General features: G+C 41.8%; 1 protein-coding gene across 2 annotated transcripts; it reads left to right on the top strand.

The window, feature by feature from the left end:
* Positions 1 to 60894: 60894 nt before the first annotated feature.
* CXADR (CXADR Ig-like cell adhesion molecule) lies at positions 60895 to 117957 on the top strand. 2 transcript variants are annotated; one of them, XM_054973384.1, is made up of 8 exons: positions 60900 to 61107; positions 91779 to 91939; positions 92301 to 92499; positions 95252 to 95407; positions 103410 to 103532; positions 103795 to 103933; positions 104825 to 105011; positions 115643 to 117957. In XM_054973384.1, the coding sequence occupies exons 1-8, from the start codon at positions 61053 to 61055 to the stop codon at positions 115682 to 115684; spliced, it is 1062 nt and encodes a 353-aa protein (XP_054829359.1). In that variant the 5' UTR covers positions 60900 to 61052; the 3' UTR covers positions 115685 to 117957. The 2 variants fall into 2 exon arrangements, with proteins under 2 accessions (XP_054829358.1, XP_054829359.1); XM_054973383.1 differs by lacking the exon at positions 115643 to 117957 and having other exon boundaries at positions 60895 to 61107; positions 104825 to 109204.
* The last annotated feature ends 26222 nt before the right edge of the window (positions 117958 to 144179 follow it).

Raw genomic sequence — 144179 nt, 5'->3', positions numbered from 1 at the left:
AAATTAAGCAGCAAGGTAAATTTTCCCTGACTGCTTAGAATAATTTTCTCCTGTAAGGAATTTTAGGTGATTTTTGCTCACCTAGAATGCCTAGGTGATGTAACAGTCTGTTATTAATGGGTGTGGTTTTATTTGGTCTGTTTAGTACAGACCATGTTTAGTGTTGAACGTGACATATGTAAAAGATGGTGCTAAAAGAGACTTCTTCACTTATGAGGAATTTCTTTCCTGGACTGCTTCTATGCCAGATGCTCTGGCAGGCTTTCTTAAATACCTCAGAGTGTTCATCTACTCTGAAGCTTCATCTAAACAGTAGAAAGTAACACATTTAGGTTTCAAGCAGAAAGCAAAGGAACTGAAAACGAATCCATGGAGCTGCAGTTTTATTATCAGCTGCTCTTTTATTCTGCCTTTCCTTTAAGCAAGTTTTGCCCTTTCCTAACTTAATCTTCACAACAACCCTGTGAGCTAGTCAGACGGAATGGCTGGCTTAAGAGTGGGGAGATGGTCATTGTCCAGGTTTCCCCTCTCCTAACCTGACATTCTTACCATTGAGATGGCTGCTCATAGTTTAATAATTCGCTTAAAAATGCGAATATCATTTACAAAGAAGCAGAATTATTTCGCCAAATGCACCTTGTTTTAATTCATGCACTTTTCATACTTTTTCCATGAGAAGATTTCTGCAAAAAGCCGCACTTAATAAGCTGAGAAATGTCATTGAACAATCTTATCTTCCATTGCTACAAAATCAAATAAATGTAGTACTTTATAGAGCAAGATCCAGATCCAATAGCACCTTAAAGACCAACTTGATTTCCAAGGTATGAGCTTTCAAGAGTCAAAGCTCCCTTCATCGGGTACCTTTGTTGCTCTTCATAGCTCATACCTTCATAGTTCATACTCATCAGATACCGTTTTTTGCTCTTCGTAGTTCATCTATGTAACAAGAGTAACAAATATACCTATGTTCTAAATTTAGAATGCTCTCCAATCAGATTCCCTTTTGACTGATGCTGAATATGGGCAGAGAATTTGGACTTTTCAGATAACTGGCATCTAACATTTTATTTCAGCAGAAATCCTACAAATGGATTTTTATAAAATGTATTGGGGGAGGGAGATTCAATAACACTACATTTGAATGTGAAAAATTTTCAGTCATTACAAAATCTTACAAATCTCTATCCATCTCTCTGCCTCATAGATTTCTGTGTGTGTGATGCTGTGGTGTGTTTTCAGTAAGTGGTATTTCTTGCCTGGTCCTTGTGTTTCTAGTATAGGAAGGGCAATAATGTAAATGTGATCCTTTTCTTAGGTCTCTAAAATCTTAATTTTTACACAGACAACATGCTGATAGTCCTTCTGTTCCACACAACCAGTGGACGGAGTGTCCCTTGGCCAATTGAAGAAGAGACACACAAGGAGTCCTGTGAGTGAGAGCAAAACTAGAACGTTTATTTAAACGTGGAGGAGGACAGTAACACAGAAAGTAAAGACCCCTCTGTGCCCATCACTCATCGAGGCTCCAGTGGTTGTGCAAGACATTTTGTACCCTTTGGCTCATTAGCACAGATTACCATCTTGGGGTCCACATTGGTCCGTGCAAGTGACCACCCCAATGACCTGGCGGTCTCACATTGGCAGAACAATTCTGGTCATCATTAACCATGCATACTTTTGCTCTGTCAATGGAAACCCGGGCCCAGCGAGACATATTATTGTTCCGCCGGGCCTGTAAGACAGAGCTGTTCCGCCAGGCATTTGGTGATTGAAGGGGGTGGTGCCATGTCGGCCTCCCACCTTTGGGGTGGGGGAGGGTTCTCCCCACCACTGCACTTTGTTAATTTGTTTTATTGTTTGTATATTGATTTTAGTTCTTGTTTTTATCGATTTTAACTGTTCACCGCCCAGAGGGGATGGGCGGTATATAAATTGAAATATAAATTAAAAAAATAAAAATAAAATACTTTTCAATTAACATCACTTATCACTTCAGAGATATTGTTTATAATTTGAAAGAACATCTTCTTCCCTTGTTACTTTCCCATCCATAGTTATCAGTTCCTGCCCTATTGAGAGTGTATCTCGTGACAAGGGTGCTTTTGTGATTATTAAGCAAACAATCTCCCATTTGTGCATATTGTGGGAGCAATCTCCCCTCTTCTGAAATGCATTTGATGCTATTCAAGCACCCTGTTTCTGGCGCCTGACTGTCATGGGAGGACTTCAGAAACCTTGAGGCTCCACTGATATCGAGAGCTGAAGCAAGCTTGTTTCTTTCTGCTGAGTTGTTTACGGCTCTCTTCCCCCCTTCCCTGCATTCCAACTGTAACTTTCTCCTCTTGCCATCTGCCTGGATTTTCTGATCATAGTTCAGCTACTGTTCTTTTGCCCCTCAAAGTAGCTTTCTCTGGCCCCCTCCCTGACCAGTCTTTCTGTATATATATACACACTCAGTAACCTAGTCTAATATATGTGTAGGCAACTTTTCTATAAAATAACAGGTACTTCAGTACTTTCCACTGCAGCATCACCTGAGTGGCTTAGTCTCTCTCTCTCTGTCTCTGATTACTTCACCTCACTGTTCACTCTTTGCTTTGCATAGTGAGAATATAGTAAGTGCACCTGAGAATACAGTAAAAATCACATAAGGATACACATAAAATATTTCAGACCATTAAATTCACTTCCCACACTTCTAAGGCAAATAATTCATTGTTTAAAATATATTTTGGTAGACATTGGATGCCAGGAAGCTGATAGAGATGTACGGAGTTGTATGAATGGAAGATACTTGAATGTAGTATTCAAAAAGCAGTTTATTGTGGATGTTTCAGGCTTTGTGGCAAAGGCTCTGCTCTCTTCCTTTGTTCTGCTTGCTGAATAAAAGTGTCTGTTTAAATGTGACTGTTGATGAAGTGCCTCTAAATGGCATGTAGTGGCTCCCGGGGAGGAATCACTATGGAGATCAGCTCCCACTTCTCTGCTCTGCCTTACAGACACTTTCTGTGAGTAGAATTTTTCCCTTGACCTCCCACTTCACCTTGTCATTTTAGGTTTCAGTCAGTCTGGTGTCAGGTGATCCACTTGCTTGAGAAACTGGGACTGAGGTAGATGGCTGCAAAAACAAACATAGTGAGAAAGCACCAGCATGTAGATCCTGGAAAGCTGCTGTGTGCTCGTAGCTCTTGTAAGGGAAAAGTGGACCAGGCTGTCTAATTTGTAAGAATAGGATATAGTAGCCCCAATGTTAATTTCCTTCTCTCTAGACTAGCCTCAAAGACTATCCACTTTATCTCTCTGCCAATTGTATCATCTACAAAACCAAGGAAGATAAAATAGTTCACGTTTATGCAAAAAGAAGAAGAAAAAAGAGCAATGTTAAGCTTGAAAAAAGCATATCCTAGACCCAGAAAGATTATACCTGTTGAATTTCTGCTTAGCACATAGCTATTAAAAGCAGAAGATTCCTTGCCAGAAAAAGATCATTTTATCCTAGCGGGGTAAAAACCACATGGTGTGTGGATTGTTTATCAATTTCTGAAAAACTGATAATAGACACTTCCCTAGGGATAAGCCCCACTGAATAAAAAGGAACTTTTTTCTGAGTAGGCCTGCTTAGGATTACTTTCTTCAGCAGCCATTCTAACAGCAGTGGTTTGCATTCCTTTGTAGGCTTGTTAAACAAGTAAAGCTACTTTCACCTTTCCCCAAACAAATACTGGAAACACTAACTGTCATGCAGTTCTTTTATGGCAAAGTTTTATAAACATATTTTTTCTCTCCAAACTTTAAATATTTGTTTCTTAGGCTTCTTATCACTTTCTTATTCCTCTCCATTTTATTGCAATTGGCTAACAGCAAGCAGACTGCGTACGAAGTGTGGCTTTGTAAGAGTTTAAGGATAGCATTTGGGGATGCTGTTTAGGCACGGGGGAAAAAGGCATGCAGCAGACTACATTGGATTTATGTGTAATCTGTTAGGTATGTCTGATAGAATAACCAGGGTTTGTGGGAGAAACTGTGGTTTAATAAATCACAATTTATTGTGCTGTCAGAATACAACCTATAGCCTATATTTTACCATATGATTTTATGGCTTTCTTCTCCACATTTTTTCTGAGGCCTACGTTGATCCCAGCTTCAGCCTAGAAGCTATTCTCCACTTTTATCTTCTATAATTTCATATTTTCCACAGAAGTTGATGGGTGGTGGATTAAGAAGATACAAGAAGTAGCATTTATTCAAACAACAAATAACTTATTTTCAGGTGGGTAGCTGTCATGGTCTGTGGTAGAAGAGCAATATTTGAGTCCAGTAGCACCTTAAAGACCAACAATTTTGAGAGTCAAGGCTCCCTTCATTAGATGTTTAACATATGAAATTCAGTGCCAGAGGGTGCAGTGATGGATGTTAGCTCAGACAGTGAGGCAAAATTATGAAATGTCGGTCCATTAATGGCTATTAGCCATGGATGTGAAATATTACCTCCATATTCAAAAGAGTATGCCTCTTAATATCATTTGCTGGGGCAATAGCAGGTAAGGCTTTGTATTCTGTGCCTTCCTTGTAAGCCTTCTAGAGGCATTTGATTGGTCAGGGAAAGAGGATGCTAAAAGTGATGAACAACTAGTCTTATCATGCAGAAGTTTTCTTATATTTCCTAGGTAATATCTGTCCACAATACTGTTATAACCATCTTGGTTGATTTCCCTTACCATTTGAAAAGAGCAAGAGTCTAGTAGCATCTTACTATTTGATGTATACATTGAAACCACTAACATGTTAACCATGACATCTGAACAATGAAATTATAGCCAACATTTCAGTGATGCTACAAATAGCCAGTAGATGGCAATAGTATCCTTAATATTATTTTAGAATGTTGGCAAAGGGGGAAAAACTGGTTAAGGAAATACCTCAGAAGTCATTTTGCTTGCACATTTATAGCTTTCTTTTTAGCTATCTGTCAGTATCTAGCGACTTCTTTAGTCCTGTTTAAAGATATGATAAGAGCTATGTTAGAATATATAAATTTTCTGTATTGTTTCAGTAACCGCACTGCTCTATGACCATGTCCTCTTCATGCATTATGAATGTGGGGTGGAAAATACCCCGCTGTAATTTGTGGAGGGCCATGGCACGGAGGGCGATCTAAACTCCCCTCTGTCTGGAGATCAGGAGGCGGGGCCACCGGCCATGTGACCATTTTCACCGAGGGTGATTTAAACTTTAAAAAACTCCCCCCTTGTTCCAGCTGACCCAAAGTGATGTCATTGCATGGTTCCGGAAGCGTGCACGCACTTTGTGCACAAGCATGTGGTACCAGGGGTACCACCTCCCGCCAAGAGTTGCCCCCTGTGCTGGCAACCCACTGAGTTCCACCACCTCTTTTCCCAGAAAAAAAGCCCTGGTAATGACCATGAGTGCTAGCTTTCTCCTTGGCATTCCTAAGAAATAATTTCTCTCTGCCTCCAAAGTGACTGGCTAATCACCCTGTACTTCAGTTGGTACGACTCATGTGTATGAGGCATTTCCTTTATTATTGCTGATGTAGTGTGCTATTGAACTTAATAAACTGGTTTGATTTGTAAATCTAACCTGGTGCAGACGAGGTTAGTCTTGTTCTCACTACAATTCTGAAAGGAACCACCAGCACTGTGGCCTACTCAGCAGAGCTGAGCTAAGAGCATCACCACAGAGTAAATATATACTGAGATTCTCTGACTCCTTTCCCTTTTCTTACTAGACCAAGATATTTGGTCTCCTTCTTGCAAGGACTGCTTTATAGTGATCACACAAGAGGACTTTGGGGGATGTCCTCAGATATACAGCAGATATGGATATGAGAATGGCATGATTTTTTCCCCAGTAGGTCCCCTCTGTAACTTGCCTTTTCTTTGCTTTCCTTAGCTCTGCTGCATGACCTTCTCTGTTATACTCCTGCGGGTTTTAATCCATGGTAAGCCCTTTCCCTCCATGATTCATGGTTGTGAATTGTTCTGTCAAACAAATTCATATTCCCTGTTGAGTATGGTGGAATGCATTATGTCAACATGTTGGAGATATAGAAGAGTCAATGAACAATTAGCTGATGCAAAAAATACTTTGCCTTGAAATGTATTTATTTATTACACTTATATCCCACATTCTCAATAAAAATACTTCTAAAGTGGCTTCTGACATTCATTAAAAACAATAGATCAATTAAGCTAAAATGGAAAAAAACTAGCTATGTATGATCAGTAATAAAAATGACAATAAGACAGAATAGGGATACATAAAATAATAATAATTAAAAGCAGGAATGCTTTAATTTAAAACCAGCAGTGTAAAGCTTTGTCATATATATATTTTGTTTGTGTTTTATTTCAGCTAATTATTGTGTGGGGTTTTAATGTATGTTTACTGTGGTTTACAATGCAGACCTCTAAGAAAAGAGACAGGAGGGCTGGATGAGTGAGTGAAGTGTGTTATTAATCGAATGGTAGCAGTGCCAACAGTTTAGACAGAGTTGTTCTGAGGGAAAGAGTTCAGTATGTTGTTCAAGTTTTGATCAGTGATGTTCTGGGGAAAGAGGGGGAAAGAGTGAAGTGCTTTAATCTTAGGGAAGCCTGTGTGCCCCCCCACCCCACACCATTTGTGAACATTATTAGCCTAACTGACAACTGGGGGGAAATAAGTCTTTGTGGCTGCATCTGTTGAGAAACGTTTGAAGATATGTGCCTATCTTGAAACCATTACACATATGTACTTATAAATAAACTCTGCTTTCAAGTAAAATGCCTATTTTATTTAGAATAAAGGAACCCCTTTTACCTCACAGTCACCCCCACACACTGACTGTTTGGTCATTCTATCAAATATAATGAAGCCTTCCTATACTACAAGTCAAACAGACAGAAGGAGAGAATATTTAGTGGCTGCAAAAACCTTTTGGGACAGTAAAGGGAAAATGCTATGTTCTAACTTAGATGGAAGCCATCTTTCTTGAAACTTTGGTTCAGAGGCTTTCGCCTCTTGCTAGGAAAATTCTTCTCTTCATACTCCCCCCACTTTCCCATCTGAGAGGCCTCTTTGTCTCTCTCTGGGAATGAAGTTGCTTTCGTTTTCTCAGCCTCTGTCCTTGAGATAAGACATTCTAGCTGGTAGCTAGTCGAGCCTCCATGGCTGAGCTCTTCCTGAGTTAATTGGAAAACAATTTGCACCTGCAGGACTGGGGTGTGTGTCAAGGAGTGCAGACTTGACACATCCCTCCCTCCTCACATAGACAGCTGCTCTTCAGGTGATGTCAGTGGTTGCAACTGGATTGGCTATCCAGGCCTGAGTCACTCTGGTTTCAATGGGCATAAAAATGGCAAATCAGAAATGGAGCTAAGCTTGTGGTGGGTATCAGTAACAGACAACTATAACTCGCCCCTTGCTTCACTTCTGGCTTGAACTGGATGTATGCTGAGGCTCCCATCTATTTGATTTGTTGTGCTGCCTAACTACTTTGATTCTTGACCAAAGATTGTGGCTTCTACTGTAAGCAATCAGCTCCAGCCTCTGCCATATTTAATATACAGGCCTATGATATAAAATTATAGGGCCCTTGGATTAAATGCCGCTTGCTCTGCAGCAAGGGAAATTCCAGCTGGCTGGGCAAAGAGAATTGCTAAGACCCACCTGGGAGATCAGGCATGAAAGGAATGTTCGTGCTGAATGCAGAGGACTGGCATGTAGCTGGCCCCTCCAGCTACAGATGTAAGCTGTGATAAGACAGAGTCTTGTTGAGTCACCCCACTTAGCACATTCTGATACCCTCCTTCTGTGATAAAATCTCCATCCTAAAATCGAGGACCAATCAACCAGCACTGATAAGTTTATTTTTCTCTGGGAACGTGTACTTCTCATATCTAAATTCATCAACTCAGATCCAGGGAGATTCATTAGCAAACTGCTCCTTTTGAGAGGCAGCAGGAGAGACTTTGCATTTCCTTTCACACACCCCAGCAGCAAGTAATCAAACCAATCAAATCTTTGTAATTCCCTGAGGCTGACTTTTACAGTCTTTGTTCCAATGGCTGAGGGGGCTCCCCAGCCTCAGGACACGTTTTGCCCTATAAGAACCAGGGTTCTCGCCCCATTCAAACTGTGGACGCTGCACCTTCAGATCTGAGTGTTGTACCCTTGGGTTCACTTCCCTAAGCCTCTCTCTCTCTCTCCTGGTCAAGAACGTGGGATGTTTGAAGCTGTTCTCTTCATCTATGGGCCACGCTGCTCCTCTGATCGGTAAATATACTTCCCCTCCCCTCATTCTATTCCAACTTCTGCCTAGCCTCCTAGGACTCTCTTTCTCTGTGGAACTGTTTTATTATTGCTCTAGTGTGCATGCATTTTCCTCTTTTAATAAAACATTACTCTTTGAACCTAAAAGCACTGCTACCTTGGGGAAAGGACCCTGCAAGCATTGGTGGAGTTAATCCAGCAGTGGCCCCTCTCGTATAGCCATCTTCTTTGCCGCTAATTCACCCCTCACACTCTTACTTGCAAGGAGGCCTATTCAGGTAACACTACCCCTTCAATACCAACTTTATTTGCCTTTTAGGAATTACTTTGGCATGTATTAGAAAGTGCTTTATGCTCTAGGATTTATAGTTTTATCCTCACATTCTTTCTTGGATTTTATATAACCTTGCACCTTGATAAAATAATTATATGTCATCTTTGTGTGGGTTAATGACTTGAAGTCTCAAAGCTGCAAATCGCTCTATTGAACTCACTTTGTGAATGCTTGTGAACCACCTACGTAAAATAACATTCTGTTTTGAGAACTCTACTTGCAAACCACCTTTGCAAGGTAGACTTCTTTGTTAATTCCCTTACAGACTTTGGAGCTTTGTCCCTTTTCTCCCTTGCCTTTGGATAATCAAAGGAACTGGTGGCAGTCTACCTAGGCAATTGTGAAACTTTCTCCCTTTGCCAGTTTGTAATTTGTGTGATACCAATCTACTGGGCAGCCTGTGCCTCTTCCCCTCAGATGGGTTAAGACAGAGGTGCCCTGTACCCATGACAGGGACCACTAAGGAATTCAGGAAGGCAGCAAATTTCAGGTCTCAAAAAGAGGGGAAAACACCACAAGAAGAAGCAATATATCTAATTGTCAATGTGTCCCCATCTGTGGACACTTAAAACCAGAAAGTGGGTCTATGAAAAGACAAGGGAGATCTCGCTACAAACCTGAGAAGACTTCCAGAAAAATCTGAACTCTTTAAAAAATACATGGTGGGGTGTAAAATTCTCCTAAATGGTAAAAAGAGTGCCTGTAGCTTTAAGAAACAGATGCACTCTGTGGCCTTTGCTAGGCAACCACAACAGTATTCAAGCCTAGGTTGTCAGGAAAGGCCAGGGGGACAGAACGGGGCTTTCCCAGGGCTATGTTGGCCTTTGAGAAAAGACTTACTTGATTGGCTGGAGGGTGGGAAGGAGAGTAGGAAACGGGAAAAGGAGAGAGGCTATAGGGGCTTTCAGGTAAGGGAAAGATGAAATAGTCGGGGAAGGAACTAAGAGCCCACTGCAAATCCTTGCACTTGAAAATACTATAAAACCGAGACAAAGGCTGTTTTCACATAGCTTGATTCTTATGGAAGGCTGCCAACGTCCTTGCATGATTTTTGACATTTACAAATTGGAGGCAGGCGCCATCATCAATGATGGCGTTAAAAATCATGCAAGGAAGCCGGCAGCCTTCCATGAATATTGCACTATTTTAAAGATGTGTAAAAATGGCCAAATATTTAACAAGGCAAGACATAAGGTAAATTCAGTAATCCAAATCGCAGAAGAATCAGGAAAGAGTCATCATTCATCAAGCTAAACCATTTAACAAAAGGTCTGAAAGAATAAAAAATATCTTTGCTTGATAGTTAATAGACACAAAGGTTGGAGGTAACAGAGAAAGACCTGCCTTCCACTTACTTTCTTTACTGCTGCAAGTGGAAGCATGCATAGAAAGATCTATAAATTGATCTTGTCTGTCAGATAGGGTGATATGTAACTGAAAATGTCACCTATTTCTAAGGACTGGGCATTGACAAAAATGACCTGGTCGAGGAACTAAATGAACATTTGGTGGGGAAAGAGTTCGGATTTCACAGGGCATAGGGCTAGTTTTGATTTGCAAGTTAGAGGCACTGAATTGATGTTGACTGAGAATGAGCATTTTCTATGAGCAAAAAATTGTGGACATGACATATTAATGGAGCAATGGGAAAACATGTAGAAGGGGGTTGAAATTTATATTAAGCTCTAGTATCAGAGAAAATTTTATAAGGTGATGTATTGTTGGCATATAACTCCTGAAAAATTGGCTAGAATGTATAAGGGTGCTTCAAATGTATGTTGGAAATGTGCTAAACAGGAAGGGATATTTTTTCATATGTGGTGGACATGTAAGAAAGCAAAGAGTTTCTAGTTACAATCATTGATTCAGAAGATTTTGAAGATTAGAATCCAGTTGAAGCCAGAGATTTTTTTTTGTTGAGGATAATGGGCAGCCAGGTGGAAATAAGCTTTGGAACTTTGTTTTTATATTTGATTACGGAGGCAAGAGTACTCTATGCACAAAAGTGGAAAACTCCAACATTGCCTACAGTGGAGGAATGGTGGATAAAAGTATTGAAGTTTGCGTTAATGGCAAACCTTACTTCACTGATTAGGGAAAAAACGGTTACATTTTTGACTGAATGGAAACCGTTTATAGACTTTTTACATGAAATGGATAATAAGGATTTGATGACATCTGGATTTATGGATTAAGAACCATGAACAATAGAAAAAAGAGGGCTTTTATGTTTAACTTAGAATAAGTGAGATTCTGAAAATGATCTATATTTTTGGTGGAGAAAATTGGAACTCAATCTGTAGTTTAGTTTAAGGGTTTCTTTCTCTTTTTTTCTTCACTTGTCTATGTATTGTTAGTGTGTCTTCTTTTTAGAATGTTTTTTATCCTTTATGTTTGTTGTCTATAGTTTTTTTGTGATTGTTTGTAGTTTAAATAAAGAAAAATTATAACCGGAGAATGAGCATTTTCTAGATGCCTCTGTAAAGTCTGCTCTACTTGTTCATTTTCAAACAAACACTTTAAATGTCTCACTCCTATGAGAACAAGTATCAAGAAACAATATTTTGCTGAAACAATTCCTCTAGAAGTTTTCTTCATCTTTCAAAGGCTATAAATACATGTATTCAAAATGCAGATGATCTGTTAGCAGATCAAGACTTCTTTAAAAAATTGAAAAACAATGATTTTTTTCCAAGGCAACAGCAATGGGGAAGTGTTTTTATTTTCCATAAGGGGCAAACATTCATTGGGGAGGGGGAAAGTATTTAACGGGAAGAGCTAAAAATTTACACCTATGCTGATACTCTAAAAAAATTAGTGGTCCTCCAAGGCTGAATTTCAGGCTCCCAAAAAGTCAGAATAACCAGTCAGGGATTTCCTGCATAATGTGTAGTTTGGCCCTAATTCTGATATTGAGTCTGGTAAAAGATCTAATCATTATACTTAATAGTAAAATGAACATCCCCTGTGCCAATCACAAAACTAGTCCGCCCACAGAAAAGATAGGAGCTCCCCACTTATGCAAAAAAAAGACTTTGTAAAATAAAAACAAAACCAGCCACTTGTGGATTGAAATGTTGCAGAAGTATACAGTCATTTAAAGCAGATGAAAACCAGTTAAAGGAAGTAAGGAAGAGTCTACTCAAGCCCAAGAACCTCTGGATCCTGGAAGGAGAGACTGGAAGTTCAAACTGTTCCCAGATCTCATGATTCAACCCCGAGACTTTATAGACTTATTTTGATTGTATATTTTGGCATGGGATTTTAATTTTTTACCTACCCCTCCACACACACACACACACACACCCAATATGTGCAGATTCTAGACTTGTAATATATATTTTAGATTTCTTGTTTTACCATAACAATATAGCACTATCTATCTACAGCAAATCACATCAAAGAGGAAGGCATTAAATTATGGCAATACTAGCTTCCAAAATCAGGAGGTTTTACTCAGTATCCATTAGGATTTTACCCCAGAAGTTACTTTCTAGTCTATCTAGAATTTATCATGTGCATCTAAAATGAAAGATGAACTATGAAGTCTGCTGGCAGGAGAATGAAGCATCAAACTACTACTTTCTGAACCATCTGTCAATCTTGATTGCCTGTCCCCTTCAGTGCCCATGGGCATCATTGAATGAACATCTAGGCAGATAGAGACAATTGACTACATTGTGAACACGCCAGTGGATAACAAACTAGCTTCACTGGCTTGCTAAAACTAACAGCATTACACATATTATTGCCACACCATTTGGCATGTAACAATTTTCTATTGCACATAAATACTTTGACTGGTATAGAGACTGCAAGCAGCTAGCTCTTACCACAGTTTCTAAATACTGAAACTGTGGGCGTAAAGTGAACAAGAATAAACAAGAACAGATTTTGTGATACATATCTTACAATTCTGAGTATCATGGCTGCTAAAAAATCACACATTATGCCTTAAGCAAATGAGTTAATTTGCACATTTACTGAAATCATACATTGCAATCACCAAACATAGCTCAAGGAAACCAGTGAGATACATATGCATAACACATGATTGGCATGAAATAAAGGTGAAGTTCGAGCAGTATACTTAATCTAGTTCACATATCTAAATGTGTCATATACTACTGCTTTGTATTTCAGCCATGGGCAGCACACTCCTGAAGCCTGTTGGGCAACTGGCAGCCACGCGGTCTAACTGTGGTGCCACCAGTCTGCTCCCTAAAGACTTTGGTAGGAAAGCTGCCACTTGCTTGCAGACACCCTCCCCACTGCTGCTCTGCGAAATATGCATTCCCTTCATGAAAAGTAAGACCAGGAAAGCAGTGGGATCTGGTGAGGGTTGCACCCACAGCTCCCGACACTCAGGATCAGACCCCCAAGTCTTGGAGTGCGGCAGCTCTGTAGAGGTGAGCAGGGGCGAGTTCTGAAATGAATGATGGGAATGTCCATTGGAAAGCACAGAAGAGGCTGGAAGGCCCATTGGATGTGATGGGAGCCATGAATGCCCATCAACATGCAGTGGCTCCAGTGAAACACATCACTGCGCCAAAAAGATGCAAGGAGAGCACAGGGTGGACCTCAAGATCTAGGCTCTGGTCCCTGGATTATGGCCTCCAGAGTGGAATGATAGCCTGTGGGTCCAGAAAAACTGCTCTGGGGGGGGGGGGTCATCCCATCTCCAGTACAACATTCCCAAAGTACATCCCCATCTCTCCAAATAGCAAAAGGGAGAGTTGTAGGGGAGGGGCCCCAGAGATCCCAGAATGTCGCTCATATCCCCCTCATCAGTATCAACCTCACTCCTTGCATGTAGCAGTCCTCTGCCTGGCTTATCAGATGCCAGCAGCACTATCAGACAATGAGAAACTTCTGTGGTGTCCCCGCCCACCAGACACACATGGGTAGCATGCCAAGTCCCACCCTGTTGTCTGCAGTAAATCTGAGGGGGGAAGGGGAGAGGGAAACTGGGTAGGGCTGGAGCCTCCAAGGTGCCACTGAAACCTGTTCCTTTTAGCAGCAGAGACGCATAAAGGCACGGAGACGTCCCCATCTGTCTCAGCCCAGAGTCAGGGTCCATTCATTGGGAGGTATGAAAAGGCAACCCTATGGGAAAGTGGAAGGGAGACTGTTGTTATGCATAAGCAAGCAAAAAGACAGGAAAGAAATAATTGTTCAACACAGATTTTATTAAACTGCCCAAAATGAAGAGGATGGCCTGTTTGCATGGCAGTTGGGGCCAGGAGAGGCATTCCTCATGATGCTTTCTCAGGAGCGGGGTCGAGTTGTGGGCTGGTTGGGGAATGGCTCCATTGGCAGGGCTTGGATGGCAGCAGGGGAGGATCACCAGGAGCTTGAACAGCCACAATCCCTGGCTTTCCTGATGGGTTGCTTCCTGTCTGAAAGGGAAACAGACACATGTGTGGTGAGGGCCAGGCCTAGTGCAGACCATTGCAGAGTTTGCCACATCCAGAGAGGACATCCATGGTTGGGTGTGGTGGCAGCGGGTATGTTGTTGCTGGTGCTGCTGACAACCAGACAAAGGATGCTACTCTGGCGGGTCAGTGCTCCACGTCCACATCTGGCTGTCCTGCTCCTATGGCTGCTTGGAACTCTGATCCTGTGAAGGGAGACAGGGAAGGGGGTTGGGCAACCACCAACACAGTGAGCTATGAGAGCAAGCACCAAATCACCCAGACTTGCAGCTGCATTCCCTCCTCTACCTGAGGGGGGAGCCTGGCCAAGGGAGTTTGAATGGAGCTCTGACATTTATTGACTGACATAAGTTATTTATAGAAAAATATTGTAGGTTTTGTTTTCTGTCTTGATTCAATAACAGTTTCCAAAAGTGGGGGTGATTCTGAAGTGCTCAAAACTGCCAGGCCATATTTGAACACCAACAAATGTTGCAATTGTAAATACTGTAAATATTGTCATTCAGCAGAAGTTGGCAAATCATATCTAGACATCAACTGAGAAAAAGACAAAAATAGCACTATAGCCTATCAATTGATGTAAGGTAAAAATCCCCTTGTCTGTCCAAACTTTCCATGAAAAAGATTTCCTCCAAATTTTTAAATCTAGATTGGACCATAATGTTAGTTTAGTATGTTAGAATGGGTCAAATAGATATTGTTGTGATAGTATGCACCATATTTCTCTAGCTGAAGAAATTACAGGAGGAAAAATCCATTTTAACCTAAGTAGAGTCCACTTAAAATTCCACTTAGAAAGTGGTTCCAAAAAAAGAAGCTTCCAAGAGAGTCCAAGATGAATAAACCAACTGAGAGGAGCAGACCCAATAATTTGTATATGTTAATAAATACGCTTGATGATAGGCATCAAAATCTGGAAGACCAAATCCTCTTTCATTAATTGAAAATTCCATCCTCTTTAAAGAAATCTTAGGTGGCTATGAACCCCACTTAAATTTCCAAAACAAAGTATTCATTTTATGAAAATGTCTACAAGATATATGAAAAGGGATTGCATGCAAAACAGATATAATTCAAGATGCAATGTTAATTTTAAGTGTATTTACTTTGCCCCATAATGACAAATTTAGAGTTGCCCATCTGTCCAAATCCAAGAATATATCTGAAATCATTACATTTCAATGAAATTATGTACTTCATATTCCTTGGAATCAATATTCCAAGGTAAGTAATATCATCTGGGCACCAGCAAAAATATCCATCAGTAATTACACTCTGTGATATTTTGGCTCCTAATAGCATCAATTCTGATTTTGTCCAATTAACTGACTAACCAGACAAATCACCAAAATTATAGATCAAGCTTATTAATTCAGGAATAGAAGACTGAAGTTCTGAAATAAATAATAAAATATAATCTGTGTATAATTTTTTTTTAAATTTTAAAGAGTTATATGTAATGCCATGCATATTGTTTTGTCTAATAGCATAAACTAGAGGTTCCAAACAGATCAAAAATAAGTGGAGAAAGAGGACAGCCTTGTCTAGTACCCCTTCCAAGAGAAAATGGTCTGTACCCTAGATCTGGGAGCTGAATAAAGAATTCTAATCCACATCAAAAATTCATGAGAGTAGCCAAATATAGTCAGTATGACAAAAGAAAATTCCAATATATTTTGTCAAAAGCTTTTTTTATTATCGAGTGAAAGAACAGCAACTTGATCAGTTCTTTTTCTATTTAAGGTAATCACATCAGTGACCAGTGTTTTTTTGCTGTCTTAAATTATGAGCTAATAATTTGCCTGTTCGCTCTCCCCTTTCTCAGTATGACTGGTGCAAACACATCAAATCATGTTCTGCTTTCACAGACAATATGTTTTATTCAACTCGTACTTAACCTTTTACAACTTTCAGTAGAGGTCTGGATTGGGAGACGTAGCAAACTGACAACAAATATTTCAGCTTATTTGTCATGTTTATTTCTTCCATTTCTTTAAGCTTCTTCTTGTCAGATGCATATGCAATAATCTTTTCTCTTATAAAGACTTTACAAGTTTCACAGAGTACTCACAATTTCATGGTTAATATTAAAATATTCTGCAAGCTCACCTATCATCTCTGTTTTAGAAGTTTCATCATTGAGAAGAGAAGCATTAAGATGCCCCATACTGGGTGGTCTAAACCAGTCTGGAAACTGGAGGACTAAATGGCACTCCCAGTGCGCACCTGCATGCTTACCCGGGTGCCGCCATTTGCCCTCTTGCATGGAGGGAGACACATGCAGTTTCCCGGGCATTCGGGCTCCCGGCGGGGGCATGGCCTGGCCAGTTTATAGGCCATCCCTGCCTGTTTCCCTGCGCAGTCTTCAGTGCAAGCTCGAGGCTTGAAGAGCGTGTGTCTCTCTGGCCTCAGCTTGCTCTGCAGGGATGAGCGGCGGTTGGGCTTCACCTTCAGGAGGCTCGCCTTGTCGGGTCTTCTGCCGGCGGCGGTGGCGACGGTGGCAGTGGCGGCAGAGGCGGCTTCGTCGGTTGGCCGCAGCTGTGGCGTCTGTTGCAGGCCAATTTTGGTGCTCCCTCCCCGCTCCCCTTTTCGGCAGCGCTTCTTCACCATGGGGCAAGCGGCAGCGGGATGCTGCAGCGGCTCAGCCGGCTGCGGGCGCTGTGCTGCGCGGTCCTGTGCTCAGGCGGAGGGCGCGGCGGTTGCTGGAGCGCTTTTCTGCGCCAGAGGTTTTTCTTCTGCCCCTTGGGGGCCTGACAGGGCGGCCCTTCGGCGGGAGGGCGAGTGTGCGCTTGGTGTGCTTTGGCCGCCAGCGTAAGAGGTGTCCCGGCAGCGTGGGCGTTAGTGCCAAACGTTCCGCCTCCAGGCCACCCCCTTGCTGCCTGAGTCAGGGTGCCCCCTTTGCCAGGGGGCTTTTGGGGGCAGTACATCACTACAGTGTGGCAGGATTGCAGGGGTGGCTCTCCTCCCCCTCCCCCTTTGGCTGCTGTAACTGGGGGTTGTTTGTTTGGTGGCGAGCCCTACAGGGGGCGCTGTGAAAAGGTCTCCTCCAGTCTAGTGTCGGGGGCCCCCTTTGTGTCATCAGTGGCCTGGTAGTGGGAGCCTTTCCCTATTGGTTGCTGTCAGGGCTATTTGCGTAAGCCATGCCTCTCAAAAAGGGGGTTGGCGTGAGTAAAGGCAAGCAGCCTGCTAAGCGTCCCCCGGCAAAACATACCTTGCCTGACTCTTCCTCTGATGAGGATGTGGAGTCAGCTAGACAAGAGATTTTGGCTAAGCTGGCCACTCTAGAACAGGCCAGGGGTGTTGTTACTGGGCAGCCTACGGGGAGCAGGGGCAACAGGGCATTCAAAAAAGTTTCTTCGTCTACTTTTCAAAGGGACATTTTAACAAGCTTGTCTGCCCTTGAAGGTTCAACTGGTGCAGCGGGAGATGCTGCTGTTGATCATCCCGGGGATCCTGAGACCACAGCGACGACTACCCAGGTGGAGCAGGAGGAGGCCAATGCAGCTGAGATGCCTCCCATTGCAGTGGTGGTCGACCACCCCGAGACTGATGGTAAGGCACAGGCACTACACGATTCACACACATGGCCCTGGGGGCCTGTTGGCTTGGCCGGCAACCCGCTGGGTATTGCGCCCCAGCTGTAGCACAGTGGGTCACTGCTAGCCCCACCAGCTGGAGTGTTGTCTTGGCCTGGCCATACCTATCAGTCCTCACAGGCTGGAGCAGGTCAGTGGCAGTTGTGGGGTCCCCAGGCCGTGCTGTTGCAGCCTGGCACTGCTCCCCGTCTGGAGGCCTCCGGCACTGCCATGAGTGGCCAATCATTGGGGCAGCCCCCGCTGTTGTGGCCCCCTTTTCACATGAGCCCTTTTTACCCGGCCTCAGCCTTGGGGGTCATGCCCTACAGGGCCATGCCCTTTGGGGACATGGCTTTGCTGCTGGGTGACCATCTGACGCCCGCCACTAGGGATAAAATCCTACGTGGTGAGTTTGTGGACATCTTTACCCTCCTTTTCCGCGAGCTGGAAAAGAAGGATAAATATGAAATGGATGACCGTGACAAAGAAAGGCTCAAGAGGCGGAGGGTCGATCGCACCTGGGCCAACTGGTTGCCCGGCATGTTAATTTATGCTGGGGTTATTGCACGTGCCCAGCCGCAGCGGGCTTCCCCTGTTTCAGTACATAGACATTGTATACAGGGGTTATATGGACTTCATTGGTGCTGCCTGGATGCAGTATGATGAAGAGTTCCATATGTGCGCGGCTGTCGATCCCACATTGCCTTGGGATCAAATTCATCAGCAGCTTTGGCTGCAGCTTATGGCCCTGGCTAAGCCCAATTTAGGCGACAGGTCAGACAGTGGGCATTTATTGCAGAGCCTTGCCACCCCTCCTGGTACCCATGCCTCCGCAGTGCAGTTGGTTCAGCCCCGGCTGCTCTGTTGAGAATTTGCTTATCAAGGGGGTGTGCTCCAGGAGGGGGTGCGGGTTCAAGCATGAATGCCCGCGTTGCAGAGGTTCCCATGCTTTCTCTGCATGCCCCCACCCCCGGCCATGTGGGGGTGGAAGGCGTCCTGGGGGTGGGCCAGATCAGCTTGCAATTGACAAGGGGCCCAACGCCCATAAATCTGAAAGCGTTGGCTAAGTTACTACAGGGGTACCCCAACCACGCCGCGGCCCAATATTTGTTGGATGGGTTTACGTTTGGCTTCCGCATTCCATTCCAGGGCCCACGATCCTCCTTCATGTCATCCAACCTGCATTCTGTGGCTGGCATGGAGGAGGTAGTGAGGCTTAAAATAGCCAAAGAGTGCGCGGAGGGGCGAGTGTTGGGACCTTTCCCGGCCCCTCCTGTTCCTTTTTTTGTGGGTTTCCCCTTTAGGAGTAGTGCCTAAGAAGGCACCAGGTGAGTTTAGACTTAATTCACCACCTGTCCTTTCCTAGGGGCAGGTCAGTCAATGATGCCATCCCGGAGCACTTGTGCACTGTACGGTACACATCCTTTGATGAGGCCGTCTCCATGGTGAAGTGCAATGGGATTGGGGCGGAAATGGCAAAATGCAACATCAAGTCAGCATTTCGCCTCTTGCCTGTTCACCCAAAAGATTTTGAGTTGTTGGGTTCTGTCTCGGATCGGCTGGCGGGCTTTACGGCTGCCAGCTGAGAGGGCAGACTGCCCTTGGGACCCCCTGGAAAAGGCCTTCCCTCAGGCTTTACGGCTGGGGTGTATGGCGCTTTAAAGGAGGGAACTATTCGCCTGGTCGGCTGGGTTACAGCCATGTAATGGATGGCTCGCGCCTAGGGCAGGGGGTGCTCGCCCAAGCAGGTCGAGGAGTAGGTCCAGATGATCCCTTGTCTTGACCTGTACTGCTAGTTATACCTTTGCCATTATGTAGTTCTTGCTTAAGTATTAGGTATTGTCGGTCAATAAATGGCCCTGTTTTCACCCAAGCCTTGTGTACGTCTCTTCATTCCGAATGGGGGGGCAAATCGGGGCATGATCAGAAATTACAATAACATCTATATCACTAATTACTGTGTTGAGGCATCAACACAGCTGAAACTAGGAAACATACTAGTTGAAGACAATTATGATGCAAAGAAGAAAAAAGTATAGTCTCTGTCCTTTGGGTGTAACATACACAAAGGATTGATCAAATCTAGTTCAACTATATAGGTTTTAAATTTTGATCTCACCAATGAATATTCTTTACGTGATCTTTGAGCTAAGGCTATATCTAGTATTTCATTAAAATTTCCCTCCACTAACAAATAATTACATCTAAGATTTACTGAGTTACTGAAGCAATGATGAAACGTATCTGGAGCATCCACACTTGGACAGTATACCTTAATCATAACCATAATAGAGCTTTTCGCTACCAAAATAATAAAGCAATCATTTGAGTCTATTATCACTTCTTGAACCTGAAAAGATACAGATTTATGTATCAATATCGTTGCACCCTTAGACATATAGACATATATCTTATAACATATACCTCTCCAACCCAGTCTCTACTCAACTTACTTTTATCATTTAACATTATACGAGTTTGTTGTAAAAAAGCCACATTAGCATTAAGATTTTTCAGTTTAGAGATAACCTTTTACACTTAGTAGCATCCATCATTCCCTTAAAATTTCATGATATTGCATCTTAGAGAACAGTGTTACCTCAACCTAACAGTATTAATATCTCTAAACAGCCACATATATGGTGTTTTCTCAGGGGCTCTACCCTTAAGGATCCTCTAAAAACTCAGATTTCTCATGTGGAAGTTACATATAGTTCTCTCTGCACTCAATAGATCTCCGTTTGAGCCTATTAGGGAAATCTCTCTGAAGCAGTTGAGAATGAAGGCACTATCTGAGAAGTGGTTGCAAATGAAGGCAATTACACTGACTAGAAAGGTTGGTGCACTATCTATCAAACCCAGGCTATGCATCTTCCATAAAGATGAAATATTTTTGAAACAGACCCAACCTTCAGACCAAAGTCAATTTGTTATTCCATAAATCTCAGGACATCTGTCTTCCATATTTCTGCTCCAATCCTAATTCAAAGGAAATGAGGTGGCACACATTGGACATGAGGAGAACATTCAAGGTCTACTTATATAGAACAGAACACATCAGAAAAACAGATACCTCATTCATTAATGCTTCCCTGCCTAATACAGAAGGGAAAATGTCTAGATTGGCAATTAGTAGTACCATTAAAGCAACTATCATTAAATCATATACGCTTCAAAAGTTAGTGGTACCAACTGGAATTACAGCTCATTCTGTAAGAAATGCTGTTACAAATGAGGCCTTCGCAAAACATGCCGCAATAGAAAAGGTATGCAAAGCAGCCACATGGTCTTCCATCTACTCATTTATAAGACACTACAAAATTAATGTGTACAGTTCAGTGGATGCTGCATTTGGTAGAAGAGTGCTTCAGCATATTTTAGATGCAGATGATGACAACCCACCCAGACAACAGGGATATTGCTTTGGAAGGTCGCACCAAGATGCCCTTAGAGGGAGAACAGATCATTGGACACTTACCATGAAGGGTCCGTATCTTCTGACAGGAGGACATCTTGTCCCTCCTGAAGTCATCATCATCCTTAATCTCAGAGGGATCGTTTCCCGTCTTACTTGTTATTTCAGGTAATTAACTGTTATTCTTTCTTCCTTTTCTGATTACTGTTATAGTAGATTGTTAGTTCATGGAAATTAAGTGAAAAGCGACTGCGTTTGGAGTTACCAGAACTGAATAGGAGGGTGACTCCCATGTCAGAGACAGGAAAGAATTTGTTCCTGCCTCCCTAAATAGATGGTGAGAATCACTACCAAGATGTCCTCCTGTCCTCAGAGGAGAAGGACCCTTCATGGTAAGTGTTCAATGGTCCATTTTATTCCCATTGTTTTCCACACCTTACACAAAAGCTAAGCTTTGTTATGGTTTTAAATGTAGCATCTGCAATTCTGTGACCACTAACTTGGCCCTCTTAAGGATAAATGGGTTACACATATTTGGTGTGTTGATTGTTAATGTTTATTTATTGATATTGTTGTTATTTTAGCTGAATTGGTATTAATTTACCTAATTGGTGGGGCTGCATTTTATATTGATTACTTTGTGAGCTTCTTTGAAAACCTTTAGAAATTTATTACATAAACAAATAGAAGTAGAGTGGTCAAAGCATATACTGCACCTTGCTGTAGAAAGGTTAAGTATATGTGGCTCCAGACTCCAGAATGACTAAGATGTTAAAGATACATTAGCCTTCGCCCTTTTATGGTGGCATTGCTGATGAAAAGACGAATCTCTGCCCTCCAGACGGATCTTGTGCAGCTTTGGAGAGGCCTAGAGCCTCTACACAAACCTGCATTAGCCATATCGTATGATAAAGGTGGGAGGAGGAAATTACTGGATAGCTCTGCAGCTTGCCAGATGTAGAATCCTATTCTAACCACAGCAGGAAGCCACAGCTTGCATTAGTGGGGGCTAAGGCAGCTTAATGAGATTAGGCTTCACAAAGTAATATCTTTATTACCTTTCTACTAAATTTCCCGTGTTGCTTGTTAAGCAAGGCTGCATTGTACTGACCTGCTGGTTTCTGAAATAAGAGCACATTCCATGAACAACCCGATCTCAAATGACAAATAATTTGGCATACAGGTGATGCTCAGACCATATTGCTCATTTCTGATTATTTATCTGGAACTACTTTCTGTATTAGCATTTGTTCAGGCAGGATTACTAGGATTATGCATCCAGCCTATATGCTTTACAATCTCAGCAGCTGTGCACTTTTAATATCCCTGAAGTGATGTGAGGGGAACATAAAATCTCTCCCCCCCTTTCCCTCTCTCTTACACACGCACACATGCACATGCACACTTTCCTTGGAGCAAGAAAACAAAAGAGTCTCACTCACTCTCCATGCAGTTAAATGTAGCTATTCCAGAAGTGGACGCGGAACTTGGCATTGCTGGAGCATATCCAGAGATATTGGCCAAGTCAGTAGTGGAAGTGTTGACAGCTGTTGAAGAGCAGAGAGCTGTGGAAGCTGAGGGCAGTAGGGTGCCACCACTATGATTTCTGCTTTTTTGTTTGTTTTTGTTCTCTTATCATCCTATTGACTTCAGGAGAATCGGAGTGGTTGGAAGGCAAACAGCAGAACGCTTGGCCACTGTGATGTCAACGCTTCGGTTACTTTGGTCTTGGGATGGAAACACCTGGTGAAATTGGTCAACATGCCCTCTGTTCTGATTAGAACGTGTTCATCTAATATTTGTGGTCTGAAGAGTAGTAGGGCTAGATAAATTACCCAAAGCTCCAGTAGGTTGAAAGAGGGTCTCATCTCACTGCTGGACTACCGACCTTGCACTGGTGGATCTTCTAGTGCAGCTCCCCATCCGGACAGGCTGGTGTCCATGGAACCTATTCCATTACTGGAATGCAGTGTTGCTTTCTTTGCAGAAGGCTGGTCATAGTTGTCCACCATACGAGGCTTTATTTATTTATTTATTATTATTATTATATTTATTTTTACCATGAAGGGGAACTGAATGCAAAGACCTTTCTTGTTCATAATTTGTAGTTGGAAAGGTCTCCGAAGTCTGTAAGGTTCTTGTATGTAGTCGACCTCACTAGATGGTGTCAATACTTGTAATCAGTAGACCCATCAGTTTTGCAAATGTCATCAATAAATACCTGGCCTTGGCGATCCCTTGTGACATCTCCTATCTCTTCTTTGCCACTGCTTCAATTAGGAACAAACAATTATGTGTTGTTCTAATATGGCTTCCAGATGTTCTAGTCACTGTTTGGATTATAAAGAACTTGTCTGTAAGTTGATCAGGAACTGTAAGCTTGTAGGCATGCAGAGCTTAACCTGATCAGCAATCTAATAGCAGATTGCTTGTAGGCCGACCTACAAGCCAAAATCATACTAGCATCATACCCGTTCCAGGGTGGAAAACTGTTCGGAGATCAGCTTGAAAAAATCCTTGTGGAAACTAGAGATAAGAAGAAGGCCCTTCCAAAGTCCTTGAAGCACACACCTTGGAGGACTTACAACTTCCAGCCTTTTCGTTCCCATCACACCCTGGCCAGGAACAAACAGGACCACAAGCGTACCTGGAATCCTCCCAGAGGCCCAACCAAGCGGAACAACTTTTGCTCCAGCTTCAGCAGGCCCCAAGGCTTTCGTGGCAGCAGACAAGATTCGGAGGACAAAGGACAGAAGCCCTGACTATCACGATGCTCCAGTGGGGGGAAGACTGCTTCTGTTTCGTCAGGCTTGGGTGGAATCCAAGGCGGACGCATGGACCTTAGAAATTGTTTCCAATTGCTACTCAATCGAGTTCGCCTCCCTTCCACTGGAGTGATTTCTTCTCTCCCCCCTGAAGAAAAATCAGCTCAAGAGAAATATAACCTTGCAAGCCATCCAACACCTGAGGGAGATACAGGCGATCGAACTGGTTCCTATGGCAGAGAGGGGACACGGTGTGTACTCAATCTTCTTTACGGTCCCCAAGAGGAATGGAGACTGGAGGGCCATCCTCCATCTCAAATATATCAACAAGCACATCAAGCTGAGACGCGTCAGGATGGAAACACTTCGGTCCATCGCAGAGGCCCTCCAACAAGGAGAGTTTCTGACGTCGATAGACCTAACCGAAGCGTACTTGCACATGCCCATCGCTCCGCCTCACCGAAGGTTTCTCAGATTCTGCGTTCAGGAAGACCACTTTCAATTCAGAGCACTTCCCTTTGGCCTGGCCACGGCCCCCAGGGTATTCACAAAGCTCCTAGTGGTAACCATAGTCCAACTGAGGGAGAGGGGCATTCACGTGCATCTGTACTTGGACGACATCTTGATAAGATCGGCTTCCAAGTCAAACTCAGACAGGGAGATGGCGTTCTCCATGCGCTTCTTAGAGAGTCATGGTTTTTTTTTTTTAAATTTTTTTATTGGATTAGAAATCATTAAATTGTACATTACAGTCAATTTCCTTTAATTTTTCCAATTCTAACCCCCTCCCTTTCCCCCCTTTTGTTGACTTCCAACAGTTTTCCAACCCCTTGTCCCTTTTCCCTTACTCATTTCAAATTTATTCTATCTATCAAACATTAACTTTCACTTTCTTCTAAGCTTATCTATATAACACAGTGCTTCCTCTGTCTTCCTACTTACTTTAACAACTAAATAATGCATAACTAAATAATACACTCTTGGCATATATTCTTTTAATAATAGTCATTTAACTAATTTTGGTACTCTATACTCTATGTTCTTACATCATTATATTAGGAGAAGCCTCTTCACAATTTGGAAGAAGTACAGAGATTAGCTACAAGAAGGAATTCCCTCCTGGGTGGTTCCTTACTAAGTAATAGATCCGAGAACTGTCGATAATGAACAACAGGGTTTAACGTACAAGGAGATAATACGAATAGAATCTTCTAAATTAAGAATAAAGACGCAAGACGAGCTGTCTCCAAGTTACGACTGGTTTCAATATAGACAGATTAGAGATCTTTATAACTCGGACTGTGTGAAGGGAGGGATAAGAACGGAGAATTCGGAATTAGAGGAGGTAATTCTACAAGAGGACAAAAAGGAAATCTCTAAGGTTTATAAAGTGTTGTTAAAGTGGTATACTGAAGATGAGACAGTTAAAGTGCAAATGGTGAAGTGGGCTATAAACTTTAATAAGGAAATAACAATGGAGGCATGGGAATACTTGTGGAAAAATACGTTGAAGATCACGACATGCACCAATATCAAAGAGAATGTCTACAAAATGATTTATCGTTGGTATATGGCACCAAAGAAAATTGCGCTAGGGAATTTGAACACGTCCAATAAATGCTGGAAATGTAAAAAGCATGAGGGATCTTTGTATCATATGGGGTGGACTTGTGAGGTAGCTAGGCAGTACTGGGGGGAAATAATAAGAGTAATAAGTGAGATTTTACAATTTCAAATTAATAAGAACCCAGAACTCCTGCTACTGAACTTGGGAATGGAAGATATTCCAGCACAATACAGGACATTGCTATTTTACATGACAGCAGCGGCTAGACTTTTGTACGCGCAAAAGTGGAAAGTGCAAGAAGTGCCAACTATCGAGGACTGGATTTATAAATTGCTGTACATGGCGGAAATTGACAAAATGACAAGGAAACTGAGAGACCTTGATCCAGGACAGTTTAACACGGATTGGGAGAAGCTGAAACAATATTTAGTGAAAAAATGGGAGGTGGGAGGAGAACTGTGGCAGTTTGAAAATTACTGAAATACAATAAAAGTAGAGGGAGGTGACTTTACCGGGGGGCGGAGAGTTAAATGAGAATTTCTAAGCAACTATTTTATTAGACTATTATATATAGTATTAAGTATTACAGGTGTTATTATAAGAATTATAATGATAGAAATTAACTAATTATAAGGATAGAAACTAATTAATTTCATTTCTGACAATAATTGTATAATGGAGATATTTTATAATTGCAATGAAGAAACTTAAGCAAGGTGGGAAAAATACATAGCAATGTATAGACTATATGTTAAATTGATTGACTTAGGTTGGAGGTATATATGGGTCAAATTGGTTGACTGTTTTTGGTGGATAGCTGCATAATGGAGGAATTATATAATTAAAACAGTACGAAGATAAGATATGCAGAAAAAGTAATATATAGAGTATAAGTTAAATTGGTTGACTTATATTGAATGTATTGTTTATAGAAGTATCTAAAATTATGCTAAATGAGGGATAAATTGTTTGTCCCATATTGAAGATGAGATTATAAGATAGAGTAGAGTCATGGTTTTTTGATAAACCGCGACAAGTGCTCTCTGCGTCCTTCACAGAGGCTGGAACACCTTGGCCTGATAACAGACACCAGGGAGGGCAGCTTCTTTCTACCGGAGGATAAGAGGACCAAGACCAAGAAGCTCGTGCGCCAGACGATCAGACAACCAACGTCCCCACTGATGGAGCTATCAAAACTAATGGGGCTGTTAGTGGCCAACTCAGAAGCCATTTACTGGGGCAAATTCCATACCAAGCCCCTTCAAGCCTTCCTAAGACCTTTCCAATGGCAGATCGCACAGAGAGCGAGTATCAGACTTCAGGTTCCTCACAAGGTGAAGGAAAGTCTGGGTTGGTGGATGAGCGATTCCAACCTACAACAGGGCAAGAGCTTTCTCTCTCCGCAACTCACTCAAGTCTTCACAGACGCCAGCCTGAGAGGCTGGGGAGCGATTCTACAGGACGTCCCGGTCCAGTGGGAATGGTCAGAAACGGAAAAAGGTCTGCCAATCAACGTCCTAGAAATGCACGCTGTCTTTCTAGCACTACAACACTTCAGCCATCTGATCAATCACGTCAACATCCTGATACAGACGGACAACATTGCCACCAAGACATACATAAACAAGCAGGGGGGGACCAGGTCCTCCCGGCTGCAGAAGGAGGCCATCAAGATCATGTCTTGGGCGGAACTGAATCTTTCCTCGATTCAAGCGGAACACATAAGGGGCATTCAGAACGTCCATGCCGATTGGTTGAGCAGGGAAACGCTTCACCCCGGGGAGTGGTCCATCAAGAAGGGGGTCTTCGTGATGCTGTCAGAGCAATTCGGACTGCTGGAATTGGACCACTTCGCGTCCCATCAGAACAACCAAGTTCCGAGATTCTACTCCAGGTATTTCCATCCACTAGCAGAGAACACGGACGCGCTCACAGCTCCTTGGCCCAATGCTCTACTATACGCCTTTCCTCCTCTGCCAGTGATCCCAAAGCTCCTCAGGAGAATCAGGGAGTACGGAGCAACAGTCATCATGATCGCTCCGTGGTGGCCGAGGAGGCCGTGGTTCTCTACTCTTCAACTTCTGTCAGTTGCCCCTCCACTTCGTCTACCACTTCAGCCGGATCTATTGCAGCAGGGCCTGATTTGGCACCCTCGTCCAGAATGGTGGGCGCTGACCGGGTGGAAGTTGAGTGGAACTTCTTCCAATGCGCAGGCCTTTCATCAGAAGTCACAGACACCCTTTAGCATCCTGTGAGACGTCCACCATCCGTATATATAATTGCGCCTGGAAAGCCTTTCACAGATGGTGTAGATGTAAGAAGGAGTCCCCACTAGAACCATCGATTCATTCAGTACTGAGCTTCTTACAGGAGGGCCTCGACAAGGGGTTGAGCCCAGCAACGCTAAAGAGGCAGATAGCGGCCATAGGGTCGGTATGGACGGACGACAAGGGCACATCCCTTGCATCTCAGCCATTAATTCGGAGGTTTCTCAGAGGGGCCACCTTACTAAAACCGCCCACGACTCACCACTTTCCCACGTGGAGACATAACGTGGTCCTTTCAGCCCTGACCAAACCACCATTCGAGCCAGTTAGGAGCATAGCCCTCAGATGGTTGAAGCTTAAGACTATCTTCCTTGTGGCTATAACTTCGGCACGCAGAATTTCAGAGTTGAGCGCTCTGTCTTCACGCCCGGACCTGTGTATTTTTCACAAAGATAAGGTGGTCCTGAGGACTGACCCGACCTTTCTACCCAAGGTGTACTCGACCTTTCATCGCTCTCAGGAGATTAATCTACCATCTTTCTGTCCTAATCCTGGACACCCCAGGGAAAAAGAATGGCACAATCTGGACGTGAGAAGATCTCTCAAAGTGTACCTAATCAGGACACAGGAATTCCGACAAACGGATTCCCTGTTCATCAATATCTCGAATCCCAGGAGAGGTCACCGCATGTCGCCATCCGCGATTGCATACAGTATCAAGTCCTGTATTAGAGAGGCCTACGTTACACAGAGGATCGATGTTCCTCCCGGGATAACCGCTCACTCGACTAGGAGCACGGCCACCAATGTGGCCCTGAGAAAGAATGCTTCCGCGGAAGATATCTGCAAGGCGGCCACATGGTCCTCCTTAACCACGTTCATCAGACACTACCGCCTACACACAAGTGCTTCTGCGGATGCGGCCTTCGGAAGGAGAGTGTTACAGCATGTCATAGAAGACGAAGAGACAACCCACCCAGATCATGAGGCACTGCTTTAGGAGTACCCTAAGATGTCCTCCGCCTCAGAGGGAGAACGGCCCCTTGGATACTCACCATGAAGGGTCCTTCTCCTCTGAGGAAAGGAGGACATCTTGCCCGCCCATGATCTTCGTCATTATCATGCTCCTCTCCACACTCTCCTGATATGTCTTTGTCTCTCTGTAGTGTTTCCCAGACACCTTGGTGTCTCTTCTACCTGCACGTTACTATTGTTCCTGTTACTGGATTCTTACATGTTCCATGTTACTTACCTATTTACAGTTTTTTCTCTCAATCCAGTTGTTATTCAGTTTTTTCTCTATAAGAGATTAGTTACTGCTGAGGGGAGTCACCCGAACTGGAAGCTAAGGGTGATCCCACCTACCAGAGGAAGAAGAAGAAAGGTTTGTCAACTTCCTGCCTCCCCGATTGGACGGTGGGAATCACCCGAGATGTCCTCCTTTCCTCAGAGGAGAAGGACCCTTCACGGTGAGTATCCAAGGGGCCATTCCCTGGAGGAAAAAAGGGCATGTAGGCATATATGGAACCAACAGGGAGAAAAAAGTCACTATCTGCATAAGTTTCACTTTTCATTTCTTTTTCTGGTACAGGTTTCCTTTCTAGCTGCCTCAGAGGGCCTGCTAGGATTCCCTTTGTAAGAAATTGCCTCTTCCACAGTTCCCTGTTTGGGGGGGTGGGGGTGGAAGGCCTGGAGGAAAGACCAGAGGGAGGCCTGTCTCTTCCCTCAGCACTCTGACAAAAATTGGCAGTCTCTCTTTATGTAATCAAGTTTAGGAAATCTGGGAATAGCATTGCAGTGCCTGACCCAATTGCTTTACTCACAAGTAGACCATCAGCAGCACTGGGGCCATTGCTATTTGGTGCTCTCACTGGGTCTTGCACCTACGGATTGCTTTGGATGTGGGAAACCACTCTGCAGCCACCTCCTGGTCTGTTGGCAAGGTTGCCAGCATTGGCAAGGTCAGAAATGGCGGCTGTGGCTTTCTGAGGTAAAATAAAATAGCTTTTTTTTCTTTTTCTTTTAAATAATCTGTCTAATGACATTTAGGAATTCCTGAGGTACTACCACAAGTCCCGATCCATCACATTACTCACAAGTAGCCCTCCTTCATTCGCCATGGGCTCTGGAGGCACGAATGATTGTTGAATCTCAGACCGGCTTGGCTGCCCCGCACTGGGTCTTACACCATTAGACTGGCTTAAGGATGTGGAGAAATCCACTCCATAGCCACCTCCCAGTTGGTGGGCAATGTTGCTCTCATTTGCAAGGCCAGAAATGGCTGCTGTGTTTCCTTTGCCCAGGGAGGAATAGTGCCTTTTACGCTTCCAGTCTCTTCGCGATATGAGTGGCCGCAGCTGCAGCTTCCTTGCGGTTTGCCCCACTGTCTCTGAGGTTGTTTCCAGGAAGCAGCGGTGAGGGGGGCTTCCAAGTCTCCTTTGGAGAGGAATCCTATTGTGATGGAAGAGCTGGTCCATGATTCTGTCTTGCCATGAAATGGCTGCCACAGCCAAAGGAAGAAAGGAGAAAGCTTCCCCTGCAAGCCTTCTAGCAGGCATGCAGGGAGAAAGAGAATGGCAAGGAGGTAGAGTAGAAAGGAGTAAACAAGGCAAGAATCAAGTTCTGAAAGGTAGAAGTGAAGGAAAGGAAGAAAAACAGTTGAAAGGCAAGGCAGCGCACAGATGAAGCTGCTCTCCCTGTTGAGGCAGGAATGAAATTGAAAGAAAGGGTGACTCCCATTAGGAAGTCAGGAAGTAGAAAACTTCTTCCTGCCTCCCTGACTAGAGGGTGGGAATCACCCATCAAGATGTCCTCTGCCTCAGAGGGAGAACATAAATGTAAAAATGGCTCCAAAATGGAAAGTGAAATCAAAGTGCAGCTGCAGACACCATGGTACCACCACAGAAATGGACAGAATTATCTTGTTTGGTTTTGGTTTGAAAATCACAACAAATTATATTTGGATTAGCTGCCCTTCTAAAGTTAACCAATGATGTGTGCTCAGTTCACTTTTTAACCTCTCATTTAGCTACCTTTCCAGAAATACCTCTCATTTTCTAGATTACTTTGTCTTCCTTTTGTATTAAAGCTACCCCTAAATGGACGTCCCATATTATTAAGTGCTGCAAGGTTTAGGAACTGATACTATGTGTGAATTTGAGTATAACAGTGTAATCCTAAACAAAGTTACACCATTCCAGGTTCCACTGATGTCAAAAGGCTTATAAGACTGTAACTCTGCTTAGGATTGAATTATTAGCTACTGACTTTGTTCAGGCTTTACTAAGAATCCTACATATTCTGGGAATCAACAATCAGGCTAAAGGGGGAAAAGTTGTTGAAGTAGAGGTCGAAGCAAGACCTTCTGTTCTTTCTATCCTAGAATGTATCACTGTGCTCTTGGAGAAAGATTAGCATTAGTGCCCCATAAAATTGGCTGAAATAAATGTAATTTTCTGTTAACTCTCCCAAGGAAATGGGGGTTATTTTGACCCCAGAAATCATTGGAAAAAATTGGTCTACCCATCTAAAACTTTTTACAGAAACCAATCTCCTATTATGCTTTCTCCTCAATGAACTCCAATGCCCTGAAGTCCCTCTCTTCTCTCCACATTTCCTTTCTTTTTTCTGGCCCCCAATAGACTTGGCTTGAAAGTGAAAGTACTTTGCAGAATTGAAAATAGGGGTTCTAGTGACCCCATCAAATATTGAAAAATGATATTAGCACAGTTTCCATGTATAAATAGATGGACCAACACCTATTATCTCCATTTTATAGGAAGGTGGAGAAAATAGTGAAAACTAAAATTTCTCTCCATAATTTATATCCATAGATATTTGTTGTGCAAAAATACCACACTTTTGGCTTTGGAGTTTTACACTACTTTTGGAATTGGGGGTTGCAATGACCCCCAAGGAAACCACTGTTTGCAACCTGAATTGTTGTGTATATATTAGGAGCAGGTGAAAGCCCTGTGTTTGAGCTCTCAAAGCTTTCCTTATGTCCATAGCCACATGGAAAAGCTCAAATTTAAATGTATCACAATTGTGGAAAATGGGGTCATTATAGCCTCATGAAAGCCAAGCCTGGGCATGTTTGTAGGCATCCTTTGAACCTCTTCACATTTTCCAGACTTGAAGGAGCCATTCAGCCTGGAACTTTAGATGATCCCTATCCATCTGTCCACTGAGCTGATTGTTTCCCTTTGTTATTCAGGAAGAGCTCTTAATTGTAAGGCTCCAACAGGTGCAGCCTGAAGGCAGGTTACAAGAAGGCTAGCAGAAAGATATTTTCTCCTCTTTTTGTTAACCCTTTAACTGGCAGGAATGGAATGCCTTTTTCCATAGCAAGGGTCTGTTATGTACCTAATTTTTTGCTTGCCTTCAATAATAACTTTATTCAGCAATGCAGGATGAAGAAGAGTAAAATTTAGAATCAGGGTCAAAAATACCCCTCATTGAAAACATCAAATCCTTACAGAAATGTAATGGGGTAAAATTGACCCAACCACTTTTAAAACACAAGATAGTTTATTTTAAAGAAAGCAATCATTTTTAACTGTTACGATACTGACACTGCCACCATGTGTGAATTGCCTGCTGTTGCCAACAGGTGTGAGTTGGCCATGTGGTGGCAATGGCAGACAAGTCACACATGGTGGCAGTTTCAGTATTATAGAAGTTATAATAATTGTTTTCTTTAAAATAAACTGTCTTGTGCTTTAAAAGTGGTGGGGTCAATTTTGCTTCATTTACATTTCAGTGAGGGTTTGATGTTTTCAATGAGGGGTATTTTTGACTGTGATTCCAAATTTTATACTTCTTTGTCTTGCACTGCGGAAGAAAGTTATTCTTGAGGCCTAATTTTTTTCTTATTAGCTAATGCCATGATTGAGAGAGTTATCAGGTTTCCATTTTTGGAGTTGTAAGTTGGAGTCATTTTGACCCCAATTCCAAAGTAGTGTAATCAGTTTTTTTTTCCTTGGGAGGGTTAAAAATCTATTTACACTGGTCAAAGAATCTATTAGTAATCAGGTGTTACACAGTCATTGTTTGTCCCTTATTGCTAATTAATTCACATTTCCAGACACGAGCAAATAAGTCAAAATGTATATTGTCCTACTAGGAAATTTGAATTTTCACTGTCATATGATTTGTATGGTACACATCAGTGATGTGTGGCAAAAAATAAATAAATCCAAAATTAAAAAAATTCCAAAATAATTTCAGATCTATATTTTTCCACAGAATATTTTTTACCCCACAAATAGTCTATTTATAGGTTTGCCAACTTCCAGGTGGGTCAAAACTACAAAACCCACCAGAATTATAATTTTTGGTTTTAATTTATAAAAGTGCCAAAGTGCAATGCAAAAATGCAATGCCAGTGAAATAACTTAATAAATACACAAATAGGTGTTCAAAATACAAAAGGTGCGTCCATACAGTATACAAAATACAATAAATGCAATCAACAATTCACAGTCCGAAATATAGGAGTAAAGTGCAAAGTTCCAGCGAGGTGGAAAAGCGCTGCTTGGTGGAGAGCCAACCGAGTGTCTTCTCATGAAGGTTCACAGTCCCAAAATAAACACATTATGGTGCTGACGGGGTTTAGCAAGCAATATTTCTAATTTAATCCGTTTCATGAGGCAAACTCACTTCATCATCAGGCATGAAGCAATTAGGACTGACTATGAAATTCACAACAGTTCTATGCTCTGCTCTCCCACCGCTCCAAAATTGGTCTCCTGGAATGACCTCCTGACTTCAGAAATGAGTCCCCTAGAGAAAATGGCTGCTTTGGAGGGTGAAATCTATGGCATTATACCCCTCTGAGGTCCCTTCCTTCCCCAAACCCCACCCTTCCAAATCTCCAGGGATTTCCATACCTAGATTTGGCACCCCTCTCTGGTTATCTGTTGTGGTGCAAATCAATCATATCCCATGTTAGATTGGCTAAACGAGGACTATGAAGCATGGACAAACTCCAGTGCTTGTACATAGTCCAGGCCTGTACACAGTGTATTTGCTTCCCTTGGATAACATTATTCAACTTTTACTAAGATTATTTAAATTTGAATTTGAAAATTTTCCTATTCAAATTTTCCCAAAAAACCCTCATCACTGACGTATGATACTACCTTGGGGGAGTTCTCTGTTCAGACAATAAATGAGTACACAATCAATGTGTAGGCACAGAACTGCATCATGTAATTATAACACTAGCCCTGTACTTTTATAAGTTGATTAGATCTCTAAGTGACAGCAAGTACTTCTAACTGTTGTAAGAATCCATATTGCTCAGTAATCTAGAATGTTGAAACAGAACTTTGAATTTGTGGCGTATTATTGGATTGGATGGATTTAGTCCAAACAATTAAACTGGACTTATTGAATAAAGACTCTGCCTAGACTGTTGCAACAAACATGTATGTTCCTATCCCCCTGTAGATGCAGTGGTAATTAGATAACCATGCAGATACGAGAACCTCCTACGGTACCTCCTGTCATTATCCCTGCTTACTGAACACTGTAAACTATCCATGCTAATAGTTTGTATAATATACACTGTAACCATATGTTTAATTTGCATTTCCTAAAAATTAAATGCCTAGACTGAAAAATTCACTGATACTGATATATTATTGAAGGCTTTCACAGCCGGAGAATGATGGATTTTCTGGGCTGTATAGCCGTGGTCTTGGCATTGTAGTTCCTGATGTTTTGCCAGCAGCTGTGACTGGCATCTTTAGAGGTGTAGCACCAAAAGACAGCAATCTCTCAGTGTCACAGTGTGGAGAAGATGTTGGCAGGTAATTTATATCTACTCAGGAAGGTGGGTTTGGGCTGAGTCATCCTGTAAGAGTTTCCCAGGGTGTGGAATGCTAATGGAGGGAGGCTTCACTGTATCCTGAGGAGGTACTTCTGGTTCGTGGGTGATACCTTTATCATTTGGAGCCATAGTGAGGAAGAATTGATGGAGTTTTTAAACCACCTCAACAATATCCATCTGAACATACAATTCACCATGGAGAAAGAAATCGAGTGTAAACTTCCATTTCTAGATACCTTGGTCATACACAAAGCAAACTTTCAGTTAGGTCATAAGGTCTACAGGAAACCCACTCACACGGATCGGTACTTACACAAAAACTCCAATCACCACCCTCGACAGAAAAGAGGCATAATAAAAACATTAGTAGACCGTGCAAGACAGATATGTGAACCACATTTTCTCAACGAGGAAACTAATCATCTAAACCATGCACTTCAAGCAAATGGCTACTCCAGAAATGAAATCAGAAGAGCGATTAAACCAAGGATAAATCAAACAACTAAGGAAAAACAGTCTCCCACAGGAAAAGTGTTTTTGCCATAAATCAAAGGAATCACTGATCAGATGGGAAAGCTTATGAAAAAACACAACCAACAAACAGTATTCAGACCCACCAGAAAAATATAACAGATGCTACGATCAGCAAAAGACAGTAGAGACCCCCTCACCTCTGCAGGAGTATACCGCATACCCTGCAGCTGTGGACAAGTTTACATTGGGACCACAAAGTGTAGCATCCAGACAAGAATAAAAGAACATGAAAGACACTGTAGACTTGGCCATCCAGAAAAATCTGCAGTGGCTGAACATAGCCTAACTCAAACAGAACACAGTATCCTATTCCAGGACACTAAAATACTGGACAACACTTCCAACTACTTCGTCAGATTGCACAGGGAAGCCATTGAAATTCATAAGCATAAGCACAATTTCAACAGGAAAGAAGAGACTTTAAGAATGAATAGGGCATGGTTTCCAGTCCTGAAAAATACCAGGCTAACAAAACACTCTACACCCTACAATAGCCCTGCAGAGAAGATTAGCATATCAAGCACCAATCCATATGCAGAAGCAGGGCTGGATCTACGGGGGGGCAGGGGGTAGTCTGCCCCTGGCGCTGCCAGGGAGGGGGCGCTGGGAGCAGCTCCCAGCTGCCGGAGTGTGCAGGCAGCAGAGTGGGCAGCCTCGCAGCCCCCGCGCTGCCTTTTGCCTGCCCTGCAGGGCAGGAGGTGCGCGGCAAGCCGGCCACCCCCTGTCCTGCGGGGAGGGGAATGCCGCAGGCAGCCTCGCAGCCCCCCACGCTGCTTTTGCCTGCCCTGGAGGGCAGGGGGTGCCCGGCAAGCTGGCCACCCCGTCCTGCGGGGCAGGCGAATGCAGCGCGGGGGGGGGGGGGCTGCGAGGCCGCCCGTGCCATTCGCCTGCGGGGAGGCGAATGGGACAGGCGACTTCTCAGCCCCACACGCTGCCTCCATCCGCTCTGCGTGACGTCACCAAAGTGACGTCGTCACGCAGTGCGGGGAGCGCGCGAACGCGCGAGGCAGTAAGCCAAGGGTTGCCCCAGGCGTGGGCAACCCTGGATCCGGCGCTGTGCAGAAGTACCTCCTCAGGATACAGTGAAGCCTCCCTCCATTAGCATTCCACACCCTGGGAAACTCTTACAGGATGACTCAGCCCAAACCCACCTTCCTGAGTAGATATAAATTACCTGCCAACATCTTCTCCACACTGTGACATTGAGAGATCGCTGTCTTTTGGTGCTACACCTCTGAAGATGCCAGTAACAGCTGCTGGCGAAACATCAGGAACTACAATGCCAAGACCACGGCTATACAGCCCGGAAAATCCACAACAATCACTGATACTGAGTTTGATTCACTGAGTGAATCCAACCACTCTGTTCAGTAACGTTTGAAGACTTCCTTCCCCCCTTCTGGAGGAAGGTTCTTTAGGGTGAATGAGGATTCAAACATTGCTTAGTACAGTGGCTAGATCTACCTTAGTAACTTGATTGTCCCTTATTAACATCAGTGATATTAGTTATGATGTATTCAATTAATCCATGTTTTATCAACGGAATTCAAGTCCCTGTGAAAATTCTAATGTAGGTTTTAACTATGTTTTTAATCTAAATATATAAATGAAGTGTCCTGACTGACTCATCAACACCCAGCCCAAACCCCTGGACCTAGAAGCTTGAAATTTGGGGAGGACATTCCTTTTGTGGTGTAGAGGCTCACTAAGAAGAGATTTTAAGAAATTTGCCCCCTAAGGGGGTAAAAAGGGGTAAAATTTGTTTTCCCACAGGGATACAGCTTCCCTGTGTGGCTGGAAGGGTGCTCTTCCCCCTCCCCCCACCAACTGCCAACTCAGCCACTCTGCCCGGAGATCATTTGCATATGCTGCCTTGATTGGTCATCATTCCAACATTCTAAACAGTGTACGGGACACATGCAGTACTTAGGACACATTCAATGATTCCCAGTCATTGAACGTGTGCTGATGTAAAAATACACCTCTCCTCTAAGGTTGCCAATCTCTCTGTGGGGCCTGCCTTTCCTGTGTGGCTGGCAGGCTGATGGGTCAGCTATGGAACTCTGTGTTCTGAAGAAAAATCAGGCAAAGGAAACTGCAGACAGATGAAGAAAGACAGTACAAGACTCCTGAAAAGGTATTTTATATAAAAGTATGGCAACTGAGTTTTTAAATGTTCATGGGGAGATGGTACACAACCTTTCTAGGGGCCGTTTCAATATGAACCTCTCACATGAACCTGCCAAAGTGCCCACCACACCTCAGTCCAGCTCCACCTCACACCTCTTGCAGCCATCACCTCTTACTGCCCCCAAGAAGTCTCCTAGCAGACACTGTGTAAGTTATACCAATGCTAAAAGGAGGAAGCAACTTAGAGATGTGGCAAAGAAATATGCACATCATACTCCTGCAGTGCACTGAGCAGCAGTGGCCAAGTGCCAGTAAGTCCCGAGTCCAAGGGAAAGGTAACCATCCCTGCAGGCCTGGGCACAGTACTGATGTCCCTAGCAGACCTAACAGCCACAATATGCCCTGATATCCTCACCATCATGGAGAAATCCGTGGACTGGATGTGCAAGCATGCCATTCTGACCCGCAAGAACGACAAGGCTGCCATCATTAATGAAACACAACTTAACTCCCTCGAAGGGGCAGAAATGGAGTACAGATCTGTGGACTCAGTGGTGCAAATGGATGATGCTGTCCACTACCTTGTGGAGTTCCTCAACATGCTCAGCCCTCCTGGCTTCCCAGTCCACAAGCTTCACCTCAAAGCGGGGGCTCCAAAGTGGGGGGAAACCACCAATGAGGTCTACAAAGAGGTCCTTCAGTAGAAAAAAAAGGTTGTATATTTTTCACTTTATTTATTGCACTACAATCTTCTCCTTTTAGAAATCTCTTCAATAAATGTTACATTTAAAAATTCACTTCATCAGTTTTAGGCATTGACATGTTTCACTTTATTCAAACACTTTTGTGAAGCTGGGGCACTATGCTATTATACTACAAAACCAACTAACCCCACCAACCAAAAAATGTTACATACCGATAAATATTATAACTGGATTTAAAGTAGTTAAATACTGTAGCAAAGCATGGGCATCAAGCTAGTCTTTTTATAAATTATAGCTAGCAATTCAAATGAGAGTAAAGAATAAATTAGAGGTTGTCGTAGTTAAATAAAAGATATTTGCTATTTGAGAATAATTAACATCAATGCATTATCAGATAAAGAAAACATCCCACCCATACTGGGAATACAAATATGAGGATGTTTTCCATGCATATTTTAATTTGTAATACCTGTCTACAGAATAGAGTTGCAGTCAGAATAATAGCTGGAATCATTGTTTCAAATGCTCCTGCTATTTTTCATTGCTACAATCTTGCTTCTTGAGATCATAATAATTATTTTTAAAGGTTAGCTTTGTATGGCCAATTAAAAATACTCTGAATAATAATTTCATATCCAATTATTAAGTGACTCTTAAGAGTTATATGAGAGCTTCTAAATGCTAGAAGTCTACAGCTTTTTCTATGCAAAATAGTAAAGAAAAATCACCATGAAAACTATTTGTAAACCAGTAATATTTTTGTATAATTTTCTTAAATTCTCACATAAGTCTCAGACAGACTAACCATACATAGTCAACACAGTGATAAAATGCATAGTCCTAAAAAGTGTCGATTCAACCTCCAATGTTGACACATGTAGGAAAAAAAGGACTTGTGGCAGTTAAGTGGATTTCATGAAAACAGTGATCCTGAAACAAACTATAAACACTAATCATCATCAGTTAAACTCCTTTCCAGATCCGGATTAATAAACAGCTCTCACAAACAAAGACCTTCATGTTGCATTAAGCTTATGAATAAAAAAGTCCAGAGGCAAATTAGAATGAAAATATAAGCTTCATTAAAAGAGATTAATTCAGAATGGACAAGCAGGGACAGGGAATGAATTACTATGCTCTCAGCAATATGTCCAAGCTCCATCATCTAGAAGGACAGCAAATAAATGAAAGCAAATACTGTTTCCTCATCTAGCTGACACCCAGGTTTGAGGTGTGTCTGAAACTGAATCCACCTTAAATGCAAAATTCATGCAGTTTGGTTAACAAAATAATTATTCTTATTATGCAACCAATTATCAAAACGAATCCTTTATGCATATAGTACTGTTCATATCCATACAGGAAGCAACCTAAGCAAATTAAAAATAGGTCACTGCCATGAACAGTTTATAATCTAAATTTCTACAAAAGACAATAAAAAAGAATGAAAAGACACGTGTTTAGGGTTAGTAAATTTTCTTTTTTCTAAGGTTACAAACGTTGATATCATGGAGGAAATGTTAGGGAAAGATGCATGTATCTTCATATATATATTGGCTCTTGCAGCCATAATTAAAAGAATGTGTGTATATCAAACTGTACACACCAGGACCACCTGATAAAAAAAATCATGGAATTACACAGTGTTACGGAGCATAAATGTCTTCAAATCCCTGACCATTATTTCCCAGGTGACATCCTAAAATAATTGGTGCTCCTGACAATTATGAAAGTATATTTTTCTACTCTTCCACCTCTTAGATGTTTATATACCTGTTAGCACTTATGTAAATACAACTTGATAACACCCTTCCAAGCTGTTATTAGCTTTAATTAACATTTCAGGAAATGGCTTCAGTCTGGTAAATTTGCTCAGGTTCACACAGCCAGTTCATGACATGTAAAGGAAGTAAGCTCTAGTAATCCAAGGCTGCACTTCTACACACACTTGCTTGGAAGTAAATCCCACTGAAATTACTTGCCTTACTCCAAGTAAACATTGATAGAGTTGAATTTTAAAAAGTATAAAATAATCATTAAACTACTTCCTTCAGATGCTGCTGTTCTGACTTCATCCACTTTTATTCCTCCTTTCTTAAATTTTAAATTAACAAAAATTATGTTTCAGTACAGAGATATTATAAAAAATGCAATAAGTGCTGTTGAGTGAATAGAATACACCGGTTTATGGTTGCTTCAGCCTTTATATGATGTAACATGCAGCAAACTATTTATTGTATTTATTTCTTTAAAATATTTATACCTGACTTTATCTCAGCAAACTCAAGGCAACTAACAAAACAGCAGAAGTTTTCAGGACACAGCCAGCATAAGTATCCAACAATACGCAATTAAACACAATTAAAAGCTAATATAAAGAGTTAGAATAATAGAATCATAGGGACCTCCAGGGTCATCTGGTCCAACCCCTGCACAATGCAGAAAATGTATAACTATCTCCCCTCCCCACACCTCCAGCGCCCCCTGCTCGATGCCCAGAAGATGGCAAAACACCATTAGGATCTTTAGCCAAACTGGCCTGGGGAAAATTGCTTCCTGACCCCGAAGTGGTGATTGGCATTACCCTGGGCATCTAAAAAGGGGCCATGAGAACTAAGCACTGATGTAACCCATTCTGCCCTTTCTCTCATGATCTGCCTAGGTTCACGAGATAAGTATTGCTGTCAGATGGCCATCTAGCCTCTGCTTAAAAACCTCAATAGAAGGACAGCCTCCTGAGGAAACCTGTTCTACTGAGGGACCACTCTGTCAGGAAGTTCTTTTTAATGTTCAGCCAAAATCTTTTGACTTAATCTCAATCCATTGGTTCTGGTCCAACCTTCTGGGCAATGGAAAATAACTCTGCGCCATCCGCTATATGATGGCCCTTCAAGTACTTGAAGATGGTTATCATATCATGTCTCAATTGTCTCCTCTCCAGGCTAAACATACTGAGCTCCTTCAACCTTTTCTCATAGGACATGGTCTCGAGACCCTTCACCATCTTCATTGCCCTCCTCTGGACACATTCTAGCTTGTCTATATCCTTCTTAAATTGTGGTGCCCAAAACTGAATACAATACTCTAGGTGAGGTCTAACCAGAGCAGAGTAGAGCGATACCATCACTTTGTGTGATCTGGACACTATATTTCTGTTGATACAGCCTCAAATCACATTTGCCTTTTTAGCTACCACATCACACTGCTGAGGCTAACAATGCAAGCCTAACTACAGTTACTCCATTCTAAGATCACTAATTTCAATTAGTTTAGACTGTAATAACTCTTCTTAGGATTGCACAAAGAGAACAGTATTGCATGCCTTCCTGAATGCAGCAAATGAAGGTGTGCCTGCTGCACCTACTGTGTTTACTCTGTTGCCAAACAGATTACCCTGGATACCATCAGAAGAAGGCTGTCTGAGGAACACAAATATTAAACTTGTAGGGAAAAGGTTAAGTGGGACAAGGACAGCAGTAGCCAGTTGGTGGCTTCCTGTCACTAAATAGATAAGATGTAGTAGGAGTGTCTACCAAATCCAAGAAGATGTAAGATTTCTATACGGTAATACTGATGTAAACACTCCCCCACCACTGCAAAAAAATAGTGCTCTGTTATTTTTTGATCTTTGGTGAAACAGTACATATTTAGACACATACATACCACTTCTGTACTCCCTAAGCATCCTGGCTACATATTATTTACAGCTAGATTTTGATTAATTTTCATGTGTAATTATTTACTACACAACACATTAAAGAATGGTATCCATACACATGCAACTTGCTTCTTTCCCCACATTTTATGGCTGAGAAGACAATGAAGAAATTATTATTCGAAACTAACTCTGAATAGCTATAATATATAAAAGCAGACACCCCCTCCACCCTTGCAACAGGCTAGGATTTAAACCTGGATTAAACAATGTTTAAAAATCCACCTTCCGGGAAGAAACTAGTTACTTACAGGCCTTGTGCAGCCAGATGTACAGAAAGAAGTTATCTGTGATATCAAACCAAAGAACCATGACCAGCTTAACATACAACAAAGATTTTAGTGAATGAGGAAGCACCTCACACCGTAATGAAAACTTTTTCCAGCAACTTTCTGAGGCTTCACACACCCTAGCTCTGATTAATGACAATGTTTGCAGGACAACTGCTAGACAGTGCAGACCATTTAGGAATATCCCTGACAATACCACCCAATCAAATGGCTTATCAGGTGTGATGGCATCATCTCCTGTCCAATCAGACGCCCCCTCCACCAGCTGGACATAGGCCCAGAACTTCCCATCAGCAATCATCCAAGTCACTCCATTAGGGGTTTCAGCCAATGGCATAAATTTGAGGGTACCCTATGAGAATCCTGACACCTCCCCAGCCCAACCATTTCCACTATCCAGGAGAAAGGGTTTTAAAAGGGTACCCTGAACACCCTCCATATTCTTCCTTCCCTCCCATTTTTTAGCTACCTAGTTCCCTTCCAGATTCTTAGCTGGTTGGCTGTTGCTCACTGGCTCCCAGAGTCTTCCCCCAATCCCATAGGGACTCCTTCTTTCCAAACCCTCCCCTCACATCTGCCCTCTAAATTTTTTTCACCTCTTTTTTGGGACAGCCCCATCCTTTTCTTGTATCCTGGGTGATTTTTGGCTGGACTAGCAGCCACCTGGGAGGTGTAAATTGCAGAATAAATGGCAGAATACAACAAAAATGCCATCTGAGTAAGCATCTTTCTCACTTTCTCCCATTCACCTCTGAGGGTTTATTGAATCTTGCTTCAAGTTGTGTATAGACAGACTCAGAAGCTTCCTCCAAGAACTGGTATATAGGTCCTACATGTGTGGACACTCATACATGCATGCCCTGATATGGGTGTCATTTGGGTAATATGGGCAATTCAGGAGTCAGATTAACTCTTAGCAACAGAAAGAATCCAAGATGGTGATCTAAGCTATCCTCTGTCTTCATGCTGCCATTAAAACAGTTTATCTCAAACATATAGGCAAGACTTGATCATTATCATTTCCTAAAAGAAATTCCAGAGGCAGCTTTATTACTTTTCAATTACTTGAAACCTTCATAGCGAAGCCCCCTGAGAGGGGGAGAGAGAGAACCTGTGTGGTTCATTTGTACATGATCGGAAACATGAATCAGTTTTAAACCAGGATTTCTTTATCACACTCAGCACATGGTCCTGTCAGAACCCTGGACTTGTTCACATTCAGACTTAATGTCAGTTTCACATGACATCTGAGTGTAGCATTGGATGCTTGAAGTGTTACCTTTCATTGGCAGATTAACAGAGAGAGGATTTGTTATTACAAAGTGGAGCTAGGGTTGCCAGGTCCCTTAAGCCCCCCTGGTGGGAGACTGGGATGCTAGCACTTACCCTGCCCTGGCTTCGGAGCGTGCATGCACTCCTGGGCATGGGAGCCCGCCATGGTGGGGCACAGGGGCACGCCGTGCTGCCTGGGAGTGTGCCCATGCTCCTGGGGGGTGCCCCGGGGGCACGGCCCCCTGCTGGCTAGGTAAGTGGGGGCAGGGGGGAGCAAGGGGGAGCAGGGGATCCCCCGCCCCCAGCGGGGGAATGGTAAGCCTAAGTGGAGCCCAAAGGTTCAGCAATCCAAGTGTGTTACAATATAGAAATCCTCACTTCTGGTAGCACAGCTCCTCCCTCGCCTCTGTCCTTCTTCTTGTTGTGTGTACACACACACACTTAACTGAATGTAATATTGCAAGTGTTATATGTCCATGACAGTTAAGCCACAATAAAGTTGTTAATCTTTAAGGTTTCACAAAGCTCTCTCTCTCTCTTATTATAGACCATTATGGTTAGAAATACTTTTGTAAATGAAAAATGAGAATCCAAGCCTATAAGTCACAAGGGAGTCTGTTTGTGACTCTGTTTGCTCTTTTTTATTGTCCCCACCCCCACCTTCCCTTGCTGGCAAGCCTTCATCCTCTCACATGTTGGAAGTGACATTCACATGCCAGAGGAGTGAAAAGATGGAAAGAACAAGGGAACATGTGGACAGCAAAACAACAGCAGGCTATAAAAGGCAATAAAGATCCAGTTATGGCGTTCTTCAGAGCTGCTTCCATCTCCTCAGCTGCCCTGCATAGCCTGCTGAAAGTTGTTTCATGGGGCCACCGGCATTAATGCTGCCCTTTGTGAAAGAAGCAGTTCTCTAGTTAAAGAGCAGAGAGATCACAGGAAGACAGGTAGCAATGCTTGCTGCAGGATTGCTTTGTTTCCAGTACCATCTCACTTGCAGGCCAGTTGCAAGCTTAAGGTGGGAAGCAGCAGCACTCTGGCAGGACCATTCAGGCTACAGAGATCACAGTAGGTTTGCTTTAGGATTTAACTCTTAGCTGACAGCATCCAACTCATGTTCCAACAATGTTATGAATAGGACTTTTACTTTCCCAAGATATGAAATTCAGTCTAAGTTCTTGGTTGCTCTTCCTTCAGGAGACTTGTGCTTTTAAGCATGTTCATCTGGATTGGGCAGGCTACCTCTCTATATGCTCAAAAAAGAAAGGGAAGGGATAAAGATCACAACATGTTATGGAAATCAAAAGGCATGCTCACATTTTTTTCCTGATTCAAAGAACATTACACCTTTGTTATTTGGAGTCTAATCCACTAACAATATGCTTGAAGCACTGGAATTATTTGGTCTGCCAGTAGCTATCTGTAAGGCATTCGTCTTCTTGTGGATAACGTGTAGGGGGGTGGCAGAGTAAACAGTTCCCTTTGGACAGACCATTAGTCTATAGTACGTTTTGACAATGATTCATTGATTAATCATTGATAAGTTCCACTGAGAGATTGCACCGTAAGCAGAATGAAACTATTCAGAATGGATTAGTTACAACAGAAAACAGTGAGTCAAATAAACAGTCAAATAAGTGTCAAAAGCACCATGTTTTTTGACTTGTGGGTGATTTTGATCAAGCTAACTTGGCTGTTTTACTAGATAGAACTTTGGCAAGCAGTGGGTGTAGGGGTCTGGCCAGCATTATCTTAACATGCTATATTTGGAGCTATCATCATTTGCCTTTGAAGGGTTCTTTCCAACACAGTACAATAAGGTCTGAAAGCAGTTTGGGAAATGCATCAACCCCAGTACAGAAATGACTCCTTGTCCAATTAATACCTTTTGAAATTATATCTCTTGGGAATCTCTTCTCCAATATGCCACCCTTATTTTTCACTTCCAGTACTTTCATTCCAGTGATTTAGTATCTGAGAAGCGTGTGGCGCAAGTACGTCAAGGTTCATTTTGCTAAGTGTGTGTCCTTTGACCAACACCCCACCCCCCCACAAGTGAAACTGCAAATCCTTCAGCGGTTTCAGGTTTCAGTACAAAACTGCTACTGCTGGGTTATGTTTTCCTTGGATTTGAGTTTATAGTTCAAGAAGTACAGCTGCAAAAGAGCCCTCCTACCTTCTATTAATTCCTCACCTTCCACTTTTGTAGGAATTCTTTCTGGATTTTTTAATCTACTGCTGTTGAAAGGATAACATTCCCAATTATAAGGGGAAAGGAATTATATTAAGCAAGGTTATTGAGCTACTTTTTGACTGATTCAACAGGAAAGGCCAAACATGGAGTGATTCATGTAGTGGAGCACATACTTGGCATGGAGAAGGTGCCAGGTTCAAATCCCAGCATTTCAAAGTAAAGGATCAAGAAATAGTTTGTGCGAAAGACCTCTGCCTGAGATTCTGGAAAGTTGATACTGGTCAGACTAGGTAACCCTCAGCTAGATGGATCTCTGGTATGACTCTGTATATAAGACTGACTTAGTTCTTGCAGAAAATTCCTGTGGATGAAAGAGGGATGATTTCTGATTAGAGAGGAGCACGAACTGGAAAAAAACTGAGCCATGAGGTTTGTGGTTCATCGCATTTCACGAACCACAAACCACAAACTTTCATGAACCTGTCCCAGTTCACGAACCAGTTCATTTGGTTTGTGAAAACATCACTTCCAGGTCAGCAAATTGTCACTTCTGGGTCAGCAGAAGGTCTGCAGAAAGCCCAACTCCTATTGCCTAGGAAACTGATTGATCGGCACCAGGCTGTCTGCAGTGACGAACCAAAAAATGAATCAAACAAACCAGCATAAAGTTCATGGTGGTTTGTCAGAAATGGGCTCTGACGAACCACTGGTTTGTGAACCATGAACCGGCCTGGTTCGTGCCGAACTTTGGTTTGTATTTCGGTTTGTGCCCATCTCTATTTCTGATTTTTCCCTCTCACAGCAGATGACAGATCTTCAATTTCCTTCCTGAAGGCTCTTTTTCTCTCAGGAGCAGCATTTCACAAGCCATTTTGGATATTTTTGGCAGGATCCAAAACTACTGTGATGTAATCCAATGTGATGTACTGCTTAGAATTTTGGACAGTAACTGGGAAGTGAACTTCCACTGTGAAGTTCATTGGTGATCTTGGGGCAGTTATTCTCTTTCTGTGCCTAACCTAACTCCTGGATTGTAATGTGAGGACAGATACTATATGTTGCCCTTCAGTCTTAGAGATTGATAAGGACGAGCATCTAATAAATATAAAAGACATTGAGAAGCTCCTGTTGCCAGTGCTTACCCATGCTGATTCTCTTTGGAGGACAAAGCACTGGTGTCTTAATTTCTGTACTATTTGCCTGATTTACAAGTAGAGTCACTGAAAAGCATTACTATTTCTTTTGTCATGGGCTTTGTTCCTAGTTCCACCTTTAGACCATGGGTGATTTACTCCTCTCTATTTGAGTGTTTAATTCTCAAGGATCAAATCTGTTTTGGCCACCAACCTTTCCACACACCATTTTTAGTCCAGGTGTGGGTGCCACCTTTTTTTGTCCACACTGCCATGAAATAAAGAGGGTTAAGTGGTGAGGTGTGGATGTTGTCGTCGTCGTCGTCGTCGTCGTCGTCGTCGTCGTCATCGTCATCATCATCATCATCATCATCATCATCACAACATTTGATTTATATAGCACCCTTCAGGACACTTAATGCTCACTCAGAATGGTTTACAAAGTATGCTATTATTATCCCCACAACAAAACACCCTGTGAGGTGAGTGAGGCTGAGAGAGCTCCTAGAAGCTGTGACTGACCCAAGGTCACCCAGCTGGCTTCAAGTGAAGGAGTGGGGAATCAAACCTGGTTCTCCAGACTAGAGTCCCGCACGCTTAACCACTACAACAAACTGGCTCACTGTATAGCATCACTGTCAGCATCAGAGGTGCCATCACAGCACCACCACCCCCTTTTTATTTTAATTTTATTTTCATCACATTATTACATTATGACAACCAAAGGCACCCAGCACTAAGGTGTTAGTAGTAGGAAAAAAGAACAAAAGAGAAATGAAAACAAAAAGAAACCAAACATGGCACATATACAGTGTTGGCGCAGTCACCCAAAACACAGAATTTTTAACCCCAAAAGCATAGAAACCTAAAAAGAGATCCATGTAACCACAACAACAATTAACTGTCATTATATTGTTATGAGGTACTTCATTTTTTGTGAAGAAAATTTAATGACATTATAACATCATCATGTTGTTATTTCATTGTGTTCATTTGACCCCCCCAGTGGCTGTCTCTGCCTCCCAGCTTCGGGCCAGCCTGCACAGGGCTCTCCAGTTTGGATGGCGGGTTCCCCCCCCCCCACACACACATAAATTCTGAACAAAAATGTCTACTGGGAACATGGCTGTCCTGTATTGGGGATTTTTTAAAAAAAAACTAAGCATAATGATGTTGTAATGTCATTATGTTAAAACATAACGTCATTACACTTGTTTTTTAAAAAAAATTCCTCAATACAGGAACCACCCACTGCCATACAAACTGGAAAGGTCCATGCAGGCTGCCCCTGAGCTGGGAGGCAGAGGCTGGCACTGGGAGGCAAACCAACACAATGAGATAGCAATGTTAAGATGTTATAATGTCATAGTTTTTTTATTCACATACACAAAAAAGAAGCATCTTGGGAAAGGAGGATGAAGGGAAGGAGGAGGGGGAAGGGGGAGGGAGGAGCTGAGTGGAGCATGGAGAGACCAATCAGCGAGAAGTGGCCTATGGGGTGGGGGTGGGGGGACAGAGGATGGCAGGGGAAAAAAAGAATGGAAAATTCTGCATGACTGAAAAAACTGACTCAAAACTGCATCAAGAAAAATATTGGGGAATAAGCACAGGCAGAAAATTCAAAGAGAAATCTTGAAAACACCACATTGAAATCTAAAGGGGATGTTAAGTGTCTGGAATTTGGAAGAAAACCGAAAGAGCCAAAAGCGATAAAAATCACGTCTGGGGGAAAAAAAGGCCCTAGTACAGACTTGAAGCACACAATATCATGCTCACAAACTGTAACAGAAAACTATCCATGTGAGCTTTTTTATGTCTTTAGAACAGGGACCTTTTAAAAGGGAATGGGATTGTTTGAGTTCGGTATGCATTCTTGGTTTAAAGGCATGTTTAATTGCTTACTGCAATATAGGATGAGTTGGTCAGATACATGGGTCCTTAGACGTGGTTTGAAACATAGGCCACATCCTGACTAGACATGGGCACGAACCAAAAAAAATTATCGAACCAGTGGATCGTGGTTCAGTGCAGACCATGATCCCGAATTCCCGAACAGCAACGACCATCTCCCGTCCCCGAACCCGGATCGTGGAAAATGCAGCGGGGCACACCGCTGTTCCCAGTGATACAGGAATGGTGGCTGATGCCGGCGGCCGCTGGGCCTGGCAGGCACAGGGAGGAGGCGGGTGGTCTGCCCGCTTGCTGGCGGCACTCGCTGGCGGTCTGTGTTTGGCCATCAGAGCTGCCTATCAGGGTTTGCAGGGATGAGATTGGAGTGCCCATGGCTACAGAACACCCCTTCCCCCTCCCTCCCCTGGGTGTCTTCTCCCAACTTGTAACTGCTTTGCAGCTCCGTCGTTGGAAGGAAGCCCTGCTGATCAAGGAAAGCTGGGCTTCCATTTGGGTTTCCAGGGTGACAGAAGGAGGGCAGACAGAGCTCAGGCATTCCCCTGGATCTGTTGCCAGGGGAATAGATTGCTGGCGCCTGAGTGTCTGGCTTCCTGAACCGAGCCCGAACGCCATGATCCAGGCCTCTCCTGACCGCTGGATTGTTGGCCGTGGACGATCATGATCCGCTGGGTCACGATCGCGCAATCACCATTTTTGTGGGGTTTTGAGGTTCGTAATGCGGTTCGTGCCCATCTCTAATCCTGACTCCAAAGTAACTAATTAATGGTCTTTCTTTCAGTATTCCTGATTCTTGAGCAGGTCTGGAGAGGCAGCAGCATACCCATTTTCTCAGTAAATAAATAAATGACTGCCATCCCATCTCCCTAGAAGACCGTCTGTTAAGTGAATGGGTAGGATAGTGAGGCCTTTCTACCTTCACCATACTCCAGTTCCCAGGAATCTTTGAAGAATCATCGCAGTTAAACTCATATGAAATGACATAGATTTATAATCTGGAATTATTTAAACTACCTAACAGTTATTCTTTGAGAGAAATTTCCAATGGAGGCATTTGTTCCTAATTCAACTCGAGTTTGTTGAAGTCTTGCTTTCTGCTTTCCCTCCAGTGTTCCAAAGATGGGTAGAGCTTGTATAACATTTCAGATCATGTGGTCTTGGAAAATTCTACTTAAGAACCAATGTTGGGAAACAGAGGACCTTCATAAAAGGACATTCTCTAAATAAAAAAGGAATATTTAATAAAGGAATAGTTACTGCTCAACAACTCTGACTACATAAAACAATTTTGTTAGCATCCATGTTGACTTGAATACAAATATTCCCTGCAGGCTATATGAGCTAAAGAGTTGTTTGTTTTATTCAACTGATTTTTTTGGGGTTTTTTTTTTGTTTAGTTACTCCTCAGGGAATACTTCAAATAGGCTGATGTATGCTTGCCTTCTCAGCTCATTATATCCAGCTATTCTATTTTCATTCATCCTTATGTTTTAATTAGTAACTGTTGAACCAGATCTAATTGGTTTTTCTTGTACAATTCAAATAACTGGAACTCTTTCTCTGTTTTGTTTTTTTCTCTAAGATTTTGAAAGGAGGGGAAGAAGATTTGCTGAACTTCGACCTCAGACACAGGACCACTCACAGAGCACCTAAATCCCAAATGAGCATATACCAAATTCTGACCATCACCAATGTGGTTACGATCTGTGTATAGACCACTGACAGTATTTCCTGTTCTGCTCCTTTCAGAAGAATTTCACTGATAATAAACATTATAGGATTTGATATCCTGTTATTACAGGAGAAAGGACTGCTTGCTCCCACATGAGCCTGCCTGTGTATCTGAGACCTTGTTCCCTGTTGCCCAGTTTTCAGAAATGAGTTGGATAAGCCATCAAAGAAAGGGATTTTCTATTTTGGTATATTGTTTATGGAACACTGTCTCTACAATTCTCCATCTGACTACAAATTTGCAAACGTTTTAATATCAGGTTAAATCTTTCTTGTTTGTTAGGACATTTATAAACAGTTGATGTAATGTTTGTGTGTAATTTACTTGGCTATATTGTTATGTTGATGCTCTACTTTACCTTGTTTAGGACTTTTGTTACTTTTTTATTGTTGCTGCTAACGGGTTTTTTGACCCATTTTTAGGGAGGTTTTTAAGCTTGCTTCTGGTCACTGTATCTCAAAAAGGACATAGCAGAGTTTGAAAAAATGTTGAAGAGGGCAAACAAGATTATTAGAGGATGAGGAAAAGCTGAAGAGTCTGGAACTTTTCAGTTTAGAAAAGTGACAACCAAGGGGAACATGATAAAGGATTATAAAATTATTCATGGCGAAGACAGGGTAGACAGAGAGAACTTTTTCTCCCTCTCCCATAGTATAGAGGGCATCCAATGAAGCTGACGGGCAGTAGATTCAGGACAGAAAAAGGGAAATAATTCTATACACATTGAGTGATTAAGATGTGGAAATCACTGCCAGAGGATGTAGCAATGGCCACAGACACAAACAGCTTTAAAAGGGGATTAGACAGAGTTATGGAGGATAGGTCTATCAGTGGCTGTTAGCCGTGGTGACTAAAGAGAACCTCCACAGCCCTAGAGAGAAGCTTGTGTGCACTCCCGCACGATAATGTCACTTCTGGAAGCGATATCACTACACACAGGGCCTGGAGCATGCACACAAGTCCAGGTGAGCACCAGCCCTCCTGCCAGTTGCCAGAAAAACCTGGCAACCCTAATGCTGGACTAGACAGCCTATTTGTCTGATCCAGTAGGGCTTTTCTTACATTCTTGTTGATTTCAATGTTTCTGTTGGTGGGATCTGTCTTTTACTGTTCTTTATTATAAAGAAACCCTGTCAGTGGACATAGATGCAGAGGAGTTAGCCGTGTTAGTCTGTGGTAGCAAAATCAAAAAGAGTCCAGTAGCACCTTTAAGACTAACCAATTTTATTGTAGCATAAGCTTTCGAGAATCAAGTTCTCTTCGTCAGATGCATGATACAGAGACTGGTCAAATATAGAAGAGGAGGGAGGAGAAGAGGAGGAGAGAGAAGAGGCAATTAGGGGGGGAGGGTGCAACCAAAACATTACTTTGCTAGTATATGTAAACATCTCCTTTTGGTGTGTGGATCAGTTGGCTTCAAAGGAGTTTGCCCTGTTAGTTTGTAGCAGCCAAACAGCTAGACCATCCAATTCCAATGCAGTATGAGCCTTCAATAACCACAGCTCTCCCTGCTGTAGACCAGGACATTCCATCAAAGACTTAAAGGTTGCTGTAGTTCAACAGAAACCTTTCAAAAACAAAATCCAACGGGAGGCTGCTGAACTGGAATTCATATGCAAATTTGACTCTGTCAAGCTGGGACTGAATAGGGACTATGAATGGTTATCACATTATCACAGGTAACAGATTTCCTTTACAGAGGCGGGGTCTGGGGGAGCTCAGTGGCACCTGGCGTGGGCTTTTGGGGACCACAGATCTCTTTGTCAGATGCATCTGGCAGGGAGAGCTGTGGTTATCGAAGGCTCATACTGCATTGGAATTGGATGGTCTAGCTGTTTGGCTGCTACAAACTAACAGGGCAAACTCCTTTGAAGCCAACTGATCCACACACCAAAAGGAGATGTTTACATATACTAGCAAAGGAATGTTTTGGTTGCACCCTCCCCCCCTAATTGCCTCTTCTCTCTCCTCCTCTTCTCCTCCCTCCTCTTCTATATTTGACCAGTCTCTGTATCATGCACCTGTCAGTGGAGTACAGCTATAGAGGAAATAAATAAATATCAAATTACTCAGCCACCACAGAAAATTTCAACCCAGTTGTTAATTGAACATCTCTTCAGTAAGGCACACAGATGCCCCATGGCTAGAAAGCTAATGGTCTGTGGCCAAGTGCTATTTTTTATTTATTTAATTTTTTGCAAACTATCTTCACCCTAGTTGGCCTCAGGAATAAAGGATTCACTCAGGCAATTGATATGGCAATTCCTAGGTGTTCTTTCCTTTTGATCAGCAATTCAGTATAATGAGGAACTGCAGGCAATGAAGTGAATGGCATGATAGCTGAAGCATATGTAGAGGAAAATACAATAGGTCATGTTAGAGCACATCTTAGACCTATTACACGGCAGCAATGGCATCTGCTTAGTGTGTTCCAGCAAAAGTTTTCTGGATAGTTTTATCACATAGCCAGTTTGGTGTAGTGGTTAAGAGCACGGGACTCTAATCTGGAGAGCCGGGTTTGATTCCCCACTCCTCCACAAAGCCAGCTGGGTGACCTTGGGCGAGTCACAGTTCTCTTGAGCTCTCTTAGCCCCACCCACCTCACAGGGTGATTGTTGTGGGGTAATAATAACACTTTGTAAACCGCTCTGAGTGGGCATTAAGTTGTCCTGAAGGGCGGTATATAAATCGAATGTTATTATTATTATTATTATAGTACAGGGCTCTGCTTGACTTTGTGGATGAAATTTCTCACAATACCTCCCTCCTAGACTGTTCTCTTAAAACCGTCTGAACCTGCTGTCCTCTGTTTCTGCTTATAGCTATTGCTTGTAGTAATTTCAGCTACTGTGGTATGAGGATCTGTTCTTGGTTCTTTTAGCTGTTCAGCCAACAGCTTGTGCTCTAGATCCTCACCCTTATTCTAGTTTTCTGAGAGAGATAGGCTAGGCCTACTAGGCTGACAATAAACAATCTTTTTTGGGGAAAGGGACAGTCCCTAGTCCTGTTAAGGAGGTCTTTGTATGACCATTTTGAGAGAGAGAGAGAGAGAGAGAGAGAGAGAGAGAGAGAGAGAAAGAGACTTCCTTCCTTCCTTCCGTGGATCATTTTGATGTAGGAAATTACTAGCCTATTTAATTATTGGACGTGCTAGTGGTAGTAGGCAGATAGTGGCTAGCCAGTTCCAGATTCACTCAATGAAACTAATTTTCTTGACCCATTTCAATCTACTTTCATATCTGATTAGGGGTTAAAGAGTGCTTTTATTATGCAGGTGACTAACCAGGGGGAGAGAAATGAGGGAGCCTATCCTTGTTGGTGCTCTGTGGCTGTCTCTAATAACCACTGTGACATACTTCTCAACCATCAAGGAGGGCTGGAAGTAGAAGGTGCTACTTTTCTGTATTTCTGCTTCCACCTGTATGGTTGATAGCAGGTAGTAGCGATAAGGTTAGAATGGAAGTTATCCTGTGTGGTTACATAGTCTGTCCCTAATGCTTTCTAATATCTACATGATATTGTTAGGAGAGATCATGCATGGATTTGGAGTTTGGTGAAGTAAATATGATTACGTGCAATTATATCATTATTTCTCTTCAGTATCACAGGGCTAAAACTATATAGACTTTAAAGGTTAAAAACATCAATTAAACATGGGAATAAACTGACAACAAATATAATTTACTAATGTAGTGTCTAACAGATTAACAGTAGAATCCCTGAAATGTTGCTTGGTAATGGCTGGTGGTCTTTAGTGTAGGAAGTAGGCAAGTAATCTACTTTGTATAAGATTGTACGTCTCTGAAGGAATAGACTGAGAGTGTTCCTAGATCCAGCCTTGCTGCAACTTTCAGGCGATGACTGTGGCCAGAGGTGCCTTTTACTAACTTCACTTGATGTGCCAGCTGTGCCATCGCATTGATGGTCAAGATCTTGTATTTTTTATTTAAAAGGTAAAGGTAGTCATTACTGAGTCATTACTGACCCATGGGGGGATGTTGCATCACAACATTTTCTTGGCAGACTTTTTACGGGGTGGTTTGCCATTGCCTTCCCCAGTCATCTACACTTTACCCCCAGGAAACTGGGGTACTCATTTTACCGACCTCAGAAGGATGGAAGGCTGAGTCAACCTTGTGCCGGCTACCTGAACCCGGCTTCCGCTGGGATCAAACTCAGGTCGTGAGCAGAGCTTGGACTGCAGTGCTGCAGCTTACCACTCTGTGCCATGGGGCTCCTGGTAAATTCTAGTTAACAGTAATGTGTTCTGCACAGGACTCTTCTTGAAATGTTCACAAACAACACCTGGTTCAAAATGCAGTGGTCAAAATTTTAACTGAAGTAGGTGTCAGGATGAGTCTAAAAGATCTACATGATAGTAAGTACTTGAAGATACTTTCCCCCTTTTACATTGTTTAGATCATGTGATTCTGAGTAGCACCTATTCCTTCAATCACAGTTATTTTAAATAATAAATATTTATATATTGTGTGTGCTTAGACGTTCTCAGTAGTTTAAAATATTAACCTGTACTTACAAACCATCTTTCCAGGTTAAGTTTTAAACAGATATACTGAGGCATAGAGATGAACATTTGTCCAAGGTTACACCTATGTACACCAAATGTATTCATCCTAACACTGGTCTTACCTTAAGCCAGTTTGGGGCTAGGCTTGTGAGATCAATGATGAATTCGATTTTCCTACCCCACACAGCTTTTTGAATGAGCTATTTTCTTCAGCATCCCAATATGCAATGAAAGAGTTACAGTGCAAAAAGACACAAGAAAAAAGGAGATCTGAGGAGCATGCAGATAAAAGTGAAACCATTTGTGTTCCACAAGCATGATGGAACATCTATATAACAGTAGTTTCACTTCCTTTTCTGTGATTTCATATCATGAAAAGATTGGCATACATCCAAATATGAGAAAACCAGCAATGAGCTATTCAAACATTCAGCTTTCTCGCATGTAAAGAAAGCATCTGAGCAATTTATCACTGCCTGCCTTGTTAAATAAATAAATAAAAGCAGTTGAACAAAGTTTCATTGTAAATTTTACTGATGTTTTTTAAAAGAATCTTATCTATAAAATAAGGTATTTTGACCCAGCAGAAGACTTTCCAGAGTTAAAATAATTACAGCACAATATCAAAACTTGCCCAACCTGTTTATAATGTTTTGGAAGCAGGTTGCACAGTACATCTTTGAATGCACACAGCTGTAGGAGGTGTTTAAAGGCTTTACCTGAGTTGAGCTATTTCAGAAGGAAGGAACAGCACGATGGGTTTTTTAAAAAAAATCTTATGGTCAAGGAAAGGCAAACTAGGGAAATCCTTTAAAAGAAAAACAAGTTTTTGCAACCATGAGTCTCTCTCTCTCACACACACACACACGCACACATGCACATACCCAAATAAACATTTTCACCAGTCTTTTCCACTTTATTTTGACCTTTTCTGAAAATGTATGCATTATACATATTGCCTACAGATCAGCCCTTGAGTTTTTTTGGTTCTAAGCCCTGTGTCAGAGGAGACTTTGGGTAGCTATATTTTAATTATAGAAACAGTACGAGGTTAAAATAATCAATGCTTACCCCACACTAAATAGCAGCGTGCTCCGTCATATAGTACTAAAACCATGTAATATTAATATATTATCTCCTGAGATGTAAGATACTGTTTACTGTTAAAACCAACCAAGATTCAATCCTCTCTCCTAGAGAGATGGTAAAAAGTAGGATTTCCTAGTTAAAAGCTCTCTACCACAGCAGCATATAATGCAATTAGAGTCAACTCTCCAAAGCAGCCATTTTCTTCCAGGGGAAGTGATCTCTGTTGTCTGGAAATCTGCAATTCCAGGAGATCTCCAGCCGCCATCTGGAGGCTGGCAATCTAACCTGTGCAAAATATCTTGTAGGCAAGACAAGACAAAACTGCACCAACTACAACAAGCTTTTCTCATCCAAGGCCTTTTGAATTAAAAGATTGAGGAGCTGGGCTTACTGTTGATGAAGCAAGAATATTCATGGGATCCATGCAGTCTAGGCAATGTGGATTTTAGGTTTCCAAAATACTATACATTATTTTGAAAAAGTACTAGGAAACACTATATTGCATAAGCATGAAAACCACCAATCTTAACAAGGATACATTCTTTTTGTGCATGGGTATAATTACCTCATTAACCATTTCATCATGTATATATAATTCATGTCAAACAGAAGGGCACACAACCAAGTCTTCATTCATTCAAGTTATGAGAAGTAAGATATGCTTAACACTTAGGCTACTGGCCTTCAGAATATTAGGGAAAAAATGATACAGTAAATTGGAATGTACTGCATAAAATTTTGTTTAAATATCCATATGCTTTATATGGAACACCACATAATACAGAAAATTGACCTCAGTCTTATAATTGATATAACCAATGATTTAGGATGTCTAAACACAATTTACTCAAAAAATGCCTTGCTTCTTAGTGGTTTGCTTGTTCAAGTACTGTTCAAGCACTGATCTTGAATTCATTAAATGAGTAAGACACACACAGGAGAAAAGCTTTTCTCCATTCCTTTCTTTAAACATTTGTTTTGTCTGACTGAGGAAAATAAACTCCAAAGAAGCTGTTGAGTGAGTGCCTTTGTAAAGGGTAAACAGTACTTTCAACTGTACTCTTGGAGAAAATGACAGACATCTACTGCTCCCCCTGTAATTTTGCCAGGAAAGCAGAGCCTCAGATTTGGCAGGTAAAAGTTGCAGCTTTATTTCCAGTAACCAATGATTTCCCAAAGATGCCAGCACAGAACACATTCACATATTCATTAATTCAGTAGAAATGTAGGCATTCTGGTTGTCCTCAGGTAAAGCTATCTACCACAGCAAGTGAGTAATATCATACGTTTGTTAGTAAATAGGAACTACACCCTCTAAGATTATAATGCATTGACCATTCAGTAGCCACAGAAAATCAACAGAAACTTGATCTTCTTAGAAAGGGTCAGACTCATAATCCACCCAGTAGTTTGATGTAGTGGTTAAGAGTGTGGGACTCTAATCTGGAGAGCTGGGTTTGATTCCCTACTCCTCCACTTGAAGTCAGCTGGGTGACCGTGGGCTAGTCACAGTGCTCTGGAGTTCTCTCAGCCCCACCCACCTCACAGGGTGATTGTTGTGGGGATAATAATGGCATACGTTGTAAACCACTCTGAGTGGGTATTAAGTTGTCCTGAAGGAGGGTATATAAATTGAATGTTATTATTATTATATTATTATTATAGTTAAAATGTTCATTTCAACATTTTAATGTTAATAATAACTACACGATATTTTCTCTCCACTGCTGCTTTTTATCAGAGTATTTTATCAGACAATCACAACAAATCCTAAGAATGGTTATTCCTTCTAGAGAGTAAACCCTGTCAATTTAAATAAAATTAATATTGTTGTTACAAACAACAGTTTGAATATATGGAATTAGTCAATTGTGAAGTTTTCCCTCCCAATCTTATTCTCTCACATAGCCAAGATTATCTGAAATTAGGGTTACCAGCTCCAGGTTGGGAAATTCCTTGAGATTTTTTGGGTGGAGCCTGGAAAGAGCAGTGTTTGGGGAGAGAAGAGACCTCAGTAGCTATAATGCCATAGAGTCCATCCTCTAAAGCTTCCATTTTCTCAATGGGAACTAGAGTTGCCATGTTCCCTTACACTCCCAGGGGGAGGGCGGTGCTTACCTGTTTGCCACTCCCATGGCACGTGCACCACCACACCTGTGTAGTAACATCACTTTTGGGAGTGACATCATCACGCAGATGCACGGGTGCACATGTACTTCGCAGTGGGGCAATTTGGGCCTCACATGGGCCCAATTTGATCCATTTGGGGCCCAACTCACCCCACTGTGAAGCGCAGGAGTGCTCTTGGGACGGTGCAATGATGTCACTCCCAAGGAGTGATATTTTTGCGGCACCCTGGGAGTGTGCCCGGGAGCCCCGATCCCACACCTTTCCTCTTCTGCTAGCCAGGGAAGTGGGGGTGGGGGTGGAAGGTGAGTGGGGGATACCTCGCCCAGTCCGGGGGAATGGGATCCATAATGAGAACTGATTTTGGTGGCCTGTATATCAGTTTTAATTCTGATGGTTGAAAACCCCAGCAGTTATGCACACATTTTATACAACAAAGAGCAGCAGAAAGAATAAATAAAGGTGCATAGGAAAAAGACAGTGCTATTGCCTATTTGCTTGATTTTTTGTATTTTCAGAAGGTGGTATGCTGATTAATACTCTCACTGACATGTACTTGCTCTTTCTGAATAACGTTCTTTCTCTCATTTCCATATTGCCTTTAGTCTAAACTCATGATCTCTTTACCTTTGACACTTTGGTTTTGCATTTTTCTGTGAACATTTAATTCAGATCTTTTATCTTTGTCAATTCCTTCTCACTCCAAATTTTCTCATAATAGTTTTGTTAAATTCTTGTAAGTTTCTTAATAAAATCATAACTGGAGGAGACTAGAGGGCAATTTGGCCTCACGAGATTAACCCATGCAACTACAGAACAATATGCACACAAAAATCTACACTTTCTGACAGTGGTTAGAGAGTAGGACTTGCAGATGATTCATGAAAGTCATGCATTGGGGAGAAATGCTATTGATTTCAGGTTCATTTTTTGCCCTATTTGCAGTAAGCTTGCCTAGAAAACTCTTTGTGAATGCTTGAAGTTTGAACATATGCTAAATTTATATGAATATACGTCATGTTCCTCCTCCCAAAGCTGCAGTACCTTTAATGAACTATTAAATACTGCATTCATAATAAATAATTTATAATTGTATTTTAATTGTGTAAATGAGATGTTTTTAGAATAGTTAATTATAATAATTGTTTTATATATTTTAACCTTTATGTATCTTGTAATCCACCCTGAGCCTGCTGGAAATGTAGGGAGGGCGGAATAAAAATCAAAATAAAATAAAAAATAAAAATAAAATTACTACTGGTAGCACCACTTTAACTGTAAAGTAGTTCTATGGGCAGACAGAGGCAGAGTTAGTCAATTGTTTAAGCCACAATGGTAATGTGATTGGGAAAATAGTTAAGGCCAGGTAGTTGCTAAGGAATATTAGTCCAATTCCCAACTATTCAAGAGAATACAAACCAAGCAAAATGATTTGTTTGCAGCAAGTTTTCCAGATTTATATATAGCAATATTTTCTTCATATTTTACATGCTTAAGGCCTAGAAGCAGTCTGTTGTGACACTGAACAGGTACTTATCTCAAAATTTTGCCTGTGACATTCAAATACTTAAAATTTGGCTCTTCAAAGTATTGGCACAGTACAGTATTTGGTGCCCTGTTATAGAATGGGGAAACAATATTACTTCCATAATTAACACAAACACCAATAAACTGTTTGCAACTCAAACGGAATCTTCTCACATTTTAAAAACACTAATCCGTTCCAAACAGTGCAGGTGTAGTTAATAAGAATGCTCTATCAATTATCTCTGTCAACAAAATTACCATAGCCAATTCAATATTTTTTTCTGAGAGAGCTGTGTTCTAGGCATATGGATATAGTGTCCTAGACAACTATCCTCCATTTTGGTTGGGGTGCTGGGTGTATTGGTGAGATTTTTTTTAAAAAAATATATGCCACCTCTATAGACCTTCTTAAGATGGCTCACAATCATAACAACATATGTATTAATAACAAGCAACATGTATATATAAAAAGCATAAAACAATATTGTTGGTTGTGTACATGTTTACTAGTGGCCTGCAAATACACTGCTTGTCTGGATGTGTGTGGGAGGCGCGGTGTTTGATTTGAGCCACTTGTGGGACCTGTATTTCAAAGACAAACTCTGCTAGGAAACACATGGAATGCAATCCAAATCATGAATCAAGTACCTTTCCTCGTCCGCAACTAAAACCAGCAGTTGCAGTACATATCTGGAACCGAGTGGGATTCTAGATCTGACGAAAGGGCTTCCAGTCAAAATATTTGGAAGCACGTACCTGGCAGTGCGATCCTATAGAGAGTTGCAGTTTTCTATGCTTAGGGCAACTGTTTAGGATTCCTCTGTGAATAACAGCGCGGACCATCTCTAGGAGAGCAAGTTTTTTCTAGTCTCTGCGATGTTGTTTCCCCGGGGGAGCCGGGATTGTGTATATGCAAATTTCCCAGTTGGCAGAGAAAGGTGTGGCCCTGGAGGAGTGTAATTGCAAGCACGGCCCAGAGATCGCCTGCCGCTGCATTATTTTCGCCTGCCTAGTATCGGAGAAGCAGACACATTGGGCGACGTGTTTAAGGACGGCGTGACAGAGTGCGTGTGTGTGAAGTGAGCCTGGCGCCTTCGTGCTGGGGATTGGGAGTGGCTGCATTGGGCACACCTAGAGTGTTTCATAGTAAATGCCACATGCACACAAACACATCCTGGTATTTGGCCTGAATTAAGCCGGATTCAGTGCCCTGGGATCGCATATAGAAAAGGACAGGGAAGGGTAATCTTTCGCCCACATACGCTGATCGCGAGTCTAGTTTAATAGGTGCTCGACCAAGCGACCGTGTTCGAGCTCTGGAGTCAGCAGTGCACCCGGCATTGACGAGAGTAGCTATTGCTCGGAACGCGCCTTACGAAGCGGGAAAAACATGTCCTGTGGGTGGCGGGGCGAGAGGGTGCGTTTGCCCAGCCGATGCTTTGCACGAGTTCTTCTGCCGGCGCTGGGCGTGAGCCGAGTTTGTCCCTGGGCCGGAGTTTGAGGTTTCTTCCCTCTCTCTCTCTCTCTCTCTCCCTCCTCGTAAGGACAGCTGAGAGGGCGGCGGGCTGTGGCCGGGCGGAAGTGACGGTCGTTTCACCTGCTGGGCAGTGCGGGGAAGGAGGAGGCGGAGAGTGTCCGTTGGGAATTAGTCACTGCCTCAGGAGCGCCGCTGTCTCCCCGGCCGACCCTTGTTCTTCTCGCCATGGAGTCGCCGCCGCTGCTGCGCTTGCTCTGGACTCTCCTGCTCCTCCGTGCAGGTAAGCGGCGGTGAGGGGGGGGGGCTCAAACACAAGCCCCCCCCCGGACCTTCCTAAGACCCGTCCCTGCGCTTTCTCTCCTCGTTTACATTGACTCGTGAGTTGTGGTATCTCGCCCCCACCCCCGTGCGCCCCTTCAGTTTCTGAATCCTCCCCCCCCCCCCGGCTTCCGAACAAAGGCATTGGGGGTCGCTATCTGTGTGGACGTGGCTCTCTCGGATCCCCTTCACAGCTGAGAAGTGCAAAAGCTAATTTTGAGACTGAAAACTAATCCAGACAGGTTTTTTTTTTTCTTCTGCGGGGGTGGGTGCGGAAGAGGAAAGATGTTTCTTGTGTTTCTCTCAGTGCCGGGTCTCTCCCGCGCCTCCTGGTTTTCGATCAGGTATAGGGTGCGACTTCTCTGCTGTCCTTCCCTGCGGCCCCCCCCCCCCCAATCTCTGGAGCAGAACCAGGACGCGAGCGCTCCTCCCCGGCCCCACCAGGCGAGAATCGGTGGCTGAAGGGACGCGCCTCTTTGTGAGGGCTCTCCTGGGTGGGGGCGGGGCGGAGGCATCCCGGTCCCTCTCCGGTGATTCAGCCGCGCCGAGCTTGGTGGCTTTGTTGAGTGCGCCGGACTGTCTGAGCCGCCCTTACCCGCGCCCCAGAACAGAGTCCTTATCTCTCTGCGCTTGTCAGCCAGGCTAGCTTTGTGTCTGCTCTGTGTGAAGGATGGCTTTGTTAACAAAAACAAAAGAAAAACACTGTTACTCTCCCTCCTCCTTTAATACCGCCCCCAGCCTTTTTAAAACCGCGTGGAACGGTAGGTTGGCTAAAGCACAGCCAGGAAGTGCCAGGGCAAAAAAGGTGGTTGTATGGAGAACAATAAAGCTGATAGCGCCTGCGGAGCTCAAAAAGTACTGGGGAAAAGGGAAAGCCTCTTTGCAATCTCTGTTATGCCCGATGTTCTTTAAGAGCCAGCATGACATGATGGTTAGAGTGTTGGACTAGAATCTGGAGATTCCTGTTCAGATCCCCATTGTGCCACAGAAAGCTTGTTGGGCAGCCTTAGAGCAGTCACTAGATGGATAAAATGGAGGAGAGTAAAACAATGTTGTGAGCCACTTTTCTTCCTGTTGGGGAGAAGAGTGGTATATAACTATCTAACTATATCTTTAAAAGATAATCAAGTCTAAAGTATGCCCTCCAGTAGAACCAAAAGGTAAAACCAAAAGTAATTTTATGGCACCTTTTAAAGACTGATGGATTTACAGTGTAATCTTACGCATGTTTACTCAGAAATAAGTCCCATTGCACTCTGCGGGGTTTACTCCCTGATATGTGTTCCTAGGATTGGAATTTTACAGTGAAATCAGTGGGTTTAGACTGGAGTAACTCATTTTAGGATTACACGTTAGGGTGTCTAAAGCTTTTGTGGATTAGAGTCCACCATCATATGCTTAAAGTGCATACTTATTTGCCAGATTATATGCACACTTAGAGAAAAAAGTGCTAGTAAACAGTGGGATCAAAAGTCAATGAAGTGCAAGAGAATCAGGCTGTGATATTTCTACGCAAAGTACAAGTTAATGCCTTAAAAGCATAGTTTTCTTGTACAGCTTTGAGCTTTGCAGAGCATTATCACACACTGTCTCTTGCATTTCTTTATGTGTGTGTAATACATATGGCAACCACCCCGTAACAAAAAGTCTGTCAAGAAAACATCGTAATGTGACATCCCCTCCCCCCCCCCCAAATGGGTCAGTAATGACTCGGTGCTTGCACAGGGGACTACCTTTACCTTTAATTCATATAATGCATTGATGACACATCTCATCGTCAAGTCACACCATAGTAAATCTGTTGCTCTTTAAGGTGTCAAGATTCTTTTAATTTTGGCTGCAACAGATCTAACAGTATTGCTATTCTTAAATTTGGTATAAACTATTCCCCCCCCCCAAAGTTATTCAGTATTGTGCAGTTAAGCTAGGATTCTTTGTCTTCAGAATTCAATTATCTGTTTACAAGAGTTGATAGGAAAAACCTGTTGAGATACTAGATTAGTAGCTGTGTTTGGAGAAAGGATACCCTTTAATGAAAAGCTGAGCTACATCTTAACTTAGGACAGTTTCACCTATGATTTGCTGAGTAGGTATTACAGTCTTGTAGGAAAAATACTGCCAACTCTGTTGAATAACAGAAGATATAGATTTGGGTCCAGTAGCACTTTAAATACCAACTAGATTTCTAGGGTATGAGCTTTTGTGAGTCAGAGATCCCTTCATCAGATAGATGGAGGAGCTTTGACTCTTGAAAGCTTGTTGTTTTTTAAGGTGCTATTGGACCCAAATTTTTCTCATATACTACAGATCTACATGGCTATCCACCTAAAACAGAAAATGTGACAAACACACATTCATCTTGTTTAGTGTGGTTGGAAAATCTGGCAGGGATCATAGTGAACTATGATCAGTGGTCTTTCACGTATTTTGTATAAATAAGATCCCAAATTCAATTTCTGATATCTCCACTTTTAAAAGGCCTTGGAGAGCTAATGGTGTTATGGCCTGTATTGGGCTAGATAGACTTATTTTGATAGTACAAGGCAGTTGCAGCTTTATATTATTTTGTACCAAGTACACCAGACAACTGTCATATAAGCATGTGTATATTTGGTACACACAAACGGATCAATATGAGGCTTCTTACAACAATGTGACATAGCCATGGATAGATGTGCAGGTAATTCTCATTATAAAGGGAGACTCTCAGAGGTGGACTCTCTGGGGAAAAAGAAAACTTTTGTTCCTTCTGCTGTGCATTAGGTATGCACTCTCTGACAATCTTAACAGTGGTTTCAAAAGCAGGATGTTGCAGTGCAGGATTAGTTTCTAGCTTAGGTAATAGCTTGCGTCACTATGAATGGTTTGTCTATAGACTGAACTTTGGTATATACTTAAATTTCAGCAATTATGAATTAAAGAATGTCGAGTGAACATTCTGCATTGCAGCTGCAGATTTCAGGTTAAGAGCTGGCATGGTGTAGTGGTTAGGGTGTTGGACAAGGAGATGGCTCTCTCTCTCTCTCTCTCTCTCAATTTCTCAGCCTAACCTTCCTCATAAGATGGTTGTTTTAAGGATAAAATGAAGGGGAAAGTAAAGTTGTAAGCTGCTTTGAAGCCCGGTTTGGGAGAAAAGTTGGCTATAAGTGTCTAAATAAATAATATCCAGTAAGTGACCTTATGTCAGTGAATTTGCTTGGAATGAAGCATTTACTGTGGTTCAGGTTTTTTTTGGAGATGATGTGTTCTAATGTAAGGCTTGAAATCAGAGTGTTAATGATGTTAGGAAAGGAATACTGATAACATTTATATTGCATATGTTCTCCGGTGTATCATATTTGTGTCTCCTTGGGCTGCTATCTTTTAATGATGTATGGCTGAACTGTCTCTCTTTTGGTTCGTAATATTATTTTAAAACTGAGCTGTTAAATTGCATCAGTAGTCAGGGTTCAATGCATTGAACACCTGTGGGGTTAAGTTATATGAAATAAATGCTTTTCAGCATTATTAGGATAGCTTTTTGTTTCCTGTTGAAATGTTTCATTCTATTGTTGATGGCAGAGTCTGGATGGAACATTACTCATGGGATAAAAACTATGGTCATAAAACAATAGTTTGCTTTAAAGGGCATAGCACAGAAGTAGAAAGTAAACTTCCTCATCAACAAATTAGAACCTGTGACTGTGTAATAATAAAAATGATTTTTGAACCACAGAGGGATTTTTTTAAAGAAGAAAACCCTATATTAACTCTGCTTTGATATTGTCATATTACCACTTGCTCTAGAAATCATCATATACTTCCAGAGGACAAAATACTTAGTTCAAAAAAGATTTCCTTTGAAAATGTGACAACTTATTTCATCTATCACTTAGTATTGCTTGACAAAGATTGGACTGAAGTTTAGATTCCACTCTCAGAAAATGAAAGTAAATCCTAAGGGTTAATAGAGTCCTAAATGGTAATCAAGAATGGTTGAGATTGGGAAGAGTTTTATGTACTTGTCATTCCATAAGGTTTTTTTCTTTCTTTTTTTTCACCATTGGATTCTTCTCGTCCTCAATACCTTTGGAATGTGCAGACTATTGGAAGAGGAGGTTGTTTGCTGTTGACCTACACTTTTTCAGAAGGTGCATGTTTGCACTTGTATGTTGACCTCATTAGATGTGATCTTTATGGATCTTTATCACACATCCTTCTTTCTACTTCTGTGTTCTAAAGCAGTTCAGGTGGGATAGAAGAGGGATGCTGGTGTTGGAACAAGAACTACATTTGCTTTAAAGGGGGGATGTTAACGCTTCAGCAGTAGGGATGTGCAAGCTTCCACACTTCTGTCTTCTGCTGCTTCATCATGTCCAAAGTTCCTGCCAGTTACATCTGTATCAAGTCTAAGAGATAAAGAAAATGTCAGATATAGAGGTTCAAGGTTGGTGACAGATGGTGCATACCAAATATGAATGAATTATTGCAGATTTTAGTTTGGGCCCATTGAGATGCCCAATTCAATGGCATCATAGGTGAACTGTTAGTTTTCAAATAAATTTTAGAAATGTCTGCTCAGTTTCTTATTCACAAGATTCATCCAGTGAATGTAGGGGGTAACTCCATCCTTCCAAATTATAGAATCAATGTCTGCAGCTTACAGAAATTGCTGCCTAGATCTCATGATTATTCCCCCCTCCCATTATTGGAGATGCTAGGTAATCATGCCTTCATTAATATGTTTGAGAGAAGAGATATAGCCCCACCTTGAACACAATGAAGCATCTAGAATCTCTATTGTGGCAACATGATACCTACAGAACCAAAAAGCCTATCTGGGTGCTTCATTGTGTTCAAGATGGTCCTCTGGTTTTTTGACTCCTGAGGAAGAGAAATTGAAACAAGTTCTTTGCTGGCTCCTTGTAGAGTCGTTGGGGTCTTTGTACCCCTTGCCTGGTTGTGGGCACCTGCAGAGAAAACACACAAGTCAAGCAACATTAAGAATTAAAGGCTTTGTTTTCAAACAAGATGTTTAAAGATCCTTACTGCACTTACTTTGCACCTTACTACGCTGCTGTGTTGCACTGCCTGTGTCTCCCTTATGTGGGGGCTTACTTTTATGTCTGGTTCATTCCTTGGACTTTAATTCATTATTGATACATTACATTTTGTTAAATTTTGTTATATTGTTTGCCCTTGTATTATATTGTCAGGGAATGAACATGCAACAAGGAAGAGCTCCATCCAGCCCCTCTCCTTCTTTCTTCAGAACCCTGCATTTAAATCCACAGTAACAAATTTTTTTTTTAAAAAAATACCAATTAACAAACAGGAATAACATGCAAAGTAAATACATTACATGCAGAACATTACAGGTATGGTGAATATAAACATACATAAAGAGAGAAGCATCCCAACAGGATAACAAACACAGAAGATGACAAGTGGGGGGAAGAGAGGATACCAAAGCGCACACAGAGAAGATGACCAAGAAGGGAAAGGGGTATTCTGCTTCTGTGGTGCTCCTTGTCTTCCACCACATCACAGCTGATCCAGGGGTCCAGTTTACAGCATTCTGGATCCTTTTCTTTTGAGTGGTAGAGAGGCTCCAAGAGAAAAGATGTTTTGTTGGTTTGAAGGCAGACAGTTACTGGTTATACCTTCACAATGCTACCACCTACTTTTCTGAAGCACATAGAGGGTGCTTGGATAAGTGCCTGTGGGTACAATGGTGGGTAACTCTATTGCAGAATATTTGAGCTTGTTACAAACATTATTTACTTGCTGTTAAAAGGGCTAGTATAATGCTTAGTTTAAGTTCTTGTTCTAAAGAATTTAGTATGAAGATAGAAAAGGCTAACAAGTTTTTTCAAGAAATTGCATTCTCTGGCACTTTAAAGACTAACACCTTTTAATGACAAGAGTTCATAGAACAGAGTCCACTTTTCAAATACAATTTCTAGATAAAGAGAGAGAACATAGCTTAGTTAGAATATATACTTTTCATTCATGTCCCCCTAGTTCACTCCTGGCATTTCCAGTTAAATAGATTTCTGGTAATGATCTGTAGCTGAGACCCTGACATCCATTGCCAGTCAGAGTACAACCAATAGTCTGATGGTATTAAGGAATATACTCACAGTTGCAGTCCTGTGTATGCCTGCCTTGGGATCACCCTCATTAAACTAATATAATTTACTTATGTTTAAATATGTATATGATCAACATCAGTGCTTCACTTCAGGGCTGGTCCAACACTTTATAGCTTCCTTAACAGCCCTAGACCTCTCTCAAATAGTGGATGTTTCCACACATGAAAAAGGCTACACCTTAGATGTTATTTTTTGTTCTGAGTCTTTGAGGGAAGGTCTTATTTCAGGATTGGAGATTCAGCCTGGACCATGGTGAAGTCAAGAATGAATATAACAATAATAACTGTGCTCATATACCACTCTTCTAGACAGATTAGTGCCCACCCAGAGCAATGAATATTCCCACAATGCTGCTGGGGAGTTGGAGCTGAGAGGAGTGTCTTACCCAAGGCCAGCTGCTGAGCTCATGGCAGTAGTGGGAATAATACCAGTAGATGATGATTCACAGCCAAACCACTTAACCACTGTGACCCTGACAACCTCCCAAATGGGAGGCCGAGCTGAAATAATCTGGTCACAAAAGCTCAAGGATCTTTCTGAATTCCAAAATGCTCTGGGGGATTTTAGAATTATGAACACGGTTTCTGTTACGGCTGCAGTGGAAGCATGAAATGTGAAGCTTCTTGAACATATTGACAAAATTGCTCCTCACTAACCTCTCCTACCCTTACAGTGGAAGCCAGCCCCCTGGTTCATTGCAGAGTGGGTAATCTAAAGAGAGCTGGAAGATGTCTAGAAAAGATAATGGTGGAAAACTCATCTGATTGAGCATATTACAGAACCCATTGGAAGATTTGTGAAGCAGTGGTGATAGCAGGAAAGAAATGTCACTTTTCTGCAACCACTGTACCAGCTGGTTCATGTACATCCCAGCTGTTTAAGGTAACTCGACATATCCTAAATCTGGCTCAAGAACAGACAACTGTGACACCTTTGCAATGTTTTTTGCTGATAAAATAGTTTGAATAAGCTCTTATCTGGATGCCAGCTGTAATATAGGTGAGGTAGTTAGGTAATGCTTAACACACCATCTGATTTGCTGAATAATTTTGTCTGAGTTACAGTGATGGATATTGACAGAATTCTAGCATCTGCCACTACTTGTACACTGGATCGTTGCCCATCCTAGCTACAAAATCTTGTAAAGACCACATAAAGGAATCCTTGATGTCTATCATAGATCAGTTACTAACTCAAGTCACCTTCCCTCAGCTTGTCTAAGAGGTGGTCATTTGTCCACTACATTAAAAAATCCTTAGACAAAAACAATGTAGCCAATTATCACCCAATTTCTAATCTGCCCTTTCTGGGCAAAGTGGTTGAGTGAGCAATAGCAGACCAGCTCTAGGCCTTCTTGGACAACTCGTGTACTTTGGTCTCTTTTCAGTCTGCTTTTCAGCCAAACTATGGGATAGAGATGGCTCTGGTGGGTCTAGTTGATGTTCTGTGACTAAATGTAGGTAAAGGCTTAGTTGTTGCTCCTCATGAATCTGTTTGCAGCCTTCTGTACAGTAGACCATGCTTTCCTATTGAGGCATTTCAAGGTAGAAGTAGGTATCAGGAGATGTGCCTTGGACTGGTTTAAACTGTTCCTCAGGATGGACTCAAAAGGGTTGCTATTAGAGACATTCTATGCTATTGGTTAGTCTGCTGAGGTAGATATGCTTCTATTGGGTAGTTTTCATGTTGCTAAAAATGTTATTTTAATTAGTTTCTCTTGTTTCAGAAACGTTTCATCTCTGTGTTTCAGCTTTATGCTTGTTTCAAAGTTTCTGCTACCATGTCCTATTGTATCTGTTCTTTGAATGTCCTAACTGTGGAACATACTGTATTTTGTTCAGCAAATGGCCCAATTTTTGATTATATTATGTTCGCTTGATTGTGTAATCCACCTTGGGTCTTAGTGAGAAAGACAACCAATGAATGAATGAATGAATAAGATGGGGCGTCACTGAAACCATGTCGCTAGGGCTGGAAGAACTTTTTAGTAAAAATCTCTGTTCGTACCTATTAGATGTGCACATTTTTAGTGATGCTGAGCACTCTCTTTATCTTTTTTAACCCCCCTTCCCTATGAGGGTATACCACCATGGAAAGGGAAACCGAAAGGCAGTAAAACACTTGTTTATGAGATACAAAGAAGCCTCTGATGAAAGTGCAGTTAACTTTTGCTTTTAAGCCTCATGCTTTCAAGCTGTTAAGGGCCCAACATATCAGATTCCTTTTCCTTAATGGCATTGAGTAGAACGAAAATAATTCTAGAAGGATAGCAATATTAGTCTGTTGCAGCAAAGTGACTCCTTAAAGATTAACAACACCTATTCCAGCACAACCTTCTGTGAGTTATCAGATGTATGAAGTGTATATCCATAGCAGATATATTTATGCTTAAAGTTACAAGTAACAGGAAGGTGTGGGTGGGGAGATGTTACACAAAGAGAACTGGTTTGAATCAATAACTAATCAGAGAACTCAATCAGTTCAAAATACATGAGAATCACTCCCAACTGTTGATAGATCTGATGGGCAGATAAGCTGGAACTCATTGACATGGGAATGAGATGGGAAACCCAAGACCTTTTTCAAGTCTGGGGAGAGATTATAGCCATTTGAACACAGTGTTTGTGCATTGTTAAGCCATGTAAAATGGAATTGGGCATGTGCAGGCTGCCTCCACCTCCATGTGATTGCTGGTTCATGAGCATGGAGTCTACCCCTGAAGGATGTGTACATGTATAGATGCTGTCTCCAAGACTAAATATTCCCAAGTGTGGGGATTACCCAGATGCTTGCCCACTGATGGCCAATCTCCCAGGGATTCTTTTCTCTACCTGTCATTTGCTGGGAGTAGGAAGGCCACCCAGAGATTGCTTGCCATTGGGCTGGGGAAATGAATGTGAACCATCTGCTGCTGCTGATGTAGTTTCTGGAGTGACACAGAGATAATGGCATTGCACTGGGGTTGATTCCAAAAGAATTGGCCCTGGTGCGATGTTGTCACTTGTGTGTCACAACAGAAATGATGTCATCAGCTGGTGCCACAGAGTTCTCACGGTGAAAGTAGGGAACTCGTTGCTCCCCCCCCCCCACACACACACACATCTTCCACTGGTTACTAGAGTGGACCTGGCACACCTAGTGAGAAGGGAGGGTGCCTATGTGCATAGACTTCTTCTGCATATGAATGCTGCACTGATGAGCTAGTGATGATGTGGGCATGGGGTCAGTGAACTTGTACCTTCTCCCAGGCTAGTGTTGAATCTCTTGATGAATTGTAATTCAGCACTTTTCTGTGCTTTTGTGGGACACTGTATGAATTCAGATCATTCTGCAGAACTTTCAAGGGCTCACTCTCAGTGTGGGGATGTAAAATAAAATACTAAACATGGAAACAGTAAGGATTTGTTTAACATTTATATATTATGGCTACAAACTTTTTAAATGGTTTCCCGGACCAGAAAAGATAGCAAGAGTTTGCCTTAGATGGATTATACCTGTGTAATATGTGTTTTCCAGTGGTGGCATTGTTAATAATCTGTGTACAGAACTGACACCAGATCATGATAACAAGTTAATGTTTCCTATCAAAAATCAGTAGCATAACTGATAATATCTAAGAATATGTATATTCTTACACTGTAAGCTTATTAATGCTTAGTTTTTGACAGTTTAAACACTTCTTTTATTAAATGAAATTTATATATTTCTCTTCCTGCCTGCCTGCCTGTCCACCTGTTCCCCCCCCCCCCACACACACACACAGGGCTAGAATGTTCTGAACCATCAGCTACTACGATGTGTTTGACTCCCCAGTGTTTCCACCAGTAGAGTTTGGTCATATACAAATTAAACAGAAAGATCTGTCTTCGGGGTTCCTCAGAGGTAAACAGGTATTTTGCTACGCTCCTGGCAAGCTACCTTATTGGCTCCTTGTTTACACTCATCAAGTTGTACCAGTTTGGGTTGTATGTTAACTTCATTATCATCGTGCAGAATACTGCTTCTATGTCGAAAGATAGCTTTAGACTAGGTTTAGGGACTAAGTTAAATAAACTTCATAGAGGGTGTGTGATAATTCAGAACCATCATTTGGCTCAGTAACATTCATATTGATTTATTTGTAAAAAAAAAAAAAGGCCTCACAAACAAGGCACAGTGTGTTAATTTTTAGGAGATATCTTCACCGTGATGGGCGGATAAACACACTTCTGTCTTTCTGTATGTCCCTGCCCTCTAGGTGCCTTAAGAAGTATTGTCTTGGGAGGACTATATGCGTTTACTAGCAAATGACTGATGTCAAGCATTATCCCGAGGATATTCTTTTATGGAGATAATAGTAATTTTTCTATTAAATTCTCATTGATATTGTTCAGGGTTTTTTTTTTTTAGGGGAAACTGTTCATTAAAACAAGCTTCATTAATGATCAGTATGAAAGCAAGTTATACATTTTACAGAAAGACTGAATTTACTACTAATCAGTGGTTTAAGTCTTCCACATGCCTTTCTCAAAAGCAGCTATTTCTATTCAGTGAAATTTTTGTCTATAGAAGAAACTGTATATCATAGAATCACTTCATACATAGTCCTTGGGTTGGATCTAGTGACTTGTCAGCCGAAGGTGCTGATAGTTGTGAATTTTCTCCATGTTTTCCACCCACAAGCATTTCCTACTTTTGGGGAGGAACAGGTGGTCTTTTCCCTATACTGTTGCAGACCCCTAAACTGCATGTCCACAATCTCAGAAATCAATGTTCCTACAGTCAGGTGGGACTGCTAGGGGAGGGAAATGGGAAAGATCTGTGGTCCTTAGACTAGTGGATTATTGGATCCAGGGCTCATTTCGAGGGGGAACACGCAGGAACGCAGTTCCAGCAGTTCCCCAAAGATGTCACATGTCAGCTTGCCCCACCCACCTGACTCTCGGCCATTTTGGGCCCGTTTTGACCTGGATTGGGGCCGAAACAGCCCTGATTGGGCCCTTGATGGGTGGTGGATCACTCTCCTGTTCAGCAGCGGCCCAATCCTGATCATTTTGGGCCCCTTTTCAGCCATTTTCAGCCCCTTTTTGCCATTTTGGGCCCAGTTTCAGCCCTGAATGGCCAGGATTAGGTCCAAAGCAGCCAGGATAGGTGATGTCAGGGGGAGTGGCATATGCAAATCAGTTATGCTAATGACACATTTCCAGTGATGGCAAGGGGCATGGCATATGCTAATGAGTTTTGCTAATGAGTTATGCTAATGAGTTCCTCCAGCTCTTTTTCTACGAAATGACCCCTGATTGGATCCAAGCATCTTATTTGGAGGTTGCCATGTATAATGGAGATAGTGTAATGATTGTGCTAGGGATTGTAGTTCTGGCATGGAGAAAGTGCGAGAAGCATTGATCCATTAGATGGTGATTGATGATCAGTCTGTATTGTGCATTGGGGATTGGACTAGATGACCCTAGCATACCTTCCAACCCTATGATTCTGTGATTCTATGCATATGCAGTTAGCACCCAGAAATTAGTTGCAAAAGATCTTGCTGTAGTAGAAATGCAAATGGGGATTAAATAAATCTGATTTGGTACAAAGAGCTACCACAATCTTTTTCTTACAGCTTCAGCAAGAGATGTAAATGGACATTTTGCAATGGATCCAACCCATAATGTTCTATCTAAGCACATTTAACTCTGTTTGTTTGTTTGTTTGTTTATTTCATTTTTAGCCAGCCTTTCTTGCTGACACAGAAGGCAAATTACTTAGATAAAAATTCAATCAGACAGCATAAAACATGTAATAAGACTAGGATTATAGAATTTTAAAACAGTGCAAACAAAAAACTGTCTAAAAGGCATGACATAGCATAATGCAGAAAGTAAATTATGGTTATGAGATATAATGATGGTAGTTGGCTCAATGTAGTGCTAGAAGTTTCTATTACACTTTCTATTATCTATAAACTTACAAAACTATGTATATGATATGTTATCCGTTTAAAATATAGCAACAGTAGTAAGCAGAGGTGGGCACAGACCAGGAAGAAACCACAGACTGTTGGTCCGTGGTCTGTTGCAGTTTCACGGACCTGCCCCTGTTCTGGACTGGTTCATCGGCCCATGGTCTGTCACTTCCAGGGGCTCTAGGACAGCCCCTTTCACACTCAGAGATGCCAAACTCGCAGGGAGTCTTCAGCAGGATCTCCTCCAGCGACCCTCCAAGTTTGGTGAAGTTTGGATTTCGGATGTCCGAGTTATAGACGCCCAAAACAGCTGCCCCCAGGAAAGTTCTACTAAATATAATAGGGAGTTGCGAATGACAATTGACTTGCATTGGTTCCATTGAAATACACTGTAGCACCAAAAAGTTGCAATGAAAACGTGGAATGGAGTTAGAGAATCTTCCTCTGAGAACAAAAAGTGCTCTGCAGAGGCTCTGTTCTCTGTTATTTCTGCACAAGCTTAGATGCACTTTTCTTCTCTGGGCCTAGGGTTGCCAGCCTCCAGGTGGTGGCTGGAGATCTCCCTAAACTGATCTTCAGGCCACAGAGATGAGTTTATATGGAGAAAACAGCTGCTTTGGAGGGAGATCTCTATGGCATTATTCCCTGCTGAGGTTCCTCCCCTCCCCAAACCCTGCCTTCTTCAGGCTTCACCCACAGATTCTCCAGGAATTTCTGCCCTGAAGCTGGCAACCCTATCTGGGCCTGGAATGAAAGCCCCCAGAGTGGAATGAAGGTCTCTGGGGTCAGATCAAAGGGAGTGGATAAAAGTCAGATTCAGATGATTTTAAACAGATCTTCATGAATTCATATGATTTTTATATTGAAACAAAGCAAAAAAGCCATCATATTATAGATCTTGTCCTAGTCTTCAGACAGCACTGAAATAATCATGCATTCACCGATCTATGGCACCGCCATGGTGCAAAAACATGCTTCAAAAGTACGGATCCTCATGAATCCTCTTGATTTTTACATGGGGCCACCCAAAATCCACCACACAATCCCACATCATGTCTATTGCTACAAATTGCACCCAAAAAACCATGCACTCACCGCTTCGTTGCACCATCATGGCACAAAACCATGCTTCAAAACCATGGATCCTCATGGTCTAGTGGAAAGGAATTTCCAAAGGGGGGGGTCAGATCTTCCTGGAATGAACCCAGCTATGGACAATAAGTACTTCTGCTGGGATGCAGCCAGAGGGCGGCAGGCACTGGTGGGCTAGGGGATGGGAGGACCCATGGGGAAAGAGGTTAAAATTCCGCTTGTGTGTGTGTGTGTGTGTGTGTGTGTGTCCTTCACACTTGGCAAGGACAGGGGGTGGTCCAGAGCCCTGACCCACCCAGGCACCTTCCCAGCTGGGACAAGTTCTCTACATAATAATGATACTTATAATATATAAAAATATTCTGTGCGTGCTTACAGGCTTAGCCCCTGAGCCTGACTGTGAAACAGAAGCAGCCAGAATCTCAAGCAAAAGCTTCAAATACTTTCCTCTGTGACTGAAAAATCCACCCTGCAGTTTCTCCTAGTTTTACTGCCTGCTGGAAACGGAAACTATTTGCCTCAGAGGTGGGGAATTTACTCCTCCTGCTCTCATAGAAAAGAATGGGAGCTCCCTGTTTGACAACCAGAGAAGGTCTGTGGACTTCCCCTCCATTGCCTAGGGAATTGATTGCTCAGCGCCGGGATGTCTGGTTTCATGAACCAACGGACCAGCCCAAAAGTTGTCGCATCTGTGAAAAACGCCCACCCCACCACGACACGGATCACGAACGCTGAACCAGGCCAGTCCGTGTCAAATTTTGATCAGTTTTTTGGACCGTGCTCATCTCTAGTAGTAAGTAAAATTGTAGTTTATTATTACATAGTCACTCAAGCTTGCACACTGCCATCAAGAGCTACTGATGTCTTGATAGCCCTAAACGACCTATAAGGGTTATACATAGAAATTTTACTCCAGCTGTGTTTGACTTATGCTTTACTTTTAATATTAACTATACCTATTCAGATTGTTTTATACTCCATTCCCATTTGAGTGGGAGACACACTTCTGCACATAACTTTTTGTGTTGTTTTCCATTAAATTTGGATGAAATTCTTAGTGCATTAAGCCACAGTGAGCAAAATTCAGGCAGATAGGTGAAGGCATCTCCATTAACATTTTTGGTTGTTGTGGATTTTCCGGGCTGTATTGCCGTGGTCTTGGCATTGTAGTTCCTGACGTTTCGCCAGCAGCTGTGACTGGCATCTTCAGAGGTGTAGCACCGAAAGACAGTTTTTCGGTGCTACACCTCTGAAGATGCCAGTCACAGCTGCTGGCAAAACGTCAGGAACTACAATGCCAAGACCACGGCAATACAGCCCGGAAAATCCACAACAACCATCGTTCTCCGGCCGTGAAAGCCTTCGACAAGATATTAACATTTTTGCTTTTATAGGGCATAGGCATTTGTGAATTTGTGCTTAAATAGTTTTTTTTCCTCAAGGAGGATTTCATTTATTTATTTTAAACAAAAATGGAACATACAGGTGAGAGAAATTAAATCCTTCTGACCCAATATTACGTTTCTATACTTGATTGATTTCTGTATTGTTTTCCCCTCAAGTCTCATTTTTAGTATTGGAATCTGGCTGAGAGAAGAACGTAGTGAAACAAAGGCACAGAAGGGCTTTGTTTGAAAAATAGACCTCCCTATTCCCAGGTGGTTTCTTAACACATGGTTTCCTGTCTTTTTTTACCTACTGGAGATAATATCAAATGTAAAGGGGTAAGAGGATGTAGAGTGGAATTTGTATTTAGATAAAATTGTAGCTGCTTAGTATTTTTACCTAAAAGTACATTGAGAGAGACCCTGAATCAGCTGGTCTTTTTCATGCAGAGACATCACTGACTTTTTAATGTTGATTGTTCTTTTTACTGTAGGCGAGACTTATCCTCTGTTTTTGTTCCCTGCATCCAGTCTTCCTCTTCAGCCTTGCCTGCTGGCTACTCCAAACAAAACTTTTGTCTTTGTCAGTTGCTGCAGGGTGGGGGTGGAGGTGGGGAGAAGAAGCCCAGGTCTATGACACCTCTTTAGTTTGTAAGGTAAAATAGGGAAATTGTGTATTGCCTGAAAGCCTTGGCATCTGTCTTGGTTCTTCCTTTTTTTACATTCCTACCCATGAAAAAGTACAAGCAAAGCTTTGCTCCAGGCTGGCACCTGGCAGCCTGCACAGCCCCAGACAATTAAATAGCTCATGTAAATATGACTTTATACAGAATCAGAAAACCTTCCCAAAGGCCTGGCATAGTGCAGTGACTGAAAGAAAGAACTCTGTACGTGACCATGAACATTAGCAAACTGGTTAAATATGTCCTTGTTAGGCACATATATACCGAGTCACAATTTCAGTCAATTGCTATAGTATTTACAAGTAATTAATGATGTTTTATAATTTCTGGAAGTTGTTAAATTTTGTGTTTGGATTAGTTACAATAAATATATTAACAAACAGGATCTGTTCTGGTCATATTGTTACTAGTTTTCTTATGGATCGTCTATCTTACTGGGTTTATTAGATAAACTGTTAGGAATTTAAATTAATATGCATGTGAATTTTTGAAGCAAAATGCTTATACAGCCACATGACTAGCTAGCCAGTTTGGTGTAAGAGTGCGGGACTCTAATCTGGAGAACCGGGTTTGAGTCCCCACTCCTCTACTTGAAGCCAGTTGGGTGACCTTGGGTCAGTCACAGTTTCTAGGACCTCTCTCAGCCCCACCCACCTCACAGGGTGTTTGTTGTTGTGGGGATAATAATAACATACTTTGTAAACGGCTCTGAGTGGATGTTAAGTCATCTGACGGGTGGTATATAAATCAAATGTTATTATAAAATACACATGCAGTTCAGGAATATGATTTCAATGTACATGTATTTTGTAAACTTGTATAATACTTATCAGTGGTAAGTGTAATTGCTTGTCTTGGACATATGCTAATAAGTCTCTTCCTTGTTCATTGTTTGCATTAGTAAAATGTGTTTATACATGTAGTATAAAATGTAAATGAAGATACTGCAATCTGTATATGAAACATCCAACAGACATACATACTTGAAATTCATTATTCTGAAATACACTCCATTATCATCAAATATCTGCTGACTATGCAAATGAACCTGTATTTGTCAATGTTTTAGTGGCTTAGCAAAGTAATGTTCATTTGTATACATACTAGATAATCACATTAAAGACTGTAAATGTTAATAGTACATTCTCTGGGCTCTTTGAATTTCACAATTTCAGAGGTGAATTACTAGCCATATATCACAGCTCTTGAGAATAGTTGCTTATCAGAATTTATCGAAGGCCTCCATATGAGAGAAGTCTTGGGGATCAGATTAAATTTATAAAGAAAACCTTCTGAAATAATTTTCCAGTCTCTTTCCTTGAGGTTATATAGAAAGGGAATCTCTTAATTCTTGGCGTTTGCTTTCTGCTAAACTTTAACAAAATTGGGAGATAGGATCTTTAATGAGAATGTACAAAGTGAACATCTGTTCTTAGAAACTGTGGAGCGCTTTTGTGCTTCTGTCTTGTTTGGTGCACAAACATAGATGTGTATTTTTCTAAAAACGATACTACTTTTTGAATCCAAACTTAAAACGTTTCAAGGATAGAATTTTTTAAAAAGCCAGTATTATATATGTATCTTAGAAGCAATACATATTGTGAAGAAACTTGTAGGATACTTTACATTTTGGTAATTTTCATTTTAATTAATTTTTAAAGTTTGTAATGTATCAAAATGCTTCTACATATAGGTGTAGACTAGAATACTACAGAAGAGTTAGATGAACGTGGAATGTAGACAGGTCCAGTTCAGAGGATCACTCCATAACCAAATGATATATTCAGTGCCTTTTCAAAGATCCTTGAAAGCATTTGGCAGGCAAATCTGAGCACTTGTGTTATGTTTAAAAGATGCAAAAAACATTGCTGCTATGCAACTGTAGGTACCTGCCTAGGGTGCCATTAGTTTCATTAGCTGATGTAAGGAATTAGAACAGCTCTGAAGTAGTATTCAGAACCCATGGGAACAAAAGGAGGTAGCAGAAGGAAAGAGCTGAAGATCTTGTTACCAGTGGTGGCAGCAGCAACCAGTTCTTCCTGCTCTAGTAGGCTGTGCAGAGTACTGATTAGCCCGCCCTTATGGCAGTTACGCCCACCCCCAGTCTGAACAATATGTTGATTTTTTTTTTTAGATGGAAGCCATTTGAATAAATAGGCTTGTCCACAGCAGTACATGTAAGACAGTGTGAATAAAGGAACATGTTGTGATGTCATATTTTTGGATTACCTAAATACATATACTTGAAGTAGAATAATGAAAATCAAAGATGTAATATGGGTGGCAGTTAGAGAATAAAGATTATTATTATAAGTGGCTGTGAATAAGCAGCTTTTCCAAACAGCCATCCTCCCCTTTTTTTTGCTACAGATCTCAGATCCAGATTTTGTTACACTTACTTTCAGATCTATTAATAGCTCTGTACCTGAACAGTTCATAACATAAAATTGTTTCCACATATTCTAGATTGGTTCTAAGTCACATTGATATGATTGTACTGATCTTTCTTTAATATTTCTTCCACTTGGGCCCAAGTAATTCTACAACATGGATGCTGCCTTTTCCATGGCATTGTGGTTCAGATTGTAGCGATGACTTAAGTAAATGCTGCTCACACGGGCTTCTTGATTTTCATGGTAGGTTTCAGTGCTCACCCCCCAATGAGGAAATGTTTAAGGAGAGCGCATGTAGATCCTTTATGTAGCATTTCTCATGATTCAGTTATCAGGAATTCAGAGTTGGGTCTGTGACAGATGTTTTAACCTGCATTGTGACTTGCCAGCGTGGTGCAAAGGTTGTAGACATGGTGTGATGTCTAGATAGGTTGATAGATACTGTTGGGGAGGAGTCAGCTGTTGTGGTGCATGTTGGAACCACTGCCATTGGGAAATGTAGTCTTCAGGTCCTGGGGTGGAAATTAGGTTAGGGGCAGTAAGTTAATGGCCAGGATCTCAAAGTCAGCATTCTCAGAATTGCTACCAGTTCCATGTGTAAGGCTGGCTAGTCAGGCACAGATTAGGGGTCTCACTGAATGGATAGGAACTTGGTAGACTAGATGGGCCAATAATGGTCTTATGTTTTTGTTATATTCACTTGAGAGGTGCTATGTAGACTTGATTGCTTTTTTCCTTATAATTGCTTTTTAAAGCTAGGTTGTTATTATTTTTGATACTCCTCTAAGTCCCGGTTTCAAGGTAGCAGGCTTGAAAGGAATGCATGAATTCAAACTTTTGTAGTGCTCTCTGTCATAGACAGTAGAAGGCATAGAAGCTGGGGGAATTATAATCTATGTTCTCTTTCCCCCCACTTTTTGTTGATAACCCTTCTCTGTGCTGCTGTCTCTGATACTTTTTTTACTGCAGTACTAAGAATACAAATTCTCTATGAACTTGACAACTTCATCTTTGTAAAGTAAGGTCACAAGCTGCTGTTGCTAGGAAACCTGTTCAGTTAACTTTTAGTTCATGAACCAGAGTTTCAAGAATGTTCAGAAAAGGTTGTGAAAACTTTAGTTATAAAATAAAAAGCTGTTAAAGATGATATACATATATTAATTATTTAGTTCTGAAATGGTGTCATTAGTTTTTAGAAAGTGTTACTACTAATACTTGGGCTATGCTTATAATAGCCCTAGTATGTTAATTCATATTTTAAATACAAACATATACTTTAAAAAAGAGAGAATCTAAGCTGTATCTGTTCAGCCACACAATCATTAATGATGTGCTGTGAAATGATGCATTTTTTTTAAAGTTCAAAATTATATACCCCCTACCTTAGAATAAAAGTAACAATGACAGCAAGTTGAGTGTTACACTGTTCACATCAGTACCTTGAATTGAGACCGGTAAGTGATCAGTTACCAGGTCTATCACATAAAAAAAAATCCTTAATGGGCTTGAGTCCTCATATCTGTAGCATCACCTGTCTCCTTATCCTCGACCATGACAGCTTTTCTTTTATTACCTGAATTTCTGCAGGTGGCACCTGGCAAATGGGCAATATTGACAACTGCCCATACACATGCATTCTCTGTAGTTGCCCCCACCTTATAGAATGGCCTGCCTTCTACACTGCTATGGTAGAATTGTTCAGGTGGCCATTTTATTAAGGAATAGGATATTGTCCGGGGACGGCTCAGCCACCTGCCCCGGCCTACCCAACCCCGTTCCCAACTTACCTGAAGCCCAGCAGGGTCGGGGCCGACGTGGCCAAGGGGGTCACGGCTGGGGCCGAGCGCGGCAGCACAAAGCCTGAAAGTGAGGTGCCCAGTGGCCCGAAGACGAGCGGCAGGGGGAACGGCAGCCCGGCGCCCAGCGACGCCAGGGCCAGGAGAGGGCGAGGGCATGCCCGCCGGCTCTGGGGAAGCTGTGGTGGAGCCGGACACCAGGAGGTGTGCCCCGCCGCAGGAACGAAGCCTGCACGGCTGCCAGGTGTTGCTGCAGCCCGCGCCAGCGGCGGGCCGCTAGGAGGCAGCCAGAGCCCGGCTGAGTGCAGGCCCCACCCCCACCGGCGGCCGAGGGAACACGGTGAGAGGCAATGCCCCAATGCACCTGGCGTCGGCTAGAGCCTGAGGGGCCAGCGTCCTGCCCTGCCCCGGCCAGGGCCAACAGGGAAGGGGGGTGGGACAAACGAGACCCTACCAGGGCCTGGGACGGGGGAAAACTGGTGTGGCCAGCGGTGGCCTGGGTGATGAGATTGGCTTGGGGGGGAGGGACATAGAAAGGGGAGGGCAGCAGGGGGGAGGCTGGGAGTATAAAGGGGGTGGAGGACCTCTGGCCAAGGAGGAGAGAAGTGGAAGGCCAGCCCTGCTGTAAGGGCCGGTGCTACCCAGGGACTGGAAATGCCAAGGGTCCGCCCCTGACCATCAGTACCCTCTGAGGCCAAGAGAGAGGCAACCCCCCTTTTTCCGGTTGACCAGCGGCCCCGCTCGCAGCTACGCGGCAGCCCAGGGGCTCGGACCCGCCCGCACAGCAAGGGCGCCACGGCGAGGCGGCAGGAGGGAATGCCCATCGAGGGGGCCGCTCACAGATATGAAATGGTTCTGGAAAATCCTACTACATAAAAAGCTAAGCATATTCAAGACAACTCACTTCCTACCCTGGTGCACCACCAGAAGGCACTGCTGTAGAAGGAAGCCTGGATGAGGCAGCCAGACTTCCAGAGAGCGTGTCACAGTGGGAAGCCCAGGCTGGGATCAGGCTCAGAGCAGGTGGCAGTGCCCACCCCCTGCTTTCACCCAGCTGGGATCAGGAGCTAACAGGTGGCAGTGCCCATCCCTCACCTTCACCCAGCTGGGATCAGGAGCTGAACAGGTGGCAGTACCCGTCCCTCACCTTCACCCAGCTGGGATCAGGAGTGGAGCAGGTGGAAATCCAAGCTCTTCACTGAGCTCAGATCAGGAGCAAAGCAGGTGGCAATGCCTTCTCCTCCCCCTTCACCTGGCCAAGATCAGGAGCAGAGCAGGTTCCGGTGCCCGCAGCCTACCATCACCCAGGTGGTATCAAGAGTGGAGCAGGTTGCAATGCCCGGCCCCCGCCTTCACCACAGGTGGCAATGCCCGCCCCCTTCACCTAGCTAGGATCATCCACAGTAAGGAAAGGAGAAGCACCCTTAGAAGTAAACTGCAAGAACCCGGGTGGATAACCACGTCTAAGGGAACAAACAACATATACCATTAAAGACTCTCTTCAAAATTATATTATGTGAAATATTCTTAAAGTGGCACAGTGCATATAAGACAATAAATATTTTTACAATTTTATACTTAATTCACACCAATTTACAAAGTGACTATAAGACACAAAGTCCGACCAATAATGGAAGTAGGATTGGCTCCCACAAAGTGCTGAAAGTTCAATAGGGGATTGCCAATCAAGTCCACGCTGAAATGTGCAAATAGTTGCTGTTTGATTGTAGATATTTATGTTGTAGTTTTCATATTTCTTGACAGATGGAACAAGGAGATGACAGAACTTGAAGGACTAAGGACCCGACAAGGAACTGGTTATTTTAAACACTTGTTTCCAGACTGCATCAGGGGTCATCAGACCTCCTCCCCATGCACTTTCAAAGCTGTAATAAAATGTATCAGTTCAATACAATACAAGTGACTGTTTTTTTCTTAATACACAACTTACAATACATTATAAATTAACTGATCCTGGCCAGGTGAAGGGACGAACCTCGGCACCTGCTCCGCACCTGATCCCGGCAACATGAAGCGAGGGTGGGCATTGCTACCTGCTCCACTCCTGATCCCGGCTGGGTGAAGAAGGGACGGGCATTGCTGTCTGCTCTGTACCTGGTTCTAGGGAGGTTGCAATATATGGTGTAGTATATGGTTGTGTCAAAAGAAACAAAAGAATATACAAATTGTTTATTACATCCCTTACTCTGTATAAACAAATTTGTGAAACAGTACTCAATTAATATATCCTTTATTAAAACAATTATGAAGACATAATACCACACGGGAGATTCTCTGTTGTGACACTGTACCTGGTTCTGGCAGATTGAATGGGTGTGGGCATTGCTACCTGCTCTGCTCCTGATCCCAGCTGGGTGATGGTGGGGGGCAGGTGTTGCCGCCTGATCTCAGCCTGGGCTTCCCACCGTGGGGCGCTCTCTGGAAGTCTGGCTGCCTCATCTGGGCTTCCCTCTACAGCAGCACCCTCTGGTGGTGCACCAGGGTAGGAAATGAGTTGTCTTGAATATGCTTAGCCTTTTATATAGTAGGATAGTAAAACTTGTATATTGGTGTTTTGAAGCCCGAAATATGAGCTTTTCTCCAAATATAATGAAGAGAATATTTTCTGTGCCTAGCAGCTGTGTTTAAAAATACAAATCCCTTGTAACTTCTGTCAGTTTCCAATATGCATAAGAAGCGTTAGTATTCATGTTCCCCTTTCAAAACCAGGATTAATTTGCCTACAAAGGGGAAGACTGTAGAGGCTTCCCAGGGAGAGAAAAAGAGGATAGAACAGGAAGTTGAAGACTGGGAGAAGGAAGGAAAAAGGGAGAGAAACAAGTATGGAAAAGGCATCGGCTGAAAGGAATGAAATTCTCTTTGTGAGTTTTTGTGCGTCTCCTGCTTGTGTTTATATAAGAGGGTTATATGGAAGGCATTTGTCTCTACATTTCTTTGAAAAGAGAAAATGGGCATACCTGTAAGAATCTTGCAATAAAAGTTGATGTGGCTGTTACCTCACATTTTACACTATTCATATGACATCCCGATAAATTGTTTATCTCTAATACTTTTATAAGAGACAGGCATATATATAGAGACTATGAACGTACTTGCTGGTACAAACAGGTTAGTGTTACTTAGCATGGATTGAACCACAGTTCTGACATCCAGCCTGCTGAAGTATTAACTTAGTGTCCAGGTTTGTATCTGCAAATGAGGTGTTTCCTCCTTGGTTCTGTTCAGCACTGTTTAACATCTTATATCCAAGCATCCTAGTTCTTGGGCATCCAGTTCATGATTGTTAACACATCTGGTGAGAGAAACTGATGGATGTCAGATGTCAAGATGTTAGAGAGGGACAGCATAATCTTCTGTTTGACAGTTATTGATCAGTTTTAATTGTCCTGGGAATGCACTGAATGATGTGCAAAATGCATAAATGTGCTTCTGTCAAATTGGGCATCAAAATCTAATTGATCAGTGTAGAACTGCAAATGGTTGCTTTACAGAATATCTTCATAGTTTAAATGGGGGTGGTTTTTAAAGCATTTTTTTAAAAATCTGAAGTCTCTTTAAAATGCACAAGAGTGGTAAATGTATTTGCATTTAGCATTTCAAAAGTTGTGCGTAGATTTTCATGACAGTCTTGAATATTTCTGAAGTACTCTGTTGCTCATTGTACAGATATGTTCTAATAATTGGCTTGACTAAAAGTGTCTTTTGGAAATATATCATCCTTGAATACAGCATGCAAATGAGGATTATACTGATGTTCTAGGATGAGATGAAGCAGAAAAAGCTGTCAAAAGAATTAAAGTTCAGAACTTGGTAGGATTTTAGGAAAACTTTAACCCACACTTTGCTGTAATATTAAACTGACTTTGTCTGAAAACAGAATTCCTTGATCCAGCAGTCATATGCCCTTTGATTGATGTGAACTGTTTTATGTGCAGATGTTTTTAGCCCTACTTTTGAAGTCTAACCTTTTATTGGAAAAATAAGGATGTGACTGTTTCCTGATGCTAGCATCTACTCAACTTTTTTCCCCCAAATAGTTAGCTGTATTCTTTATTACATATTTGTCTATATTTGATCACGTGGTATGGGAAGTCTCAATTATACAGGCAATTCTGATGAACTACCTAAAAATTGTTGTTTCTGTATTAAGATTTCTATGAGCATGTTGTAACAGTAGGTAATTTACTAGTAACACAAGTAGTTCTGTCGTGGATATTCAAAATAACCTCTCAAAGTAATTAATGCTTAAAGTGTTTGTCATATGGTGATTTTCAGTTAGTATGAAAAACTGTCTGAAGATATGCTACCTGTGTTGAAAAGGCAATGCGTTTATATGACTAGCAACAGCAGAAAGTAATGTTTATTATTGGTCTTCTGTGCAGTCCCACATGGGACTGTGCATGCACAGGCCTGCTGATCATGGGTTCTGTTGCTTTAATGCTGTAGTGGGGTATCTCTGGGAGAGGCTGTGTCCCCAACCCTCAATCCCTCTTTTGCTGCCAGTTGAAGAGAAAAACTCTGTGGCGAGTTCCTCTGTTCTTGCTGCATTGGGCCTTCTGCACTGCCTTTTTCACCTGGAATAGAGAGGAGATTAGAGAAAATTGTAAACATGGATGATAAAGCCTTATTCAAAAGGTGTGCACAGGGTGGCATGAAAATGACTAGGATGGATGGCATTCACTTTGTCTCATTTGCCTGGGAGAAGGGCACAGTGCAAGCATTGCCAGGTTTTCGCATCTAAAGCCTGTGCCAAGAGAGCCACCAGGCTCAAAGTAGTCTTATGGAAATAGGCACTATCTGCTACTAGTAGTTCGACAGCAAAACCTCTGCTTTAGTGGAACTCACTAAATGGTCTGATCTGACCACAACAAATGCCTTGAACCCAAGCACTCTGAGTTCCAGATCTGATGCCATCTCGGATCTGGGAACACTCCAGGTCCAGGGACCCTTCAGAGCTGATATCTAGAACCCCATCATTGACACCAACATCATCTGGCTCCTGCTCAGATCCAAACCATGAATGGTCGAGACCCTCAAAGGTGGTCGCACCCAGTTTGGATATTTTGGAGCCACCCAGAAAGAAGACTAAAATTAGATCTCTAAACATAGCTCCAAACAAAGGGAGGGCTCTCACTAGTGATTGACTTGGAGGCAAGTGACATTGAAGTCATTGAGACTCCCCACACCCTGTCACTTCAATCCTAGTCCCTGTCTGTCTAGTCTTAGGAGGAAAAGGGTGAGCTGACCTGTCTCCACATGGAATTGACACATCAAGTGCCTAAACGGATTCCACACCAGGAATGTTGCACACATATTTATTTATTTATTTATTTATTTATTTATTCAATTTATATACCGCCCATCCCCAGGGGCTCTGGGCGGTGAACAGTTAAAATTGATAAAAACAAAAACTAAAATCAATATACAAATAATAAAACAAATTAACAAGGTGCAGTGGTGAGGAGAACCTTCCCCACCCCAAAGGTGGGAGGCCGACATGGCACCGCTCCCTTCAATCACCAAACGCCTGGCGGAACAGCTCTGTCTTACAGGCCCGGCGGAACGATAATATGTCCCGCTGGGCCCGGGTTTCCATTGACAGAGCGTTCCACCAGGCTGGGGCCAGGACTGAAAAGGCCCTGGCCCTGGTTGAAGCGAGGCGGGCTTCCTTAGGGCCGGGGACCACAAGTAAATATTTATTCGCTGATCGGAGCGATCTCCGGGGAACGTACAGGGAGAGGCGGTCCCGAAGATATGCCGGTCCCAAACCACTCAGGGCTTTAAAGGTAAGAACCAACACTTTGAACCTGATTCGGAATTCAACCGGAAGCCAGTGCAGCTGGCGCAGGACAGGTGTGATGTGTGACTGGTAAGGTATACCAGTCAGGACCCGTGCCGCCGCATTCTGGACCAGTTGTAGTTTCCGGATCAGGCCCAGGGGTAGCCCAGCGTAGAGTGAGTTACAGTAATCTAGCCTGGAGGTGACCGTTGCATGGATCACTGTAGCCAGGTCCTGGGGCGTCAGGTAGGGGGCAAGTTGCCTGATCTGACGAAGATGGAAAAATGCAGACTTGGCAACCGCCGTGACCTGGGCCTCCATCGATAGGGAGGCATCCAGGAACACACCCAGACTCTTTACCACTGGCAAAGTTGCCAGTGGTGTCCCATCCAGGGCAGGGAGCTGGATCCCAACATCTGGCAGCCCCCGTCCCAGCTGCAGGACCTCCGTCTTCACTGGGTTCAATTTCAGCCTGCTCTGTTTCAACCATGCCGTCACAGCCTCCAAAGCTCTGGCCAGATTGTCTGGGGCCGTGTCTGGCCGGCCGTCCATCAACAGAAAAAGTTGGGTGTCATCCGCGTATTGATGACAACCCAGCCCAAACCTCCGCACCAACTGGGCGAGGGGGCGCATATAGATGTTAAATAATATCGGGGAGAGTATCACCCCTTGGGGAACCCCACACACCAAAGGGTGACGGGGCGATAGATCTCCCCCGAGCGCCACCCTCTGTCCCCGACCCTGGAGAAAGGAGACCAGCCACTGTAAGACTGTCCCCCTAATCCCCACGTCGGCAAGGCGGCTGGCCAACAAATCATAGTCAACCGTGTCAAACGCTGCTGTGAGATCAAGTAACACAAGCAGTGCTGACCCGCCTCGATCCAGATGCCTGCGAAGGTCATCTGTGAGGGCAACCAAGGCTGTCTCCGTCCCATGGCCAGGACGGAAGCCAGACTGGAATGGGTCCAGGACTAGAGCATCATTCAGGAATTCCTGCAGTTGTACCGCCACCGCCCGCTCAATCACCTTGCCCAGGAACGGGAGGTTCGACACTGGGCAGTAACTGGGCGGGTCGGTGGGGTCCAAAGATGGTTTTTTCAGGAGGGGCCGCACTACCGCCTCCTTTAACACTCCTGGAAAAACCCCAGAGCTCAGGGAGATGTTAACAATGGCCTCCAGATGGTCCCGTAGCCCCTCCGAGCTGGCCTTCACCAGCCAGGATGGGCAGGGGTCCAGAGGACAGGTGGTTGGCCTCATCCCCTGCAGGATCCTGTCAACATCGTCCTGAGAGAGCAGCCTGAAATGGTCTAATACGGACCCAGAAGACGGCCAAGGGGTCTCCAGTTCCCTTACTGTATCAACAGTGGGTGGCAGGCCACGGCGAAGGGACAAGATTTTACCCGCAAAATAGCTCGCAAAAGCCTCGCAGCCAATAGTTGAATTAAGAATTTGGTGGTCTCCCTGAGAGAGGGAGACTAAGGACCGAACTGTTTGAAATAATTGAGCCGGGCGTGAGCTAGCGGACGCAATGGAAGCAGCAAAGAAATCCCTCTTTGCTGCTTTCACTGCCACCTCATAGGCTTTCATAAACGTCCTATGAGATGTTCTTGCCTCTTCGTCGCGCCCCCGCCTCCACACTCCTCCACATATGCACCCCCCCCCGCCCGAATCAACTGGGAAGAAGCATACTGGATCCATCTCAGATCCTCCAGCCTAATTTAGGATCCAGCAACTCTCACACTCCATCCTTGAGTCTCTGATGGCATTCCATCTGTCAGAGGTGGATCTGTACCCTCCATACTGAAGTCTGAGTGTCCTCTACAACCCCATTCTGAGGTTTCAGAATTTCCCAATAATAGATCTTGCCCTTTGGATTAGCTATAGCACCCAGGGTATTTACCGAATGTATAGCAATTGTAGTTGCCTTTCTAAGAACTCAAGGATGCTCTGTTTACCCATACCTGGAGGTTTGGCTGATCCCAGCAGTCTAGAAAAGCCCTGCATGGCTGACAGTTGAAACATGTCATCTGCTAGGTTTAATGTTTAACTTTAAAAACTCCAATCTGGTGCCTTCCAAGAAGGTTGAATCCATAGGAGCTATTATGGTTTCTTCTCAAAATGAGAATTTCTTCCCACTGGAGAGATCAGAGAAAATAAAGTCACTTGTGCATTCTCTGACATGCCACAGATTCCAATCAGCCCTGAAGATTCAGATGCTCTTAGACTTAATGGCAGCAGGTTCTCCTTTAGTAGAGGTCACAGTCACAACAGACACTTCATTGGAAGGTTGGGGCCATGCTGCGAACACCTCTCAGCTCATGGTACCTAATTAAGGGAAGAAAAGGTCTTACACATCAGTGTGATAGAACTAAGGGCAATATGTTATGCACTTATCTCCTTTGTAGATAATGCAAAAAACAGAAGGGTACAAATACATGCAGACAATTGTACGGCCATGTTTTATATCAACAAGCAAGGGGGCACAGTATCAAAGACCCTGTGCATGGAATCTCTTCAAATCTGATTAGACTGTATGACACCAGGTCTCCCTTCAGGCTGTCTGCATTCCTGGCACATCAAATGTCATTACAGACAGAATGAGTAGATTGGGTTCTATCACTCACTATATCTAAAGGACTGTTACATACACCCAGTGTTCAAACACTGGGGCTTCCCAGAGATAGATCTATTTGCCACCAGAGAGAAAGCAAAGCTCCAGTATTCTACTCCAGAGGAGGAATAGGTACAGAGACTTTAGAGGATGCCTTTCAAGTGAAATGGTCAGGATGCCTATTCTATGCTTTTCCGACCATACCCTTGATTTCCTATATGACCAGCAAGATGCACGCAGAAGGAACCAACAGCATAGTAGGAGCACCGTTCTGGCCATTTCCGCCATGGTTTCAGCGGTTGCTTCTAATGACCAAGGGTTGCTATTTTCACATGCCCATGACCTCTTGGAGTGCAGGGAAATGAAATATCATGACATACCCAGATTGATGCTCACAGCATGGCTGATATCACAGTAGAAAATAACTTCCAGAATGGGAAGCAGAGGTTATCTTGAATGCCGGGAAACCTAATATTAGACTATCATATGCTTGCAAGTGGGATAGATTTATAAGTTGGAGGAAGGGTAAGGGACTTAATCCCCATACCTGCCCATTTGTCTTTGTTTTGGAGTACCTTTTGGGTTTTAAACAAGCAGGACTGTCCATCTGATCTGGTAAGGTCCATATGGCAGCTATATCTGCATTCCATGCTCTAGTAGATGAGAAAATGATTTTTTCTCACTGTACGTCTGAATTATGCTCAAAGGCCTTTGTAACGTGTTTCGACCAGTAAAACGAATTGTACCATAGAGGTCACTTCCTCTGGTACTGTCAAAATTGAAGACCAAACCATTTGAGCCTTTAGCTACATATCCTTATCGTGTAAGGTAACATTCTTAGTGGCCATTACATTGGCCAGAACAGTAAGCAAATGGGCAGCACTCAGAATGGCCTACCTTCTAGTGGACAGAGCTCTCACTGTTACTTATTATTCATCTGGTGCTTTGTGTTGCCCAGTGTCTCCTGGGCCACATGGACTCTGCTACAGCTGTGACTATGGACAAGACTTCATATGCTACCTTTTCAGCTTTGATTCAACAGAATCTTTAAACCTACCTTCATAGCCATTCTCAGTTAACTACGTGTTCTGTGTCATCTTGCTTGAGCTCTCAGGCATTAATATTGCAGACTGCATAAACATAGCTATATATTAATGGGGGGCTTAGAAGGCAAAGAGTGATGCCCTGAGCAGGCTGGGCTACTCAGTTGACAAGATCCAGAGGAGTTAGCCGTGTTCGTCTGTAGTAGCAAAATTGAAAAGAGTCCAGTAGCACCTTTAAGACTAACCAACTTTACTGTAGCATAAGCTTTCGAGAATCACAGTTCTCTTCATCAGATGTGTGGAGGGTAAGAAGAAACTGGTCAGATATCTGGTCAGTTATCTGACCAGTTTCTTCTTACCCTCCACGCATCTGACGAAGAGAACTGTGATTCTCGAAAGCATATGCTACAGTAAAGTTGATTAGTCTTAAAGGTGCTACTAGACTCTCTTCAGTTGACAAGTAATCCCTTAATTTTTAGGATCATTTGCTCCCTCTTCAGGTGTAGACATGTTTGCTTCACAGACCAGTCACAAATATGTGTTGTGCTGTAGCCAAGGGAGTTGAGGCAACCACTCACCAGAGGATGCCTTAATGATATGATAGAGCAGAAAATTTCTGTACATATGCCCTTCTCTTCCTCTTCTCTCAAGTGTTATTGTCAAAATCACACAGGTTCTTATCCAACAGTATTGCTCATAGTATCTTTTTAACCATGCCTAATTTGGTTTCCTTCCCTTCACTTAGGCAAATAGGGTTTTCTCCACCTTACACATAGCCAGGACCTTGTCTTCCAGGACAGAGGCCTGATCATACACCAAGACTTCCCTAAACTTAGGCTCGCCATGGCTGTCCCTATGGAACTTCTTGACTTTTGCTTCCCTTAATTTACATTCAAAGTTCTTCACTTGTCTCTCTATTTCTTTTACACGTTCCTCAAACTCCTCTTCTGTTACTGTTTCTTTAAGTTGGTCTCCTACCTTACTGATTTCCTTATCTACCTTTTCCACCTCCTTTTCGGCTGTTTATATTAGCAACAACATTAAATTCTCGGTCCTTCATCTAGGCTTTTAGGCTTTTGGAGTCATAGTAGTTGAACAAATAAAAAGTGCTGTGGCTGTGTTCAGAATCTTTGTTACGTTTTTAAGAGCTCTTTCATGTCTGTATTTCCTAAATCGGGTGAGTGTTGATTTGAGCCTTGTTCTTTGTCAGGTTGACTTTCTCAAGTTGACTGTCTTTTACAAATAGATTTAAAAGAGTGATGCCTTTGGCCCAATGTTTCATTGTTGCCACCAAATGTGCATCATTTCACCAACAGAAACTACCTTGATTTAGTCTTGTGTTGGCCGTAGTAACATTCGAGTATTGTACTTTGGTGTATAGTATTAGCATCTAGGAAGTTTTATTGACTTTCATAGGGTTGTATTCTACCACACCCCTCAGTGCCTGTCATTGACTGAATGAGGTGGTAAGATACAACCTGTAGTATTCTGTAGCTTTCATTAATTCATAGTATTGGCCTTTTAACATGTTGAAGGATACGTAAAACTTTTGGCTTTATGATAAAGATTTCTAATGTTTAAAAAAACCTATTTAATCTTCTAGTTGGGAGAGGGAAAGAAGTAAAATGTTCTTCCCTTTATCCAGCAAACCTCTTTAAAAGCAACACGTTTGTAATATGTATTTCAGAAGAATAATGTGTTTGCTGTCTGATTTAATATAAAATTGTGTGTGTGAACAATTCTTTTTCTTAGATCTGAGTGAAGGTGTGACAATAACTTCAACGGACCAAACCATGATAACAAAGGCCCAGGGGGAGAGAGTCACATTGCCTTGTGTTTTCACTCTTAGTCAGCAAGATGAAGGCCAGCTTGACATAGAATGGATCATATTGCAGCCAAATGATGAGCAAACGGTAAGTGAAAGCTTTTAATTCTTAGCTGTTGTGTACGTTTTGTTTTCTATTTAAATCCATTTGGATTTAAATGATTTCATCTAGGCTCTTTGATAACCTTGTTAACTACCATAATGTCAACTTGTAAATTAAAGTACTTTAATTTTTCTTTTCATAAATAGAACTTCCAGATAAAAGTTTCTTTGTTGCTGTTATAATAGTAATATAAATCATGTCGAATAGAGCTGTGCATCTCAGTCATGTCTGGGTATAGCTACTGTTGTATAAAGGAAATGGCTTAGAATATATTAAGTAAAATCATGTATCTGAACTGTTGAATATATTTGACTAGCTTGAGGAAAACAATTCTCTTTTCTTTCAGGTAATTATGTACCATCGAGACAAGGTTTATGATGAGTACAAGACAGCTGGACGAGTAGCGTTTGTTAATCCAAATCCAGCTTCTGGAGATGCTACTATTGATATCCTGAATTTAAAGCCCACTGACGCTGGTACATATCAATGTAAAGTGAGAAATCCTCCTAGCGTTCAGACCCAAAGAATTCAGCTGACAGTACTTGGTAAGATTATTTTGTTGAGTCTTTTGTATACCACTGTTCATATGTACATACACTGTTTTTTGGAGGGGATGTTAATTTTATTTTTGTTGCAAAACATAATAAAGTGTTGCATACTAAATAGATGGATAGATTTTTAGTCTCCAGTGAGTTAGAGCAATGAATACATGTTTATAATAAGGAAGGGCTGACTTTTTTAGATTAAGGCTTGTGAAGTAAGATGCTTTGGATGAATAGTTGTGTAAATGAAAATCTGGATAGGTTTTATGTATTTATTTATTGTCCACCTTTCTAATTATGATCCAAAGTAGATTACACAGTGCAAGTGAAAATACAATATAATCAACAGGACATCCACTGACCAAGTACGATAATGAACAAAAGTTAGGACAATCAGTAAAAGAGAGATAATTATGGTATAGTAGCAGAAAATTTGAAAAACAACGATAGAGCCAAGCACAAAGATGAAATCTTTTTGAAACAAAATGTAACTATTTAGCATGGCATGTTTAGCAACATGGAAAACTCCCTAGTAGGCTCACGTCTGTATCAGCAGACAGTACCCAACAGAGTAGCATATAGTTCCTATCTTTACCAATGTATCATTCTGAGCTACTTGTTACAACACAGCCCTATAATCTGGGTAGAAAGCCCTCCTGAATAATTCAGTTTTGCATAGTTTGTGGAAGGCCAGGAGAGTGGGGGCTTTCCCGACCTCAGGCAGAGCATTCCATAAGGTGGGGGCTACCACTGAGAAAGCACATTTGTGGGCAGCTGTTGTCTCTGCCCAACTGCAGGGCAGTATCTGCAGAAGGCCCTGATCCTATGAGTGAAAGTGAAGCTTAAATTGTGCTACAGATGACTTAGCTTTGGGACAGGGCTTGCCCTGATGTCATCAGCTCTGGAATGCGGAGGTTTCTTTGAGATGCATTCTCTAAGTGCTTGGGATGGTCGGCACTTAGCTTCTTCTCCGGGGCGGCTCCTAAGATATGCAGAGCGGGGCGAGGTTCTCTCGCTGCGGACGTGGTGTGTCCGCTTCGCTGAAATGGCTTCCCAAAGCAGGCTTCTTCTCTCGGTCTTCTAGCTGCCTAAGAACATGGTCGCCAGCAGGGCATGGTGGAGGCTGGTTTGCAGGTTGCCGGGTAGCGAGGGCAAGCTCGGGGACCGGCCCACGGGAGGCTCCAGGCAGGAACTGACCAGGGAGCGCCTGGCCAGGCTCGCTGGAGGTTTCCCCGGCAGGCGCCCGGCTGCTAGCAGCGGCTTGGGCTCAGATGAGGCAGGCTTCCATGGAGGCAGGGGGAACAGCACGTAAAAACACATTCCATAGCAGGGAACAGGTGCGGTCCGTGGGATGGCATTGCAGGCACGGGGCACACTTGTAATAAAGTCCAAACACACACTGGGAGGTCCAGATATAGGTCTGGGCAGGGCTGCCCAGGAAGAAAGTCCTTTGTGCAGTTATCCAGGCATGGTGTCAGGAAACTAGCACAGTCTATTGCAGCAGCAAGGTACTTAACAAGTAGGCAGGAAACTGACACGTGTATTAGAGTGCACACGTGCAGGGCAGTCTTTGGTGCAGCAGTAAAACAGCAACACAGGAAACTTTAACACAGTCCATGGCAGGCCTTAAAGCAGGAGAGGGGGCCTACTTGGCAACACTCTCTTCCGCGGGTCTCCCTAACCCCTTCTAAAGTTATCTATTCTCAAAGCCATCACTACCTCCACTGGCAGCGAATTCCACAGTCTAATCACTCACTGAGTAATTGTCTATCCTGAATCTTTTCCCCAACAGCTTCATTGAATGTCTCCAAGTTCCAATGTTATGGGTGAGGGAGAAAAACTGCCCTCTATTCACTTTTTCCATCCTATTCATAATTTTATAAACCTCTATCATGTCACTCCTTAGACTGAAAAGGCCCAGGCTCTCCAGCCTTTCCTCATAGGAAAGGTACTCTAACCCCCTAATAATTTCGTTTTGCCCTCCTTTGTGCTTTTTCCAGGCCTGCAGTATCTTTTTTGAAATAGGGCAGTATGTCACATGAGGCGACAACATAGCTTTCTACAAGGGTATTACAATATTGGCTGTTTTATTTCAGTCCCTTTCCTACTAATTCCTGTCATGCAGTTTACCTCTTTCACCATGGCTGTACACTGGGTCAGCATTTTCATTGAGCTTTCCAAGATAATTTAACCTCAGTCTCCACCCACCCACCCACCCACACACACACACACACACACATATGTATATGTATATGTATGTATGTATGTATATGTATGTGTATATATATATAAATGTGATTTTACTACTGGGACAAAGCTACATTACTGGGCCTAACCTTGCCTCCTTCAGTCAAAAAATTCTGTCTGTGCTACTTGACAATGTTGCTTCAGATATCTTTGTTAATAGTGGAGTAGCTGGTACTACTGGTATAAGGCCTTCATTTGTAGTATGGTCAGTATCGATATGCATTTCCTTGGTAAACTTTGAATGGTGGGTCGGCCATGATAAGTTATATTTCTAATGCCAATAAATGATAGTAGGGTTGCGCATATATTGTTACAGGAACCATAATCTCTTTAGAAGACATTAACAATAGCTCATAGATAAGCTACTGCTGAAACTGTACAGGACAAGAAAATTCTTTTGCATAATAGCTCATGGTGTACAAAGTATCTGAAATGGATATAAATGCTAGTTAATGAATTCCTAGCTATGAGCTTATTAATAGAAGAATAATCTTTATTTCGTTCTTAGTAAAACCAACAAAAACTAAATGTTACGTTGAAGGCTCTCAGGAGATTGGAACTGATGTTACTCTGAAATGTAATTCTGAAGAAGGTTCTCCCATCATTTCATATTATTGGAAGAAGGCCACTGGTACAGAGGAACTTCCAGCCACCTCGATATCAAGTATGCCTCCTTTTGTAACTAATAAGAATAAAGATGTCTACACCATATTAGTTTAGTAACTGATGTCAAACACTGGACATTTGTGAGGTGGTCTTTTCTCTTTCCTCAAACAAAAAGCCATAGTAAGACTAGAATATTTCTCGCTCTGTGTATGTGTTTGTTATTGTTACTAGCTTTATAAGGAACGGGATAGTTTCTTTCTCAGTACATTTTGGTGACATATACACCACTTGCTGTATTCTGGTTTGATTTGGTGCATTAGGCCCTTTCCACACATCGTTAAAGAGATGGCCCACTCACTGAATGCTGGCAGCTTTTCCCATTGACTCCAGACGTTCCTGTTTTCAAAACTGTTGTAGGCTGTTTGGCTTCTGTTTTTTAGGCACCTTTTCTGGAAGCACACTTTCCTGCAGTTCCTGAAAGGTGCCAAAAAACCAGAAGCCAAACAGCCTGCAACTGTTTTGAAAACAGCAATGGTTCGTGTCAAGGGGGAAAGCAGCCAGCATTCAGAGAGTGGGCCATCCCTTTAAGGACATGTGGAAAGGGCCTTACTTTTTAAGTGTCTGTCTTTGGCTATGAGCTAAGAAATTGTTTATACATACACATTCATGTATAGGCAGTAGTTCATTGTCCGTCTTCTGTGCAGTCCCACATGGGACTGCGCACGCGCAGGCCTGCCGACTGGACCTTTTTTCTCTAGCTAAATGTCCACTAGGGGGCGCCCAGCCGGTCAGTGCACATGCGTGGCCTTGCCCGCCAATATTACATCCGGTGGGCGCCCCTCACCCTCCAGTTTCTTCTTTGCCGCCGACCGGTGAAGACCTAGCTCGTCCACTGCCAAAGAAGAAAGTGAAAGTGTTGGAAATTCTTCAGTCGGTGAGAGTCTGCTTTTCTCAGACATGATGTCTGAAAAAGCATTATTCAAGAGGTGTGCGACGTGCTCCACCAAAATGACTAGGACTGACGGCCACTCAGTCTGCCTTGAATGCCTAGGGGAGACACATAATGTGTCTAAGTGTGAGCACTGCCAGAAATTCACGCCGAAAGCCAGGGCCAAAAGGAAAGCCAGGCTAGAGGTGATGCTGTGGAAGAGGGCCATGAGGGCGACTAATGGCGCTGAGATCCCTCCTAAACCTCCCTCGGTGAGTGGGAAGTCGTCCAGGAGCGCTTCGTCCATTGCGAGATCGGTTTCCCCAGGGCGTGCTAGAGAAACCGCTCCCTCGGATACGAGTAGCACAACAAGCACACCACAGGTCCATCAGACCCCCAAGTCTCCCATGACTCCGAGCCCGAGTCCGAGGAGCGCTTCAGATCCGACACCGGCGAAGTCGGAGCTGAAAAAGTTGGAACCAAAGACATCGGAATCGAGGAGTTCGGAACCAGCGCGATCTGATCGACCGTCTAGCGAGGCCACTCAGTCGGAATCCAGGGGTTCGGATCCATTGAAACCTTCAAGCTCATCGGTTCCGAGGCACTCCGATTCGAAATCTTCTGATCCGAAGCAGAGGAAACGCTCCAGGGATGAAGACCAGACTGAACCTCTTCCCAAAAAAGCTAGGAAGAAGAGCAAGCAGAAACATACTGCATCAGTACAGACAGAGACCGAGTGGGATAGGCCCCAAACCCCTTCCCCTCGGATCCGATCACCTTCTTATCTGTCATCGGCTGACGAGTGGGATCCCCGTGAAGGTCCGTGGCTAAGCTCTCCTTCCCGAGTGAGACGCTGCCGATTCTCGGAACAGGGCTCCCCTCAGTCTTACCACCGCCATTCGGAGGCCTTCGGTTCCGACCTCCTTCGGCCACGTCGGGCCTATTCGATCTCCTCGGCCCGGGAGGAGTGGGATCTACCGGGTAGCGATTACTCCCGCTACGGCTCTCCCAGACTGGAATAGGTCTACCATCGCTCTGAGGTTGACCGTTATCTGAGCCTGAGCCCCCCGTTGGATCCGTCACCAGATGAGATTATTATTGGTTCCAGCAGGATTTCCCCAACAGAGGACTTCCGCCTCTATGTGGAGCAGATGATGAGGATGGCTCGCTCCTTGGAGCTGGAAGTTTCAGCAGTCAACCCGAACCCCAAGGATAAGATCTTACGCCACATTTACTCGGGCAATCCTGCCTCAATTGCTTTCCCCATTATAGAAGGTCTGGAGGAGGTCATTACCTCGGTATGTGAGAAGCCTGCTTCCATTCACCCTACTTCTCGTCGACTGGAAGCTTTATACAAGACTCGAGATGATGTCCGTTCCTACCTTTTCACCCATCCTCCTCCATTGTCTTTGGTCGCTGAGGAGATGCAGTCCAGTCAGAGACAAAGTTCTCATGCTGTGCCTGCTGATAAGGAGAGTAGAAAATTGGACTCTCTGGGAAAAAAGATTTACTCCTTGGCGGCCCTGACAGTGAAGATCGCGAATTATTCTTCCATAATGGGTGCTTACCAAATATTCCTTTGGAACCGAATCGCAGTGTTCCTCGATAAGCTCCCTGACGACCAGAGGGTCCTTGCCAAGGTCATTATGGATGAGGCACTACGCCTGTCAAAGCAGCAGATTAGTGCCGGCCGCAACACCCTGGAGACCTCAGCCAGAACCTTGGCCTCAGCCGTCGTTCTCAGGAGCATGCCTGGCTGCGTACGACCGCGCTACCTCCTCAAACCCGGAGCAAAGTCGAGGATATGCCTTTTGAAGGGAAGACCCTCTTCTCCTGTAAGACGGATGAATACCTGTCTCAGAAACGGAAGGACCGCCTGACGGTGCGGTCATATGGCATCGTCCACACAAGGCCGTCTCAGTTCAACCGTCCTCCATACCGTTCCTCATACTACTATCGGAACCGAGACCAGAGGTACCAACCGTATCCTCCTTACGGCTTCTTCAGACAGCCCCATCAACAGTCGGGCTCCTTCCAGTGACGCAGATCCAACTACCGTCCGCGTCAGAATCGTTGGAGTCCGGCTGATAAAGAACCGGCTTCCCAACCGAAACAGTTCTGACTAGCCGTTGACCAGGCTGTTGTCTTTGGAGACCATTTAGCTGAGTTTAGTTTGTTCTGGATGGAGATCCAGGCTGACAGTTGGGTTCTTGATGTTATAAAGTTTGGTTATAAAATTGAATTCAAAATTTATCCAGAGTTGTCTCTCCCTGATTTCTCATTTGATTCCTCCTCACAGAAGCTCCAGACTGCTGTACAGGCTTTACAACAGAAGGGGGCGATTATTGAGGTCCCACAGGGTGAACCCCTTCTTGGGTTCTACTCCAGGATGTTCGTGGTTGACAAGAAAGATGAGGGAGTACGTCCCATCTTAGACCTTAGAGGCCTGAATAAGTCGGTGAGATCTAGAAAGTTTAGAATGCTAACCTTGCATATGGTCCTACAGCTGATGCCTGACAACATGTGGTTCGCTCTCCTGGACCTCAAGGACGCGTATTTCCATATTTCCATACATCCAGAACACAGAAAGTTCCTGAGGTTTCTTTGCAATGGTAGTGTCCCAGTATCAGGTTCTGCCCTTTGGGCTGTCGTCTGCGCCTAGAGTTTTCACTAAGTGCATGGCTCCAGTTGTAGCTTTCCTTAGACGTCAGGGATGTTCCATTTTTCCTTATTTGGACGATTGGCTGTTGGCAGCCTCGTCCTCGGACCTGCTTTGTGAACACGTAGACCTTGTGGTGCGCACCTGTGCTCGCCTGGGACTCTTCGTTAACTTTCAGAAATCGGTCTTGGCTCCCTCTCAGAGGGCGAAATTCATAGGCATGGTTTTAGATGGAGTATGGAATAAGGGATTCCTACCCCAGGAACAGGCCTTACGTATTAAGCACATGGTGGCTCATTTCTCCAGATGTCGTTTTCAACCAGCGTCGGCTATTCAGACGTTGTTGGACCTTATGGCGTCAGCCACGGCTGTGACCCCTATGGCTAGATTGAAAATGCGACCACTTCAATTGTGGTTTCTTTCAGTCCATGATTTTCTCTCAGCCCCTCAGGCCAGGAAGTATTTTATCCCTCATGAAGTTCTTCGCTCCCTGAAGTGGTGGCTCTCTGCGGGTAACCTTCTTAAGGGGATTGCCTTTGGAATAGTTCAGTGTCAGATTACTATATCTACGGATGCCAGCACTATTGGTTGGGGTGCTCAGTGTGGACCTCTTGGAGCCCATGGGACTTGGTCTGACTAAGACAGGTGTCTCCACATTAACATGTTAGAGTTACTGGCTATCCGTTTTGCCCTTATCGCATTCGCAGATACACTACGGCACTAGACGGTGCAAATTCTCACAGACAATTGCACGGCCATGTTCTATCTGAACAAACAAGGGGGCACCACTTCTCAAACCCTCTGCGAAGAAGCGATGCGGATCTGGGAGTGGGCATTAGACAGGGGCATCTCATTACAAGCAGTTCATATTCCAGGAACCTCGAATGTGATAGCGGACAAGTTGAGCCGTCTGACATCCGACAACCACGAGTGGACTATCGCGGACTCAGAGTTGAACGGCCTGTTCGAGACTTGGGGTTTCCCCAAGGTGGACCTGTTTGCGTCAGAAAGCAACAGGAAAGCCCCTCAGTGTTGTTCCCGGGGAGGTCTGGGTCTAAACTCTTTGGGGGACGCTTTCCAGATCTCCTGGATGGGGGTTCTCTTTTATGCGTTCCCTCCCTTTCCGCTGATTGCCAGGACAGTCAGCAAGATCCTCCGGGATGGGTCACACGTGATCCTGGTCACTCCCTTTTGGCCACGTCAGCCATGGTTTCATCTGGTGATGCAGCTTTCTCAGGGGTTATCTTATCAATTCAATCTGGTTCCCCATCTCCTTTCCTGCAAAGGGGTTCTGTATCACAATTTACCCAAACTGAAGCTGACGGCATGGTTTATTCGGGGCTCCCAGGGTTGTCTGACAGAGTTGCGGAAATCCCAGTTAATGCCAGGCGAGATAGCACTCGTAAATCCTATGCAGCTAAATGGAAACGTTTTGAGTCTTGGGCTGCGGAGAAGGGATTGGATATTTGGAATTGCCACTTGGGGGCCATTTTTGATTTTCTACTGACACTTAAGGATAAAGGACTTTCTACTTCTTCAGTGAAGGTTTCACGCGAAGGTTGATGGTAGAACAGTTTTTTCCCATAGTTTGTCTAAATCCTTCATCAAGGAGCTACACAATATGTTTCGCCCGGTTAGGGAGATTGTACCTCAGTGGTCACTTAAGTTGGTGCTGGCTGCTCTGATGAGGGCTCCATTTGAGCCGTTGGTGTCATGTGCCTTGAAGTTTTTATCGTTTAAAGTTACGTTTTTGGTGGCCATTACTTCAGCCCGTAGGGTTAGTGAACTGACAGCCCTTAGACAGGACCCTCCTTTTCTTAAGGTGCACCCCAATAAAGTGGTCCTTAAACCGGATCTGAGATTCCGTCCTAAAGTTGCCACGCAGTTTCACACCTCACAGGACATTATTCTACCTGTATTCTTTCCCTCGCCTGCAGACAGCTCTGAACAGGCCTTGCACTCCCTAGATGTGCGTAGGGCGATACTTTTCTACCTCCAGAGAACCAAGTCGTTTAGAGAGGTTAATAGTCTTTTCGTTTGTTATGCGGGTTCCCGCAAGGGGAAAGCTGCCACTCCTCAGTCTATTTCTAGGTGGGTTACGATGGCTGTAAAGACTTGTTATGCACAGTCTAATGTTGAGTGTCCCCTAGAGGTTCGAGCTCATTCCACCAGAGCACAGGCATCTTCAGCGGCCTCCCTGAAAGGGATTCCCATACGAGAGATCTGCAGAGCGGCTACGTGGTCCTCGTCTGAGACCTTTGCCAAACACTATGCCTTGGATACGTTGGAGCGCAAGGAAGCAGCTGTTGGTCAGACTGTTCTTCAATCGCTTTTTTTGTGAGAAGCATACCCTCCTCCAAGGTAAGCGGCTTGTGAGTCTCCCATGTGGGACTGCACAGAAGACAGACAATGAAAACAAAGTTTCGCTTACTGTAACTGCTATTCATTGATGTCTTCTGTGCAGGCACACATACCCTCCCTCCTGCCCCGCTATGCTTCCTCCAGGTGAATTTTCTCTGGGGGTCGGCGGCACAGGAGAAACTGGAGGGTGAGGGGTGCCCACCGGATGTAATATTGGCGGGAAAGGCCACGCATGCGCACTGACCAGTTGGGCGCCCCCTAGTGGACATTTAGCTAGAGAAAAAAGGTCCGGTCGGCAGGCCTGCACGTGCGCAGTCCCATGTGTGCCTGCACAGAAGACGTCAATGAACAGCAGTTACGGTAAGCAAAACTCTTGTTTTTCTTTGGTATCTTCTCTGATGACTACAACAGTTGAGACAAACTGCTGTCCAGTTCCAAAAGCAGTTTCCTCATTGCTTATCATAGCTACAGCAGAGAAAAGAGAGATCCATTTCCACATGAAATTCCCTCACACAAATGGACAGCTTTCAATAATGGCTTTTACCCTTGTGTTGCTTAGTTTAATAAGTCACTGAATTGTATATTCTATGGAGAACAGCAGAGTACACAGCCATTTTTAGCTATGTAAAATATTTTATATCATATTAGTATTTTAAACTGTTTTACTTTTTTAAGGAGCCAGAAACCTAATTTTTTAAAGATATTCTTTATTTTTCAGAGGGTATCTTTGTTTAAAAAGCGCAGAGCCATAAAAATCATTAAACACATCGGTATCACCTTGAGACACTATAGGCTTATACGCCTATAATCTAGAGGCCGCATTCCTCTAGATTTATTTATTTAAAATATTAATAGTCCTGCCTTTCTCCCAAGCATCCCAGGACCCAAGGCAGGTAACAACAGTTTAAAAACAATATAAACAATTTAATAAAACCACACAAACAAAGTGTTAAAAACTAAAACAATTTATGCCCCTACTACCGGAGTCGAGACTCAGGGCTTTTCCACACCCTTCACTTATTCCTGATTTTCATCCCTCAGCTCCCAGGGCTTTTGCAATTTTTTAAAAAAATTGTTGTGTTCATTGTGTTATATTGACCTATCATTATAACAATACATTCAGCAGATTCTCTGATTTCCTAGCTTTCATTTAAAAAGAAGTAGCTACCCCCTTCCCTTCACAAATATAAGGAAAAAAGCATATCTTTGCAATAGAATGGGCTTACTTTAAAAAAAAAATGAAAGCTGAGAATCTGCTACATGTATTGTTACAGTGGTAGGTTGATATAATGCTATGAAAATGGTGTTTTAAAAAGATATTAAACAAAACTGGGGGGAGAGTCGGGGAGAGGAGTGGTTTGGTGATGATGAACGTCCAAATCAAAACAGTATGAATCCAGTACTCATAGAATGGAAAAAATGTGGAAAACTCCTCAGTCTTCCCCGAAGCTCCCTGGAACAGCTGTTTTACATCCTTACCAGAAGGGTAGGATCTCCTCCCCCTAACATCTTCTGTAAGGCTGTTCCTGAGGCACGGGGCAGCCACTGAAAAAGCATGACCCTAGCCTAGACCATGTAGTACGTGTCTTAGGCTGGGGAGGTATTAATAATAGATCTTGCTGGGAATCAAAATCCAGGATAGATTAATCAGCGCCCAGAATAAATAGAATGTGTGGGTGGCAGTAACAGCCCTTTTTACAGAAATCAGAGAGGTTCAGTCAAAAATCTGTGCCAAGTCTCTGCAGCAGCAGCATCCTTGGTATTTCTTTGACATGTACTCCCTCTCATTCAGAAGGGAATAAAAATAACCCTAGTGAAGAATGATTTGGCAGAGATCTGTACCTGATACTCTGTTAACCGCTTCTGTATGCTTTTTCAGAGTTTACTCTTTTACATTTTCTTAATGTTGAATCTCCAGTTAATCAAGTTTGTTTTGTGTAAATATTATGTGCAGTGGCAAGCAACTTTAAACTTGAAATAGACCATATCTTTTAAAAAATGTATACATTTTTTCCAATAAAATTTTCTACAAATTTTCCACAAAGCAATTATTTTTGTAAATTTCTGACCACTTTTTGAAATATATATACATATATATTTGTGCATTTATAGACACAGGTACAGGTGATCTTTTGATGAAGAATGCTTCTCAGATTTACTCTGGCATATACAAATGTACGTCTTCAAACAGAGTTGGCACAGATGAATGTTCTCTTGAGCTGAACGTGACCCCTCGTAAGTATTAGAAGAAGATTATGCAAAAGTAATAACGATCAGTTAGTAACAAAGAATTTACCATTAAACTGTAAAATGCATTTTGACACTTAGTGTTCCTTGATACAAATGTAGAATTTTTTTTTCTGTTGAACTAATAGATGATTTTATGTATGAAAAGTTTATGAATCTTTCAAAGCTTAAACTAAGCACATGTATTTGTTTTAAGTACATGAAGAAAAATAAAGCATTTCCAAAAAATGTTTGTCTTACCTGTTTCTAGCTGTAAATAAAGCTGGCAGAATTGCTGGAGCAATCATAGGCACTTTGTTGGGTCTCTTGTTACTGGCCTTTTTCATCTTCTGTTGCTTCAAGAAACAAAGAGAGAAGAAATACGAAAAAGAAGTGCATCATGATATCAGGTATGTCATTCCGAGTACCTAAGGGCACGATTTCATAATTTCAAATGACAGTTAAAATTGTTTTTAGATGTGTATGAGTCGGCCTCTTTGAGATCACTATCCTCAATTGAAAAAAGAAATTTCAAAGTTGCTTATAAAAATAAAATTTATTTAGTAGAACTCAAAAGATTTGTAAATGCTTTATAAGATTGAGGAAAACTCTTAATCTAAAATTAGTATATTAGTAATAAAATAGTTTAGACATGTTTATACTACTTAACTTTGGAAAAAATGAATCTTGACCAGTAAAACCCTTTTTAAGCAAAAGCCTTGAAGTGTCTTGGGAATGCTCCAAAATTGGAGCCTAGCAAGCTGTCCTTGAGAGAGATAATCTCATTTATTGAGAGATTTTTCAGCTTCCTTCAAAAAACTGGTATATTTGTGAAAATATTTACTAGCCATGAAACAGCAATATTTTGTTGCTGTGAAATGGAGTTCTTTCCCTAGCTAGTTGAGATAATGGAGTGTGAAATATAGTTGCACCTGAAACCAATACTAGTAATAATGGTACATGCATTTCTCTGTACCCACAGCAGTTGTTTGTGACACTAAAAACCTTACATGTTTAAAAACAGATGAACAGAAACAATGCCAGCATGCCACCACTTGGCAGAAATTCCTTGATATTTTGTGGGCATTTTGCTTGTGTTGTCTTCTCCAGAGTGGCAGTGTACATTTTTCTTTGGGCAGATGCACTTCTCCAGTTATTTGAGACTATATAGCACTGCTTGTGATGGATTGAGGCTTGTATGAAAAGGGATTAGGAATAACATCTAGGATTTTTGATACATAGAAAAGCTGTATTCTGGCTTTTTGTTTAGATAGTAAGCATAAATGTGCTTTTTTTTCCAGAGAGGATGTTCCTCCTCCAAAGAGTCGTGCTTCAACAGCCCGCAGTTATATAGGGAGCAATCGTTCTTCTCTAGGTTCAATGTCTCCTTCCAATATGGATGGATATGCCAAGACTCAATACAACAAAGTCCCAAGTGAAGAATTTGAACGTGCTCCTGTTCAGACCCCAAACTTTCAACCACCAAAGGTAGCTGCACCTAATTTAAGTAGAATGGGAGCTATTCCTGTGATGATTCCAGCGCAAAGCAAAGATGGCTCGATTGTATAGTATGGCATTAATTTATACCTTCTGCAGTTCAGTTCAAACAGTGATTAAGTTGATCCACTTCTACACTTTTAAACATAGAATTGATCTTCGAGCATCAACAAGTGTGCTTGGTTCACCAGCTTTGTATTGTATTCTGACCATGTGCACTAAAACCTGAAACTTTTACGGTTTAAGAAGGTATTGATCTGTGACTAAGCCGGAAACAATGACAGTACGTTCCAAAAGGGGTGCTTACTAAATGTTTAGATGTGTCGAGTTTTGGCAGATGGCAAAATATCTGTCAACATGAAATAAGTAGTCTAGCAATGGTTTGAATTGAATAATTGATCCTGTTCTAATGACTGATAGAATTTGTGTAAAAGTCTGGAAAATGTGGGTTTGAAATCTTGTAATATAGATTGTAAACTATTTTTCTCAGCTGTAATGTTTATATGGTTTTCAGTTGCAATTAACTGTAATTAACTCTTGATGTTTTTTAAGAGTGGTTTTAATTGCATAACCATTACTAATAGTAAGGTCTTTGTCTATTGAAAATGCTAATTTTTTGTGGCCATGCAAATGATTTGTTACACTGATATGATGCTGCTGGCCCTACAAACACCAACCTATTTCTTTCCTGACCATACAACAGCAAATGTACGTATCTGCACAAAATAAGTATATGTAATTATTCCTCTGCTAAGAAGAAAAGACAGGTTTAAACTTAATTACTGAATTAATATTTTGCATTATACCTGCAATTCTGTCTTATTGAAATTGCTTCAGGTGCCTGGTATCTATATAAGTTTGCCCACTCAACACCCAAGTTTGTACCTGAGATCTGAATTTAAGTTTCGATATATATCTAAAAATTGTCCTTGGGGTATATGTGTGTATAGTGCTTAACTTTTATATGTTGTGTAACTGTTTTGTACAAGTCGAAGAAGGGCAATTTGTCCCTTGGTTTTCTTCTTAAAATGTTACAACGTTGGTATCTTTAATGCCTCTTTTTACTTTCTGATAGTAACAAAATATTTAAAATTATTTCTGCTTGTGGTGTTATTTTAATTACCAAATGTAGGGGTAAAGAGAGAGAGCCTGAAGGCTATCAGGGGAATTCTCGACTTAATCTAGTCTTGGATTGTATCTGTCCTTTATAATCTGATGAATTACTAGAAATTTATTTATAATTTAAAACCTTTTGACATTCCCTTCTCATTTCATAAATTCAGTGTATCGGCTGTAGATGCTTAAAGTGCCAGAAGCATTACAACTATCTATTTGTTTATATAATTCACTCTATTTTTAGTGAAGTACAAAGTGTGGTAATGCTTTTTCTTCTAGTTTAAAGAAATGTAAGTTCTCTGTATAACTGTGAAAAAATCAGTTAAGAGCCTATGCTGCAAATACCTTTTAGTTGATATTTTCACACAGTAGCATAACTAGTACACAGCAGCACATCAGGTTTATTATAAAAAATGCATAAGCTCTTTTTGCTAAGTTTAGACACTAAACTGGATCTTAAGGTTCTAAATAGTTTTCTTATATTGAAAAGGTTTTTTTTAAAGTTATCTGATGCTGTTGAAGAAACCTTTTTCACCTGTGCCTTTACAACTTTTATGCCTGATTATAAAGTTCCTATTATAAAACCTAGTGCATGACAGTTTTTCTTAAAGGGTGCTACGAGATGAAGGTATGATTCTGGAAGCACAACACTGAGACTTCGTTCCTTCTTACTTGATTCTAATTTTTCCTGTCAGTGGTTTGGATGTAGCTTAAACTTTTGCATAGCGTCCTGTATTTCAAAATGGCTCCTTTTTTTGCTTGCCTGTAATAATCTTATGGAATTTGATACTCTTGTCTATGAAACCTTTGTTCCCCCTACAGTATCAGACATATAAATGAATAGGATTTTAGCCTATTGCTTTTGAAAGAATAATAATAAATGAAATAGAGTAATAAAAAGATACTAACAAGACTCCTGTGACTATTTAACATGGTAGAAATAGTGTTTAACACACGTGTCCATTTAAAATTTTACTAAATTTATAATGTAAACAGATAAAATATATAATATACATGTATAATGCTACAGCAGTCAGAAGAATTTCTGCATATTTATAATTTGTCAACTTGTATGTAAAATATAAATGGGTAGAATGAAATGTAGCATGATATGCCTTCAAAACATAGCTCTTGGGCTTAGAAGGTTTGACAATGTCTGTTTGTTTATAAAATTGCATGGAAATAACAGTAATAAGAACTGACATAGTGGATCTATACTTTTAAGGTAAAGACTGATTCGGGACAGACGTTGCTCTAAGCACTTAACTTCTAGACCTTTCTGAATGACTAAAACTCTAGTCTGAAGGACACTGCTGTTACAAAGTTTATAAGATTCCAAAATGCCACTTTTGGTAAATGGATTGTCTTTAGGCTGTCTGTGCCCTCGTGCGATTGGAGGCTTGACATGCTAGAGAGCAGGATAAAGGCGGTTTGAGTACCCTAATATATTGTCTTCTGAATGAACAGTTTTACTTCCCAGTTGTAGTGCCAGCCGTGTGCCATTTCACTATTTGGATGGCTCTTGTTTAGAGTTCTGGTCCCTGGGGTTGAGGCAGAGTTTTTAAGCAGTTGGGGAGGAGGAAAAATCTGGTGTAGACGCATATCATATGGCCATTTCGCTAAAATTGAGACACATTTTAAAAATAGACATTTATTAATTAAGTCTTTAGAGGAAGAATTAATTGCATGATTGCAGCATTGGGAAATTCAGTTGGATAATTTTAAGTGTCAATTGTTGAAGAGAAGGATAATGTGCAACACACACACACACAAATAAACTCCTTCAATTTAGTCCTTTTTCTACCAGGAAACATTTCTTGAGCCTGCAGTTATGCAGAGAAAGGTGATATAAAATTATAAATAATTTTATTCAGTTTGTTTGGTACACAAAGGGCTGGCTTTGAAGGGAGGATTTTCCCATGATCCCCACTTCTTGAGATTCAAAAAAGCAATTTTACTTAATATTTCCCACTTTGTCCATGTTTTCCACAGATGCTAAGGAAATGTGATGAGCTTTCTCTAAAATTTGGGTTTTGTATTTCAAAGTTCCACAAAATTTTACTGAAGATTATCAGAGCAAAACCCCTGAAATACAAATGCAATGAACCCTAATAGGAATAGTGCCGAATGAATCTTCTCATTCCTATTCGTAGCTAAACATAGCAAGCAGTTAAGTTTTTTTAAAAAAATGGACTTTTGTGGCCCTTTGCAATGCACATACATCACTTTCAAAGTGCAGTTTCATGCGGTGAGTCCTTTAGCTTTAAAAAAGCAATCATATCTCCCATATTCATTCTGCTAATGGTAGCGGTTTTCTCTGGTATAAGGAAATGCATCTTGATTTCTTTTTGTAGAAGCAAGGGCAGTGATTTTCACTAATTCTGTCCACCCACTGAAGACCGCAGCTTTGCTTCCTGTTCTGAGTGTGAGAGTGGGCTGATCACGGTAACAAAATTTCAGGCAGCTCATTGGCTGCAGCAATAGAGGAGGAAGTGGATGGTTGAATACATGCTATTATTTATATACTAGAGTCATTCTTATTACCGGCACGTATTCCTCTCTTTCTCATTGAGTGGTGCATCTCTTCAGAGACAAGGGAATAAAAGTCCTGAAGGATCACAAGGACCTTTACATTTCAGTATGTTTACTATTGAGGATTGTTAGGCCTCACTATTAACATACAACTCAACTGATGGAGCAGTAATACAGGACATTAATAAGGTATCGACACAGGACTGGAATTGGCAACTAATGCTGTAGCATTTTTAAAGTTTTTTTTTAAAAAAATGGACTTTTGTGGCCCTTTGCAATGCACATACATCACTTTCAAAGTGCAGTTTCATGCGGTGAGTCCTTTAGCTTTAAAAAAGCAATCATATCTCCCATATTCATTCTGCTAATGGTAGCGGTTTTCTCTGGTGTAAGGAAATGCATCTTGATTTAAGTGGACTAGATATGTGCATTTTTAAAGGTTTTTTTTTAAAGCACTGAAATTTTTAGGACAGTTCCAAGCTTCTATAGTTGCATGATTTGTGTAGTATTTGAAATAAAATTATTAGCGAAAACTATCTGTTGTTTTGATGTGTGTGCTGGTCTGTCTGTCTTATCTTTAAAAAAAAAAATTGTTCCTGTAAATGTTGTTGTGGTCTTCCTCCATTCTCTTTTCTGTTTATCCCCTAAATTTGACTAAATCAAACATAATAGATTCACCAGGGAACCCCTGACTGTTCAAACTTTGAAAGCCATACTAAACATGAAAACTGGAAGGCTACAGTATCTGTCATGTTTTAATAATGTATATGAAAGAGATGATACAGCATTTGTGAACATGATTTAAATGAAACCATAACTGATAATCATACTAGTCTTATAGTGGTGTTCTGGAAATAATATTTGTTATATTTATTTAAAATATTTATATGCTACCTTGCCACTCAAAATAGGACCCAGAGGTAGCAAACAACAGATAATAATCATTGTTATTGTATGTGGTCTGTTCATGTGTATGTTAGATATCTGTCTGTGTAAATGGGTATAATTCATCAATCAAGAACCCAGTTTCGCACTAGAATAGCTTAATGTAAAGCTGTCATCCCTTGCTCCTAGTAGCTACTGGGTTAGATCTTGAAACCTGGCAACAGAAAAATGTGTCCACATCTGGACTAAGACCACACTGTAGTTGAGAGGTCAACAACACAGTTGCAGAAGTCCTAAGCAAGTTGGAATAGAATGTGGAGAACTAAAACATACTGAACATAGTTTATTGGGAGGGAACAAAATGTACTTGAGCAGTTACAATAATATCAAGCATACAAATAGCACCAAATGTTAGAATGCCCACAAAAATGCAAATACCTCAAATAGCCTTATTCATGGAATTAATGGACATAAGGACACAACATTCAAAAACCAGTGAGGGAACATTTTAACCTTCCAGGAGGTGAGAACTAGAGGTATAAAGGAAAAGGGGAGGTTTATTGTCAGAGTTTTGTAACCAGTAACCCCAAAGGGATCTTTAGCGCTACTTAAATAGGGAGGCTTTGGGAAGAAATGCTTACCAGGATCAAAAATATATGCTCAAACAATGATCCAGACAAATAGGAAGAAAACAGGGAATGAACATTATGTCTGCCAGGAATGGGTAAACAGAGCTATACCTGGATGAAACTAGCAAGTCTATAAATGGGGTAGATGCTGGCACCACCTATAGGACTGAAATCTTGAACAGAATCTAAAAGATTCATTTTTTGCTTTGACTTGAGAAAAGAAAGGAGAATCCAGTTCAGAGACAAGTGTTCTTACTGGCATAAGGTGTGATAGAAGTAGTTCTTGGGAATTTATTTAAGGAAGGATAGTTTGGTGCAAAGGTGAGACTTGTTTTAGGCTGCAGTCCTGTGCACTCTCCCTTCATAAAAGGACTTACTTGTAAGTAGACACGCTTGGAGTTTCCTAATTGAAATGTGGAAGCTAGGAAGTAGTTGCCAATTGTCTAGTCTCAAGTGGTGTGGAGAGAAACTAACTAAAAATTCTGATGTAATCATAGTCTTTTATTACAAAGATAATAAAAGGGTCTCTGTGCTGGTATGCACCTTGATTAATTGCTGAACCATACTAGTCTAAAACTTTTGGTATTAGCTGGATCTACTCTCAGCTGTATCCTGTGATTCCAGTGAGTTATGGGATGTGCCCTTCTTGTGCTCCTTTTCTGTGGGTTCTCAGCCTTTGCATTTCCTGGGCCTCACATGAGTAAAGATGGACTGGTCACAGAGTTAAGTCAGTAAGAGGAAAAGGCCAAAAATATGGATGCCTGATGACAACAGCACTGTTCGGTAACATCAAAATAAAAACTAAAATTACCTTGACAAATTTTGATTTTTTTTTTTTTACATTTAAGTGTCTACGTTCTAGAAATAGTGATCTTGGAGATCTCTAGATTCTGAAGCTGAGTTCCAGTCTGGTAAATATGTCAAATACTATGGATCCCCAAAATCTGGGCAGAAATTTGGAAGAGGAAAACGGAGTGCTACTACTCTGAACTGTTTAGGAGTTACATAGATAAGGATTAGTAATGGAACAAAGTATTAGATGGCCCTTTAAAAGCAATTACAGCTAAATTGCTCAATTTAATAGTGAGGCATCTAAACTGAAGTTCAAATTCACTATTTTGAGGGCAGAATAAAAACTGATTTAAAATGCAAATGTTTAAGATGAAGGGATTGGTTTTTTTTTTTCTATTCTAGATGTAGTGGTCTCCAGTATTACAAATAATTGCTTCAGGCTTGGAATGGGGCCGGACGTTTGCAGCTTAGCTCCATAAGTATTCTTGCAGTGAAACCAAGAAAGTAACTTCTGCTGTTTTGTTTTATAAGAATATAGTCTGACAGGTACCTGCTTTTACAATGGCATGGCCTAAATAAAATATTAACCAAATGCTTAATCAGCATGGTATGGTGGTTGTTTCCCCCCCCCCCCTCCATTGTCACACTATACACTGCCTTGCAACAACTATATTTTGGAAAATCTCAACAATGTTAAGCTTGCATGCACATTTTCAAAATCTATGAAAAGAACAAATGGACACCTATGAAGTATTTAATTGATTTGGTTATTTGATTTTAAAAACTCAAAGTTATAGATACCGCTTAGGAGGAAGGATGCCATTTCAAGTTTGAATGAAAAGAGTGGGAAGGTTGGGGAAAGATTCACAATAAGGCTCAAAAGTATTTAAAGACTTCCAGAATGTATTAGAAGAACTTTTGGTTGGTTTATTTTATGCTTCATAATAACTATATATTTCCTGGAAGAATAATTGCATGTAGTCTAAAGTTCTAGGGAGGGAGCAACTGTTCTAAATGGTGCTATTCTTTAGAAAGCAGCACACTAAATTTTCTGTAGGTGCAATTCAGAATTATTCTCTTGGTTGTATGTCTATCAGATTTTTTAAAAATGAACCTGCACCATCCATTTTACTCCTTCCTGCTTTTATCTTAGATGTATATTGTAATCAGGAACTAGTTCTCTGATTTCGTAACTGAGTTGTCACAGTTGGCAACAGAGACTGTGTGAGCATCCAGCCCATTAGCAGAAGTGCTGTGTTTATGCAGAGTCTATTTTAAAACCTGCTGAGCAAGCAATAAGCTCTAAGAATGCAAAGAACTGACAGCTGCGTCAGTCTAATGTAAACTGCAATGTTATATCAACACTGAACAAAAACTGCACCAATATACAAGCTGAGGACCTGGGAATAAGTAAGCACCAAATAATCAGTTGCTGAAATATAAATTGACACTTTAAGCACCCTTTAATCATAATCTTTCTACTTCATGCCATAAGCAAAGTTCCTTGTCCTGTTCAAATGTCTTTTGACTTCAGTGAACTTCTATTGAAAAATTTCCTTTGGTGGCTCTTGAAATAAAGCTGTTTATCACAAAATTGTCGTCGTTTTTAAATATACTGGGGGGGGCGGTGAATTCTGTGGATCTTTCCATTAACTGCAGAACTGCTTTGGTAGAAGGAGACTTGCTACCTCTTGTATCAAGGGAATGCTCCTTGTACCAGAGGAAAGTGTTGCCATTAGTAGAATGGATCAGTGGGATCCTAGCCACTGATTGCATCCATAAATCAACCCCATTTCCAGTGTTTCCCCATTTTCCAGTTCAGAGTCTCATGTTTTTCAGTGTTTGCTTATGTACCATAAATGAAACTGTAACAGCATGCTAAAACGACCAATACTTAAAGAGAAAAAACAACATTTGTGTATTGGATGTTTGTGTGATGTTTTTCAAATAGGATAGCATTACTATGTAAGAATAATGATTGGCCTCGAGAGAAAATCTAAATGCCCCCCTAGCAGACAATATGATTTTCTCACCATACTCCACTCTCCAGGGATTTGGACTTGGTGTACGTTTGACTGTGACTGATCATGATTAAACATTTTATTCCACTTCATACTAATAAAGCTTTATTTTCAATTTCCAGATTATTAGATTTTCCACATGGGACCCTTATAAAACAATGTTAAGTCTATTCAACCAGCCAAGTTTTCTTTTGCATCCCTTGCAAAGTTCATATAAATTACAAATGTACAAATCATACAAATTAAATATATCTAAATAAATAAAATGTACAGATTAAATATATCTTACTAACAATGCAGTCCTAAACAAGGTCATCCTATTATGTCCATTGAAGTCAATGAGCTTAGAAGGTTTTTAATTCTGAATGCATTTTAAGTTAATCAAATGTTATTTCCAAATGCTGATTTTCTGTAAGTTTTTATTCATGCACCTTTACTCATAAAACATCAGGTGTGCAATTAAAGGATATTGGTAGAAAATGTAGCATTTATAGTGTGGTGTAAGCATAAATAATGTTTGATATTTCACACAATCACTAATAGTGTGATTGGAAATCAGAAGCACCAACAATTTAAAGCCATATCAAATAAGGTTCATTCATGTTTTATTTAGGAATTATGCTTTGTAATGCTTTGTAATGTTAGCATAAAGTTAATAGCATAAAGTTAACTGAAGCACGAGTAGCTGTAGAAAGGAAAACTTCTACTCACTGATCAGAGACCAAACAACTCACTGTCATGTCAGTTCAACTAAAAAAATGGAAAGGGCTAAACTCTTCAGACAGTGCAATCCTAAGCAGGTCTACCCAGAATCCTACAGAAGTCTACTCAACGGAGCTTGCTTTTAGGAAAGTGTTCCTAGGATGGCACTGTAAGGCCCTTGGAAACAGTTTCTTGGATCACTGCCTTTTTAGTGAAGGAGAATTTCTGAGATGGATCTTAAGGCATCATGTAAGAAGATTCCTTGGCAAGAAATAAACGGAAAGGACATTTCTTCTTTGCTGAGACTGTACATTCTTATGCCAAATCCTACAAATACTTGAGATGCTAATCCTACCTTAGTTACAATGATGATCTACTTTAAATATTGCTACAATCTTTATGACCATCTGTTAGTAAATCTAGCTAACCAAAGCACTGTGCTAATTGCTTCCAATGTCCAACACTTCAGAGGGAATTTCAGGGAATACTATCAACATTCATTTTCTTAAAGTATTGGTTTGTATTTGCATATTTCTCTTGCACTCTAGAACTTATGTACAAAATAAATAGGATTTTTTTGGTCTGTATGTGACATTTGTTTATTGTTATAACCTGGTTTTTCTCCCTTAGCTTAGGAAGTGGAAGATGTTTCACTCCCTTAACTGGGGATTTAGTGTTATTTTCTTGATTCTGATCAAGCATGACACATCTCAGATTTTGGTTAGCACCAAGCATCATTAAAGGCTGGTATATGATTAACGAGACCTTGCAGCATGCACAGTAGTTTGACTGCATTTTGTATGTTAACCTTGTTAATAGTGCCTTTTTAACCATCTACGGAATTTCCAGATCATAATAGTATAATGGTATTGGATCCATAATCTTTTAAATGGCACTATGGAGGCCTAACTCAATGTGATATCGGGTGTGGTGGTGGCTTCCAAATGCTGTGTTCCCCCCCCCCCCACACACACACACACACACCCTTAAATAGCGGTCTTGTGAGGATGTTATGGCAAAATTCTAAGTTAACATGGAAAAAAACAACAATAAAAATTAGGGTACTGGAGTAAGGAAAGAGAAAAATAAATTACAGTCCTGTAGTGAGCAATGTTAATAATTATTAATGGAAAAGTCCATTAATAATTGTTAATGGAAAAGTTCCATTAACAATGAGTTTATATTGTTGTCACTGTAAAATCTTGACAAGGTAACATCAGGCCATAAAATGCTGTTATGAATTCTGAGAAGAACAGTCAGTATTCAGAGGGTGAATTTAAAGTCATGCAGAATTACACCAAGGGCTATGCATGCTACCAAAAAGCAACTTCAGAAATGCAGATTGTTCCTGTTCTTGAATTCCTGCTTGTACTCTACTTTCTGAACTGGAGAATCACAGGTTGCAATACAGTTATGGACTTCAGAGCTCCCGTGAATATTTAATCTCAGTATATGTACCTCTCCCTCATCTCCTCCCTGTAGTAGTATGTTAGAAACAAGATTCAGAATTTTTTAAAGTTTGCATCATGCTCTCTTTCAAATAAGTTGCATTGAATATGTTAAGAGTATCATATTTATTTGAAAGGAAGGCAACCCTGAATGTAAGATGACCCTCTCCCTCTGAAAATGTTATATGCCATTTTTTTTTTACTGGACATAATTGTAACATATGGAAATGTAAGACGACCACCTCTTTCTTTTATGGCATACCTGGACGGGGGTGGGGGGTGGAATGTAGTCTTTATTGGAGTAAATACTATAGCTGTTTCTGACTTCTATTGTTAATAAGTCCTTCAATTCCATCAGTTTTACATTCTGAAAAACATGGAATTAAGCAGGGCACTACAATTGATAGTCCAAGAGAATTTAGAATAATAATTAGTTATGTGCCAGTAAACTCAATCTGTTAAAGCTCTTTATTGATTAATGGTATCTTCTCTTGTAGTATGACATCGGAAGCAGGATGGGTGACATAACAGTGGTATAAGCTTGAAGAAACAGGATATAGATCATGAATTTCAAGTTGCGGAACAAATGAAGTACTGTGTGGTTTTATCATTATTGTCTCTTAGAGTCTGCAGAATAGATGGTAAAGTAGACCACATTCATTACAGTGTCACCTCCCAAATGTTTACAACATAAACTGTTTGAAGATTTATTTCTTTTAAGAGTACTAGACTTCAAGCTGTGAGGAAAAGATGAAGGTAGCAACAGCACTGGATAGGCATACGAACTCAAAAGATCAACTCAGAGGGTACATCATGTAGCTTTTATTTTTGGTGCTGAAGTAATTACAGTCTAATTACTTAAAAGGCAAATTACACATAAATTCATTGTTGTGTTTGAAACAATGTGTGCCTTTCATAATGTATATTTTGTGCTGCTTTTTTAATCTTCTGAAAATGATTTTTATATAATTATGACTCAACACTGCTTTGTAAATCTTGCAAATTCCTTTAATAAAAGTTTACATATTAATAGTGTTACATGCACGTCATACATTGATCTTGCCAAATCTGTAATTTTAATGTTGACAAAGTACTACAGAAAGTGGATTAAGGAGCTGGATTACAGGAAAAGCCACATAGTCTGACCAGCCTCTCACAGACCAACCAGCCTATGTAGAAAGTTTGCCAGAGCTTTTCTTTTTAAAGGGTTTTTTTTTTTTTTTGGTATTTGAAAAATAAATCTGCGTTTCAGAGGAATAATGGCAGGATAAACAGTAGGAACTCCTTCTACAATAATGCAATGCAGCTCTCTGGGATTAAAAATGTCTATTGCATCTTAGCCCACCCTCCTAAAAAGCTCAGGGTGGCATTCATTGTTATCTCCTTCTCCATTTGCTCTCAAGACAACCCTGTGAGGTAGGCTAGACTGAGAAAAGATGACAGGCCCAAGATCACCCAGGCATTTGGACCTACATCTTCCAGATCTAAGTCCAACACACAAACCACTACACAGCCTTGGTATCTAACCCTGAGTTTTCGATTCTGTATGACTGTATTTCTGAGAACTATAGCTAGACGAGCAGGAATAATAAATAAAGCAGGTTACCAAAATGTGAATGACTGACATCAAATACTTGTCCAAGACAAAACAATCACAGTCAGAGCTGAGAATAAGGCTTCGCTGGCCACATGTGCCACCTGAAAATCCGGCTGTAATGCAGAGTACAAAATAACTTCTCCTATACCATGCACCTTGATCTGTACAACTCTGTAGCTTTAAGTAGCCCACCACCATACTGTTTGTATTGTTTAGTTTGTTAACCCATAATAGCATTTTGACATGCACTGCACAACAGATCATTGATTTGTATTGAATCATAGGTGCTAAAATCCGAGTAGGCTATATAGGATCTTGTGCCTTTATAAATGCTCCATACAGCCACACTTTTTAAAAGAATAGTCATCCCCTATATTCGTACATACTTTTAGCCTTTGTAGTGCTGCATACATACATTGTATATTGCACGTCAAAAGATATTCCATCTAAAATGAACTGCAAGAAATAATAATAGCATTTGTGCATCATCCTAGTGTGCACAGTACTCCACGTGCATAGTGTGCTTGGCAACTGAGGCTAACACTCGCCGTCTGTGTCAATGGGATCTTCCACCATACTTGAGATCTTCCTGTTTTTAAAGAAGGAAATAACCTATATTCCTGATATTGCAATGATGTGAAAGTTTAAAAAGCATTAAATGAAAGGTTAAAAGAGGCAGAGGATGTGTCATATCATGCACCCAGCTGTATAGAATAGAAATTGTTTAGATGAATGTGAACAGGCATACCTTATAGTGGTGATGTTTCTTAAAAAGAAAGCTGGTTTGAAAACATTTCTTAGGGTATAGAGTAGTACATGATGTGTACTAATACAGAGTGGCAAAATATGGCAACCTGTTGATATTGCCAAAAAGATTTAAGGTGAGGGACTTCCTTTGATATATGACAAAAATGACCTTGGATTAGTCTAGTTAGATACAATTTAGACTGACTTTGTGATGTATGAAGGAAATTTACAAAAAATTAAAATGATGTTGTTTTTTATTCTGAAATAAGTAGGAAGTAACAAATTCACTTGTTCACTTGAAAACTTACATTTGACTGAACAGGAACCTGTGAGAATCAAAAGTACTTCCTGAACAAAAGATTTAAGAAAAGTTTTGCTTGCCTAGTTAAAGTCCATCAGATTAGAAATACTGATTTGTTGTATTTGCTATTCAAAGTATAAATGATGATTAAAGCACCATGTGAAGTACTGGATATGGTTCTGTTTCTTAAAGTCTCTTTAGCCATAATTGCTGATACCACCAAATTTTCCTAAAATGGGTAAGTGAATATGAGCTAACATAATTGGCTTGTATCCTATGAATGATGTATCTATGAGCACTAGATAATCGCATGCACAGCATATTTCCTCTTCCACTAATACTTTCGGTTGCACAAGATCAATGCCCTTATGCAGACACAAACATGCTATCTAGCAGAGACGGTTGCACACAGAACTCATTCATAGGATGCAGGCCACGATCTTTAGTTCTGTGTAAAATTACACTTGTAATTGCTCATTCTGGTGTGTATGTAGTAACCTTTCAGGCAAAAAGTGGTAGCTGATTACTGCGGCTGATCTCATTCTGTGAGCAAGGTGATTCATCCACAAGAAATGTGCACATTCAGGGAGTCTGGAATCCTTAGAATACTTCTTTGCAAACTGATCTCTTGAAAACAAACAGCCTTTTCCAAATCAAGAGGGTTGGGGATGAAGGCAGGTGGGAGGACTTTAACTAATGCAATGTACTAACCAAAGAAGCAGAAATGAATCAAAAGATTGAAGAGAACTAATCTCACCAAGCTGAAAAATAAAGCAGTTTGGATCATTTACTCGGTGGTGCTGAAGTTGCTGCTATTGGGTTGGAAATTGCAGCTAGAATGGAACTAGTTCACAGCAGGGATTTTTGCTGCCTCCTCACTGCAGCTTCCCTGTGCTTATTAACAAGTTGCTCCTGATCATAAGGGACTGCAGCCTGAAGGGACAATTGCATAAAATGTTCCTCCCCCCTCCCCCCCACACTTCTTGCTGTAGTCATGGATGTGCTCTCCCCAGAGATTGAGGGAAGGTTCAAGCTGTCTTGAACCATGCGGACAGGTGGGTATAAATGTTTTAATAAATACCCATCCCCCATCCCCCATCCCCTTTGTCTGCAAGCACCATATTCCACATTCCATGCCTTTCCCTGGGGTTCCCTGAACTTCTGGAGCAAGTTGGCAGGAAGCACAGGGGCTGGCTGCATTAGAAGAGAAGGGCATGGCAACAAACCCGTCTTTGAACTCTTTCTGTTTGTGATCTGGAATAATCTAAAGAACTGATGTAATTGTATATTAGTGAAGTTCCCTCCTCCCTTTAGACTGCAAATCAGAACTAATCCTGATCCATAGGAGTTCCAATAAGCTGTTTGGAAAACCTTGCACTATATTTTCCCCACCAATATATGCAATATGTATCACTTTATCCATTAAAAAATTAATACTGTTCTCCAAGAATGGCAGTCCAATATTTTCCTGATTTGTGGATATGAATTTGGATAACATTTGCATTTCTTTCATCCCAAGGGTGGAATAAATCCTTAACTAAATAAGCTTGGCTTCCAATTCAAACTATTCTGCAACCCAGGACATCCAATGCAGAATAGTCACCCAGTGTATGAAAATGAAATTGCCCTAGGCTTCAGGTGCCAAGAAAACCCTGGTCAATTTCATTTTCAATACACTGTGCGAACACTCTTAATGTATTAGTTTGCAAGTCCGCTTAGGTGAGGAAACCCCAAAGAGTGATGAGTAAATTGGGGCTACTAAGATCACAAGGTGGAAAACAAAACTACAGGTTTCTGTTGGAATGTCCTATTCAAGAAAAAGTGGCAGTTTGGGATTGTGTTTTGTGATGATGGCTATAGCTGTTTTACTCCCCCTTTTTGAGTTTCAGGGTGATGGAATTATTGTGCATTTGGAAAAAAAGGAAAGTAAACAAAGACAATGGTTCTTGCTGTGGATAGAAAAAAGCAGGGAGGAGAAAAAAAGTGCACTCTCCATACTCTAGGAGTTCCAATCCATATTTATTTAATTTTATTTATTTAAACCATTTATTAACTGCCTTTCTACTTTGCAGGAACTCAAGGCAGCTTACAGTATATATAAACAGTCAGTTCAAGAATTTCAACAGTAATTACAATAAAGTAGTTTATTGTAGTAAAGAAGGAATGGAACATTCAATGGGATAAATCTTTTTATGAATGCGATTATCCCTGTTTTTGGTATTATAGTATCCAATCCATTGAATTTCATGGTTGAAGTTAAATATTAATAAAATACATGTGCTTTGAACCATTATTCCCTGTGAAGTATATTTTTTTAAAAAAAAAAGATTTGAAAAATGTATGGAAGAAAACCCATTGAGAGCTACACGTCATAAAAGCCAGTGTGGCACAATGGTTAAGAATGTTGACATGAAATTCCCACTCTGCATGAAACACAGTGCTAAGCTAAAAGTGACGCCAGACACATGTTTTTTAATGTCCTGGGGGCACAATTTTACCTGGGAACTGTAGTTAAAAACAGCATTATGTCCCTAGTACAAGGAGGCAGTGGAGGGAAAGAGCTTTTCAAAGACAGTTTTCAGAAAGAGCAGCACAAGATCACTGGGGGAGAGGAAATTGTTTTCTTTTAATCTCAACAGAGATGAACTACCAGCTCTTCCCCTAACCTGCCTTCCAACACTAGGGACAGGGTCTTGTATTCCTTTCTCCGTTGAGATTGCAAGAAAACAATTTTAAAGTTCCTCTCCCCCATGCAGCTCTGAATTTGAAAACTGTCTTTGAAAAGTTCTTCCCCTCCCCTGCCTTCCTGCACTAGGGATATAACACAGTTTTCATCTACATTTCCCAGGTAACATTATGTCACCGACACATTAAAAAACCATGTGCCTGGCATCAATTGGATCTTAGCTCTCAGTGTGTGATTGTGGGTCAGTAATTTTCTTTCAATCTAACCTATGTCTTACAGTTTGTGAGGATCAAAAGGAGGAGAGAAGAGAGCTATGTCCTCAGAGGAAAAGCTGAATTAAATAAAAGAGGACTAAATAGTCAAGCTGAGGCTCCATGCCTAAATACAATATGGTCATTACAGAGTGATGTGCATGCACCAGAATCTTTAGTATTTTCTTCTCAGTTGCTTCCCAAATGTCTAACCTATGTTTTAAATTTTTAAAATACATGTAAAAATAGTAAGGTTTTTCACGAGATATTTAAAGAATGTGCCCTAAGGAAAATTGATAATTTTACACAGACTATTTTAGCAGGAATTTCTTTGACTAATTCTTGGAGCAACACCTCTTCTTTTGTAAATCTGTGGGGTAAAGGTGATAAAAGAGAAGCTCTCTAATAAATGCAGGCAGGTACACATGCCACTTTGGATCATGGCTTACAATTTTGACTGCCAGAAACTAGGAGACACAAAAGAATACAACAATTAGCCCTGCTTATCATCTTCTCTTTGGCATTTGTTTGTTTGCAATCAAACTGAATATTAAATAGATTAGTCATAAACTAGATTTGGCATAATATTTTATATTACTTTCTTGCATTAACAAAACAACTGCTTTAATTAACTGATGGAAACACTGTTCCCTCTCTGTTCAGGCTCACTAGTATTCTGCACAATTTATCATTAAAAGGGATTGCCTTTGTATGCTTTTTTCTACCAGCATCCATGAAGAAATTCATATTTCTCTAGGCATATTTGATGCCTAGAGGCCTATCATGTACATGAGTATTGATCTTGTTCACTGAACAAACAGATATATTCTGAAGATTGTTCAGTGATTTGAACATTTGTAACTGCATTTCACTAGGATTGAAAGTAAATATTTAAAGATATTGTCTCATGGCATGATTCGGATCCAGTAGCACCTTAAAGACCAACTAGATTTCCAATCTTCCTCTTCTACTAAATACCAGCATGGCTCCCCACCTAAAACTGTCCCATGGCATGAAACTTATATTAGTAAAATATATTAAGAAAAATTCTTGACAGGCAAGACATTTTGGGAATATTGAGTGTTTGAGATAATTTACTAGGGTGCCATGAGGTTGTCATTTTGACTCACAGCTTTTCCGCACAGTCATTTTGCAGCGGTTCAGATTCCATTCTGCTTCCCATAATCTCCAAAGTTCCGCACATGTGGGAGCGTCATGGGACTCGGAGTTGAATTTTGTCCGTCTTTCCCCCTAAGTTTTTCCCCTGTAGACATACCGTGACCTTTTTCTTGAAGCCGCTGTTGAGTTGCCACTGATGTATATGCAGAATTCTTAGTGCCTAATTGCATCTCCGCCCACCTTTTTCTTTCCTGGGGCACTGATTGGTTGGCTGCATGCTGGTAACCACTACCACCCTCCTCAGCTCTCTGAACTTCTTTTCCATAATTTTTTTAAGCGAGGAAAGGGTCATAACACTACTGTTTCATTCGCTTCCTCCCTCTTTGGCTATTCACATCCATCTTTATTTTTTTCCTCTTTGGTGTTAGGAGAAGCCTGAAACAAGCCCCAAGCAACTGAATATCCATTCCTCCCCCTTTTTTTAATTAACCGTCACAACGCTGTGACGCCTTTAAACACAATGTCTGCCCTGTTCCATGATTACAATCCACATTCCTCACTGATCACTTCTTAGGTTTACTTAGTGGAACAAGCAGGAAAAGTATATAATAACAACAACAACATTTGGTTTATATACCGCCCTTCAGGACAACATAATGCCCACTCAGAGCGGTTTACTAAGTATGTCATTATCCCCACAACAAAACACCCTGTGAGGTGGGTGGGGCTGAGAGAGCTCCAGAGAGCCATGACTAGCCCAAGGTCACCCAGCTGGCTTCAAGTGGAGGAGTGGGGAATCAAACCTGGCTCTCCAGATTAGAGTCCCACGCTCTTAACCACTACACCAAACTGTTTTCACCCAGAGCTCTGCCACTAATTGCCTCTCCAGAATACCAAAAAAAATGGCCAGCATGGGACAGCCCAATCAGCAAATATGGGGGCGGAAAAGAGCTCCAACATTACAACATCACAATGCATGCAAAAAAATTAAAATAAAAAAATGGTCAGCTCCAGCTAGGTTTTACTAGGTTAAAGTGTGCCATGTGGAAGGGGCCTCAGTTGCCAATTAGAAAGAATGTAACATTGTATGAAGTGAACTTGTATTTCTAGTAACTGTTCCGAGCATATACCAGGGTTGCTGAAAGATGGATGTCAGTGAGATGGAAAGGTGAGATCTAAGAAGAAAATGACTATAAAAGATATGGGGTTACAACAAAAGGATCTAAACTAAAAAGGATTGGTGACAAGTTAGGGACTTCCCAAGCTGAGTAATTACAACCTAAAAATGAACATTCCATGACGACATAGCCAGTTCTTGGGGCTACAAAATAGCACAACCAGTTTAAAATATATATAAGCTGTTATTCAGTGAACAGCATAAGTAATTCTCCTGACTAAATATCCTATCCACAAAGGTTAAAATACTCTGTTAAGCTCCATCCTTACAAATTAGGGTCATATGGCTAATGCCCTGGAATATGTGCTAAAATACAAGATAATCAACTGATAGTAGTATTTAGCCAATAATATAATGAGATAAGGTAATTGCTTACAGTGGCCAGACACTAATCAAATGGAGAGGATCCTTTACTTTGTTCATTCCCTTCATTTATTTTCTGGCCCTCAGAATTATCATTCAGTAGAAAACCTTTTATTTAAATTAAGCCACATGCTATGTAATACAGGAGGGTATCATTTTAGATTACAGTGGCTTACTATTGAACAATTTCAGGACTGTGCAGATGGAGAAAATAAGAGACAGAAGAAGCGGGTGCATATGTTTCTGTGGTGTGGTGGAGAATGCTGTCAAGTCATAGATGATCTATGGTGACCCCTTATTGGTGGGATTTCAAGGCAAGAGACAGAAGTGGTTTGCCGTTGCCTGCCTCTGCAACCCTAGTCTTCATTGAAGGTATCCCATCCACTTACTAACCAAGGCCAACCCTGCTTAGCTTCTGAGATCTGACAATATCAGACCTGCCCAGGCTATTCATTGAGGGTACATACATTTCTAGTGAAGAAGAAAAGATCTTTTGTTATTTTTCTTCAATCTAGTGGAACAGCAGTAGCAGCAGCAACAAAGATATCCATGTTTTGCTACTTAGTTGTCAGGATGCAGTATTGGATTGAAATTTGTCTTATTAAAAAAAATTCTGCCCTCCTATGAGAGAAACATTTGGAGAGTAGAGTTCTGTTTTGGAAACTGGCCTCTGAAGCTTTGCGGCATCTTAAGCAGAATGGGGAATAACTCTCTGACGCATTTCAGTAAAAAAAGAAGGCAGTAAAATTTTTTAAAGGAAGCTCAATCTACAATATAGTTAAAAACATAATCACTGTCTTGTTTTTCACACCAGCCAAATAGATTCTCGTAGGAAACCAATGAGCATTAAGCAGTAGATAGCCCTATTGCTCTGTTAACCCCCAACATGTAGTAATCAGAGGTGCAATCATCTGCAATAGAATAGTAGGAATGAGTGAATGTTTCAAATTTACACTCTTGGGAACTATTTTATGTGTGTTTTTCCTCTTATATTGATCCGAGTTCCTCCAGTTGAGACACTAGAATGAAATTAATAGAAAATAAAATTAATAGAAATTTTCAAGATGCTTTACGTCTGATTAAGAATATATAGGGAAAAGATTTAGAGTACAAGTAACTGATTTGCAGAATTCTAACAATACACTATACAAAAACTATATTTGTTTTATTAGAAATTTTACTTTGCTTCTTATACTAATTTAGTCTCTTTGTTTTATAGTGGATCTAGCCCAGGGTATGGGAGGGAGGGTATCAGTGAACAGAAGCTGAACAGGGTAGTAGTGTTACCCTAAATGGAGGTCTCCTTGTGAGCTGGGGGAATTAGCATTCAAGGAGACACAGCAAGAGAGGGTGACTGGCAGGATCTTCACCAATGTATACCAGGATTGTTCCCTTAGAGAACTCTCTAATAAACAGGCAGATGGTCAAAAGGAATGGTTTTTTTTATTAAAGGAGCAGTAAAAAGCAATTGCACACAAAATACACACAACACACATACAAGGCTTACTAGGAAATCAATGAGAAAAAGAGAGAGATTTGGGGTAGGATATTTACCAGTCCTGGACAGAAAGGAGGTCCGTGGAAGCAGCAGAGAGAATGGCCAGCATCTCATGGAAGGAGGAGAAGAGGGCTCAGACATAGCCAGAAGATGCATGGAAGGGCCCAGAACACACACACATCACATGGCTTGGAGCAGCCCAATTATAGTGCAAAACATACTCTGGGGTAGGATTATGTCTTCTGCCCCCAAAATAATAGCTTAATGGCTGTGTCCAGAGGCAGATAATAAATTGGGAAAGGTATGACATGAGTATCAGGGTTGTACCATAGGTAAAAATATTGCTCGATGACCTGATAACTATCAGATAGGGAGACTTTCAGAATTGCTGAATAACCCTTGATTAGGTAAATGGTTGAGGAAGGTGTTGATGGGATTTTGCAGGGAGGTGTCACAATCTCTGCTGCTTTCTGGGCATGGGGGCAGCTAATTGTTCAGCAAATTTGTGGTGCACATTCTGGTAACTGAAGTCTCCAGACAGGAGGCTGGCATCTGTTCTACCTAGCTGGGCAGTGTTTTTATGCTTATAGCACATTGAGGAAGGGGCTTATGATATTTCATATCCATAAACTGCCCTTCTAGTGTGAGGGTAGGGTCTGACTGCATCTTTGCATTATATAGCAGCTGGTTCACAATGGAGTTAACATTGAAAATGTTATTTTCTATCAGGACTTGCAACTGGAAAGAGGATGATCACATTGTAATGCACACCATTGTGGCAGGTTTCACAGTGACAGACCATACTATTGTTGAGCTGAAAATCTATAACAGATTTTGAGTTAATACAATGTGGCAGGTCCTCCTCCTTGTATCCACAATAGCTATCAGTTTAGATGGCTTTAAATGGGGAGGTAAGTCTTTTCAGTGACCATTAGCCATGAAGACTAAAGGGACTCTCAATTTTCAGTGGCAGTGAACTTGTGAATACTAGTACTAAATACTTGTCCTTTATGTCCTCTTTGTGGGCTTTCTGGAGGCATCTGGCTGAGGTATCTGTCATGATTCAGCAGGGTTCATAAATTTGCTTTTGTTGTTTTTCTTATCTCTGAATGAAGCGGAGAAAAATCAAATGGCCTCTGAAAGTTAAAAACAGCAGAGAGGGAGAGAGTTTGTCAAATTAATGTTTTTATAAAAATTGACATTGTTGAGTTGGATACAGCCAGCACATTTAATTCAAACTCACTCAATTCCTGAACTTACTATAGCCCACATCCATAATGACTTTTGTACATCTAGGTTCCCTGATTCCCAATATATCCTTTTTTTGTGGTCAGTGGGGACCATTGCTTTGTGTTTCATCCACAGAAGAGCTGTTTGGATTCAACCAATGTGCTACAACAGTGGCTACAGGCATAACAAAACAACAGAAGAACTTATACTAACTTGCACTAAGAGAAATATTCTTGTATGGGAAGATGGTCCCACCATTAGCAAAATGATCCAACCCCTTGTTGTGGTGCCACATTTAGAGAGGAAGCAATTGTTCTTTGTTCGGGAGAAATGGTGTAGCTCTGGGATAAGTCACTGTCCTATTCCTCAAAACAGATGGCACCTGTGTAATCCCTTAGACTAGATCACAGAAAGCTGCCATCTGGCTTCATGGCCTTCATGGCTTGGTGCTACCTGGCCTCCATGAGTTAGTAATGTCAATTTGCAGCCTTTCCTGGTAAATAGTTGAGTATGAAAATGCTCCTTTGTTTCATATGCATTAAATGAATTCAATATGTACAATGTTCTGCTTTTATAAGTTTTCTTTTGAGGGCATCTAGTAGATGGCCATCTGAAAAATGAATAAAGTTGCTAAGTTATACACGTCAAGGATGGGAGCTCTTTTTTCCCCTTTTCTTGGTGACTCATTCCACAGCAGCCTCCAGACAAAACAATGATGAGATGATAGCATAGGTCCTAGTTTATTCTGCCATAATGTAAGCGGTCGGCCTGGCCTCCGCCATTTTAATAGCAGCTTCATATTTATGGCTGCTGGTAATATTAAAAATGTTCAGGCCTCTGGAGTAAAATGGCTGCGGTTTGGCCAACAGAGGACCTCTAGCAGTTGCTGAATCCCGCCTGGAAGACATGGTATGAATGCTGCAAAGGAATGCGGGGTGATTAAGCGGCGATTGGACTTGCTATCTTCCTGGCCACGCCCATGACCAGCGCAACAAAGGACTCACAGCATCAACCCCACTTAGCACATTCCTCTCCCTCCTTCCGTGATGAGCTCTCCTGTCCATGATTGAGGAGCTAATCAAATGACATTCATAAGTATAAACAGTCATCCCTGGCACAATGTATCCCCTCCCTAAAAACACTTAACCTAGCTCCGGTGTACCTCATCAGAAAACTGTCCTTTTTGTGCAGCGCTAGAACTAGTTATACATCTGCATTTACACACCCTGGCAGCTATCAATCAAAGTACTCAAGCCTTTTGTCTAACCCAGGAACTAACAGTTGGAGCCTTTGTTCTAACGGCTAGGTGGGCTCTTCCACCTCAGGGCACATTTTACCTATAAAAGTAAGGCCTGGCCCCATTCAAATCGTGCAAGCCTTCTGGCTTCCTTAGAGTCACTTCCCTAAGCCTCTTGCTCTCTTGGCCAAGGATGCTGGCATTTGAAGCTACTCTCTTCCTCCATGGACTGGACCCCTTCTCCAGGATAGATAGATATAATTACTCCCTCTTTCTCTATTCTCAAATCTCTGGCTACATTCTCTAGGACTCTGTGTGTGTGTGATTATCTTCCCCCAGTAACTGGTGTGTATGTGCATGAAGTTATTGTGTTCAATAAAAGTTATGGTTTTATATTAAGCACCAGACTCGCTTGTCTTATTGTAGGAAGAACCTGGTATACAAAGGTGATTGATCCCAGTTACCGGCCTCTTGCATAGCCATTCTCCTTGCTAGCTAATTCCCCCATAAATCATATTTTCACAAGGAGACCACTTCAGGTAACAATAAGTTTCCTTATCAACAGCTTTCTTTATTAGACAAACTTACTGTGCAGTTGTATGCAGAGTTACTCTAGTATAAGCCCACTAATATTATGCATGGAATTGCACTGCATAGGAATGTGCTGTTGATTTTTCATGTCCCACCCTTTCATTATGCACTTTTGGGCAGCTTATGTAGGATTCCAAGGAACTCTTCCATCCAAGCACTGATCTGACCCAAAGTTGCTGTATTGTGTACCCTTCAACCATACCCTTTATGATACATGAATGCAGAACTAAGCTATGATTCATGACAGCTAATTGTTGTTAGTCTTTAAGGTGCTATTGCACATCTGTTTTATTTTGCAAAAATTTAGTCAGCCATAGGGGGAAAATATTAATTAGAGCCAACTAAAAGACAATGTAATAAGACTGCATTTGAGTTTTACATTACTGTTCCTCAGACTAATTATTAATAGGAGAAGTGGAAGATGAAAAGTAAAACATGACAGCTAAAGAAGATGGACGAGGTAGCCATCTGCAATGTATGATTAAGCAGTTAATCATACACTGCAGATGGCTCCCTCTTCCATCTTCTTTAGCAGCATAAGAGATTTGGGGGTTACACCAAACAGTACTGGGAATAAAAGTAATGGATGTTATCCCTTTCATAATAAAAACACCAGCACTTGCTCAGATTGCTAGCTTGCTAATGTAAGTGACATGGGTACAGATGGTGGCAAGTAGAGATGGGCATGAAACAGGAAATAATGAAACGAGTGTTTCGTGTTTTGTCATGTTCCACAAATCACAAAACACGAACTTCCACGAAATTATCCTGTTTCATGATATGATTCATTAGTTTTGTGATTCGTCAGAACCTGGGGCACTTCAACAGTCCCCTTCATACCCAGAGAGACTGGGCTTGGGGGGGAGGGCCCCAAAACCACCACACAGACACCTGCCCAGTTGGGAAAGGTGCACAAAATAAAACCAAAGGAAACAAGAAAAGTGCGAGCCCTCAAAAGAGCAGAGAAAGAATTAGGAAGAAACAAAGACAAGCAAAGAAAAAATAAGGGAGGCCTCAGTCAAGCTAGGCCCCAGAGCCAGGCAAAGGCTTGAGACTAGGGTAGGGTGGGGTGGAGGAAAAAAGGCACCCTCACTCAAAGACCTTCCCAGCAAGGCCAAGAGCTGAAAATAAGAGGCTTTTCAGTCTCTTTTAAAGCTGCAGCAGCCAAAAGCTCAGTTCCGCTCTCTCACTCCAATCCCAGCAACAGTTCCTCCCTCTATCTACTGGGACTGAAAAGCACGAGGCAGACAGCTCTGCCTTATATAACAAATGCTCACATAGAACAGAACAGGAGGTCTCTGGTTGGCAGACAGACCTGCCTAACAGGGTTTGGAGAGATGACATTGGTGTTCTCATGGCTGCAGAAGGCCCAATCCCCCTGCTCCTTGCTGTATAGGGCCGAATGGAAGCTCTCCAGTTGGCAAGGAGAGCTGCCTATCAAGGTTATGTGGGCTAAGGTTGGAGTTTCCAATGGCAACAAAAGATCTGCTGACAATCTGGGCCTATGTTGCCTAGGGAATCAATGGATCGGTGCCAGCCTGTCTAGCATCATGAACCGTTGATGAATCAAATGAATTGGGCCAAAAAGTCATGAATTTCATGAAAACCGCAGCCTCACAAAACATGTTTTGCGAAACACGAATCAGCCTGCTTCATCACAAAATTTGATTCATATTTCGATTTGTGCCCATGTCTAGTGGAAAGTTTATATCAGCCTTGCAAATAAGTTTAAGAAAGTTAGTAGCCCATGCAAACTTCCTGGTTTGTTTGCCTAAAACATATATTGTGTAAGTAATACGTGATCCATTAGGGTAAGAAGAGAATCTTCTGATCGGTTTCCCTGATTTTTTCACATGGAGACAAGCTTGTGTAGTTTCCCTATCGCTGTTGCAGCTGTCAACACAGCACCACAGAAACAGGACTTTAACATGGCAGATTTCCCCTAATTTCCATTGTACCAGTCCCTGTGGGATGTGAGTGGAGTAGGGTGGAGGATTGTCAATTGACATATAGTATTATAACATCATAACTATCAGGTTCTGTGAATTTGCAGCTTTCGCTTTTTAGAAAGCCCCCTTTGTTCAATGATAAAGGGATGAGGGAATAAAAGAAAGCATATCTGCAACAAAAGGGGCTAGAGACTTGCCTTTTTCAAAAATGAAAGCTGGAATTCAAAGGACTTGATAGCATTATAGCACAATAATCTCCCTATAATGATATGTAAATTAACATTTTTTAACAAAGCTCTCCAGTATTGGGAAGGGGAGGAATGGCTGTTCCAAAGGGACTGGCACAAGAACAATGGTACTATTGTGGGTTGGACCAGGAAGATCTGAGCTTTCCTATCTGGTTAGATGTCCAGCTTTATTGTGATATATTGTCGAAGGCTTTCACGGCCGGAGAACGATGGTTGTTGTGGGTTTTCCGGGCTGTATTGCCGTGGTCTTGGCATTGTAGTTCCTGACGTTTCGCCAGCAGCTGCGACTGGCATCTTCAGAGGTGTAGCACCAAAAGACAGAGATCTCTCAGTGTCACAGTGACACTGAGAGACTGTGACACTGAGAGATCTGTCTTTTGGTGCTACACCTCTGAAGATGCCAGCCACAGCTGCTGGCGAAACGTCAGGAACTACAATGCCAAGACCACGGCAATACAGCTCGGAAAACCCACAACAACCATTTATTGTGATATATTCCAAAACGTCACAGTAAAGCTAATTTGGGAAAGATCACTAGAAAGATGGGGAAAACCTGAGAACTGCAGAATTACTACAAAGCTGTGGGGGAAGTGGGATGGGGGAGACTTTTCCCAATAGCATCCAAGCTAGTGCAAACAACTCATCTGTAAATAACCCGTGCTGGACAAAGTGGATAGAAAGAATTTTTGTTCCTCTCCTATAATTCTAGGGTTTGGGGCTCCTAGATGCCTTTAAAAGGGGATTTGACAGATTCATGGAGAATATATCCATCAATGGCTACTAGCCATGGTGGCTAAAAGAAACTTCTACGTCCAGAGGATATTAAAATCTCTGAATATCAGTGCTAGGAGGCAAACCATCAGGAGAAGGCTTTAGATGATCTCTCTGTTGTTGATCTTCCAGGATAATTGGTTGGCCATTATGTGAGATGGTGCTGGATTAGATAGACTACTGGTCTGATCCAGCAGGGTACTTTAGCTGTTACTTCAGAACTGGAGTGCAACTTGATGCAAGCTACCAGATAAGTGGCTATTTGCAAGTCTAGGGTTGGATCCAAAGATTCTTCCCGCCCCCTGCAAGGTATTGGCACTTATGGTAGCAGAATGGCATATCCATTTGTGGATGGAGTGCAGACCACTACTTTACCACAATACACAATATGCATGAGGGCAGTGTTACCCATAAGAACACAATTTGAGGAGCTCAGTGGATTGTACAGGGAATGGGAGAACGGCCACTTCTACTAGCTCATCTTATATATAGCATGGTGGGATATACAGCATAGGGTAAGGAAAGTCATATCATGAAAAGACAACTCACTGGAAAAAGCAATAATGCTAGGAAAATTTGGAACAACCTAACGGTTGTTAGGAAAATCGGACAACCTAATGAGATGGATTGACTCAATATATCAATAACAAATACTTACTGAGGCCTTGAAAATCACAGTGAAAGAGCCATAATCAGAGACCTGCTCATAAGATAGTATCAGAATTGGCTCTCAGAAATTTTGCATTTGGTGAAGTATTTAGCATTTCATCAGCTACTGCCTTAAGAGTGTTGGCCAAGGAATGGGGAGACCCAGGTACATACCACCACTCAGCCATGAAACTCACCAGGTGACCTTGGGTTAGTCTCCACTTAATTGTCCTCATAGGGTTGCCATGCGACAAAATAGAGAAGGAGAGAACTATGTAGGCACTCTAAATTCCTTGGAGGAAAAGTGGGATAGAAATGTAAAAAGATAGAACTGCCCTCTGAAAGAGAAGCCAAGTACTCACTTTACCAAAAATAATCCACTTTGTAAGATAAGTAAAACATATGCACATAGAAAACTACCAAAGAATTTGAAGCATACATGCATAGGACCATTAAGTCCAGTGTCTAACTGGACGTAGGACCGTTAAGTCGTTACCTAACTGCATCACTGATAAGGTAGTTCGCAGATATTGCTCTCCCAGAATAATACCCATGGTAGTCTATACTTGTTTGAAATGCATTTTAGTTTCACAGTGCTTTTCCAATTAATTGTAGAATTCTAAGCACGATTGAAATTGTTTAGGATCACGCTGATTGTTCAACTTCTTCAGAACTGCCAAGGAGCAAGGGAGTTGCAGTTACTTATGTCTTCCACTAGAGGGTAGAATTGTACTGCTAAATATTGATGCCAAATGCTTTAGAGAGATTTTCACCAATAGAAATATTTAAGAGATTTTTCAGCTTTGTAAAATGTCAAAATTGCCAGCATATGCAGTACCTATAAATAAATGTGTTTTCATTTTACCCTTTTTGTCAGTATCTAGTTGTTAACCTGCAAGTAAAAATAAACCACTCAAATTTCAAATGTTTAAATTAATCCTTGTAAGTGTTCCCCACAATTTCTAGAATAATGTAGCAATTGAGTAAATTGAAATAATCGAATCGTTATGGTAGGAAGGTATGAAAGACCAGCTGACATGGACTTATGCTGAGTGCTATCATCTTATTTCACTACTGATGGCACTACTCAGATTTAAAAAGAAAACTAGTAATGTCTAAGGCTTTCACGGCTGGAGAACGATGGTTGTTGTGGGTTTTCCGGGCTATATTGCCGTGGTCTTGGCATTGTAGTTCCTGATGTTTCGCCAGCAGCTGTGACTGGCATCTTCAGAGGTTTAGCACTGAAAGACAGAGATCTCTCAGTGTCAAACAGTGTCAAAACTAGCAATGTTTTATTTAACATAACTAACTAGCACTTAGGGTCAAACTAGATGTCACTTTTCCCCAAGCTGGGTCTGGGTTCCTCTAACTTGATTCTGATTCCCATCAGTCTTCTGGGAACTAATTTCCCAAGTTCTGCACGCTGGGGTCCAATTCAACGGTCTGATGAGACCTGGTGTGAAGGGAGAGGGACATTCAGCCCCATTCCTGAACAATTTTCCTGACCTGGAACATGCCTGTGGGGTTCTGATGGGCAGCATGGGCTGTCCCCACCAGAGCAAATAAAGCCCCCAGAGTCATTTTAGGGCAGAAAAATGCATAGGGAGAGGCTGAACTCCCTTTTCTCCACCCTGTGCTGCAGTTGGGAACAAGCCCCCTGTGGCACTGGGGAAATTAGTGCCCAGCAGCTGATGACTGACTGAGGTGAATGAGAGCTGAGTTGGGAAAATCCAGACCCAGCTTAGGGAAAATGTTACATCTGGTTTAGCCTTGACCTGTAGGACATTATCAGAAAAACTGGGGCCAGTGGTCAGGGTTAAATGAAAGGGCTTTGATTCTTCTACCTTCTCTGCTGGTACACAAACAAGGAGGAGCATCTTCTACCTCCTCAAACAAAAGGCTATGCCAGGGATTGCAGGACCCAGGTGGAGAAAAAGCTGTGCAGGATAGAATTGCAGTGAGAAGGTGAATTTGGTGAGATTGCTCCTCCCCTCTCATGCTCCAGCAGAAAAACTGACAGGATTTAACCCAGGTTCAAGCTAGCTCACAAGCTCTTGTGAAATGTTTGGAAATCTCAACTTCTTAAAAAGAAGTTTCTTGTGGTGATGGGAAATATGTGTTGTGACAATAAAGCATAAAGAGATTCAAACGGGAAACCAAAGGTTTGTGAATAACCCACAAAACTCACATAAGAGATTTCCGCTGTCCCCCTTACCTCCCCAGGCTGGGTACTCAGGCAGTCTGCTCAGGCAGTCTGCTCACTGTTTTCTCTAATTCCCTCTCTCCCGTAGCAGCCTCTACCTGGTAAAACTAGGGTGCAGTTTTGCGGTGTCAGCCACTGGGCTGGGCTCAGTTGCATGGTGGGGAACCCACAAGGACTTGTAGGAGGGCAGTCCATTTTCTCCCATACCCCTTTCCCAATACTATTTCCTCTTTCCCTCCTCCTGGCAATCCCTGTATCCTTACCTTTCCCTATTTCCTACTTTCCTTGCTATCCATCAACCAACCTACTTTTATCTGCCTTTGCATCTTCAGCTATATTTATTATTTACTTAATTTATATCCTATCTTTCTCCACAACAGGTACCCAGTGCATCTTACAGCATTATCCACTCATCCATTTTATCCTCACAATGATCCTGTGAAGTAAGTTAGGCTGAGAAAGTTTAAATGTCCGAAAGGCACCCCATGAGCTTCCGTGAAAGAGTGGGGATTTGAATGTGAACCTCCTAGATCCTAGTCTGAAACGCTAATCACTGCACCACACTGGCTTTTGTGATGGATCTTATATTGAACAGTAGCAGGCTGGGTGAGTCATGCAAGCTGGGTAGGGTTGCCAGGTCCCTTACCCAATTTGGGCCAAATCAGGCCACTGCAGAGCATGATGGGCTTTGGAGTGCTCCTGCACTCTGCAGCGGCCCGATTCGGGCTGAAATCAGCCTACTGTGGCATGCAGGAGCATGTCGCACCATGCAGGAGCACATCCTGGGAGGCTCGTTCCCCCACCTTTTCCCCCACTGGCCAGGTAAATGGGGCAGGGAATGGAGGATGGGAGCAGGGGATCCCCCACCTCCAGCGGGGAACTGGCAACCCTAAAGTTGGGTGGTAGCAAGTCATCTGCTACTTGCTAGTGGCCCTGGCCCTGATGAGTCCTCCATACATGGAGCATGAGAATATTAGGGAGGCCCCCACAATTCTATCATTTCAGTGGGAAAAATTGTCCAAGAGGACATACTTGTAGAAGAAACAAAGCTGTGGTATAATGGTTCTGCTCAGGTAGTGACTTTTATTAGGGATAAAGTCTTTCCTACGCTGGTTGTCTTGTTGCTTTATGTTTATATTGTTGTGCTGGATTTTTTCCCTGTTCTATAATCCCAGACAATTATATTATTTTGTCTTACTAGGAATCTTTGCTGTTAGATTCAAATATTAATCTGCTGATGACTGCCTGATATTATCATATTTTAAAATTTGCTTACTGATTAATGAAAAGGTTTTTTTTATCATACTACTATGAGCCAAACTACAAGTGACGTCTTACACAGGTTGGACACTAGTCAGCTTCCCTCAAGTTTTGATGGGAAATGTAGGCGCCCTGGTTTTACAGCTTGGCTCTCCATTACAGCTGCAAGACCAGGATGCCTACATTTCCCATCAAAACTTGAGGGAAGCCGACTAGTGTCCAACCTGTGTAAGACGTCACTTTTAGTTTGGCTCTATGACAACGACTGCTACACAACAACAACAACTACTACTACTACTACTACTAGAACAACAACACTTGGAACATTCCCTATACTAAGGTGATATCTCACTGAATCCTAGATTCTTGGGTAAAATTCTACTTGGTGAGAGGCCAGTCAAAAATCTGGTGAACTTTGTAAAACAGACATAATAATAAAACTACCTTTGCCTTAATATCTTTTACTGACAAATTTATTCAGTGCAAGTAAGTGTTATTTTTACTGGTATGATTTTTTAAAACAAGCAAACAAATCAGACTAAAATGCAACTCTGCTGAGATACAGTCTCAGCTACTTTGAGGGCCAAGCTACAAGTGACGAATGACACTTGAACAGCAAGTGTATTTCTCCCTGTTCACTTGCCCTCCACTCAATCCACTTGCCATTCAAGTGTCATTCGTCATGTGTAGCTTGGCCCTGAGATGCCATGTGAGTTTCAGGGACTGCAGTGGAAGAAAGGGACAAAAAATACACACGCTCACACACAACCATCTGCATGGCTGTTTGTCCACACAGGCTCAACGATCACAGAAATCAACTTTTAAATTTGTATCGCTTATAAAATTATCCATGTTCCTGATCTCTGTGTCCATAAGCTGCTATTTTATGGCTTGTTTTAGTATGCTTGTTCCTTGGAGAAGCAGCATATACATTTGTCAACTAGATGATACTGAAAAATTCAGAGTAGCAATAGCAGGGATTCCTACTGGCATCATCTTCTCACACATGAGGTTTTTTTACATCCTTATATTCTGTCGGTTTCTCATTCATCTTGATTTCATAATTCCCTGTTCTGCTGTTTAAGCTGCCAAGGATTGGCCTGACTTGTAGTATCCCCTGTTAAACCAGTTCATCCAAAGAGCTATTATCACCATCACACAAAATATAGAGTATGACCATGCCATTAATAACCAATTTATCTCCCCTGGTCTTAAAAGAGCAAGGGTTAGAGATCCATCCCATCCCATCCCATCCCATCCCATCCCATCCCATCCCATCCCATCCCATGTATGTATGTATGTATGTATGTATGTATGTATGTATGTATGTATGTATTAAAATATCTTGATTTTTCCTTGCGGCATAAGGTGGATTGGGGTGGGAAGGCAGGATAGTATAGCCTGATATTGTCATATCTCAAAAGCTAAGCAGACTTGATACTTGGATGGGAGACCACCAAGGACGCCTCTGCAGAGGAAGGCAATGGCAAACCACCTCTGCTTCTCAACTGCCTTTTAAGTCCCCTTGCTAGTGCCACCATAAGTCGGGTGCACCTCGAGGGCACTTTATGCACACACACACACACAAGGTAGCTTACAAATCACAAATATTACAATTTAAAAGCAACAGATTAAAACCCCAAATAGCTTTCCTTCCCAAGAGAGGGAGAACTCTATGTAATCACAGTGCCCCTGAGCTCCCTCTCCTCTCCAACTTCTGTCCTCCCCTGGCTCTGGCTCCACCCCCAAATCTCCAGGAATTTCCCATGCTGGACCTGGTAACCCTATTTGCATAGGGAAGTGATGGAGATGTAAGTGAATGTCCAGGATATAATGACTTGGCGTCAGCGTCGAACTCCAGCTTGGGAACTTCCTGGAGATTTAGGAGTAGTGCCTGGGCAGGAGGCACTGAAGGTTGGGGAGGGGAGTGTTACCTAAATGGGTACACAAGTACAAGTAGGGCTTTTAACTGGGCCAAACATGTCTACCATTTTATATATTTATATAGATTTTTTATATATCATATATATCTAGGATCACTCTCTGGTGTATACACAGATTCCAACTTCTGTAGCACTTTGTAAAACCAGTAGAGGGGAAAATAGCCAGAAATGAGCAAGAAATATAAGATGAGATGGAGCAAAAATCAATGCGCAGCACTCACACTTCTGATACGTAGCCAGTACATATTACCTATATCACCTATACTGGGGACAGGTGCTAAGAGGGTGAAAAGGTAAAAAGAAATCAAATGATCCTCCTGATCCTGATAGAAGGAGAAATATGGGAGGGTCCAATGGAGGGACAAGAAGGACAAACATCCACACTGACCATTAGGTGATCCCAGGCGGTGATCAAGGTCCAGAGGCGGAAGAAGGAAAAGTCAGAGACTGAGGCTTGCTCAACATCTCTGGGGAAGGATCCTGTGTAGTATCAGAGGGGCAGTAGGCGAGGTAGTCCTGCTACCAGGTTACCAGGGGAATTGAGGCTACTATTCTATTATCAGTGGGTTCCCTTGCACCTGATCAGGACTGGACTGTAGGGAAAAGTTTGAAATTTACCAGATGGTTCAAAGTTAACTGCTTCCAAGTTCAGGAAGGGTGGTTTGAGGAATATTACAGGAATTTAGGTGGTCTTGCTCAGTCAAAAGAGATTTCACAGGTTATGTTTGGAGGACAAAAGAATATGTGGGGTAATGACTCAGCTTGGGAAGGTTGATAAGACTGTGTCCTGGCCTTGCATATCATTTTGTGCATTAGGGCTGTTATTATTACCAGTTATTATTACCAGACCCACTGGGGTTCTGGATGGAAAAGTGGCTTATGAGATCATCTTCTGTGTGTACCTTTTTTACATGAGGGGCTGCTTTTCTATTCATATGCAGGATTGCCCAGCAGATGTTTGGAATTTTCTAGGACCCCATCTTGACACTTGTGCTTGGTTTTCATGTGTACTTCTGGCTTTGGGAGAACCTGATGTCAGAGAACATGCTATTAGTGCATGTGTCTTGAGGGGGGTGGGTTCCAATGGCTGGCTGACTCAGTGGGTTTCAGGAGAAGAAGGAGCTCAGTGGGAGCTCAGTTTTCACTCCAAGGCTATCATTACCTCTAGGGGAACTGATCTTTATAGTCTGGTGATCAGCTGTAATTCCAGGAAAACTCCAGGCCCCACCTTGAGGTTGGTAAACCTACTGGGCATTCTGAGGCCCACAGCTTCACAGAAAGTCCACTGCTTGTCCTGTAGGCCATCATCAGAAAACAGAAAGCCCAGCCTAAAGGCCCAGGTATCAAAGGTGTTACTACATGTGCTCCTTTCATGTGTTTCCTTAGACATGGGGGAATTAAACTAGGTGTCAGGGGGAAACCTCTCCCTGCTTCCACTGCCTGGCTAGCTTGGAAAACTGACCCACTTGCCAATTAGGGGGAGCAGAACACATGATTTAGGGATCTTCACCTGGATAGTGGGCAGGCAAGCTCAAAGTGCCTCTAATAGGCTACCAGGAACCACGAAACAACCAGACCTTTTCTGAAGCAAGGTTTAGAATGTATTGAGGGAAATATAGGGATACTGGAATTAAAAAGATACTCAAGCATAAGAACAGTGCAACTGCTGTGTTCAGAGGGACCGTACGGGCAGTTACATAAAAGGAGACAAAGTAAGAGGAAAGCCAAGCCTCTGGCTGAAAGGGAACTCTATACCTGGGAATGGCCAGAAGAAAGAAGAGGGGGGAGATTTAAAGAAGGGAGAAAGGATAGTTTAGAATAAACAGAGAAGGACTTTACCTATCCTCAGTCTGCTGAGCTGTGTAGAGTACCTCATCTGCTTTTATGGTCCAGAGGTTGAGAGAGGAGGGCCTCAAGCAGGGCTTCTGAAGGTCACAAGGGAAAGGATGGCTGGTTCCAGAGGAGAAGAGTAGAGCAGGCAGCCTCTGGGTCAGCAGAGATTAGGCTGCCTGGCCTTTGGCTAGCCAAACAGCAATAGCTATAGGAGCTCACACAAAAGAATATCAAAGAAATAATTGTAATGTCCAGGAATTCAGGGTAAGCTCTGGGTGTGAATTTGTGTTTCCTGAATTTGAATGAGCTAGGAAGGAGGTTTCCCAGAAAGGTAACAAAAAGGTGATTGCCTCTAGGCAGACCAGACAAAAGGCTGGCAGAATGGAGGCTTTGCCCATGGCTGTAACAAGTTGATAGGGGACCTTCAGACAGGGTCAGTACAAGTAATCAAACCCATTTGGGTGCTTGATAGTAATCAGGTTTTGTGCTTGGAAGGCTTGTCCTTGCAAATGAGATTACACCTGTGGTAATGGGTAGGCATGCAGATGTCCCGTCAGTGAATCTCACCCAAAGTTACGGCCAATCATTAGCATCGCCGGAGGAGAGCCTTCTCCAGAGTATGGCATTGCTAGCTCCTAAAAAGGCTGCCCAAATGAATCTAGTCACGATGGAGTCAGAGCAGACAGCTCATGTCTGGAATGGGGGTCCCTGGTAATAAAGGAGCCTCTGAAATGATTTTCCATCTCACTACTCAACCCTGACTAACCAACCAAATATTGTAATAATAATAAATGCTTAATCTTTATCTGACATTCTAAAACTAAAAGAAATGTGATAAGTAAAAATGAATGCAATATGTGTAATATAAAGGGTTTTTTTCGGTTTTGTATTGTAATTATTGCATACATTATTGCATCTTCAACTTACTTCATATTTACTTCATTTTGTATGGCATCTGGCAATTAGATACTAACATATTAGATATATATTGATGATTGCGTAGCAGACTAACGTTTGCACTTTTTAAAATTTCCAATACTTTCCAAATAACTATGAGTTGGATCTACAGACATTGTCCACTGACTAGAGTTGCCAACTAAGTGACCAACTTTGGGGAATATGATGCTCAGGTGTCCTAAGATTACATTTTCCAGTACTCCCCTTGGCATTTTGGATGCTATCAAAACAGCACCTAAGGTGCCAGGGAATTAATTGTACACATTTCATTGGCCTTCATCTGTTCCCTCTCCATCTTGGCTGCTTGAAGTCAGTAACTAAGCTAAATTGAGTAATTAACCTGAAGCTCAATCTTTACAAGATAGAGGTTCAATGGGTTAGTAGAAAGGCTGATCAACGATGTGATATCTCACCTGTCTTTGATGGGGTTACACTCTGCTGGAAAAGTCAGGTTCACAGCTTGGGAGTACTGCTTGACACAGTAGTTATCTTGGAGAACCAGGTGGCTGCAGTGGGTTGGAGTGTGTTTGCCCAGCTTTGGCTAGTGCATCAGCCAAGTACGTCCCTGGTTCAGTCAGATCTAGCCACAGTGATGTATGTCTTAGTTACAGTTCAATTGGGCTGTTATAATGTGTTCTATGCTTGAAGAGTGTTTGGTACAGAATGCTGAAGCTAGACTGCTGGTCAGGGCCAGTTAGTGGGAACATGTGACTCCAATATTACAGCAATTACATTGGCTGCTGATCCATTCCCATTGGCTACTGATCCACTCAGTGTGCTGCTTCTATCCTTGAAAGCCCTAAAGCTTGAGACCAAGATGTCTGAAGAACTGTCTTCTCCCATACTTTCCTGCCTGGGATTTAAGATCACAGCGAGAGGTACTCCTCACTGTCCCATTGACCAATGGAGTTGAGAGTATATGAGAGAGGTCCTTTTTGACAGCAGCTGCGTGATTATGGAACAATGTTCCCAGGGAAGTGCATCTGGCCCCCTTACTCTCTATTTTCACAAAGCAGCGGAATACTTTTATATTTAGGATAGCTTTTGTTTGGCCACTTTTAAATGTATAGGTAATTTTTAAACTGTGTTTTTATGTGTTTCTGTTTTATATTAAACTACATTGATCTCCTCTAAGGATGAAAGGTGGCTAATAAATGTTTTAAATAAATAAATAACCAGCGGCATAGGCCATGTGGGCTGCCATGGAACACAGTTTTGGCATTTCCAGTACAGTAGGTACAGGCCAGCAGGAATGGGGCAAAAATTGAGACACCAAGCCAGGTTGTTTCAAAATGTTCAGATCCACTGGATCACTTAATGTCTCTCTGTGCCTTTGGTGTCTACTCGTGAACCTAGCTCATCTTGCAATCAGTTTTCCTGATCACTTCATTTTGCTGACTTCACAGGCTCAAAAAGTAGACACTGTAGACAAAACGATGCAGACAATTGTGCAAGCAGAAAGAGCAGACAAGCTGCAAATGATTCTATGTTTTTACAAGTCAATAAAATGAATGACCTCAGTGACGATGACTTCAGGGGCTCTTTTGCAGTAAATGAGATGATTTTGTTCTTGGACTGGACAAAAGCAACTGCAAGGTGCAATGACCAAGAGGTACAAAATGGTTTGGCAAGATGTTCTGCTTGAGATAAGCTTCACAGGAAACATCAAGGCAATTCAATCAGGAATTCACATTTAATCAAGGGAGTTCAGACAATGCAAGTTAGTCAATCTTCATGTTAAAGTTCTCAGCATGCTCAGCTGTAACGCTTCATTCCGAAGGCAAACTCTGGGAGCCACCAAAGCTCATTTTGGTGTTTTATCAAGAGGATTAAAATTTTATACATGTAGTTTGTTTTCCATGCCCTAAGTATCTAAAAATTAATTTGGCAGGTGTTTAAATTATGTCCTGTTCTGTACTTCTGTAGGTTGGCATGAAATCAGAATGAAGTATTTCTTTTCATGTGCTCACCAACTATGTTTTCCTGCCAACAGTAAACTTTTAAAGCTTTATGGCAAGCAAACCTGGCAAACAGAACTGATGCCTTTGCATTGTTTATCATTTTAGAAACAGGAGCAAATACTGAATTGCAGCTTTTATCTATTTTTGAAGATGCTCATTTAGAATTTCTAGAAGTCCACCTTCCCTAGAATGCGAAATTAACATTGTGGCAACTGTAATGGTACAATTCTAAGAACACACTCCTGGGAGTAAGCTCCGTTGAGTAGACTTTTGTAACATTCTGAGTAGATCTGCTTTGGATGCTGCTGTAAGGTTATTAATTTGTGCACAGGCCTCTTGTGCTCACGTTGATATTTGATGCTCTGGACTTCAGATACACAGAGGAAACAGGGGCTACTGCCATCATCCCTGTCTACCTCCCATCATCTATTAGACTTATATTGGAAAAAATACAATAGAAAGGAAGAATGTGCTTCTGTGTTCTTATTAACTCAACCAAGAATGACAACAGGGTTGTCTATCCCAATGGAGTGGGATAGAATCAGGAGTGGATTAACAACACAGTCTGGAGACCACACCTCCTCCAAAATGCTTCAGTTTATTTGAGTGACTTGGAAAACGTAAAATATTATAGACTTTTAATAATCTTGTATCTTTAACTTTAAAAAATTTCTTAATGATGTTATTAATTGTGTGTGTGCTGTAATGAATACAGTTGTATGGTATTTGTTTATTTTTTATATATGGTTTTGTAGTTAATATTTGAAGGTTTAAAATGCAAATAACGGTGACTGGTATGTGCATACTTTGGATTCCAAATCCCAAAAATATTTCGTAATGTGTAGGGGCACACTGAGGAAAGATATGTATGTGTGTCCCCCTCCATCTTCAAGCATCCCCTCAGCACTGGGGAGTCAATGTACATTGTTTCTCTTACTATTTTAACTCCTGCATTGTGTATACTAGATGTCATATCCACATAATATTCTTTTGGGGGTTAATTTTTTCTCCCCTTGATGCTCCATAATCCATTGCATTTTTATTTATTTACTTAGGGAATTTATCTGCCATGTCTCAGACATCTGTTCATAGCTTGTTTGAGGGATGGAAAGCCCAGACCTGTTAATGTACAGGAACCATTAGTTTATGAAGAGGAAAGCAATGAAAATGGCTTTTCTTCTACCACCATAGTTAACTCCTCGATGGCTAGAGAAATTTTCATCATAATATGGTGATATTGAAATTACAACTTGGTATAAAACATAGCGTTTGAACCTACCAGTTTGTTTTCAATCCGGTATATGTGGGAGAAGGAGCACTATTGTTCTGACCCCTTTTCTGCCATGCAGATCTCCCAATGTTCAGTATGTTTTGGGAAGCACTTTCTTCTTGCACCACTGGAGAAGGTTCTAGAATCCAACCCACAATTAATTTTTTAATTCATGTGGTTTAGAAGAATAGAGAGACACAGAATTACAGGGCAATATCACTTCATTATAGCAACTGTATTTGTAAAATTGTAATCTTTTCCCACAAGGAGTACTTCCTAATGAATACAGAATGCATACATGCCAGAACTTAAAATCTAGATTGCAGCCAATGTCTAACAACTGGTTGTTCTGCCTCTAAAAAAATTCAGATGGTGTATGTATGTCATGTTTTATGAAAAATAAAGACTGCATTTAGTTCTGTTTTGTAAAAAGAGATATCCCTGTCTGTACAAGCTGAGTCCTAATCTTTGAAAAACATTAGAAAGTATTAGGCTCAGTTACCAGTTACACTGGCTTACTTACCACTGGCATTCATTAAAAAGTTTTAGTCAGCCAAGTCAAAAAGAAACAATGATTGATGACCCCAACATTAATTCAGAAAGTTCCAGCATCATTTGTTAATCCATTCCACATACTTGTAAATAAATCAGTAGGCTTGGGGGCTCAATCCTAATTCAGTTAAAATTCTTGCTGCTTCTTCTTAACAAAGCATCATGTCTGACCTTTTAAAAACCCCGAAATATCATCAAATAGCATTACAAATTGTTTCCATTTTGGAGGGTAAATATTTAGTGTATTCTGGATCTGGTGTTCATTGGTTTTTTAGCAAGTGAATGATTCCTTTCAGTCTTCTAAATGGAAATTACGGTTTGTGAACTTCTGCTGAAAGTGAACTGTACACTGAATATAAAATTGTTCTCATTTGTGAAGAAGGTCAAAGTGGAAGCCAAGATGTGTGGCAGAAAAATATCCTTGGGAGATTTTCAAATTTAAGAGGTCAACATTTAATGTATATAATGGTAACCCTGAATGTGCTTAATGGGGATGCTCAATAATCCACTAGTTTAGCTCACATCCTCATGTTTTGTTGCAATCAGGGAGCCTGTTTGTTGAGCTGTTTGGATAGATCCAAGCAAATTTAGATGTGTTATTTTTTAATAAACTGTTACAAAGAGATTCAGACACATATAGAC

The sequence above is a fragment of the Eublepharis macularius genome, chromosome 3, assembly GCF_028583425.1.
Source record: "Eublepharis macularius isolate TG4126 chromosome 3, MPM_Emac_v1.0, whole genome shotgun sequence".
Lineage (NCBI taxonomy): Eukaryota > Metazoa > Chordata > Lepidosauria > Squamata > Eublepharidae > Eublepharis > Eublepharis macularius.
The sequence above is the reverse complement of the archived record's forward strand: the minus strand, read 5'-3'. Positions and strand labels throughout refer to the sequence as shown.

Bases quoted from the DNA above. Each gene is read 5' to 3' on its own strand.
- CXADR (XM_054973383.1), top strand. From the start codon at position 61,053: ATGGAGTCGCCGCCGCTGCTGCGCTTGCTCTGGACTCTCCTGCTCCTC. The intron at 91,940-92,300 runs GTAAGTGAAAGC...CTTTTCTTTCAG, and splicing joins AGCCAAATGATGAGCAAACG to GTAATTATGTACCATCGAGA. The intron at 103,533-103,794 runs GTAAGTATTAGA...ACCTGTTTCTAG, and splicing joins TGAGCTGAACGTGACCCCTC to CTGTAAATAAAGCTGGCAGA.